Source organism: Zonotrichia leucophrys, chromosome 8 (genome assembly GCF_028769735.1).
Source record: "Zonotrichia leucophrys gambelii isolate GWCS_2022_RI chromosome 8, RI_Zleu_2.0, whole genome shotgun sequence".
Taxonomy (NCBI): Eukaryota; Metazoa; Chordata; class Aves; order Passeriformes; family Passerellidae; genus Zonotrichia; species Zonotrichia leucophrys.
In genome coordinates, this window is record NC_088178.1 from 26,079,474 (window position 1) to 26,223,652 (window position 144,179).

General features: G+C 43.1%; 2 protein-coding genes across 3 annotated transcripts; one reads left to right on the forward strand and one right to left on the reverse strand.

Moving 5' to 3' along the window:
- The first annotated feature begins 368 nt into the window (after positions 1-368).
- Positions 369-5,573, forward strand: PCSK9 (proprotein convertase subtilisin/kexin type 9). Its single transcript, XM_064719574.1, has 12 exons — positions 369-1,034; positions 1,138-1,323; positions 1,425-1,548; positions 1,756-1,889; positions 2,216-2,357; positions 2,432-2,619; positions 2,725-2,908; positions 3,158-3,328; positions 3,616-3,767; positions 3,887-4,046; positions 4,259-4,440; positions 4,660-5,573. The coding sequence occupies exons 1-12, from the start codon at positions 903-905 to the stop codon at positions 4,807-4,809; spliced, it is 1,905 nt and encodes a 634-aa protein (XP_064575644.1). The 5' UTR covers positions 369-902; the 3' UTR covers positions 4,810-5,573.
- A 1,731-nt stretch (positions 5,574-7,304) lies between these two features.
- USP24 (ubiquitin specific peptidase 24) lies at positions 7,305-68,783 on the reverse strand. Of its 2 annotated transcripts, none has more exons than XM_064719459.1 (67): positions 68,306-68,783; positions 56,214-56,379; positions 55,189-55,256; positions 53,735-53,878; positions 53,120-53,242; positions 52,203-52,238; positions 51,564-51,629; positions 50,000-50,065; positions 49,118-49,192; positions 48,248-48,406; positions 47,043-47,157; positions 46,426-46,529; positions 45,182-45,289; positions 44,626-44,721; positions 44,375-44,536; positions 42,438-42,545; positions 41,677-41,826; positions 40,887-41,018; positions 40,461-40,572; positions 40,150-40,226; positions 39,169-39,309; positions 38,961-39,014; positions 38,675-38,790; positions 37,934-38,000; positions 37,661-37,771; positions 37,183-37,281; positions 36,934-37,104; positions 36,245-36,330; positions 36,017-36,110; positions 35,598-35,753; positions 33,201-33,298; positions 32,380-32,475; positions 31,891-32,119; positions 30,882-31,041; positions 30,455-30,610; positions 29,841-29,911; positions 28,960-29,120; positions 28,488-28,549; positions 27,961-28,152; positions 27,601-27,718; positions 26,128-26,272; positions 25,296-25,415; positions 24,942-25,067; positions 24,636-24,734; positions 24,343-24,425; positions 24,003-24,144; positions 23,528-23,647; positions 22,928-23,148; positions 22,372-22,496; positions 21,663-21,804; positions 20,637-20,787; positions 19,515-19,610; positions 18,757-18,860; positions 18,558-18,671; positions 17,697-17,793; positions 17,369-17,485; positions 16,656-16,748; positions 16,256-16,358; positions 15,284-15,405; positions 14,700-14,813; positions 14,390-14,455; positions 14,057-14,123; positions 12,014-12,092; positions 11,350-11,425; positions 10,532-10,618; positions 9,922-10,032; positions 7,305-9,761 (listed from the first exon to the last, which is right to left on the reverse strand). In XM_064719459.1, the coding sequence occupies exons 1-67, from the start codon at positions 68,609-68,611 to the stop codon at positions 9,699-9,701; spliced, it is 7,794 nt and encodes a 2,597-aa protein (XP_064575529.1). In that variant the 5' UTR covers positions 68,612-68,783; the 3' UTR covers positions 7,305-9,698. The 2 variants fall into 2 exon arrangements, with proteins under 2 accessions (XP_064575529.1, XP_064575528.1); XM_064719458.1 differs by having other exon boundaries at positions 16,256-16,361.
- Between the last annotated feature and the right edge of the window lie 75,396 nt (positions 68,784-144,179).

Genomic DNA, 144,179 nt, shown 5'->3' on the forward strand with positions numbered 1-144,179 from the left:
CCGTGTAAAACATATATTCATACAAACCATTCACATCCACATGAAACACACACATCTGTATAAAATGTGTGCATCCGTATAAACATTTAACCTCTAGCTTATAAATAACCAGCCAAAACCACAAATTCCTATTTCCCTGAAAAGCCGGGAGCAGGGATGGGGTTTGCCGGAGGTCGCTGGGGATGTGGGGCAGTGTGGGATGCCGATGCTGCGGGAGGGCAGAGGTGGGAAGCGGCGTGGGGACCCACGGAAATCACCGAAATCATCCCGCAAAAAGGGCATCTGTCATGTGTGACGACTCTGCAAAAAATGCCCAAACAGGATTAGCGGATTTCACGGGAAATTATTCGTGGAGTGAGGCAGTAGGAGGCACATTAAAGCTTTCAGCCCTTTCTCCAAGCAGTCCTTGAGCGGCTGCGCTTTGCTCGCCAGAGCCCCCAGCGATCCGCCGGGACTCGGGGTGAGCAGCGGCCCCATCCATCGCCCCCTCCCCACGGCCCCGTTAATGCTGAACCCGCCCGGCGCGCCCGATGGAGCCCGCGCCGTGATCCGCGCCCCCCGCGCTGAGCGCCGGCCAGACCGAGCCGCGGCCGCCGCTGAGCTCCCAGACCCGCGGGTGCGCTCCGGGACCCGAGATCCGCGGGTGCGCTCCGGGATCTCAGATCCGCGGGTGCGCTCCGGGACTCGAGATCCGCGGGTGCGCTCCGGGATCTCAGATCCGCGGGTGCGCTCCGGGACCTCGGCTCCTCTCCGGCCCCTCGGCCCCTCTCCAGCTCCCCGGCCCCTCTCCAGCCCTTCGACTGCGCTGCAGCCCCGCGGGTGCGCTCCGGCCCCTCGGCGGTCGCGCAGGGGGTCCCCGCCGGTGCCATCCCCGAGGGTCCCGTCTGCCTGAGGGGTGCGGGATGTCCCCGCGGGCGCTGGCGCTGCTGCTGGCGCTGGCGGAGCTGGGTCTGGCCCTGCGGGCGGCCGAGCAAGGCGAAGCCGCCGTCGGGGCCGCCCCTCCGGGACCCGCTGCTTTCCATCGCGCCGCCAAGGTGAGGAGCGCGGGGGGGGGGGGACAGCCACGCTCCTGTGTGTGTGTCTGTGTGTCTGTGTGTGTGTCTGTGTGTCCCGAACCCCGTCCCGGTGTCCCCGCAGGCCTCGTGGCGGCTGCCCGGGCGCTACGTGGTGATGCTGCGGGCGGGCAGCGCGGCCGTGCTGCGGGGCACGGCCCGGCGGCTGCAGGCCCGGGCGGCTCGGCGGGGACACCGGGCCGAGCTGCTGCACATCTTCCACCTGCTGCCCGCCTTCCTGGTGAGGATGAGCAGCGACGTCCTGGACACGGTAGGACAGGGTGGTGGCAGGGGACAGCAGCTACGCTGGGCCCTGGTGGCAGTGGCAGCCCCAGCCTTGGGGGGAACAGGAGCTCTGTGTCCTCCCTGCAGGCGCTGAAGCTGCCGCACGTGAAGTACATTGAGGAGGATGCCTATGTCTTTGCCCAGAGCATTCCCTGGAACCTGGGCAGGATCCTGCGGCCACAGCCCAGCTCGGGTGCCTACAGCCCTCCCAGTAAGCGCTGGGGTGTGTGAGGGGGGCTTTGAGGAAGAGTCAGGTCCCCTCTCCTTACCTTTAGGGATGGGAATATTGCTCTGCCCTATGGTGCTGCGGGCCTGAAGCTGCATTTTGGGAGCAGCCCAGGTGGTCTGTGCTGAAGGCTGATGATCACACACCCCTTGTGATGGTGGTTTCCTTTCTCCCCTGCTGCATCCCTGGCAGATAAAGGTGACCTGGCCGAGATTTACCTGCTGGACAGCAGCGTGCAGAGCAGCCACAGGGAGATCGAGGGCAGGGTGACTGTGACTGGCTTCGAGAGCATCCCCGAGGAGGATGGCACCCACCTCCACAGGCAGGTGAGTCCTGAGCTGCCACGTGCTGCATGCTGGCACCTTCCTGCATCCACCAAATCCTGGCTGAGCTTGTGAGGCTTTCCAGCACAAGGGAGACTCTTGGCCTGGACCAAAATGCTGGGCAGGATGGGCAACAGGAGCTGTGGTCCTGGGGGATATTGGGACCTTCAAGGTGGTGTGTTTGGAGATGTAGCTGAGTCGGGCAGGGCTTCTTTCAAGGAAAGTGTTCTAGGGTAGCACGGGTAAGAGAGAATGGGGGGGACTCTGTGGGATCACAAACCGGCTCTGTTGCAATGGGCTGGGGCATGGAACTGCGGTGCCCGTGCCAGGCCGGCCAGTGTGACAGCCACGGGACACACGTGGCCGCGGTGCTGAGCGGGCGCGACGCCGGCGTGGCCAGGGGCGCCAACATCCGCAGCCTCCGGGTGCTGAACTGCCAGGGCAAGGGCACCGTCAGCGGCACGCTCATGGGTGAGTGACCCCGTGCCCCGAGGGGAGCAGGGTCCCTCGCGGAGCTCCCTGCCATGGTGTCCTGTCGCTCGCAGCCCTGGAGTCCATCGGGAGGGCGCTGGGGGCTCGGCCGCGGGTGGTGCTGCTGCCGCTGGCCGGGGCACTGAGCCCCGCGCTGAACGCGGGCTGCCGGCGGCTGGCACGGGCCGGGGCGGTCATGGTGGCGGCTGCCGGCAACTACAGGGACGATGCGTGCCTCTACTCGCCTGCGTCCGAGCCGGAGGTACGGCTGTGGGGGACCCTGAGGCTTGGGTGCCCCCTCATCCCTGCAGGCCATCCCCCGGATCACCGGGCTGGGGGTGCCACCCTGCCGTGCTGTCACTGCCAGGTCATCACGGTGGGTGCCACCGACAGCCAGGACCAGCCTGCCTCCATCGGCACCCTGGGCACCAACTTCGGCCGCTGCGTGGACCTGTTTGCCCCGGGGGACGACATCATCGGCGCCTCCAGCGAGTGCAGCACGTGTTTCACGGCGCGGAGCGGCACCTCGCAGGCGGCCGCGCATGTGGCAGGCGAGCTGTGCCCTGAGGGGAGGGAGGGCTGGTGCTGGCACAGGTCTCCGGGCATGCCCAGGCTGGGCTGGGGGCATCCTTGTGCTCCCTGATTTACGGGGTTGGTGTGTCTCCTTGGGGCGCTGCAGCTGCACAGCGCTCCCGATGGGCTGCGGAGATGCTCTGCCGTGTCTCTGGAGCCCTGCCGCCCATGGGAGCGCCGCGTGGGTGGCTCTGTCCCCTCTGGTTGTCACTCCCGGGCTCTTGCAGGCATCGCGGCCGTGCTGCTCAGCGCCGAGCCCCGGCTGGGCCGGGCCGAGCTCCGCCAGCGCCTCCTGCGCTTCTCCAGCAAGGGCGCCCTGGACGCGGCCTGGATCCCGCAGGAGCAGCGCCTGCAGACGCCCAACAGCGTGGCGGGGCTGCCCGCACGTCTGGCGGCAGGTGAGGGGCTCGCTGCCCTCTCGGTGCTCGCATAGCTCTGCCCTAAGCGGGAAAGAGATGGAAGCACGGCAGGGAATGTCCCCTGAGCTGAGCCGGGCACGGCTGGGCCTGGCTGCTGGCAGGGATGGGCGAGATGGAGGCCTGGTCGGTGCCGTGGGCGCTGCATGACACTGTGGGTGACACTGTGGGTGTGTGGGTGTCACTGAGGATGTCACTGTGGCTGTGAGGGTGGCACTGCGGGTGGCACTGCGGGTGTCCCCCACCGCTGACGCCCGGCCCCGTTGCAGAGGAGCAGCGCCTGCTGTGCCGCTCAGTGTGGTCGGCGCTCTCGGGTCTCTCCCGGCGCTCCAGGGCCGTGGCTCGCTGTGCCAGCGCCGAGGAGATGCTGAGCTGCTCCAGCTTCTCCCGCAGCGGCGGCCGGCTGGGGGAGCACATGGAGGTGAGCGGAGGAGAGCAGAGCAGAGCTGCTGCCCTGGAGGCCCGCTGGGCTCGGAGGGTGTCCCCGGCCCCCGAGGGCTGTCCTCGGCCCCGAGGTGACGCCGTGTGCCCCATGCACAGGACAAGCACGGGCAGAGGCAGTGTGTGGCCCACAGCCGGGGCCAGGGCGTTTATGCCGTCGCCAGGTGCTGCACGTGGCCCAGGGCTGGGTGCTGGATCAAGGCCGGGTCCCCGGGGGCCGAGGGTGCCCAGTGCTCCCCAGGAGAACACGTGCTGACCGGTAACACCCAACACACGGGGTCAGACCTTTGGGCCTGATGGACAAGGGTGTTTCTACCAGAAACGCTCTGGGATTTGGGGTAAAAGGGTGCATGTGCTGTGTGCATGGAGGGGGGAATGTTCAGGGCTCTCTGGGGACATCCTTGGCACCACAGTGTATGCTGGGATGCTGCCATGGCTGCTCTGTACCCACATCCCCTCTCCCCCGGGCAGGGTGCAGTTTCCACTCCCCATCCCTGGTGCTGGGTGCTGGGGGCAGGCCCGTGGAGGGGCTGGGGAGGGGGCCCAGCCGCTGTGCCAGCAGGACAGAGGGGGTGGCACATGCCCTGTGCTGCCCCAGGGCCAGCCTTGAGTGCCGGCTGGAGGAGCACACAGCCCTGGAACACGAGGACAAGGTAGGGATGGGCCATGCTCCTCTGCCCTGCTGTTGTGTCTGCATGTCCTTCTGCCACCCTGATGGCTTTTGGGTGTGGCTGTCCCAACCCCAGCCCTCAGTGCTGTCCCCAGCTGTGATGGGATGGGTGACATCAGCCACATCTCCCTGAGCTGTGGGGCCACTGGGGACGGGCAGGCCCTGTGCTGACCCATGGATGGTGACGTCTGCTCCCCGTTAGGTGACAGTGTCCTGTGAGGATGGCTGGACGCTGACAGGCTGTAACACCCTGTCCCAGAGCTCCGTGGGAATTGAGGACAATTCCTGCGTGACCACTGCTGGCCCTGGTGGCATTTCGGCTGTGGCCATCTGCTGCCGGAGCCGGCAGTAGGGACACACCGAGCTGAGGGGAGGCTCCTGGGGCACAGCAGGGATGGAGGCCTTGCTGCACCCGTGTGTCCCTGGCTCGGTGCCTTTCCAGAACAATCCATGCTCCGACATGCAGCTGATGACCGGACTCGTCTGCCCCTCGCACACGGTGGGGTGAGGATCCAGGGCCAGCATCCAGGGCGGCTCTGCAAGAGCTCTCCAGGCATCCCCCATGCAGCTGGAGCCCTGTCCCATCACTGGAGTCATCCCAGAGTCCTTTCCCTGCCGTGCACTGTTTCTTGCTATAACCACCTTGACAGAACAAGCTGTGGTGGTGTCACCCAACACAGGAAAAATCCACCACTTTTTAAAGAAAAAATGTTGTGAGGATCACTCCTTCCTTTCCTGCTTAGTTGCTCATTAGTTGTCAGCTAATGCTGCTTAGCACCTGGAAAAATCTTAGTTTAGCCATTTTGGGGCAGTTTTATAATTGCCTAATGGTATTCCTAGGAGATTTCTTTACTTTTGAGTCAAGTGTAAGGGCTTTAGTTTAAACAGCCTGCTTGGTTAATTAGATTTTTATCTGCATTGCTACAGTCAGCTACTGCTTCATTAGTGCTTTTTTTGTTGTTGAGTCAAAGTTAATGATCTGCTGGTGTTATGTGTTAACAGTTTCAGGTCTTCCCAAGACACATAGAACTGTAGAAAGCTGCAATTCCTTTAAAACAACCCCAGAATGAAGAAAAATCTTTCATAGCACCTTAGTTTTTACATTTGTACCTTAAATATTTACTTGGAGTTTTATAAAGGAGCATTTTATAAATGTTTTTTTAAAATAAAATTCATAGACCTGTGCTCTTGTGGTCCTTTGTTTGACTTCACAGACATCTCCCTGGGGAATTGGTCTGGAAGAGGGAAGGGGGACCCATCCAGCAGGGATTCTGCTTTGTCAGTGGGATCCAGGGTGCTCCTGGATGGCAGCTGGCACCTTTGGAAGTTGGCACAGACACCTTGCCCACAGCTGGGCTGTGCTCTGGGACTGTGTTGTCCCCACACACACCAGACCAGGAGTTTGTTTTAACAACAGTGGTGCAGGGGAAACGGTTCCAGTTATGGAAACAAACATGGGCCAGCTTTGGGAATGTGCCCTTGAACTTGGGTTGCTGCTGTTCCTTCACTTGGGAAGGGCTGGAGCCCCGGGAAGGAGACAAAGCTTGGCTCAGAGCAGGGAAAGGCTGAGAAGCACCAGCAGCCACCAAAGCTGGGTCTCACTTCTGTTTAGCAGCCTCCTGGTACTACAATATATAATTTTTGTGGTGTTATCTGAGGATAGATTTAAAAACCTCACAGTTTGATACCACAAGCTCCAGGTTAACCTGTCATTTGGGTGTTTTTCCCCATCCAAAAGCCCCCTGCAGCTCTGTTACTCCGGCTTTAATTGGCAAGAGAAGACAAACCCAGCACAAAACACCACTTTGAAAGGTTGAAACTAATTCTTACTTGTTAACTAAAGCTGGCAAAAGCCCAACCCTAATCTAAACATGTAATTATATAACATGGACATAATTACAGCCCATAATTCCATTCAGCTGGAACCTGAATTCTGCACAAAGAGGCAGAAAAGAAAAAGGGATGTCAGCCCGAGAGCTCCTGGACAGCTCTGACACCGAGGGTGATTTCTCAGCAGGCTCCTTGGCTGTCACCTCTCAAAACACACACCAGGATTTCAGCTCTGCTGCCTGCCCTGCCAGAGGGGAGGATCCAGCACAAGGTGAGAGCATGCTCCACGCCTGATAAGCCAGACAGAGCTTCCACAGCTCAGCTCAAGCCTTCATAAGCCTGGTGGAAGGAAACAATATTAAAAGATTAGCCCTTACTTTGTGCCTTGTACGTGAGTAGGTGGAAAAGCCTCTCAGTGAGGAGAGCAGGGCTGATGCCAGGGGTGCTGATCCCAGTCCTGGCAGCACTTGGCAATGCCCAGCCCATGCTGCCAGGACCAACAGGGGAGAGCAGAGGCTGGAAAAGTGGGAGTTCTTGTCCTTGGAGCAGGGGACAAAGGCAGAGTGGGGATGGCAGCCCCAGCTGCAGCTCCTGGCTCCCAAACAAGTGAGTGATGGAACACCAGCTGTGTGTGCACCCCTCTGGCCCTCACCCCTGTGAGAGGCAGGATGAATTCACACCCAGCTCGCCCACAAATCTCAGATCTGACACACAAAATCCGCTCTAATCCGCCCCTGTGAGCGTGGCCAGGGTAAATCACTCTGCTGAGGGCAGGAGAGGCTGCACAGAGGTGCAGATGTGACAGAGCCCCAGCACATGCTGTGGCATAAGGAAATACAGCAGGGCAGCCCCAGGGCCACTCAGCTGCTTCCACTGACTCTGGACTGGAGCCAGAACAGCGCTCAGGGCACCCTTGAGGAGCTCAGCATCTGCAGGGCTGGCCCATGGAGGTTCAGGGTAAGAGGATCAACAAGAAAAGAGTATAACAGGGTGTGCACAGTCTAAAGATTACACTAGTTTTCTGTGAAAGGAATAACTTTATTCCATTGACCAGGAATCCCAAGACTGTTCATCAAGACTGCCTATTTTTCCAGTGCCAAACGTCTATGCATTAATTGGACAATATCTCCCCGAGCGCTCACAGGCAGGCTGTGGCTGCTCCTCACTGAACATTTTGTAAGCTGTATAAAAACATTTTCATCCAAAAAGATTGGCAGTAAAAATTACAACATATAAATGCATCACAATTTACACAAAAACTAGTTTGGTTTTTTTTTCTTTTTTTTTTTGTCGAACTCTATTTTCCAAAAAATAATCTTCAGCAGGTTCGAATGACAGCAGCTGGAAACAAAAATAAGTGACCAAGTATCATCTTATTGCAAATTATAACCACTGACTTTGTACAAGCGTGAGCAGAAGGGTGAAAAAGTTTGTATTGGTTTCAGGCAGACAGTGGTGATGAGCCATCCTGATGCAATTCCCACCAAGGCTTCCCTGGGCCTGCGGCTAGCGAGGATGTTGTTTCCATAGGAAATAACAGGAACCTGAAGTGACAAGTGGTGCCAACCCATGGGAACATGACCAGCTTCTCCCATCACAGCTGTCTACTGACTCCTTGGGAAGATTCATGGCCCATTACCAAAGCATTTGGGGGTGGGGGAAGGAGGGAAGGAAGGGGGGGGTGTCTGTAAGAAATGATTAGTTCGAAATTAATTTAAAACGCATCACATTTAAAACGTCCCAGCACATCATCAGAAACATTTACAAAATGCTAACTCTGCCCTGTGTCTGTGAAGACACTGTGGTGCCCCCCTGCACTCCATCCTACCCCACAATAAGTTACAAAGCTGTATAGCTGACATCACATGCCGTGGTTCCTTCCAACAGTGAAATGACTGGTTACTTTCAATATTAGTGCACAACAGTGAAAAGCTGTCTGCTGCTCCGTGTTTTGGCAGCAGCCTGTGAAAAGAAACAAAAAAAAAAAGGCACTTTTTGGCTGGTTGTGCCTTTAACTTGGCAAATTTGTCTATTCTGGAGGTACCCAGGCACTCCTTAAGATGTCCCCCGTTTCTGTGCATGTTTGTTTATATAATTTTTTCAAAGTAAGGCAGAATCCATAAATAAAGGCAAAAAGCAGTGCAGAAAATGTGACAAACACAAAATGTACAAAAGATGAAGTTAGTTGGCACAAAAGAAGCTTGAATCCAGAGCCAGAAATCACTGAACTGCACTTGACATAGAAAACAAAACTGTGCTCAAATCATCCCAACTGGTTTCCAGTTATTTGTGAGCAAATTAAAAGAGCTGTGATATTTTAAACGTTGCCTGGTCAAGTGAAAATGCAAACAAAGCCAATTCTTTCTTTCCCTGTGTTAAAATTGCTCTAAAATCTGCACAACAGTGTTCCCAGCTCACTCAAGGAATTATTCATCATATACAACCAATACCAACTTTCTCAGTTATTTCAAAGCATAAGCAAGTGATTGCAGATCCATGACTGAGACTACATTTTATTCAATATGTCTCCAAAGGTTAAAAAAATGTAATGAGTAAAACTGCAACAGCATTCCTTCTTAAAGTGCTTTTTTTCTTTTAAACTACTCATTAACTTTTTCTTTTTTTTTCCTTTTTAATTCACCAACATCCTTGAATAATAAATGCTTGCATACCTAGAGAACAAAGCTTTTCTTTTACTGCCCTTCCCAGCTGTCTGAAGGGTTTTTGGAAGGGAAAGATGACTCATTCCAGAGCTCCTTTACCAACTCATTCCATAAGGAATTGCTCTTCTTACAGAGCAATCCTGCTGATCTTTCTCATCAAGAGCTTTACAAATTAGCAGGGAGACATATTAAATACAGAAGTCCTTATGTAAACCCATTCTTTAACTAATATTTTACAATGAAATGTAAGTCATCACACATCTTTACAGAAATTTGAATATTCCTATTCAATATTATCAGAAAGATTAAAAATTTGCCCTCCATACATAAGGGCAGTCTGTTTCTTTTTTTTTTCCTGTATAAAAACCAAAAGAATTTTTTTTTTTGCAGCATCACAGAAAAGCAACAGTTTTACATTCACTCATTTAATGTTCACATAAAAATTCAACCACTAGCGTTTGTGTATCTGATAAAATCTTCTTGACAAACTTGGTTTCGGTGTTTTTTGGACTGTCACAAGCTACTGCAGGTGAGGATGCAGTTTTCTAGAGCATTTGTTGATCTGAAGCCTTTGTGGCTAAAAAAATGCTTTTATCTTGCAGGGAAACAACCTCCTCCAGCATCTCCTCTGGTCCTGTGAAGCCACTGCTCCCCCAGACTCCCAATGGCATCAGCAACACGACTCCAGTTCCAGCAGGGACCAGGCATTGAATGTTTGAGCTGGTTCTTGTGTTCACAGGGGTCTCCTCTAAGGGTCAACGTCATCAAGGTCACTTTTAGGCTCCCCAATCATCATAGGAGACTCTGAGCCCTTTCAAACAGGGGACAGGGAGAGAAGGTCACAGTCACTTTTGTAAATGCACAGCTGTTCACAGTATGGTCAGTGATGGCTCTGACCTGACCCCAAGGGAGCAGCTGCCCCACAGAGGCACACACCAGGATGTAAGGGGGTAAATCTGCCCTCATTTTACCTGCTGCAGGTGCCTCTCTCCATTCTCATTGGCAGGGCTGCTTTCTGACCCATTGCTGCTTCCAGACTGATCCTTCTCATTCAGCAGGGCTGTGGCATAGGCCAGAGTGTCCTGAGTTGCAAACAGTCCAAGAGAGTGTCAGGAGGCATGGTGAGCATTTCACATTTTTTAACATTTTTATTGTTTTATTATTATTGTTTTAAAACAATAATAGCTGCTGTAGTGAGACAGCCAAGTCACCACAGCCAAGTGGTGAAACAGCTGAGTTACCACTAATGAGCGAATACTCATTAGTGAGTATTCACTAATATCAGTCAGGGGTTAATTTTGTCCAGGAACAACCACAGGGGCTGAGCTTCTAAAGGAAAACCAGTCTGAAGTGCACTGAAATATCACAGAATCATTAAGGCTGGAAAAGATCTTAAGATCATCAAGTCCAATTGCCAAACCAGCACCACCACCGTGCTCATCACTAAACCACGGCCTCAAGTGCTGTATCCACATATTTTCTGAACATTTCCAGGGATGGTGACTAAAGCTGCCAAACCCAAAGATGCTTCCAAGAAAAGAAGTGAGCAAGTTTAACATCCTCTGCCAGGATGACACATACCTGTGCTGAAATAGTGCGCTGGAAGGTTTTTGCAGTGGATGTTTCATTGGACACGTTACTCTGAGGAGCCCAGTAATGTTCAGACATCTGCATAAAAAGCCAAGAAAGCCATAAAATTTGCCATTTGATTTTTACTTGTGTAAAGCCTCAACCACATGTGATAGTGGGTGAACTAAGACTGGAAAAAGCTTCCTGAATCCTCTGGCAGTGAGCTGGAGATCTGGGGCACAGACACTTTAAATGCAGCCACACAAAGGTTGCTGTCCCTCAGCTGCAAACCAGCACCCAACTTCTGCTGAGCTCCAAGTTTCCAAAGTGTCCTTGGGTACTTATGAAAGATATGTTGGCCAAACTATGTTGAGTTTTGAGGGAAGAACAAACACTACACGTGTGGGAGGAAAAGCTCTATCAGTCGGCAGCTGTGCTTTGTGCAAAGCTGTGATGATTCTGTAAGGAATCCAATCATTTAAACATTCTCCTGCATCAACACACAGGCAATGGAAAACTGCTTTTTTGAAAAAGCTGAAGCCTCCCAACACGAATACAGTGGCACTGAAAACTTCCCACATAGCAAAGAATAATCACTGCAGCCATTCACACTTGGTTTTATTCACTGTAAATGCATTTATGCCTGAAATATGTGGGGGGCTACTGAAATTTTGGCATGGCATCAGATTAGCTGCATCCAAGTAGTCCTTGTAAAAAATGAGGTATTTTGTCTTTAGAGCCATCTCAGAGAGCCATGCAGAGGATGGAGACTATCCATCCATGATCATTGTTGTAAATGAGTGACAATTTCCCTGTTACAGCCAAATTACCTTTTTCTGTAGCCACTGCACAGCCCAACTCCAGTGGTGTGAATTCTCCTTGAAGTAATCTTTTGCAGTAGGGCACCTTGGGAATTGAAATTATATTCATTAGTCAGGAACAGGGCATTCTGGACAACACTAAAAAAATTACAAAAAAAATACAAAGACTTTTCTCTCTTTGCACTGCTGCCCTCTGTGTGCACTGTTATCACTGCAAACTGACTTAAACTGTACAGCCCTGTTGATAACTGAATTAGCAAAAGCAATAATTTCAGTAAAATATACTCAAATCAGTCTACCCCACAGGTTCACGTATTTCAGAATTATGCTTTATTGGGACATATGCCAAGTTCTAAACAAAGAGAATTTAGGACTCATAACATTTCAAAAACCTGGAACAGCTTCCCTATGTTTATCTGGTGTTAATGTCAAACTCCTGCTGTGCAGAATGGCCTTTTTCTTTATAAACACCAATTACCATTTGTTACCTGAGATATCCCTTCAGGTACCAACCAGTAAAGATTTCACTTCACACTGGCACTTGTACTACCAAGACCTTGCACAGTAACAAAGGCTAAAAAACTGATCAAAACCAGGAGTAGTAGGTTTGACAACAGTCACAGAGGGAGCTAAGGCAGGGATGAGGTTAAAGCCTGAGACCTTCACTACTCACTTCTGAGCCAGGGTAACCAGGAACTTGACACACTGGTAGCAACGGCTGCTGTCCACGTGGTTGCTGTGGTGCATCAAGGCTGTGGGGAGAAACACATGGATTAGAAACCACAGCCCAGAATTTCATCTACCAGCCAGTCTGGAGGCAAAGATGAAGCTAAAATTTTAAGTTAGGGAATAGATTTTGTTTCTACAGATGTGAGCATGAGTATTTGTGTTAAACACACTGCTCTAAGTGCTGGTAGTCTTGAATCTTCCACAACTCTACTGGATTAAAAATAGAACTGCTGCATTTTCACTTTGATCTTTCAAATGCAGTACCTGAATTTTAAACAGCCCTAATGCAGTTATTCTTCCCCTATAATCCATTCTCTGTTAGATAATCACTATGGTTACATTTGTCTGAAGGAAAAAAAAAAATTGTCTGAAACCCCCATAAATGAACCAGATCACCAGCTTCCACCTGGATCAAAGTTTGCAAAGCCAGAGGAATGTTTAAAGCTTCTCCACATAAACAAGCATAGCAGAATTCAACAGCCATGAAAATGTTCCATGGGAGACTCAGGCAAAACCCCAGGCCATTCTTACCAGCAAGTTTTCTCTACCATGAATTCCCACCGCTTGAACAAAATTCTCTGACTGAGGAGAAGCACAAAGATTTCCACAGAGCTGCCCCAATCAGATTTGCTACTCAAAAGTTGCTCTGTCCATAGCAGTCAGCAAAGAACACTGTACTGAAACCTCCAAAGCTGGCAAAAATTGTTTGGGAATTGCAAATTGCCAATTTTAATACTGTTGAAGCAGAGCAGATGATAAAAATTACAGCAGTGCTGTACTACAAATTATGCACAAACATCCTATTAAGGAGCACCAAAACCTATTATGTGCTGATTTCCCTTTCCTGGATTAAAACCAGTCAGTGTGAGGTATCCTGTTCAATGCTGTTGTGAGGAAACTTCAAGGTAAAACTAAAAGTTTCACTCCCAAACCTCAGGGCAGTTCTCAAAGCCTTCAACATGAAAATCCAATTGAACACTTGCACTTCTCCTCTGCAGAGGAAAAAAGGTCATGTATTGCTCAAGTTACAGCACAGAATTGGTCCAACTGGGACCAATTTATCCAGAAATTAAAATAATCACTTAGCTATTCTCTTACACTGCTGCATATTTCCTTCTCTGCCATCAACTACACATGGAAACTACTAAACAGGGGAGCACTGATGAGAGAAATGAAGAACAAAGCTAAATACTCTTTCTCCCTAAATCAGAATCCAAAATAACTGAAGGTGAAAGCCACAATCTGAAGCAGCTCCTCACCCAAACAGCCATGAAAGAGCTGCTCCTGCTGCACTAACCCATCAGAGGGGTTCTCTGTGTAACCCCACAGTTCATTTACACACCAAAGCTGCTTCTCCTGATGCACATGAAATAAGTTATTTCTTTATATATCTTATTGCTTCTGAGTTTTTTCTCTTTGAATGCTTCAGTAACCTCACTTCAGTAAAGTTTTGTATCTAATGGAGAGACAACACTTTGTATGAGCAGCAACAGGTGGGAGCCACCTGTCCCACTGTGGGGCTCTGCTGCAGTCAGCAGGGCAAGCATCCTGCTGGGTGAACCAGGTTCTCTTTATGGTAATCAGGATGCTGACAAAACAAAAGACTGGCAGCTTCTTTAGATATGCAGGAAATAAAAATTAATGTTAAGGTTACAGGATTCAAACAGTTCCTCTATTATGGTAATCAAAGGCACTTTTCTTCCTCCCCATTACACACCTGATCTGATCTGCCCCTTATTTTATTAAGTTAGCTCTCTTTCCTGTTCAATTCCTTTCTAGTTTGCTTCACTGTAACATTCCAATAGTTATTCTGGATTTTCTTTGAGCATTTTTGGAGTGATTAAATTGGGGCTCAATAAAATATGTCAAGTTTTTTTCCCTGAGAAGTACAACAATTTAGGAGGATTAGGAGCCAGGAGATGGAGTGAACCTCTACCACCATGAGGGTCAGTAGGAGACAGGAGTGTTCACCCACTGGCTTACTTGCCTATTAATCCATTTTCAGTTTCAAAGGCAAATTTGATGCGCTCTACTTGCAATGGGTCTTCAATAACCTGTTAGGAAAGAAAAATATCAACTTAGGTAAGTTGTGTGTGATTCTGTATCTATGGAATGTTTTACCCACCCCCACATGCAAAACAAGTAGGACTCAAGTTTCATGTGTCACTGGATTTTCAAGACAGAAATTTAGGAAGTAATAAAACTTCAGACTGAAGGATTAAAATATGTGTGGATGTTGAAATAACCAACGCAGTCCCAACTTTTTTCATTACACATCAATACAAAAATCTGTCCTGTACAAATTTTACCCTTCACCTACCAGGATCTCATGGAGTAACTGGAATATGTTTTTCAGTTCATGAGGAGGAGCAGTTTCCAGTTGAGTCTGCATGTAAGAAAAAGTTACTTAGATAGCAAAATAAGCTGGTTAAGCAAAGAATTTCAAGACAGCTTTACAGATTTTTGAAAATTTATAAATTTAAACAATAAAGGCCTAAGAAAACCTAAACCCCAACACCCCCTCCAAATCCAGCAAAGTGGATTGGTCTGTGGTGATGGCACAAGACACAGGGTGACCAAAGGCTGGGAGAAACACCCATGGGACAGGTTTGTGCTGGCTTTGTGTGTACCTTGATGAAGTGCAGCACAGTGAAGGAGAAGTGCTCGTTGCAGAAGCAGCAGTACACCACCATCTCCATGAGCACCGACAGCGACCCCGTCAGCTCCCGCAGTGCGTGCATCACCTGTGGGCACAGCACTCCCTTCACACACAGCTGCCTCCCAGAAAACAAGGCTGGAACATGGTGTTTGCCCTCCCCAGGAAGGATGCAGCTCTTTTCCCCAGTGCCTGCATGGCCCAGGAGGCTGAACCCTTGCCCTCAAATCACTCCTTCAGTTCCTGATTCTCACCGCCAAGGGTCGAGCATCATCCATTGAGTCAGACCAACTCAAGGTAGAACCTGAATTTGATATGGTAAAAAGCTGCAAAGGCCCTTGCAAAATGTGCATAAAACCAGTCTGTGCATAAAACCAGGCCCCAAAGCTTAGGGATACACTAGAATATGAAGAGGACGAGAAACTAAAGGTGCTTTCTTGTTTAGGCCTAAAATAGCCACTGGTGTTGGATATTCAGTCTTTTGCATGAAAAGATTTGTCAAAGGAATACATCATGTAAGTTTTTAGGTTCAAGCAGGGCAGAATTTAGAGCAGATACCTCCATTAAGTAGGGTTTTCCCTCAGACAGGAATAGCAAGGCTTCCACTTCTTCATGGAGTGCCAGAAGTGGCCCTGAAGCGGTGATGCTGAGAGGTGGACGCTGCTTAAAGAGACCAGGAGCTATAACAGCAAATACAAAAACAATCCACTCATAGATTAGTTTGTTCTAACACACCTTGAAGACACTGCTGCTCATTTGGCACCATGAAATCCCTCATGACACTCATCTCAACTAGTTTATAGCTCGTGTGCTACCACTCCAAGTAACAAATCTCTTGCACCCTGAAGTGTCACTTATTTTAGTGACAGCAGACAAAAGAACTGCAGGAAGGTCAAAGCAAAATGTCCACAGACTATCAGTAGTTTGAGCTTTAGTTTTACTCCCAATCCCTCTTGCACATTCATCATATCCAGAATATTTATAATTCTCCTGTTACCTTCTGATTTTTGACTGCTTTCAACCTCAGACAGAAATTAAGTTATTCTTTTAAAAGACAACATCAAATTCCTCCTTCAGGAAACGGAAAATTTTAACTTATTCCTTTATTATCTTTATTTGGATGTTTCTGCTTCTCATAACAGGTAAGTAGGAGAGTGTTTAATTGTTTGCTATTCAGTAGCTTAGTCTAAATACTCCCCTTTAGATTAGCTAAAGACAGCACAAGTCTAAACAAAAGCCTGCGAGTCTGTTCAGCCAACAACACAGCTCAATTCACTCACATGAGGAAATACCTGTTAGGCACATGGGGAAGGGAAGAAGGTACAAAACTGTTAGCATCAAGATTTCCATCCCCTCAAAATACTGTTTAACACTTAATACATTTACAGCAAAATCAGAAGTAATCAAACTTGTATTAACCATTTCTGCCTTAAATTCAAAATCACTGTATTTTCCTCACTAATATTAAGTTACTCCAAATCAATGTAACTGAAATGCCAAGGCACCAAAAGACAAAACCACAATTCTTACCAACATTTCTTTGTGAGGAGACATCAGAGTGCAAGACAAGCAGTGCTACAGTGTTGTGAAGATATCCAAACTCACGGGCCTGTGCTGAACTCCACCTGCGGTTCTGCTTGAGTCAAAGACAGATTTAATTACCTTTGGTTTATTTAATCCACTTTGTTAAGCCAAAATAATGTTCTTACAGTCCTATTTTCTAATACTTTGGAGTGGGTAAAAATTTTACTATTATCAAAAACATCATGCTCACTTCTGCCAAAACAGTTATTTCCAGGCTAACTACACATAGGTGGGCTCACACTTGGCACGAGGTTTGCAGAATAATTGAAGGATTTGTCTATTCTATCATATGAAAAGTATTTATTCATAATTTAAGCATCATAAAAAACATGGGGATGGCCTGTACCTGATTGCTCTGCCGGTTGGGGCCAAGGAGAAAGTTGACCATGTGCCTCAGGGCAGAGTGCCTGAGGAGAAGACTGCTAGCCCTTATTCCCTGCTGTGAAGACAAAACCCACATATTACCTTCCTGTGCAGGTGAAGAATTAGTGCTCAAGAGAACAAAAGTGAAATGCACAGGCTAAAACCTGCATTTTCCACTCTGAAATCCCCAAAATATCCCAACACAGATCAATAAGATAAAGTCCTAAAGAGTCTCATTGTACACAGCATATTACACAAACCAGAGCAGAATCAGCAGATGCACAATAAATATCTTACAAGAAATAAAGAAGGCAAAAAGAATAGAGAAATAGAAATAGTAAATTCAGTCCGTTATTCTGCTCTCCATGGAATAAAAATCCTGAATGCTTGATTTTTTAATAGATATAAATATATATAATTTTTTTTTAAAGAACAACTCTATACAACCCTTCAAAACAGACAACCAAAATTCATATGCTGGAAATGACATCTTCCACTGGTATACTTTTGTGATTTTATCCTACTCCATTATTCAAAGCCATTTATTTAAAAAACAAAACAAAATAAACCCGATTACTCCTAATAAAAGTTTTGAGTTTCACTCTACTGCAAATCCTTCTATGAATAAGGATCACTAGCTGCTTTATTAATGTCTTCTTAAAGTTAAATAGCCATAAGAAAAAAATGTTTTCTTACCTTCTGTACAAAGTTATTGAATAGCAAAAAGTACTGAGCACAGTTTTTACAGTTTTCAGGTACATCTTTATCCAGTAGAGCAAGTAGCACCTCCAGTAACTGATGTAGAGTTTTTAACTGTGAAAAGAAAAATATTTTGAATATAAAGAGCTGTCTACTGCTTAAAAACCCAAAGTGTTTCAAACAGCACCTGGGCAGGAAGAGATGAGCATTAACCTAGGAATTAAGAGGGAGGATGAGCTCACAGAGCTCTGCCTGCAAACAGAGCAAGAGCCACCAGAGAGAGCCAAGGCAGGGGATGTCTGGAGAGGGGGTGGCACCCACTGACCTTCTCCTGATAAAGCAAGGCACTGTCGAGGGTTTTTTCAAGGATTGTGGCCACAGCAACTCGCACCTCCCTCACGCTGCATTCCAGGAGGAAAGTCCTGGAAGAGAAAAGGTGAAGCTGCAAAGAGAGCTGGAATCAACACGTACACACAGCTGTTGTGATTAACTGTGGTGTTTAGTGTTTGTTATTTTAACAGTCCAGATACATTTTGTACTGTACTTCTGTGGGTAAGCTTTAACTTACATTCACACACTCCTGCTTGTAGTAATATTCCTATTAATATATTTATAATATTCCTATTAATATATTTATTCATTTAAATAAAAAAAGCTCTGAAAGGTCTCATAGGATGCTGTCTTTCAATTCAAATGTAAAGATAACATGTTCTTTACACTGACACACTTCTTTCAGCATGTCAGTTCTCCAATAATTTGTTTTCAAAGCACCTATTAGCTGATCCTTAGCTTGGAAAGAGGAAAATCTTTCCAGTTCATCTGTGATCCTTGTCAGGTAAGTATTTAACTTACCTTACCCCCAACACATTTCACCCTGTTCTCCTTTCTCACCACTTGTAGAGCTGACCACGCAAACTTAAGCACATTCCAAATCCCTTCACTGAATTCATCATCTCATCCTCCTCCATGCACACTGCACTATCTAATTTGATTTTCAACATTCTCAGAAAGCTCCACAGAGAAAATACTAGAAACAAAACTCCAAGTGATTATCTGAAGTGTCTGTTTGAAGAATGTGCACAGTCAACTCTTTGGGAATACATCAGTAGAGGCCAGATCATGTTATGAGGAAGCTTTATCCACACATGAGACACAAAACACCTCAGACAGAATCACCAGGACTTACTTCACAAGCTCCCGGCCCTCTGGCCCAACAAAATACTCCACCAACCACTGACAAGCATCAATGCTTTTGGAGAGCAGTGCATCTATGGTGGCAATCCATTCTTCTGTATCAGCCCTTCAAGAAAACAGGGACAATTGTCAGTAATCCAGCAGGGAAAAACACTTCTCCAGAATTAAACCATGTTTCTTGTTTGCCTTACCTGAGTTTCTTCTTGGTTCGGAGATAGGTTTGGAAGAGGAATTGGACTGCCAGCTGTAAGCTCACCTTTGCCATGCAGGGATAATAGGGATGCTTTACCTTAGTCTGAAAGAAATATCAAATTTATTCCAGAGCAAAAGGATGCTTGCAGCACACATGCTGTCTCTTAAGCACATCAACATGTTCTATTCAACTTATTTACTTCACTTGGAAAAAACAAACCACAGCATTTTTCTGTGCTAAGTCAGTCTCCAGTGCTGACTTTGCTACTTAATAAATATGCTAAAAGAGGAGCAAACTTGCTGTAAGGCCAACCAGATCTGTGGATTTCAAAAATTTAATAAATGTTGTTTGTTTAGGACTCCATTTAGAAAAACTTAATTAAGAAACTATTACCAATTAAACTCTAACAACTTTGAAGTAATTAACACCAACTTTTGGACCTTCCATATGGAAAGGGATTTTCTGTCCCTCTAGAGGCTCAGTTTGCATCATTACAAAAGGTATGGATTATTAAATAAATTTTACTGGGGCAAAATGATGTTTCTCCCAGTACTAGAAAAGGAGGCTGGAGTTTGCTTTTGAGGCAGATGTTATCATCAGCATCCAAAATTACTGGAGGCAAGGAATAGCTTGTCTGGAAAAGCAAAATCATGTCAACTCTTCTCTTCTAGTTTTCCTGGTTTGACCCAAATAGCTTTTGTGGCCATCTTACCCAAAATAATTTGAACACTCTAAGATTAAAATCCAGGTACTTACAGCATTCAGGGAAGCTAATGACAGAACAAAACTGAAGTAGTCACTACTGTATACATCTCTGTTCTTCATAAATTTCAAGTTTTCATCTCTCACCATCTGTAAAAGTAAAAGAAGGCAAAAAAATTAAAAATGTTGTCAAAATACACTTCTCTAACTAAAGCTTCATCTTTTATGTAAATGTGTGGTATTTAAAAATCAGTGTCAAACTTATTCTGTTTCCTTTTGAATCACAACTTCAGCAAAGGGAAAATACATACAGGAGATTTAGAAGATCTGGTATAAAACCAGTGATTTTCTTTCAAAGATATTACAAAACAGCAGATGAGGGACTTAATCATTTGCCATTAAGGGAAAAAAGGAAGAAATTGCAGATAAGTTCTATTTTTTTGCTTGTTTTTAATAAACAAGCCAAAAGAACACCCCTCAAACCAGAAAGGCTTGCACAACAAATTTAGATGCAGAGAGCAAGGAGTCCTGGTATAATTACAAGCTGCAGCCACAATAAGGTATTTAAATGCCAAGCCCTTCTTTTATCAAATGAGATTTTGCTGAAAGACTCCCAATAAATTTGAGCCAAGCTCTGTTCATTGTAACAACACAATCCCAGATACAAGAATGCCCAAAGTGGCTGTTAATGCCCTAAAACAGCCCATGTGGAGGGCCAGACTCATCCTGCAGGGTTTATTTTCCCTGTGTGTGTGATGCAGGCTCTCCTCACTGCTCCTCCTCTTTCTACACTCTTGTGAACTCAAGAACCTGAGGATCACTGTAATTTGCCATCTTCTCCACTGCTCCTCGAGTGTACTCCACATGAAGCACCTTCTCTGCTGTGTCTCTCCCTGCCATGCTGACTGCTGCCAGATCTCATGTTTGATTAATCTGCCTGCAGTTTCTTCAAAGCAAAGAACTGATGGGCCTTTTTCTTGAGACAGTACAGTGAAACTTAAAATAAGTGTCACTAAAGAGCTTGTTAGTAACTTTATGTCAGAATCCAGAATTGTTTTTTAGTTTTCCTACAAGGGAATTACTTCAAGGTAACCTTTAAAAGTTACCACGTTTCTCTCACTATGTGCTCAAATTTTATGTGAGCAGAGTTTAGTTGCCACTTTCAGTGTCCTCTACCTGATAAATCCTCACAGGCATTTTCTCTACAAAGAGCCCCTTTTTTTCTCCTTTTCGAACCAGCTTGGTCAAGATGGACAGACGGTCACTGTTGGGCCTGTGGGGTCGAGGTGATGACTGGGGTGAAATTTCTGGTGAAGAGGGAGCAGACCTGAAATATAAACAAGCTGAAGGTGAATAAAGAAATCCTACAACAAATCTACAGTTTAGGTATAAAATACCATCACAGCCAGAGTGATTTTATGGCAATTTTGAAGACAGCCTGAATATTTCTTGAGGCTGTCAGTGAGCTTGAACTTGCTGCAATAATGGTAATAAACAAGCAGCTTAAAAACCAACCCAAAACAACAGAAGGGTCAATACATTGCTTTGCTGGACAGGAATGACTCAATTCTTAGTTGTGCAGAGATGTTGGAACTCTGACAGCTGAAAACTTTGAGCTTTCTGAATTTAAGGGTGGCAACCTTCAAGTAAACACCTAACTTGACCTGAGACTTTGGAAAAGGCTTCAAAAATTGAGTGATAGCACAAAACACGGTGTGTAGTTTGGATAGTATTGTGTGATCTCACAGGGTGAAAAAAACTTAGATTTGGGATTTTAGTATATGGTGATATATGGGAGCCAAGATTGTGAATTTTGGGTGTGGGTCAGTTGTCTTTTTTGCCCCTTTTTCTTCTTCACAAATCTGGGTGGTTTTCTCTAACTGGGTGAAAGATGTCCACGTTGAGGGTTTTGGGTGATCATAACTGGGTTAGAAGCATAAATAATATAAATGTCAACAGTTTATTAGATAATTGAGACTTAAATAGCCTTGATTAGACACCATTTTATCTCACTTTCTCGACTTAAAAAGAGCTCACATCTTGTGAGTTTGTAATAGATAAGGATAATAAACTTCAGAGTGAGACTTCAAACACAACATCTCCTGAGTTTTATTGGCCCTGACCTTGGAGCCTGATATTCCAACAGAGAGAGGTCTAGATATCAGTACGAGAGAAACCTTTCTGGATACAAGGGGCACTTACAAGGAGAGGTCCTCAGCTTCCTGCCTCACAACACTGACTCTGCTTTTCTTTGGCAGCACAGGGGAGTTCTGGTCGGACACTCTCTGGTAGAACAGCATGTAGGCGTTCCAGTAGCGCCGGCGCACGTCGGGGTAGGGATTTGCTGTGGGGAAAAAAGGCAGCCCATGAAGGCCCTTGAAGGTTTGGTACCTTTCCCATTCCTGTATGGAAGCAAAACTGGGGGTACAAGTAATGAGAGCTGCAGCAGGACAAATTTGTCAGATAAAAACATCAGCGATTAAAAGTGTCTGAATTATGAAACAGGCGAATATTGGAAATGTGCTTGGAATAAATTCCTTAAAGCATTGAAAAGTTCAACAATATGATTCCACAAAGTGTTCCATGAAGTCATTCTCACTAGCCTAAAATAAGGGCTGGTTTATGTTTGGTTGGGGCTTTTTTTAAACTATTTTAACAAGGTGCCATTGTGTTTTTCAATCTCTACTATTAAATCTGCAAAGTGCTGAATCACAGTGAATATGGCTTAATTCATATTAGGCGATACACAAGCTGTTCTGTCCTTCAGTAAAGGGAAGGCTTTAGGGAAAAAATGGTTCAGAAGGAGTATTGGTCCAAGTAACTCAAAGTACCTATAATGGACTAAGCTCTACTGCTACTGAAATCAGTACGAAATTGAAGCTACTGTAAATCAGTCTGTACTTCTGCTTACATTGATCATAGACTTTTGGTCTATACTCTCCACCAAAACATTCATATTCCAGGGTTTCATCAGTCAAATCAAATTCTTCAACAACGGTGTCATTAAATTTATACCACTTTCCTTTTCCACATCCTCTGTGATCAAAACAGAACAGAAACACAACAGAAACAAAGTTAGTTGATTGTCTCAGTAAAAAAACAAACCACCCTGAACAGCCTAGAAGTGACAAGCCTGAACTCACATTTGTTTTGACAGTAAGAAGAAAGCTTAGTTCAACTGATGTCAAAGTTGCATTTTAAAAAATAACCTTGATTAGAACTATGAGAAGCACATCACCTGCAAGTCAGTGTCACAGGGAGCCCTCAAACTGCAATACAAGGTTCATAAGAATTAATGAGAATTTTACTCTGTGATGTCCCATGTCACTGTGTCATTGCCTCATGACAGGTGCTGAGAAAGGGAAGAGTGGTTCCAGAAGAGCTCTGGATGGCTCCATGCACCTTCCCAGAACAAGAAGCCTTTAGACAGCTCTGAAACCTCCCCCACGAACCTTCTTGCCCGTTACCTCCTGTCCTTGATGAAGGAGTAGTAGTGCCCTGCATGAGCCTGGCCACTGTGGACAATCACACCAACGAGCTCGTAATTCTCTGTAGGGGCAACTTTCTTCCTTGGGGAGCCTCCTCCTCCCTGCTCTGTGCTCCTGCCATTTTCCCCCACTTCTGAGGACGAGTCCTGACGAGCCATCCCTGACACAGTGTAAGGTTCCATGTTCAGCATCCAGGGAAACTGTTTGAAGAGATACTTCGGATTAATCAAGACATTGCAGCGTGTATTGCTTTGTGTAATTTTATGAGAATGATATCAATACTTCCCACATCGGGAACACCAAAGGAAAATATGGAACTTCAACTTCTTATGTTTCTTACACAGATGTTAAATAATAAACTCTCTTTAAGGAGGTTTTTTGCCTTGCTTTCTGAAAGGACTCAAAGAGTGTTGCAAACAAGGAAAGCTCTAAGGAAAAACACTTCTTTTCTGTAGCACTACCATGTTATAAAATCCCTGCATCAAAATGTGAGGAGAAGAAGGAAAAAATGAATAGGAAGAATGAGAGTCCACTACACAAAGCAGCTGGGGAAGGCACCATAAAGCAAAGTTTTCTTACCCTTATTTGTTCATCGTATTTAATAGAACGGCCGCTCTCCCAGTCAAAGCCAAACCTCATCAGGTGAATCACCAGCAGGCTGGGCAAAACCTTAATGCAGGTGCGCTTCACTGTAGTTCTCTTGAAAAGAAACAAGAATATCACCTCTATCTGACATCCCAGGCCATCTGCAGCACCCTTCTGGAGATTCACAGTGAAAATCCAGCCATGGGGAGTCATAGGTGTCCATAGAAGCCAGGGTATCTATAGGGATATGTATCCATACTGGGATACATCTCAATTCATTACACAAAACTTTACCATCCTGCCATCCCTCTAAACTTTTAGTTTATTTTAAACTTTTAGAGGCACTGAACCTTTGTCTTCAATGCAGCAAGAGCGAGCAACATCTAAGCATGGTTTCCATGACTATGTAAAGCTTAGAGAACATCAAACTGCACATGAATCTTCTTTCACAAAACTCAAGAATCAATACCTTTTCTTTGCACTTTTCACAGTAGTATGCATTGCTTCCTTCCAGAACTTCTCCTCTAACAAACTGATCCAGTGATATTTCCAGGCTTTGACATGAAGTCACACCAAGGTTGAGAGCCATGAAGGCTTCCTCACGTTCATACCTAAATTCAAGAAGAAAAACAGATTAGGATTTACCCAGCTGGCAGGAACAAGACAGATGTTTAGGAAAGAATATTGCATTTGCCCCACAGCTATCAAAGCTGTGATGCTCACAGGGGCATTTCTCTACTTTGACATACATATTTTAATAGTTCTGGGAACACATAACTTGGTAATTGATGCACTGAATGTGTCATTACCTGTGAGGGCAGTCCTTGCAGATCTTCTGATCAGAGAAGATTCCTTGAAAAGTATTCTTAAATATTTGGTCTCTTCCTATTTTCTGTTGGAGATGTAAAGTTAGACATCAGTGGGATATATTGCAGGGTGGAAGACCAAGAAATCAGTAGGAATTTTAAACTCCTAAATACTGTGCAGATTATAACATAAGCTAAATGGCTCTCTGCCTCTTTTCTAGAGATCAAAGCAAAAAGAGAAAAAAGGTACCAAGGATATGCATATGAAACAGAAAAGAAATTGCTGAGGTTTTTACCTTGAGGTACTCATCCATTTGATCTATAAGACTGGTGAAGAACTCATAAGCATCCTGTTGCTCTCTAACATAAAGTTCCTTATTCCACATCTTGAAAATCTATATAAAATATAAATATATGTTAAAAGGTGGTTGTTTCATATATATATATCACTAAGAAAAGTATTTTTATATAAATTTATTTTAACATGTTTTGTTTTTTTGAATTAGAGCTTACTTTATAAATTCTGCAATTGAAAAAGGCTGAATAAATGATTACTTTTTAAGTAGAAAAGCTATAGACTCTAAACAAAAAGGATGCAATACCTTCCAAAAGTTCTCAGGTACATAATACTGTAGCTTGCTTTCCATCAAATGACCAAAAAGAGATTGAACTTGATAGAACACATTGTCATCAGGATTGTCAGTATCATCATCAATGGAAAGCAAGGCCTAGAAGGAAACAAATAACCTTATTAAATTGGTTTTTGGAAAAATCCTTACTATAAGCTGTCATGGCCCACAGCACTACAACTTAACATTTATGTATTTATTGTGCATATTTATACACACACAGTTGACTTTTCATTTTACAACTTATTTACAAATGGTGCTAAGATGAAGTGGTTCAAGTGGAAGTAATTCCAAAAAGAGGATTCTATTGGATGCTGAACTAATTACCTCTGGGAGACCAGGCTGCATGTACAGCTGCTGGAAAACAGCATTCATGTAACAAGTAGCACCACCATTCTTCAGTCCCACAAATCCAGAAATGGAGCGACTGTCCACAGGTGGAAGGTACTGGAATGACAAATACATTTTTTGTGCCAAAAACTTATAAAAAATATGAGACTCCAACAACATTCTATAGCTTTTTCTATAACCACCTTTGTATTGTAGAATCACATAATGGTTTGAGTTGGAAGGGATTTTAATCCAGCTCCACCCCTGCCATGGCAGGGACACCTTCCACTATCCCAGGTTGCTCCAAACCCCATCCAGCCTGGCTTTGGACACTTCCAGGGATGGGGCAGCCACAGCTTCTCTGGGCAACCTGTGCCAGGGCCTTCCCACCCTCACAGGGAAGAGTTTTTTCCTGATATGTAACCTAAAACGACCCTCTTTCAGTTTAAAACCACTCTCCCTTGTCTGTGAGCTGTTAAGAACAATTTAGTGGAGAACCAGGAATATAAATTCTGAAATCTGCAAGATCGCTGTATTCAGTCATTTAAATATTTAACACGTTGCACAACACTGTTGAAAATGGCCTAAATTGTAATAAAAAATAAAATTTGTGATATTTAGGAAATACTTCTTTCTTACTCAGATAATAATAAAGACACACTGGAGTATCTGCTTCTGAGGAAGATCAAATGTATCTGCATTTCCCCTTAGCTGCATTGTGGCATTTTAAACTGAAGACCATGGAAACCTCATGAAACAAGCAACAAAGTGAACCATGCCCAGCACTCCAAACCATGCTGACATAAATAAAAAAAAGCTTCTTGCTTACATCAAACTCCTTGTTGAGTGCAGGGTCACACTGGTGGTGCATGGAAAGCAGCTCCTTTGTGATAAGCTGGAGATTGGAGGGTGAGCTATCAGCCAGCATTACCAGCACCTCATAAGCAGCTAATCTGCTGTCTGCTGTGCTGCACCTGCAAAGAAAACCACAGCTGAGAGCTACTGGCTAGATGACTCAATTATTTCTAATTCCAGAAAGCTGTATTACTCAGAACAGGCAACAATTAATGTTCTAAAGAACACTTTGAGTGATTAAACACTCCTGAGGGACTGCAGAGTGCTTTTTTTTTTTTTTTTTTTTTTTTTCTTTCTTGGGGTAGGAGAATGGGGAAGAATCCAATGAGAAGAGTGGCAAAAGGAATATTCCTTTAAACAAGCCTCCTTTACTGACATGGATACACTTGCTAACATTCAGTAGAAGGAAAAGGAAGTGCTCTAAAAGACAGAATTAATTGCATGTCTGAGGACAAACAGAACAGACACTCTCCATCATGTAACACTGATGGAGACAAAATGACTTTTTTACAGGGAGGGAAACTTGGGAAGAGCCAGACCAGACAACATCCTTGCTACAACAGATGAGCTTAGACCTGAGCTAGACCAAAACCCTCCCAGCTCAGCTCTTTTCAGCAGTCATTCAGCACAGCAGCCCTTTCTTCTGAAGGCCAAAGGCTCCATTTACTCTAGGCAAAAAAAAGAGCATGCTTGGGATGAACTGCAGTGGAGCAAAGCTGGACCAAACACTAAGGTGGATCAAGTCCCATTCATTTCAGGGGTTGTTAAATGCTCCACTGGAACCTTCTTGTGGGTTTGTGGAAAGGCAGTGAGGATATGCCTGATCTAACATCAACTACTCAGTGCAACACAAACAATCCAGCTGCATTAGCTCAGAAATCCACATGAGCTAATTTACACCCACCCCTTCAGATATTGTATGGCCATAAAAGCTGTGACAGGAAGGAGAAAGCCCACTCTTTTTTCTCCAGTTGATCTATTCTGGGCTCTATCAGCTTTCCCAGGTGCAAGGAGACTTGCTTGGTGTTAGCTTTTTTACAAAATAGGTAGGGAGAAGGGAAAAAGAAAGAACTGGAACTTTAGAGATTCTCTTTTACAAGGAGCTTGGGAAGTTAATTTCCTGCTCATGCTCCAATTTAGCCAACTTCCCAAGCAGTAACAAGCTAAAGGAATATTCTTTGGACTCATGAAATCAGCACTCAGTTGTGCCTGAAGTTCATCATTGATCTAACAAAGCACAGACTTTGAAGTACAGAAATGCAAGGATATTGGATCACACAAAAATGTATAAAATGCTATTTGGGCATTTATGTAGGAAGTGTAGAAAACTGGAGAAATGCTCCACTACTGGTATTAAATCCTAGTATCTGTAGGGTTTAATACTGACATTTGCATTCATGACACTGAAGGCAAAATTCAACATTAAAAAAAAAAAAAGAGTTTTTACTTTGGATGGAAGTCTTGCTGACTGATTGCAGCACTGCCTGCTGGGGAATGGCTGTTCAGAATAATCCTGGATGCTCGGAATAGGAAATCATCCAACAATGGCTTAATCAAAGAGGAACCTGAAACACAGCAATCTACTGTTAAACACTTACATTATCATTGCAAATGCCAAAAAGGTGTTTGATAACAACAAAACCACTTCATAGCACCACATCAACAAATGTTTTATCAAATATTAAAGGTACTGCTAAACCCAGTCCTTATAGCTCTGTCTCACCTACTGATGTCTTCAGATGACTGTGCAGTCATGTGTTAATGCAGAATTCCCAGCAGTCTAGTCAATTTAAAGGGGAATACTCACCAACCATTTCCTTCTCTGCCCCACAGAGTGAGAGGAGAGTCTTGATGAGCCTCAAGTGTCCTGCTAGCAGGATGTTGTCAGCCTCACTGGTCTCACACTCCGCCGTGCGGTTGGGCTCAAAATTGTCCAGCCAAGTGATCTCATCTTCTAACATGGCAGCTGGGCTGATCTTCAGCTGCTCCATCTCTGATGCTGCAAGGAAAATAAAAAAAGGAACACAGTAAAAAATAGCAGCTTTGGAAATGTAAAATATAAACACAAAGAATTTCAAACAGTTTGGTAACAGTCTAGTTTTGCCCTCGTGTGTATCAAGTAAACCTTCCACCAGGGAGCTCAGTTCACTTTCCAGAAGGAATGAGTTGCCCTACAGCTACCCAATACCAAGAACAGACCATGCCAGGCAGCACACTCGTAGGTCCCTCTGAGCTCAAGGTGTAGTAATCCCCTTCTGCAGGTAAGTCCACATCTTTTCTACAGCTTGGAAGCTGCCATCAGAATGAAGGAATCAGGTGTCTGCACATACTTACATGTCAGGTCATCCAGTAATTGACATCTCAGGTCAAAATATTCTGTACACTGGGACAAAAGTCTGAAACAGATATAAATAGAAGAAAGGTTTACTTAAAATTATGAACTTTTCTCTAACCAGCTGTCTTTAAAGTCTGTGTGCTCTGTCCCTCTAACCCAAAGCAGCATAACCATGTAGGTGTGCTTCTGCATGCTGCAGCTTAAAAAAAAATTCCTTTCCAACAGCTACTTCTGAATGTTAGGAATGATATTGAATCTTCATTTCTTCCCTCACCTCATAGCAATTCTAGTTAGTTATCAGTTGACAATAAAACAACAACATGTTTTAACTCAGTTACTCCTCTAGAAATTGCAGGATATTTACCTCCAACACTTGCCAAATGCAATCCCTTTTTCCTCAGAGCTTCCACAGTGCCGCTCATTTCAAAATGTGTCAGATTTTCTTCCTCCATAAACACACATGTGACTTACCTCTGATTGATTCCTCTCATGATGCTGGTTGGTGACCAGAGAGGCAGCTGTGCCCCAAGAACAACGCTCAGGAGGAACTGGTTTGGCTTTTGCACATCTGGGTGAGCTGATGTGTCTGTCTGGCTCAGGGTGTACAGCTGGTCACAGGCAACGCGACGAATCTGCAACAGGGTCATTGTCACTGTCAGCAGTTACTCAAGGGCTGCAAAAATCCCCCACACTCCTGTTAAGTTAGAAATCTAACAGAAAAAATGGGCATTGCAATGGTGCAAACCAGGTATGAGCTCTGCACCCATCAGCCAGGGTTTCTAGGAATGTAACAAACCCTGTTCATCCCTGAGTGAAAACCTCTGAGAAATACAAATTGTAAATACAGATAAAGGGTGAGATGCAATGACTTCATGCAAAATAAATAGATGACACATGATGAAATGAGGTAAGCATAAAAGTCAATAGATTTTAGAATATCCAAGATAATCTTATATCAAAAAGAATGAGTTTTAGGAGGGTTCCGACACTTGGAATAAATTTTCAAAAGTTCAGAAGTATCCATCAAATTTTACTCAAATCAAAGTTACTTGAAACTTTAGGGAAGGTACTAGTTTTACAGAATTTGTGTCACCAAAATGAGACATTTTCTTTAGACTAGTCACAGCACAGTCCTGTGCATCTCATGGATGAAACAAGCCTAGAAAATGTAATACTACACCATTTTCTATCAAACCATCACCAGATACTGGAATTACCAACAATTATACAAAGGTTATTTATTCAAATACTAATCTGTGGGAATACTTGCAATAAACAATTTTATGTTCAGACTATTTGAAATTATCAAAACATACACATTTCAGAAGGAGCATTTAGAGGAAGACTCTCACCTCAGCACTTGGTGATCCAAGCAGAATATCAATGATGAAATCAGCAACACAAGGCAAATTGTAAAAAGATCCTGGAACAGAAGAGTACCAGGCTATCTTATTAAAAATAATATTTTAAAATAAGTCAGTTACAGACTTGCATTAAAATACCACAGGACCTAGAGGACATCAATACAGAAAAGCAGTAAAGGCTATTTCCTGATTTCCTTCCCTCACCAGAGGCTGCCACCATGATAAAACAGCATTTTCCTTGCCTTCCTGCACCACCAGTGTTTACACTTCCTGTACACAAAGACTCAAGTACTAAACAGGAGCTATGCAAACAGCAGCACTTACAGAATTACAGACTTCAAAAGCAGTGCAAATATTTATACTCTGGCAGTAAGTCAGCTTTCCCAAAACATTTTACTGAAGCATAGCACTACATGCCTTATTTCAGTCCTGGAAAAAAAATCCCTGAAATTTTTAATGAAATGTTGTATTTTCGCTTGAGCTGTCTCAGCTAACAAAGCTACAAGTTTCGAATTATTTTTTTTTCTTTTTGACTGTATCCAAAAGCCTCCTCCCACCTGGCTTATACTCCAAATAGTGAATAATCCAATTTTTTTCCATACCTAGCTGCTGACTACGTAGCTGAAGGCAAGTTACTAAGAGAGACAGGGCTTCCCCAGCAATGAGAGCATCTTTGGTGGACACAGACTGCTGCCTCACACAGATCCCAGCGTGCAGCGCCGTGGGCTCCCCTTCGCTTCCTGAACTGCAGTTGCTTCCTGCATTAAAAAACAAAGAACAAGTGCTGTAATTTATTAAATTTTACTCAGATGTTTTCAGCTTTTGGTCAGTTCTCTGCAGTTTAAAAACTTCTCTGAATGCCTGATGAATGTACATAAATTTACTCAGATTTTTTTGTAACTTAGTTGTATAATGTCCCGAGCTGGGGGAGACCCAAGAGGATGAACATCCAATGAATTCAGCTTCAAAGTGCTCAGTTAAAATTAAACTAAATGCTTTTAGACTGGTTTAGGGACCCAGTTAACCCACCTGAGCTGCTAAGTCTGTTTCTAATCCCAGCAGGGAAGAGAGTGTTGCTCTCTTTGATGGGCTGACTACTTCCCACGAGGTCCAGGCGTCCTGCAGCAGCAGCCCACGAGAGGCGCATGAAACAAGCCACTGTGGAGGTGAAATCATTCACCTCCATGGTCTGCAGGAACAAGAAACAGCAGTCACTTCTGTGATATTCAACAACCCTTGTTAATCACAGGGATGAGAGGAATGTATCTTTCAGATCACGTCAAACTGACATTTACATTTGTTTTCCACTTTCTTCTCTATATAGGTTCAAGGATCCAAAAGTCTCTTTGTTCCCAGTGAGAGATTGGTATTGCTATCTTAGGAGAAGTAATTAATTTTTTAATTCCCCATGAGGATAGATACCCTTGCCACCTATCTGGAGGCAGTCATGCTCATTTCAATTGTTCAATCCGTTTGGGAAGCACTGCCCAACAACCTAAAACAGCATACTTGTCACATTGACTATGAAGTATCTTTCAACTGGACTCAATGGGTTTTCAAACAACATTTTTTAAGGTACTGAAAATAAAAAAAAAATCCTTTTTCTCCACAGTACCATCAAGCAAATTTAATTTTTAATGAGTTATTTGGAAAAAGCTTGTCCAACTCTTTCTAATTCAAAGTATCATGGATTATAAAGCCACAAGTTCACGCAGAAACCTGCTCCTTTCAATTCAGAGAATTAACAAGAGTAAGATCTTCAGAGTTAAGTGTGACTGAAGACAAATCACAAGTAAGACTTCTGTGTACATCTATTTCTTGTAAGCACTTTTCTGGTACTGCTTCCCTTTGCAGTGCCAAAATAATTTACGAAAATATGTTAAAATTCAGATCAAGATTGGAAGAGACAAGATTTTCAGGGACTTTTAAATGGAGCCAGGGCAAAAACCTGCATAAAAGACTGATTAAAAATCTCAGAGTTATGCAGCTGTCATTGGAGATGACACTGCTACATCAGAACCATCCAACACTTCCTTACTTGTATGGCAACTCTTGCAGCTGGGATGATTTCTTCTACCCTGATGGAGGATCTGTCAGACACGGAGAGCTGGCGGTAGGAGGACTTCTCAGGAGTGCCACAGATGGACATCTGCCTGCTGGCCTGCCTGCTCACGTTGCGGAAGGGCCGTGAGGACAGAGCTTCCACCCCATCCTTGATGAAATCCTCATCCAGCAGGGTGGGCATTGTCTGCCCAACCAGCAAAAACCTGCATGCACAGAGTAAAAACATCATGGGCATTGTCTGCCCAAGCAGCAAGAACCTGCATGCACAGAGTAAAAACATCATGGGCATTGTGTGCCCAAGCACCCAGAACCTGCATTCACACAGTAAAAACATCAGCCTTGTATTTGAATGCTTGCAGAGTGAATGGAACAGAACTCAAAGTGCCAATAAGCTTAAATATTAAAAGCTGCATGCTAAAAGCCAAGAAAGCAGCAGTTTCTCTAATGAGAAGCAGTTACATACCTTGCAAGCTGCAGGCAGATGGAATAGACTCCTTGTCTTGTTTCATAGTCCACCTCTGATGGGATGGAATCTCTCTGCATCACATTCACCACCAAACTTAAAAACAAATAGATAAGACAGACTCCATTTGGAAATGTTTCAATTAATTTGTCTCTATCTTTCCTTCCTCCTATCCACTCAGCTGAGTTCCAGTTCAAACTGACTTCTTTGGAGGCCAACATCCTCATTTTCTCCTTTTATATCTACAGATGGAAGCTTTCTGCTCCTGTTGGAAAATGCTTCAAGATCTCTCGGGCAGAGGAGTGTCATGGATAGAATTACTAAGAGCAAAGTATACTTGATAAATCTCACACAATCAGTATTGTCAGGTCTTCCAAACCACTCACACTGTGCCTCAACTCTTAAATGAAGAGTCTGAATTTTCAAGACTAATTACAAATTCAATTTGGTACCTACTGCATGACCTATACTGTGACTGCTGAAAATGTCCACTGGTGTCCACACAGAAGAGAGCAACGTGTGCACTTGCAAATTTGAATTGAAATACCTAAATGTCACAAACTATCCAAGTATCAACTACTTTAGTACAAGCTACATTCCACAAGCTTATTTGTGCCTAACTTCATTTTGAGATTTAACAACATGTACTCTCTTAAATATGACAGCTACTGGACAGTGGTGAAACAGCCTTGGGTGGATTTTTTTCTCAGAAAAAGAAGCTGACATGTGTATTAGGGTGCTACAGTGTGGAAATAGGAAACCACACACAACTGCTAACTAAATGAAGTGCTACAAATTGAGTCAAGGTTTTGAAATCTAACCTCAAACCTCCTGCTCTGAGGAAGTTTTCACAGAAAGACTTGGCACAGTTTCTTGCCATTTCATCATCTGCAGTTGGCATCAGCTTGGAGCTCAGCACCTACAATAAAATAAATAAGCAGATGTAAACTACCACCCCTCTTAGTGTTCTTTACCTGTTGAAGTTTGAAAGTGTAACAGAAAAAAAATCCACTACTAATGAAGCAATTATTAATACACTTACAGAAAACTGTAGTCAGTGAGAAATCTCATATACTCAATAAATCTCAAATATTTAGAATAACTGTGGCACCTACAGATGTTTATTCTGAATCAAAGCATTCTATTGTCACTGCAGTTTATATGTTAAGGGAACAGATTAAGTACATGGAATGTCATATTTTGGTTCATTTGGTGCTTCTTAGGAGCCCAAATTCTTCTTGGATTTTCTGGATTTTCAATTCACAGTATCCCATAAAACATCGTACAAATGGCTTACTTAATAGTCACACCTTCTGAAATATAATTGTACCACTATTATTCTGGTGTTTCTTTGTAAAAGATGGCTCAGGTAATTCTAGAGGCCTTATGAACATCACCTCTCTATCATCACTCCTGTTTTAAATCAGCATGAAATTTCAGAGTGCAAATACACTCAGAAACATGGCCAGAAGGAAGTCTGTGGTCTCTGTGGGTCAGTTCTTATTTATAATCTTCTTATAATCTGTTTCACTTCACATTAAAAAAACCCAACACCCAAACAAACCAAGCCACCAAAAAACCCCCCACAGAAACCCCAAAACCATCAACCAAAGAAACCCTGTGCCCTCCCAAAATCCCAGAAAAACCCCACAGATATTATTCACTTTCTTGAGAAGTCTCCTTGGCATGTACAGCCAAAAATGCTGCAAACAAAATACATCTCCTTCCAGGTTCCCAGATCAGAAGAATGTTTTACAGAGTTCCAGGCATGAAATCTTATCACGCCCTGGACATCTGCAACATTCAATTTTCATCTCTTTCATATGTTCTGCAAATTTCCTGTGCACATTTTTTTCAGAAAGCAGTTCAGACTGGTTCCCATCTTTTCACCAGATCACCAGCTGAGGGGATAAAAAAGTACAATATTCCTTTTCCTGAGAAAAACCATCTTCTATTTGGCTTGACTGGTGTTGAGGAACAAGTCCACTCACATAATCTCCACATCTAATCCAATTTATTACTTCTCATCCCTTGCCAGAAAAGCAAGAAATTTATTGCTTGCTTTCATTATTTTCTCTGGCACAGAAGCAGCAGATAACTGTCCCATCCTACTGCTATATAACCTGTCAGCTCAACAAGACACCCTAAACCATTTGCTTTGAGTTGTAGAACTTGTCAACATATTTCAAAGACATAATCAAGTATCTTTCACTCCAGCTGTACAGAAAAGGGGGAATCCTAAGGCAGGAGTGTGATGACAGTGTAGGAAGATGAAGAGCTAACATTAGACTGTGGAAACCTAAAGAGAAGCAACCATAAGAAAATTCCTACAGTAATCTTGGCACACACCATGAAGGAAAGAATAATTTTGTCTAATGTTCTGCAAGCAGTTGGCAATTGCTCCTCCAACCTCAAGTTGTTCAAATCACATTTATCATGGGCTCTTATAAACAGTGGGACCTGCAAGTAGAACTGTCCAGCTTTTAGTGTGCAGGTTACTGTGTCCTACAAACAACACCAGCCGAACTCCTGTAATCCTTAAAATCCACTCTCTGAACTGTAGGGAAGAATCTTTACAGGGCCCTATCCAAGATTTTGGCTAAAGAATGTAGGAGATTGCTTAGGAGTAAAAGATTTCTATGTATTCCACTCTACCTGTGCAGTCAAAACAGGCCAGAGGCCTCTTGGCAAAATCACTGCACGTTTGGATAGTGAAAATTCTTCCCAGTTCAATGCTTTGGAAAAACTCTCCTCCTTAGATAAATGGGAGACTTACACAGCACAGAAGTTTTTGACAAATTTAATCAAGCAAAACCAATCCAACTTAAAATAGCTCCCATTAATTTCTAAAGGCCAACTTTTTTTAAATATATATTTTTTATATATACACACACTATAAATTGCATATTCAGAAATCTAGAGATTCAAGCAGGAATTTCATCCAATCCAATAAGAATTTGATGTTTCTTTGCTCCTCTCCACTTCTTCCACCTTGTAAATCACACAAAGGGCCTGGTTTCTCAGTAAAGTCTCTGAAAGAAAATTTTTCTGTCCCTTTTATTCTGTGTAAAATTTACCACATGTATAAAAGCAGACTATGTCACAATATTTGCATTTTTCATAATGACCCCATCATAGTGGACTCCTGCTCAAAACACCTAGAAATACTTAACTCCTACTGCTCAGAAACACAGAAAGCAGTAAATTTGTTTTCTTACCTCTAAATTGTAGAGCACTCTGAACGTGGACATGCCTGGAGCAAAAGATCTGAAAAGACTTTCTAGTATTGAACTGGCACTGGGCTGATGTTGGTGTTTTGAAGACAAGGATGGGGATTTTGAGGACTGAGAACTGGATTCTGAAAGCAGTGTTTTCTAGGAGGAAAAAGCCACAGAAGAAATATTTTGAGACTCCTCTGTTTTGCTGTAATTGGGAATCCATTTCCTACAACCCCTGTAATGACCCCCTCACCTCTGTCTGCTTGGAAGTAAGTCAATAATAAGCATTGACTTAACATGACTATTATTTTGCTGTAGTTTCAAACCCTCTCTGTACAATAATCTGACGGGGAATTTAAGGAAGCTGATAGTAAAATCCTCTTTGTGTAGCTCACCATGATCAATTATTAAATCCATACCTTCCTTCCCAGGGAATCCAGCTGATCAAGAGCCTCCTGAATAGCTGGGTCAGTGGGAATCAGGAGCAGAAGTTTCCTCACTCGCAGCGTTATCCTGAAAAGAAATCCCAAGTTACAGGCACAAAACAAGGGCTCAGCCACACTGGCCTGGTGCCTGCACACAGTGGAATATTCAAAGTGGGCACTGAGAGCAGTTCTTTAATATTTAGTAACCATTAATCTGCTTACCTTGGCTCCTCCAGGTTGGCAAGCTGGTAAAGCATATCAAACACATTGCACACGAGAGCCATGACGACTCCAGGGAGGGATTTCTCCTGAGAATTGAGCAGAAGTACAAAGGTCTTTTTCTCCCTTCTCTGTTACATGTAAATTTAACAAAGCTCTTCACTGAAGCAAATGGCCCAGATGCCAACCTGACCCACAAAAATCCCAGCTACTTTCTAGGCTGAGACAATATTTAGATAATTTCATTTCCCTTTTAACAGTCTATTTTTGAAGTCAGCTGTTATGAAAAGCAAAATACAAAGCAGATCAAGAGTGCTCTGAACATGCCAGTTGATGCTTCTTAGTTTACTTTACTTTCACTTTTACTGCAGCTTTTTAGTAGTGAAAATGTGGAAATCTCTACCCTCAACAAACACAATCTCAAAATTAAACCAGATGGGTCCTACTTGTTTAAAAGTCCCTGCAGAGATGAATAAACACCAAGCAGGCTACCATAGGTGACAGAGTACAGATTATAAAATCCAACCTGCATGCTCAAGGCAGTTGTGTATTTAGATAATTTGTTTCAATTGAAGTTTGAAAGCAAAACCAGATTACTAAAGATTGGAAGATGTTACTGGAGCTTCTACTCTCTCCCCCATCTATCCCTGCTTCAGGAAAAATCTGAGGGAAGGCTTCAGGTCATATTGTACCTGTTCCATTGCATAGGAAGAACTAAATACACTGCTGCTGTTGCTGGAGCTGGTTGAGGAATCTGCAGAGCTCCCTGATGGAGTCCCACTTCCTGATGTTTTTACTGTAAGGATTTGTTCATCAGAGAAGCCCAGCTGATGCAGTAGTTTCTGATCTTTGTTTACTGTTAGCTGCAAGAAAGTATTTCTTTAGTTCTGGAAAAAATACTCAATTTCATCAAGAATGGGAATTCTTTGTGGTTAACATACCAGGCTGTCATTGGCAAATATCTGTATATTTTCCACAGGTGAATTCAACATCTTTGCTATCTTCCACCTGACACTTCCTACAGTTTCATTGCTATGAGCCTGTGAAATTAAACAACACTGGTTCAGTAAGTCTGCTCGAGCAGTAAATGCCAAGAAAAATTAAAATCTTCTGAAAGAGTCTTCCTGCATAGGGTGGTAAAAGTATTTTTTGTAAGAGTGTCAGGATAGGACAGCACAGAAATGCTCCAACACCCACAGTGAGCAAAAAACCTCATTTTTCCCATCCTGGAATTTAATTATCAAAATACATTTAGTCCACAGACACTTCCATATACATATTTTTAACATTTTCAAGAAGTGTTTTCAAGCTGACCGGAATCTTTATAACCATGTTACTCTATTCAGTCCAGGCATAAAACCCACCAAGAGTGGCTACATAACCAACAGTCCATGGCACACACAGGCTGGGCACACCTACCTCTATGGTGAAGGTATCTTTGGTAGACTCATATGTAACATTAAGGGTTAAAAGATGTCCATGGAAAGAGGCACCATGAGGTAGAATAGTTCTGGGAACAGAGTAAAGGTCCTATAGGAAGAGAAGGATGACAGTAAACATCACTCTTGAAAACAAAGCCATTTCTGTGATGGTGGGTAACTAGGATTGCATGTTTAAATAACTTTTACTGGTTTTTAATAAAATTGGAAGTTGTGTTCTTAGCCTTGCCTTATAGGAAATGAAACATCTTACCTCTATTGTTATCACATAACGCTCTGCCAACAGCAGCAGCCTCTCAATTATGACAAGTTTAGTTGACCTAAAGATAAACATTGAAAACAAGAGTAACTTGTCTTGCAGATTCATTTCCAACGCCCATGGGTAACTACCCTGAATTGTCTGGTTTTAAAGGCACCTCCTGAAACTTGGAGTTAATTCAGCAGAAATGAACTAGGAAAAGAGGCTCATGTTGTACTGCTTGAGATGTTGCCAGCTCAAGAGGAAGATTCATGTTTCTAAAGGTCCCACCCTATGCTCCTTTATTTAAGTTACACATATTCAGGTATAACTAAATTAAGCTTGAGGTTGAAAAAACAACCTTTTCTCTCCTAATTTAAGAGGAACCACACCCACTGCCTCAGAAATATTACATGATTAATAGGCTGGTAATAACCTGTGGGGCTTTTGTTTTGTGTTGGTTGGTTTTGATTTTGGTGAGCTGGAGGCAGGGTGGTTTTTTGGTTTTGACCTGTTGTTTTGGGTTTTTTTATATCTATTTGGCTTCGGTTTTCTTTGTTTCCTTGTTGTTTTGTTTTTAAACACAGTTTTCTCAAAATTCTCTGGAACTCCCATTGCATAGCAATTGGAATACTCAGTTGAGGAACCATCAGAATTTACAACTACCGAGAATTTTAATTAGCACTTAAAATCTTGTGGGAAGCAGCTGGGAGCAAATGTCTATTTTGTTCTTTATTCCTTGAGAGGCTGGCCTACCTGTAAGGAGACTGAACTGATGTTGCCACAGTAGGCATGGCAGTTGCTGTGAGCATTTTTGTAGCTCTGGTGACAGCGTGTGTTAATGTTGGACCGCCGAGCGCAGAGCTGGCTGCCTGCAACACAGAGCAGAGCAAGAGACAAGTCAGGATGGCCTGGAAAGCTCAGAGGACAAAAAATATTTGTGGAAAGAATATTTTTCTTTAAATGGAATTATCATATCTTTATTCTAAGATATAGAACGAAAAGAATGTAGGCACTAGAATAATTAAAATTTGTCCTTTACCTCTAATCGTGTGTAGCAATCAGCAATGAATTTCTTGTGCAGTGAAACTGAATCCTAAAGATAAAATGTACAAATTAATTAGAACTTACACTAAAATCATGGGAGCTACCCATAAACTGACAGAACCCAACAAATCACACAGCTGAACATGCAGAGTATCAAGACTTTATGAATGTCAAAGGACGTTTATGTACAAATATATGCCTACCTTTTTCAATCTGGGAGTTAGATTAATATAGCTGTAATTTATTATCAGTTGAATAGCTTCATTGGCAATTTCTTCATCGGGTGACTCCATTGCAATCTTCCAAATGAAATCCATTCCTATTAATTCCAGTTTTTCTACGCTCTACACAAGGAAGAACAACAGTAAAACATGACTGGATTTCTTACAAAAGAAGCACAGGGACAAAAGTGTTGTAAAAGCACATTTTGATTAAAACTTCAAGATTTTCTTTTCCAACATGCTGCCAAACTTTGGCACTGTGCAAAGTTAAACCAACTGCTGCACATTTGTGTATTTATACAAGGAAAAAAAATTGTTTACTGATAGATAAACAAGTTCCAAAGAACAATCTCAGTCAAGCCAACTGAAAAATTAAAAAATTTAAAAGCATGGAGAAATTTAATCTAGAATGGAATTAGTTTCAAAAAAGTCAACATGGTAACTAACCACATAATAAACCACCACAAAACCTGCTATGATACTTGGCAAAAAAATCCTGCATTTGAAGTAAGCTCTCTGTGATAAAGATCTAAAATGCCAACAGAAAACTCCTTAACATATAACCATTAATTTAACAAAAACACTGAAGGCTCAGAGTAAAAAATTACAGTAGGTTAGAATTTAAACATGATAAGTCTAACTCCCATGCAAAGAAGAAAAATAAAAAATAATTTTAAAAAAGACTTTCACTGCTAGGAACAGGAAAAAAATTACAGACTAGAACCCATGATTATTTTCAAAAAATAGTTCACCCTTCCTCCTGCAAAGTTTTACAAGCTACAAACCAGCTTTCAATTGCTGAACTGTCACGATTTTAGCTTCAGAATTTAACAATGTTAATGCTACAAGGACATTCTGGTCCTTACTATAAACATGACCATGTCAAACAGCTGCTACCTAATCCTTGTCTCTCCTCCCTGTCCCTAAGAGGACACAGGAACAAACTTGCCAGAGCAAACTCACCAGCTGAGTTCCTTGCCTCTTCAGCCGATGGTCACACAAGTTCACATTTTCAAAGAATGTTTTAAATAAACTAAAACCTGAAAATGAAAAAAGGTGCAGATTTTTTATGCTGGTCAGGCTTAGTTTCTTTGTTTAAAAAGCAAAGTTATCAAATACAGGAGATGAACTTTTCCATCTAAAAGCTCAAAATGATAGACCCCTTTATTACACTGATTTGTAGATCTGCTTAGATGGTTGATTTGAAGGCTTAGGAAGCAAATTTCTGGTATATATTTCAACTCCAAATCTGTTCACCAAATCCATTTTCTTACCATTCATAGTAATTTCATATGATTCCAGTTTAAGAATTTTCTCTTTGAAGAGCTGTTGCTGCACATCACTCTCCAGATCATGCTGCCCTTTTGTAAACCACTCAAAGCACATCTGTGAATGAAAGGCAGACATAATTTTTACCCCATTGTCACATCAAATATTTTAGTTTTATACAGCAAACTATGTCAGATACCACAGTAACTCATCTTGCAGAAGTTTTATCTACAGCAAGAGGTTCAAAATTCTCATCTCATGGTAACCTCACATGTTATAGAGGCTTCTGTAGCCTACACAAAGCATAAAATGCATGACTAGTATGTGTTTGCTACTCACACTCCACATGTCTCAACAAACACACATGCTGCTCATGATCCATTAAAATTCCTTCTGCAACCACAGAAACCAACTTTTCAAGTTTTTCTTACCTCTCGGTCCAACTCACAAACATCCTGGCCAGTTACAAGGCATTCCCAGATCTCCCTGGCACGATTCCAGCCCAAATAAAGGGTGGCTTCTTGCAGAAAAAATGCCAAAAATTTTAGATGTGCCTCCAAATACTGAGAAAGAGGAAACAAAAACTCAAGCTTAAGACTTTTTTCTCTGAAACAAGTACTCTGAACATTCTATTTTTTTTTTTTTTGCAAATTTAGCTGTCAAACAAGAGCACACTTTGAAAAGCCTAGAAACAGAAACTGTTTGTGAGATTTATTTCTATTTTAAACATATTTTGTGGCTTTGATTCTAAAAGCAAACACTGAAGTCTCCTTGGATTTGCTCTTACTTTGCTGGTGGTGGTGATATTATTTGACACTAAATCAAAACTAGTGTGGAAAAATAATTATCAAAGGATTAGCAAAAAATTGCTATTTTTGTGGGTGGCTTCTATGTGCTAATTAGCAAATCTGTTGCAGGTATTAAAAGCTTCACAACACTTTCAAGGGTATCACCTCTACCAGCAACTGAAGCTGGTGAAGAAGCTGGAAGCTGCACAGGCTTGACAACAACAGATCCTAGGATGGGGAGATCTACTTTTCACCAGGTAGAAATTTTGCTAAGGAATTTTGTAATTTTGTGTCATGTTTACACAGCTTTATTCTATATAATAACAAGGGTACAACAAGCCTTCATATAAAAGTACAACTATAAATAAAAACTAGATTAATTATTCAGCAGTGAATTTCAAAAATGAAATAAGAAGGTAAAGAAATGCGGTACCTCCCGGTAGGTGTATCGGCCATCCACCAGTGTTGCTCCCACCAGCCCTCCTGGGCCTGCCACAGATGCAGCCAAACGGTGACAGGATATCAAGCTTCCTGTCACCAACTTCACTATTTCAAAGTTTTTCTTTAAATCTTGAATAATGCTCTTGGCAATAAAAGAAAAGAGAGGAAAGATGGTTTTAAAGCGATGGTTAAACAGGGATGTGCATACAGCAATTTGCTCTTCTACAGACACACATCTCTTACCAGAAGGAGTCATGTACCCCCACTCAGAGTCAGCTGTTCCCCCTCCAAGCACCCAACCCCCGTAATGTTGGTGTTTTCAGCTTGTGCTGAAACACAAGTGCTGCAAATTGCAAAGTCCCACATATCCACACAGCCACTCTACAGCACACATGATTGCTGGTAGTTTAGTCTGTTTTCCAAGAGTCAATGTCAATTCAATTACAAAGCAGTTGGTCTAAACATTAGCCATTGTTCATTTCTTAACACCTGTTAATTATTCTACAAAAAGCTGAGAATAAAACGAATTAGTCCTGACACAGCAAACAGATTTATACATGCACAAACACACACTCACAAAGGGACAGCACAGCACCTCTACTCCAACAGTTTGTTTATGCTACATCACTAAACTACTTTTAAAATTGTTTATTAGCTAATTTATTTTTTTTTTCTAAATTCAAACTTCCATGTTTGGCTGAGCTACACAGACACAACAAAAGTTTCAACAATCTTGCCAGCATATAGCCTTACCTTGTCTTGTTTTTGGTAAGTTTGCTTAATAAACGACCGCGTGATTTCGTGGAGCTGACGCAGGGCTGGCACCACCCACACAAACTGGGGATTATTGTGCTGGGACGACTGGCAGCAGGAAAGGTAAAAACAATTACACATCTGCTACGTGCTCAACAACAGATTAACCTTTCTCTCAGACTCCTGGAAGCCTAATGATATCTGTTAAGGTTGCTGTTTCAAAAGAACAGCTACCACCTCTGCTGGCTTCAGATACTTGTTCCTCCTCTCTTTTCAAACACACTCAAAGTGCCTTTCTTCACTTTCTACAAGAAGTCCCTTGATAAACACATATGCCATTTTGCTATCCCTATTATTAAGCCCAAAGTGCCAGCTCCTTGCTAGAGATCATGCAAATTAAGTAACCAAAAAGAGCTCAGTTGCACCAGGGAGAGATGATAACCACCACCTTCCTCAATTATGGGAGATTAAACAGGTCTAAAAGGGCATAAAAGGGCAAATCCAGCCAAATGGTGTCACTGCTAAAGGAAGAGCAATAGAAGAAAGCATTTCAAATACTACTGAGGCTTAAGAGACAAGAAATTTCTGATTGGTGCTGCAAGCAGCTCCCTGATAGGAAGCAAAGGATACTTAAGCTGTATTTTGAAAGAGATCCTACAAAGAATAACCCTCCTACCTCATTTTTAGAACTGCTCATCACTTTTCTGGGAGGCTTCATTTTCTGTAAAGTTTGACCACACAGACCAGCACTGAGGTTGCTTGTTCAGAGAAGTGATGTCTGGTTTAAACACTGACAACACCCAAATACCACCTACATACTCAGAGAGGCTGAAGGAACCTAACCATAACAGAGCTCTCCACTGAAGACTCCCTCACAAATTTGAGAAAGCTGCCCTGACATTATGTTCCCTCCCAGTTTATCACTTCGTTTCCCTAATAAAGGGAAATAAGAACACCGTGTATTTTAGAAATCTGCTGTATGCTTACCCCAATCCCTTCTAGTTTACAATCACAGCTTTTGTTAATGTTTCCCACTGCAGCACCTATGTAAAAGCCCTTGCCAGAATATAATTAAAAGGAATAAGATTAAGAAAGCATAAGAGAAGATCCAAAAGAAAAAAAAAACGTACAACTTTCAGATATTGAGAACCCAAGATTTGAAATTCATATTCATGAACACACACAGAAGTGTGATCAATATCAAGAACCAACATACTATACCTCCTAAACATCTAAAATCCCCTACAGATGCTGCAACACAGACAAAACCTAATTTATCATTAAAGAAATGAACATTAAAGTACAAGCCTTTTCCTTTATTTACAGCATACTTCAAGCTGAAAAAAGAAGACAAGAGCATTCCTGCAGGCCTGAAGAAAAACTGCCTGCTATGTGAACAGTGCAGGAGAGAATATATGCAGTCTTTTAAGCCATGCACATCTCTGCTGCTGCCAGGAAACAGCACAGGCAGCTTTGGGAATGGCTTCTTTATGTTACAGGAAAAGAGTTAAATATTTAACTAAAATACAAAACTACTACAATTGAAATATTGATTTGTATTTTGAGACTTAATGGTCATGCCAGAACACATGCTTTACTCAAAATAAACTAATCTAGGCTTTCACATGAAAGGGACAGTTAAAATACTGACATACCTTTACAGTGGTTCCATTTGCAAATTCTAACCTTGGGCCCATCCTGGTAGTTTCCCATAAACTGATCACTCCTTGTGCTGAAAATTTGCTTAAAACAAAGGCAAGAGACTTACTATGAGTCTCATGATCAACAAAGTGGCTCACACAAAGCCTACCCCTCTCGAGGACTCCCCAAGGTAAGAACTTACAGATGGGACACACAATTTGTGCATCTTGAAAGAAAAGGGCAACATCGAGGCTAGATAAGATTTCATTTTGGAAAAGATAAAATAATAAACCAACCCTCTTGATATCCTCTATGCATTTGATGATGTAGCTCCTTTTGATTGCCTCTTTCACTGCATAAGCATCACTGAGGATTGTCAGGTGTTCCTCCAAGGCCTGCTGGATAAGACTACACGGCAACGTTGGAAGATGAGCCAGCTCCCAAAGTACCTCCAGAACCTGCAGGAAGAAGGGCCAGGATAGTCAGGACCTAGGGAGTACAGAGGCTACTCTACATTTAACAAATCAAAGGAAAACCATCCCCTTGCCTTGCCAGTGGTTGTTTCCACTCGCGCTTCTCGACCGATGCGCCCAATGAGGCTCAGCAACTTCTGCCTCACTCGGTCACTCTCTGTCTCCCAGCTCTGCACAGCAGAGAAATCAATGTTAGAGCATCTTATCAGGTGTTACATCTCAAGTGTACACAAAAATACAATCCACAATTGCTTTACTGCAGGAAAATCAAAATACAAACAAGTATGTTTCCACTGTAAGTATTTCCTTATTTCTGTTGCTGGGAGTTACAGCACTAATTTGCTCAACTCTTTTTTAAATACCATTAGGGATTAAATATAATAATAAAATCTCACTTTAAGTCCCTTAGGACTGGCTATCTAATGTGCTTAAAATCCAAGTCAATTAGCAAAACAGTAGCAGATAAGGTTTCTGGGTTAACATAAAAGTTAAGTGTTTTTTAATAGCAAATGTTACATTTATATAGAAAATACAAATGTATTCAAGGTATCTGCCTTTCAGTAGGCTGGATGCACAAGCACATCTCATCAATTCTCTTTCTAAGGAATTTAAATTCATGTGAAAACTTACCTTTTGGATTAGAACAAATAAATGATTGAGCTGGTCAGAGCTAAATTTCACAGCAGCTGCAGCAATAATGGTGTGTATGTTCTCAATCACAGTGGAAGATTGTCCCGACTGAAAAGGAAGAGAACACAAGGTAGGTGTTCAACCCAAACAAACCAGAGAAAAACCTTCATGTAAGCATTATCCTAGCATTATTCACACTAATGAGTGAGAATAGCAGCTTTTGACATGGTAGAAACACAAGTTCAGAGTAAACTGTCTGTGCTCCTCATTTCCCTGGCTGAGAAGTCTTTGGAATTATTTCTAAAGCAGGAAACTACAAGTCTGCCATCATTACAGCAGCTTTAAGCTGCTGCAGTGGCAGCAGTACAAACATCACCTTTTCTATTGCTTGGTGAGGTTCACGTGTGAGGTGTTGAATCTTTGAAACTCTTCCAGGCTTTACTCAAAAATGAGCAATACAAAATCTCCTCCCACACGCATGGGAGCACCATGGTAACAACAGCCAGAGAGGGGGAGGAAGTATTGCTTTTTATTAAAGAATAAAAGTGAGGGAGCTAGAATCACATTTCAACTTTGCTAAGCACTAAAGGCTTGCTACCATGCCACACAAACTGCAGACCTGACAGTGTTCAATGAGTTTAGTCTAAAATATCAACATTTGCACAGAGAAGAAAACCATTTCCTGCAGTGGAAGATAAGTTTCTTGTCAAAGTTTCCATGTGTCACTTACATAAACACTCAAACCACCTTCCCCACACAGAAATAAATTGAATATCCTTAAAGTGAAGGCCAAAAGATGACCTGTCAGTCAATTATATGTCTGTACAGGAAGGTAAATGAGAATGGAACCCACTCTCTTTAAAGTCACACTCTGACTTTAAATCCATACCTCCAGCCACAAACATTAATATCTTAGTTTGGTCTAGACAAATATTCCTGTCACCTGTTTCAGGCTGACAACCTCTTTATGCCAAGTCAAATACTTTTGCAGTTCCTTAACACTTGTTGCAAAGAACTGAACTTCATCACAGGATTCAGCAGCTGTGATACAAGAAATTTCCAGAATAATAGATTTTACATGGTAAAGGAAGAAGTAGAAGGAAATCTTTGCATTAATTATACTGCTAAAATCTCAACAGCTCCACATTGCAATAGAGATGTGTAGATAATTTTTAAAAATTCCTTAATTTGAATGTTTGTTTATAAGGTAGTCTAAAAGCACCTGCCTAGCCTTGACTGCTTACCTGAATTTTCCATATTTTAGTGAGCTCATCTAAAGATAATTTGCTGCCCAGCAGTTCAATAATTCCCTTTATACGATCACAGTATTGTGCTTGGTCTATATTACCTGTGAAACAAAGAAAGGCAACTCAATAAATGCATTTCAAACAATATTAAATACATTAATTTTATAGAAAAGAACTAATTATTTTAGAAGAGAGAACAAAGCTATCTTCATTTGGAAGGTCTTTCTTTACTGTTACAGATAAGTCTCAGTACAAAGAAAAAGAACAAGGCTGTTTCCATTTTTATTTTGTTTTGCTTCATACATCTGATAGTTCTCCTACAGAATGTTACTACTTGAGGAGAAAAACACCTCTTTTCTGTCTTTTTTAGAGGCTAACCATAGAAAAACTTTGAGTAAAAAACCCCAAGTACAGCAGAAGACATCTGCACAGATGTCAAACAGAGGACAAGATGATAGTTACACAATTTGCAGGATTTTACTTTATTTTGGAGACAACAAAACCCTTGAATTCTGGTTAATAATGCTCATTAAAGTGTATTGAAAGGGAGAGATGAGATTTTAAAATTTAAGTCATTTAAAGCATGTACCAAAAGGCTTTGGGAGAGTTTTTACCTTCCAGAGCAATTGACAGGACCGAATTCTCCACGAGCCAATTCAGCAGTCGGTCTGTGTCTATTGCATTCTTCACTGACTTGGACACAGTGCTGTCTTCTATTAATTTTGTTACCTAAAAATTGCAAAATGTAAGATTTTAACAAAAAATTCCCACCTGCATCACACACACAGAGAATGAAATCTATTCAAAAAGGCTCATGATGAAGCTTAAGTGTGAATCCTGCAATATTTTGAGTACAGAAGGTGTTTGGGATTTTTTGGGTTGTTTTTTGCATGGTGTTGGCTTTTTAACTTTTCATTTTTGTTTTTTAATAAGTTGTTTAAAGGCAAATTCCTAACCAGAAACACCATGTCATCAGTCTCTGATGCAGCAGAATCTTATTCTCAGTCTGACACAGAAAAGCTGGCCTGTGCTGCCAGGTATCTTTCTACAGATATGCCAGAAGTAGGTTATCTCAGGCTTCTGCTTGTTACACTCAAATCAGTGTCCTACTTTTTATCCAATACTGAACTGATACAGGCTCCTCACTTGAGGGAGAAAAAGCACATTTCTGCTAAAATCTTCAAAAGCTGCACTTTTATAAATTCACCACGGATACACAGCATTTATGATTAAGAACCAAACAGCAATGAGGTTTAACATCTCAATATTCTCATAAACAGAGAAGGAAAAAAGCAGCAAAGATGGACTCTGAAATGCTACAGTGTTCACATACAACTGTAATAAAAAATACAATATAAATGCTACAATTATGTAGTGCAATGACATGATACGAGTGGACTGAAACATCAACATAGGTTGTAAGTCCCATTTGGTTTCTTTTCTGTTTCCTCTCAGTGAAAGAAAAAAAATGGGATATATTTCAGGATGCTCAGCATTATCCCAGAGTGAATATTCAATGAATAGCATAGACCACTGCTTATAATTAAATCTAAAATTGCATTTCTTACAATAGTGCACTTCTCAAACTGTGTCTAACTGGGAAGCCTTGCAGTGGCTACTAATGCTATAAACAACTCCTGTTACATTAACTTGTTTTGGTGTTTATTTTGAACCGAGCTTTTGCTAAGGCAACACAACTTGCAAGGAGATATTGCACCATCTCTACTTAAGGCTGTGGTTTCAGTGGCTTATTAACAACTCATCCTACCGAAACCCATGCTCATGTGCACACACAGAGCCAGACAAAAAGCCAACCTACCTCTTTGAGGGAATTCATTTTTGCACTGAAGTGGGGGGATTTCAACATGCGCAGCAGAATGTCCAGCCGCAAGTCATCGACCGCCGTGACCAGGTCAGGCTGGAAGCGCATACACAGCAGTTTGATCCCAGACAGGAGCTCAGGGATACTCACCAGCCTCTGTTTGAAACAAAACAACAAAAAAGGGACAAACAGAGCCATTGGTACTTTTGCTATTCTGCTATGGATGTCAGTAACTCGCAAAGAGTAAGTTTAGTGACCAAACAGACTGGTTAATCAAAACACAGTACCTGCTACATATGAAAGCATTGCTTGTACAGTAGAAATTTTAAGATAATTAAACCTCTTGTTAAAGGTTTAGATTTGGTAAATTGCTCTCCTTTGGTCCAACAATCTATGAATACTTTCTTGTTTAAAATTAACTATTTATAACTAAGTAAAAAGCCAACACAATTTAATGGAACTGAATGTCAAATTCAGGGTAATGCAGGAAGTAGCCACAAGTTACAGACACTTTACTACCAAATTCTCAGAAGCAAACAGCTATTGCAACAGTAATATGAATTTAACAGACTGCAAGTCCGTAAATATCTTTGAGTCAGAGAAGCTGCTGCACAAGGGGACCAACAAAACCAAAAATTTGATAGCAACAGCAGAAAAATATTTAAGAAAGGGTCATAAACCGGATATTTGCTGAAAAGGGTATTGAATGGAATTGGATAAATGCATTTTCACTATGTCATTCAGTCAGAATTCAGAACAAGCTGTATTCCTGCCAGTGAGAAGAAAGCTATTGTTCTAATTTACATTGACAGCATTTCCAAGACACGCAGGAAGTTCTTCCTAAATATTTAATATGTAAAACATTACCTTGTCTTTCAAGTCCTTCTCTTCTACATTCTGTACATATTTAATCATTTTATGAATGACTGGATCCAGCATGGGCTAAAGAACGTGAGAAAAGGCACGACAATCATTTTAATGCTTCCTGAAATCAATTGCATTACTTGAAAGACGTGACTGCAGCAAAAGGAAATACTTAGCTGAAAGCTCACCACTGCCTTAGAGATAAAGCAACACCTACAACAAAGATAAAGCTATCCTGGTAGCTGTGTCCAGGAAAATAAAAAGCAATTAGAGTAAGAACCCATTTCAGACCATTGTAATGCAGGTCTGCAAATACAGATAGACCAATTGACCTGTAAAAACACATCAGATATTAGCTGCATGTGCCTCTCTTACTCCCAGGGGTTTCTAAACTACATCCTCTTCAAATAAAGTCTTTCAGTCACTTGAATCAACAGTTTTTGGTGGTGAGGGCAGGAGTGAAGCCTGGAGTACACTTGCACATACAAAGAGATCCTGGTGAATTTTTTTCCTGTACCACAATTTTTGCAGTGTAAACTCTCCTATCCACGTCCTTCATCTCAGCCAGAGAGTTAAACTGAAAGCAAAGTTCATCCTTCAGGCTGGATTCTTTCCCCACATGGCTTCTACTGCTTACTAATAGCAGTGGTAAAGCCCCTCACTGCTGCAGATGTAGATACATGACTACAGATAATTGCTTGGAAAATTAATCTGAACATTGTCTGAGCCCTTTACTCATCACCTCAGCGTGCTCAAAATGGTTCTTGTACTTTCTGCAACGTGAGGTTTGAAGGCTTTTCAAATTAGTCACCAGATTCACACCAACACAGTTGGAAATTAATTTTCAGTCCTCTTACAAGCCAAGTCATAACAAAGACATTTTACCTGTACTACAGAAGAGTTAAGATACTCTGCACAAACTCCAAATGGCTGAACTAATGCAGAGATTGCCTGAAAAAAAGACAGCAAGTATTTAGGTGCATATTTAAGGAATCTTTTCATAGTAATATAGATTAAAAGGCAAATAAAGGTGAACAAGTATAATTTATATTATGTATTTCCAGTCACTTGCTATGATTGTTTTTGGTGTGCAAGTCCTTTACAACAACACATGGTTTCAGAAAGATTTACTCTATGGCACGCAGTAGAGTATGTGCTATGTATTATATATGGCATACAGTATGTGTTACATATTTTTGTCTGAAATAAAAAATGCCTTCCCAGTTTTCTCTAATCTTGGTCCTCTCATCACTCTGTTCAGTGTTCTCTGACAGATCCTGTTTCAGTCACAGAAATAAACAGACGGAAAGGAACATATCACATTTTGCTTGCTCTCTACAGCAATCAAAAGTGTGAATGCAAAATTTAAGGTTAAAGCCATATGGCAAATTTCTTTCCCAAAGCAATACGTGGGAGAAAGCTTTTGTAAATGTGTCATATACATGTCAAGATCTCTTCAATGCATGATTTTAAAGTGGTATCTATCGTCAAGAAATTAAATGTATAAAAGCATTTGTTTGCCAATAAATAAGACCAAAATCAGTTTCTTTTCACACTGGATCAAGAATTGTGGAACTGAGTGTGCAGCAACGCAATCCAAGGCCCAGATTAATGACGCTGACCCAGATTTCCTTCCTAAACAGGCAATTATTAATCATTAAACAAAGTCAAGTCAAAGTTTCTATTACAGAACTGGCATGTATATCAAGGTTTTCCTTATTCTTCTGTCAAGCTGACATATGAATCTATCTCAATACAAAGCAGAAAATATCAATACCCCAAGAAAAGAAGTTGAATTCCCTCCAAGTGGCATGTCACTGGAAGCAGACTGATTTTATACTGGGGGACAAGGTTCCAGATGACATAGTTTTCCTTTAGCCTCCTCATTCTCCAAAGCTTGAAAGAATTGGAAGTCTCCTGAATATAGGTTAGGAAGCTAAAACTAACCAAGTTAGACTTCATCACCAAAAATAGCTTAGCTCCGTTGAACCAGTCAGTTTTAAGACACTGCTCTTGAAAAGTTGTTTAGGATTAGACACTGTCTGTCTTCCTAAGGATTTTTTCCTTAACAGTGATTTCTATAATAAATGACAGAAGTCAATTTGCTTTCAGCTAAATGCAGCTATGGGTGCAGTAAACAGAAAACCAGGGACATACTGGTGAGCATACAACAAAAGTACTTTGATTGATGTCTAACCAGAAGGCTGAATGCTAGCAGCAAGGTACACTAATTTCTCCTCTCCTCTGTGAAGTCTTAATTGCTCTTCTGTCAGAATTCTTATGTACAACCTCACCTGACCTCCAGCCTGACAGCACTTCTCCAGGGCTCTGTGGGAGTGCTGCTCTGGTACCAAAGAAAAGGTAAAAGCACTGCCAAAAGGGACACTGCTGGTTCTACATGAAAGGGAAAATGGAAAGGGAGAAGTCTCATGACAGAAGATGGACTTACCCCAAGTTCAATATCTTCAGAATTGAGTTTGGACTGAATTGCTGAAAATCCACCCAACTCCGCAAACTGAAATAAAATAATCAGTGTTACACAGTGAATTACAGTATTTTATCTTTTAAATAAGATTATAGAAAATATTCCACTGACAGTTCCTGAGATGCCAACAAGCGTCCTTTACCATGGAACATCCTATCCAAACAAAGCTTTATATTTTCATGGGAATGCAGGGACACACTGGGGAATGCAATGCAACTATTCATGATACCAGGGTAAGCATCAAGCTAGAAACTCTGTCCTGAGTAAAAATGGACAGAGGGAAGAAAGGTAGACCACACAGAGCAACAGCTGACTGGACTGGCAGTTTTGCCTTGGGGAACCTTTGACTGCAGCCTCAGCTGGGCTCTCAAATTCCTCTAGTCATAGATACCACATTGGGGTAAAAGTGCTCAGGGGAGAAGGCAGCAACTCAACAAGCTACATTTTACAAGGCAGGATTAAAATATCACCCTATTTTTTTTTGTGGTTGTCAGAAAAGTGATGAGTGAAAAAACAAGGGGAAGGTGAGGAGGGAGAAGAAATTACCCCTGAAGACCAATGAATTCAAGTGACAAACAACAATTCTGGTTTACATTTACCTACCCTGTTTACCAGATCCACCAGCCACCCATGAGGCTCCTTGAACAATAAGAATAGGAACAAATTAGCAGCTGCAACATCAATGCTAAACATTTGTCTTCTGAAACAGACATTTGGACACACGTTCAGCACATCAACCCACGCCTCAAATGGATGCACTATTACACAAATAAAGCAGTGTTTGTAACAGCTCCTGTATTAAGTGTAGCTGGAGCTCTGGTTGGTTCTCATGAGCATCATCCTGTTTTGGACTCTGCCTGACATCACTGCCCATGTGCTGTGGCAACAGATCACATTGTGGCTGCTGACTCACAAGCAACTGTATTTATAGCACTGTAGCAGTGTGGAACATTACTTCCCCAAAGCAGCAGATGTAGAATTTTCTTTCTACGGCCACAAACTTGTTTCCTGAAGGGGAAATCAACTCCATGATGCTGTTTTGTCCCACCCATCTGGAACAACTGTGACAAGATAGTGCAAACCTCAAAAACTGCCTCCTTGCCAGTGTGTTTGAGTTGAAGATATTTTATCCTTGGCTGTCAGAAAAGCCTGAATTCTCTACCAGAACTAGACACTTGGAGTTATCCTGGTCATTTCACATTCAACAACCAAACAGATGTCAGTCCTTAAATACACAGACCCACCCGTTGTGTGCTTCATGTCTAAAGCAAAACACAGATTGTTGTGCTACTTTAGACATGAAAGTTCACCCATTTCTAAATGCAGCCTCTAACAGAGAATTGGAACAACTTGAGAGCACAAATTAATGTCTACAGACAAACACACACTCCACATCTATTTGCAGTAATTCGTGGTGACATATTTAAACTTTGTCTTACAAATACCTACTAAACAAATAATCTTATCTGAGACAAAGACATCCACCCTAAAATTAGTTTTTAGGGCATGGCCATGCTTACCTTCTGAAAAGTGGATATGGGTGAGACAGCATGCATGTTGCCCTCCCCAAAGACTTCTGCCCAGTTTCTCTGGCACACCTTCATTCTGTTCTTGAAATGATATTCATTGTCGGGATTGAATGCCTTCAAAGAAAAGCCCATGGCAATGAACAGGTGCCTTATGCCACTTTCAAAACTTATCTTGATAATTGTTTTAGCCGAGCATTCTCCTGGCTGACAGTTAAAGATCTAGCAAAAAATAAAGCTGGATACAAGCCCCCTGCTCCCACCTCTCAGTTCTCAACATATAAAGCATTTTGAAGCCTTTATATATCCAATAACCCCATGAGCCAGAGGTCCATAAAACAGAGAACTGAACTCAAAGCATCAGTTTTAAAAAACAAAGAGCAAAATGACAAAAAAGTGATATATTTTTTTTAAACTGCTGGTTTTCAGAAGTTTTGAACAGCACCTACTCCTGTGAATTGCATACTGGATGTAAAATACCTGCAGCAAACAATGGCTGCAGATTTTAAGACAATGAACTACAACCTAAACAGCTGGAAAAAACATCAGCTGCATAACTACAAAATGCCAAATACCCAGATATTAAAACTGTATCAGAGGGTCAAATACCATTGTAAGCACACCAAGCAGGCCCACGGGGATGGGATCTTGTTTTACTCTCTCTGCAACCAGGTCCACCAGCAGCATGAGCATGTTGTAGATTCCTTCATGGATTTCGGTTCCCCACTTGTGAACAGCACTGGACGTCAACAGCTAACAAGGAAAAAAAAGGCAGTTTTTAAAAATTTGGAGCACAATCAAAAACAAGGACAAATTTATCAACTCCTGTGACTCTTTTTTCAGAATAAATGTTTCCTTGGAATGCACTCGTCACTATCTGGTGTGTTTGTCAGATGTTCTTTCTGCACTAATGGCTTAAGAGTTAACTCAATTTGTAATTTTGCAGAAGAACACCTTAAATCACAGATTATGACAGAAAATAAAATCTATCTAAGCATTTTCCATTTGCATGCACTAGGAGAGATTGTAACCTTTGCAAAGAACAACCACTATGAAATGAATCTGTCTGCAGATTGAACACACAACTATTAAATCTTGAAACAGGCAGCCATAAAGCTGCACTGATTCAGCTGAGGTAACCATTTACCAATTCGCACTTTTTGAGCAGCTTCTATTGGAAAACAAAGCACATGCAGCAGGAGAAAGAGGTATTTAATGCTGCTCCCACCTACTGAAACATGTTCTTTAAATCTGGTTTCATGGTTGTTTATAAAGGACACCTGGCTGCCATCTGCAAATTCATTTAATTTCTGCTGTGTCTGAACAGAAGCAGATAAAATTAATACCTTAAATACAATCACTTTTTGTAACATTAATAGAGTTTCTTGTAAATATTTCAGCAAATTGTAATTCAGCACATCCTGAACTTAGATTTCTACAGATTATCCTTTTGGAGGAACAATCTACATTGTTTATTTCATATGCAAAAAACATCAAGTGATGTTAAACTACTGTATGTAAGATTAGTACTCTGATAATAATATGGAAAAAGAACTTTTCCCTTAAATTTCTGCCTTCCTTAAATGAAGTTATATTCTCAGTATTTTAACACTAGGACCAAGTAACTTTTTAAAGGGTATGTGTGCTTTTTTATACATATGGACTAAATACTGGGCAGGAAATACACACAGTACCTAAAGTGCATGGAATAGTGGCAAGTCAATTAGTTTGGGGAACTATATAAGGCAAATTCAAAACAGCCCAGAGAAACACAGGGCATTGAGAACAAACCTCTCTTTGGGCTCTGGTAATTACTATAGGGCTCTTCATTTAAGAAAAAGAAAAAAAGAAAAAAAGCTAAGTGCTAAAGTTGGCCAGAGTTACAGAATTGGAACCCTGTATGATTTAAATTTAAATTTCTATGATTTTAATCTAGGAAAATATTTTGAGTGTGATTTTAATCTAAGAACCCATTCAGTAGTTTTAATTTTTGGATTACAAAAGACTATTTCCACCATGAACAACACAGAGAAACACTGAATTGGCCTGCTGTACCTACTTACCTTTTTAAATGCTTCAGGCATGCATCTGTCCATAAACCTCTTGCAATTCTCATCAGAATCAGAAAGACCTTTACAGAAAAGAGAGTTCTTTTTAACAGTACTTTAAAAAAATCACTTTTTAAGATGACCTCAGAGACCTTGTGGCAAATTTGAAGGAACACCAACCCAAATTAGCAGTAATAAAAGTGCTACTGCTCCTTCATAACTAGTGTGCTTTTTAAGCCACAAAAAGCATGACTTGAGAGAACCTGCCTTTCAGAACTAAGAATTAATTTCCCAATACCTTTTACAGGTTTTTCAAGCATTATTAGCACCATAGAGTTTACAATTCATACATTACTGATGCTTCACAGCCTCCCTCCAAAACCAAATTAAAGCACAGCCTTTTAACACAGATTGCAAACAGAGAAGCAAAAACCAGAACCACTTAACAACTTCTATTCTTCCAAGAGATTACAACATTCCTTTAGTCTGCCATCAGGCATGGCTGAAAATCTATCTTGTACTCTCATTATACACCAGTTGTTGGGTGTGGTGCCTCCCTAACACTCTTAACCCCAGCCAAAGTACTGAATAAGAAGAGTCAAATTCAGATGTAATGCAATATAAGCACTTCACTCATACAAAGTGAAAAGCAACCACTTATACAAGAATGGTACAGCAGGGACTGAGATGACAGCTTGCTTTTATGAATGGAAAATACCCAGCACAAGGAAAAAAAAAGAGTAATTTAGTTCTGAAAAGATGTAATTCCCACAATTATTAGAACATAAAGAAACATGTGTGCCACTTTTTGAAAAAAAATTAAGCAAACAGATTACTTTAGAGAGAAAGAAAAGAGATCAATGATGTTTTTACAGCATTGGGTAGAACAGTTCACTGTTAAACACTTTCCCAGAGATGTGATTGTTGTGCAGGGTGCAAGAAAACAGCAGCAAGATTAAAGTGAAAGACACAACTGCCCAACATTTTGTCTGTGACACCCTCTGAACAGATAATCTGTGCAATTGTGAAAGGGAACTTACCCAGTCTGGCCAGGTAGGTGGATGCAATTAGGCACTTGCCTAGAGACTCCTCCCTCTTGTAGGGTATGGACCAGTGATCTGTCAAAACTCTGCTCTCCAGCTCATACAAGTTGGTTGTTGGAAATTCAATCCCTTCACCAGAGCAATTCCCATTTTCATCATTTTTCTGCAGGTGAAAAAAATAAAGTTCAAGGGAACCAGTTTCCTAAACACATTAAAGGGTTTAGAAAAGGCAGCTGTGGTTGTAACAAGCATGTCAAATTCTCAACCCTGAGGCTCCTTGCGTTTTTCAAAGTAGAATTGAATATTTCAATTTGAATTGAAGGGATTACATACCTGGAGTATTTCATGGAGGTGATAAGTACCATGTTTACATAACTAATTGCTAACTAATTGCCAATTTAAGCAGCAAATCTTGTTCCATAGCATATCAGATCCTAGAGCCAGGTGATAAGTACTTCCAGTCCCTGGAGACTGTAAAGTACAAATTTTGATCTGCAAAAATAGATCTGCACATTAATCCTCTGTTCAACAACTCCTGTAGAATATGGGAATAGTTTACTCTTAGGGAAATCCATTTCACCCCATCACACTAGAAATACAGGATACTGTTTCAGTACATCAAGCTTTTATTTTACTAACTAATAACCTAATGAAAAACAAGAAATATAGTTGTCCAACAAGGTAATGTAATTATCGTTCTCCTGAAGTCATAATGAGTTACTGGCAAATATTCTGGAAGGTAAGAGGGAAAAGGCAAGCAGGTGACTGCAGCTAAGCTTTACAGGTTTCCTTGCTAGGGGCACTGAAGAGCAGCTATTTCTGTGTCCAGGACACAGAATTACCCCCTGCTCTCCTCCAAGTGCCATATGAGGTAACTGCCCCAGCAGTGCCAAAGAAAGAGTAGACAAGTTATTCATTTATTTTCTTTTGTTTATTTTTTAACCTGCCATAGATGCCAGGTACCCAATGTGTCAAAGAGTTCACATGGACTACCTTTCCCTGCCTCCACAAGAGCAGGCAAAGCCAGCAGGAGAAAGGACAGAATGTCTGGGTCAGGCCTGGCAGCGAGCAGGAGCCACTGCCAGAGACAGTGGAAAACAAGTGATGGTAACAAGATCCCACTGAGAAAGAAGCCAGGGACATGGAGGGAGGAAGGACAAGCAGGAAACATTCCACAGTAAAAACCAGACAGTGTCAGGAAAGTGAGTGGAACAACTAGAAAGGAATAAACCAAAAGAACTGAACTCTGAAGGAGATGGTATACCAAGAACAAAATCAATGTATGCACACAAGTGTGCTTCCAGCTCTCTCACTGCATTTGCTATTTGTAGGATTAGACCTGTTTTTAAAAAGTAAATGTGTCATTCACTTTCATAATGGTTCAAAACTATTAAGCCAAGGGAACAGCAATTGTGCAGAGCTTAACCTTTAAAGTTCACGGACAGCACGTGGGCTGGACTTGCTAACGTTCTGCAGAGCAGCAGGACAATTTATAGGAGCAGAACACTGCTCAGAAAAAACCACATATTGGTGCCTGGGAAATAAAGTGCTGCCTTTCTGTAACCCCCTACTAAACACTTTGTGCCCAGTTTGTCTTTATGGGAGGTTGTACTTTAGCAGACCTGAATATCAGCTTCAGAAACTGTGGTCACCTGATCCAGCACTGATTATGGATGCCTGATGTAATTCCCATCTAGCGAATCACACCCTGTTTAAATACTTCAGGTTTTGGAGGAGGGTTGTTTGAAGGTCTGCATGAAAAGACACTGAAATTATCTAGAAGCGTTTTTTAGAAATTAAACTATTAATTATACAGCTTCTGTAAAGAACACTCATGCAGAAAACAAAACCATTTCCTACAGAAAACAAGTGTGCAGTTACAAAGAAAGTGCTCACAGTAACAGAGCAGGAATGAACTTTTAGTATAAAAAAAGCAGACTGAGTATAACTTCAAAACCCAATTGCTGGGTGTTCAAGGACTACAGCTCAGCCTCCACTTGTAGCCAAGGAAAGCAACATTTCAACAAATGTTACAGAAACAGAGCAACAGTTGCTTCATTCCCTGGAGGAAAGCATCACCATTAAATAAACGCTGCGACAGCAACTGGCATCTAAAGAGGTGCAGAACAGCAATGCAGACCCCTTCAACTATAGATGAAAAACTCCACTTCTTGTTCTGCTTTCCCATCTGCATCCCAGCAATGCTGCTCATTAGTTGCCTGTTTCCACACAAGTGATTGCCAGGGTCCGTGACACAGAAATTCACACAGAAAGTGAAATAATACATGTTCTTCACTGTGCATTCAGCTCCCACATTATCCTAAATTATGCTTAGAACACATCTGGACTATTGCTAGATTGAGTCTACCAACAGTGCAGTGAAAAGAGGGTTTTACACAAAAAATGAGCGTGGTATTTGGAATACTGCCCTATAGTAATGGGAGCTGTTTGCATTGAAGGAACATGCTTTTGGCACTTTCCAGGAATTAGAGGCAATGAGGCTTCTTGCTTGACAGTGCTCTGCTGCTACTAAAACCATGTGCAGAAAGTATCAAGTTCATGTATTAATTTTAGAACACATCACATCCACATAGCTCCACAGCGACTGTGAAACCTGTGACAGTCTCAAACACACACCCAGGCAGTTTAAAACCCAAATTCCCCTCCAAACCATTAATAAACTGAACACTCTGCATTTCTGGGACATTACAGATATGTTCACATTATATTAGTGCAGACTGAGCTGTGTTTCTTAAACAAATCCACGACAAGAAACAGTCTCTTTAAAGACTTACTGCTGCTCTTTCATAATTAGTGTCTTTCTGCACATGAAAAAGCCCAAACTGTTCACCCATCCAATTTTTAAATTGATTTTGGCACTGCTCTTTAAAGTGAGAGATTTATTAGCAGCAGCTGCTGCAGCAAGGTGAAACATCAGCTCAGTTCTTGCATCATCTTATGCTGGCTGGAGATCTGCACACAGATCTCACACTCCAACACAGCCTGCGGAATTCACTTCTCTGCTGACACTCACAAATGTAACACAGCCCTGAACACCACAATTAATGCTCTGTAACTGAGGAGCTCAGGAACTGTCACTGCAAACTCTACTGACAAAGATTTTGAACAAAAATTATGGTACATGCAAAAGTAAATAGATACAAGGCCATGACAGCCATCCAAAAAGTGATTTTCTCAATCTTGGCTTTGGGGAATTATGTGGGGTTTGTTTACTTGTTTCTAAATAAACATATATAGAGAGGTAGCTCCCTCCCCTCAAACAGGTGACTTCAGAATGGTGTCTGCCATTTGATGATGATCTGTATCAGGACTCTGCAATTCTGGCTGAACAGACTTAGCACTGGACTGGTCCCCAGCATGGTAAGGATTTGTACAGATGTTCTTCCATAAAATAGCAAAGAGCAAGAAAAGCCCCCAGCCCTACTCCTGGTAACCAATGGGTCAAAGATAAACTGTCTAAAAGGCCATTACAATCACTCTTTTCTGCAGTAGGAAGTCATAGTGCACATCATAAATCTGTGGCTATTTCTGCAGCTGAAATAGTGACACCAACAAACTTCTGCTGACAAACCTTTAACACAGTTTTCCATGCCTTCTGAGTATATCCTATTGCACAAAAGCCCTGAAGATCCCCTCGTTCTAACAGTCTTGGCTCTTCTGGCTTATTTTCAAGGTGTGAAAATGCAGTTATGACTAAACACACACACAGGCTCCCAGGAGAAATACCCTCACAGGAACAGGCTCAAGCACTGATTCAAGATTCCCTCTCTGGGGACCTGGCACCTCCCAGATTTGCTTGCAAGGCTGAATAAACAAAAATTGTTCAACATCTGATCAATAAAGCATTGCTTAAATCTGTAGCATAAAACCTTCCACTCAAGAGTAACAAAGAACAAAGATTAGCACAAAAACTGAAATATGATTTAACTTTAATTGCCAAAAGGTCACAGTTTAAAGCTTCAAAATGTACTCATGCAGTATTCAGCTAATTAACTCATCAAACAGTGTTTAACTAAAGCCACTGACAGTTCTCATACCAGTCTCTTTACATAAAATAACAATGAGTTTAAGACTTGTTTTGATTCTATTTGGCAGCCTTAGTAATGAAATTACAGTCAAATCATAATTTAAATTAGTTAATTTGATTTAGATAAGAGGCTACCAACAGAATCTATTATCACCATAACCAAGTCACATTATGTGCTCGTGAATCCAGTATAACTTAGGAAACAAAACCCCAAAGTCTTGTTTCTTTCAACAAGCAACAGGATCACACTTTCTAAGACACCAGCAGATCAAGCAGCTACCTCCATCTCATGCCTCTCTAATAAGTCATTTTCACAAAATAACCATAGTTTTATAGCCAAAACCCGAGATTTTTGAAGTTTCATTGAATTGTTAAACAGAAAACAACCACAAAACCTTGTTACTATGTACCTACAAACAGGACAAAGTTTAACTGCTCTGAAAAGCAGTAATGAAAAAAATGCATAAAGCCAGAACTAGCAGCCAAAAATTTTAAGTCCACCTTCAGATTTTAATCACAGACATAGATATATAAAGAAATCAATTTTCCAATGGTACAGCTTTTCCAGCTGCCAAGTGTCAGCAGGGATGCTCCCCTCTGCACAGCACTGCTGTACCACTCACAAGCGTTTGCAGAGCACTGCAGTGCTCAGGTGGAGGCAAGGTGAGAGAAATACATCAAATACCCATAAAAACAGAGCATTTCTCTGCTCTGATGTACTGTGCCCATCAATTTGTGGGAGAAGCTATGAGTCCTGAAGTCATGACCTGACAGTCCCTCCACCTGCCAGACTATTGATTAAAGCGGTTTTTAGTTTCACACCTGGATGTCAAACCTTTCTTTCTGTTAATTAACTCCTAAAAGGGGGATATTCTGTTACCTAGAACTCAAACACAAGTGTAAGAATTCAAAGCCTTTCAAATACCTTGAAGCTACCACCTTACACTTACACATAAACACTAAGAACAAGGTCCTGAATGTCTAAAAAAATTGTTACATTTTCATATGTGTAACCTATTTGCTTTTTATAAACTGGTATTTCAGATGGTTAAAGAACTTTTGTCTCTTGTTAAGAGGCAGATGTGGGAACAAAAATTGGAGCTGCCTGTTCCTGCACTCAGATTGAACCCACTGGACCCACACTGCTAAGAGCAAGCTTGGAATCCTCTTGTGAATACGTCAGTATTAGTAAGACTCAAAAAATGGTGTCATGTATGGAATTTCCATGTTATGTTTCTTGTCTGGCAATAAGAAAACCCACTGTGATTTCCTGAATGTTTTACTGACAAACAGACATTTACTTGCAAAGTATTGTCACAGTTTTAAACTGTTTTAAGAGATACAGCATCTCTTAAATCCTTGAATTTTCATCCAGAGAAACATATTGGGATGCAAAAATTTTAAGTGCAGCAACAGACAGGAATGTTTATTGTTGTTTATGTTTTGCTAGGAGAACATAAGCTTGTTGGTGAGACACACAGATGTTTTGTTTTGTTCTTTTTTCACAGAAAGGAAGCTCTTGAAATTTCTACTATGGACTACTTTACACAAACAAATACAGTCTTGTCTCAAGAAAAAAATACCAGTATTTTGTCATGCCAATATAAGAGGATGATACCAGTCTACTACTAAAGGAAAAGAAATCCCATTTTACAGACTCTACCTAACTGAAGTTGATCTGGACTCTCATTCCATCATAGAGATGTCCTAAGAAAAATCCAATTTATTTAGTGAACTTTCTCACAGAAGGTTTCAGACACTGACCTTAACTGAGAGTTGCACTAGGACACCATCAAGGATGCATGGATATATATAATTTGTTATAATCCTTAAGGTTTAGTCTAAACCCTTAGTAGCTGTAAAGGATTATAACAAATTATAACCAGAAAAACCCTATGGCTCCACCTTCCCTCTGCCCCCCATCTCTCACAACCAAGAACTGTGTAAGTCTGGGAATAAGAACAAGATATAAATTAAAAAAAAAAATACAGCAAAGCTGAGAATTAACTCAGAGTTTCTGAAAACATGGCTTGTACTCTCTCCCTGATTTCCAGGGTGATGGTGTGATGTTACCAGGCAATACTCCCTGATGTACTTGCCTGCTTGTTCAAAGATAAACACAGTCCTGAGCATCACAGCAAAACAAAACAACCGAGGCTGTGTAAAAATAGCACTTGAATTAAAACCTCCATTTAACTTCAAAAATACAAGGAGCTTCTTTGCCCTTTTATGTTGCCATTACCACAGCATTCAGTGAAATCTGAGGCAGAGATTCACTACAACCACTTTTGGCAACGTATTTCGAAGTCTGATAAGTTGTAGGTGAGGGAGAGGTCATGGAAAGCACTGTTAGGAATGCCATTCATAAGGAAGCAAGGAAAACTCTCATCTTCCATGTGTTTTCACTATTGTCTGTGGATGTATTTAACAACTTACTCCATTTGTGTAACTACAAACAGCCAGAGTCGGAGTCAACACCATTATCCCTCCCAACCCTTGAGTTTTCATAAGCACAAAACCTCATGCTTGTTCCAAATAACTCAGAATAACTTAGTGTGATATCAGATAAACATCGTGCTTTTAAACAATAAAACAATGAATCACAAGCGCTTAACATTTCAGTACTTAAAATTAAGTCAATGCTTGTATCTCCATTTGCCAAAACACCAGGAATTAATAGAGAAGTGCTGCAGAACCACCACATAAAGTATTTACTGCAACATTTTAGTGACCAAAGGTCAGGCTCTGGGAAGGAAAATTAATTCAATAATGCTACTAAACACCCATCTATACTTCTGTTCTACTGATGTATAGTGAGACAGAAACCAGAACCGACAAAGCAGATGATTTTTACTGTGTCTAATGCCAAAATTGTGACTAACTGATAAAAAAAAATAAAATCTTTAAATGCCTCTCAAGATCGTTCTTGAAAAGCCAGAACTGTTGTAAACTAGTGGCAGGAAGATCAAGTGGCAAGAAACACTGGGAAGATTGGCTTTTAAAATTAATTTTTAATTTGGCCCCTGAAACATATATACCAAAGGCTGCTCCTACAGCAGCACAAATACGTGTTTTTTTCAAAATAAAAGCTTACAAAAGAAACAGGCACTTCCTCTTTGCCCTCCTCATACAAAGAGCTACTGTTCCTTAATCCAAAAGCAATCCAAATGATTTGCTGGAATTAACTTCTAACACTGGCTAATTTGTTTTTATTCTCATTCTTCCTCAGTATTTCACTTCCTTATTAAACAGCTGCCACAGAATAGCACTGTAAACTGGGAAGATGACCAAAAAATGCTTCCAGAGGACATTATACCAGAAACACTTCCTGCCCAGCTGAGAATTTGGCTGTACAGAGCTGTCTCCCACCTTCACTGACCCTGCAGGCATCACCTTCACCAATGAACCAGTAATTACAGAGTGCTCCTCTCAATCCAGCAATTACTCTAACGATCACATTACATGATAATGACTTTGTGAGTTATTCAAAACAAAGCTTACATTTAAAATTAACCAGCTGCATCTCTCAGTATCACCCCTACTTCCCTAATTTCACATAGCATCTCCTATTAGTCTGTGTTATATCAAGAATGAAACTCAGAGTGTTTTCTTTCAAATGCTTTCAAGGAAGTGTTAATGGAATCAGAATATAGAAAGAGGTTCCACACCAGGGCCACTCATTTTTGAAAACAGTGATGCTGAAAACCAGGAGTGCTAAAATACTAATTCCACTTGACATTCTGATGGCATCCAGCCAGGGACTCGATGCCAGAATCCACCACAGAGCTTTATTTGATTGCTTAATTGTTTTACAAGGCCAATTCGAAGACAAGCCACTCTGTAAAACTTCCACATGAGAATGCAAGAAATACTCACTTTTGCAAAGCTCAAGACTACTTACAAGAGAGAAGACTGACTTTAAATGTGCAGAATTGTAGCGTGAAATCCATCTCATTTGCTTGAAGGCTAAATACCTTCTTTGTCTTTAAATAAATACAGCTCTTTCCATTCAAAGATCAAAGAACTTCACAAGCCTAACGTCCATGGTTCTCCTTAATAAAGCACACCCCATTATCCTCATTTTACACATTAAAAGCTAAAGCACATCTGTGGCAGAACTGCTTTCAGTCCTGAGCTTTAATAATGAGGAGAGGTAGGGTTTGAACACCACAGTTCTGCAGCATGACTAGTGAGAATGTTCCTGGCACTGGCACTCACTACGGTTGCTGGCCTGTTTTTTTCACAAAATCTCTTCTCTTGCAGCCAAACAGCACCTTAAAAGCAACCTTGGACAAGTTTTATTATAAACCTTACCTAGTAAAATCTGGCATGTATGAGCTTTTGATCCAGTTCAACTAAAAAAACATAAATCACAAGAGCACATGCTGAAGGGGACAGGAATAGCCAGGGGGTAATATAATCTGTTCATCACAATTTAGCTAAAAGGTCATAGTAATGGCTCTCAGAAGCTGTTTTAAAAGCAAATTAAGGTTGTTTTAGTGAAGGTTATACAAACCATTGGTGTATGTTTAATATTTTCACCTGTCCCTGCCCACAATTTCAATCCTCACATTTGTTTAGCCTGCTCTTCTCCACCCCATTCCTCTCAAACTCATGGAAGCCAGCAATTGTGGCACTTGTGGCAATTCATGGACACACTGACAGACGTTGTCATCACACTCATTTATAGTCTTGTCTTAAATTATAAGGATTTAGCAGCAGTTGATAAAGCAGCTTATCTGTCAGTCAGATGAAGAGATGAGCACAGCATCCTTCACCCGCCTCCCTCGGCACAGAATCACACCGTGACAATCTGCATGCTGCCTGAGGAATAAACACAGAAACCCCACATTCCTGCCAAACTGCAAGATTTGCTTCTGTCAACAGACATAAACACAGAAGTTATGTCAAACACACCAAGTTGCCTCTTGGAAAAGCAGGTGACCTCAGTCTATCAAGTGTGGTTTGCTGCTACAAAGGGCAAAACTTCCAAGCAGCTGTAAACCTCAAGGTGAACTTCCCGTGGTTTTAGGAAGACTGCACAAATGAACTGAAGCCCCCAAGTTTGTCTGGCCTTTTCCTTTTGATGAGATAAGTGTGGTCATGTTACCAGCATCAATGCCAAAGACACACCACAGCTATTAACCCAAAACTGAAGCAATTGGGAAACACCAGCCTGCTGAAACAAAGGTTTTTAACCTCATGAAATTGAAATTTATGCACACCTTCACTCAAGCCTCATACAGAAAGAAAACACAGGGCACATGTTGGGCCAGCTCACAGCAGATATCTTGCTTCTGGGCCAGTTACTCCAAATTTAGGCTTCTTCAACACTTTCAGACAGCCCTGAAGACCAGCAGCCTGGACCACTGAAAAAAGAGTCACACTGATTTTTAAAACCCTATCTAAAGAAAACGTGTTTTAACTAGTATGATATGTATCTGGTTGCTGTGCTCCTCTCAAAGAAAACCACTAGACAAGCCTTTCTTTGATCCACATGAATGCTGAACAGATTCTAACATTATGTAATAGAGACCAAATAAGCATATGCAAACATAATGGATTCATTACTGATTAGGGAAAATGTAAAGTGTTTAATCATTCATAGACCTATTCTTATATGCATGCTAAAGTGTGCTCAGCCAAAAAAAGCACATAAATTCAAAGTACAGACCTGTTATACACGTTTTGAAGAATGACTGAAGCAATCTTGTTATTTTTAAATTATAAATCTAATCCTAACTTTTGTTCATGAAGCATTAGATTGGAACATTTTACTTGGGGAAAAATTTCTAAGAATTCTTCTCCTGTGATTTATCCTCTCTTTATCTCCTATTGCTGATATATAAAATCCAAAAATCTAACACACCACTTCCTCCCCACTGAATAAAAGTTAAAACTGGCATTATGAAGAGAAGGAAGAATACACACTTGAAGAGCTGTTAGAAAGAGAGATGATACTGAGAGGAAGAAAACCAGAAATAACATCTGAATTACCACAAGACAGCATGGGGTACAATATGTTTCACCATAATGTGTATGACTACAATGAATAATATAGCTGCTTCTGCAATGGCTTTCTCTACAGCTTCATATGCCATAAGCTTCTGCTGAATGGAAAACTACTGATTAACCTGATTAATTACTGATTAACCACTTAAAGAATAGCTGTATCTTATTAAATGTAATGCTAGATTACAGCTGACGAAATAAAAAACCCCAAGAACTGATGATATATCACTTTCCCCCTTTCATAAAATGTATGTCAAGAGCTGTTAAATTGTACTGCAGTGTTAGACAAATATGCACAGGCAACAATTCCAGTCTCAGGACTTTTATAGATGTAACTCTTTTATTACAAAAATACTGTTTTGCATACATGTGCAGGAGTTGACAGATGCTCATCTGCAAATGAATCCAATTACTAAACTGAGGCATGAATTTATATAAAATTTCATGCAGCAAGACACCTCAATCCTTCTGAAATGCCTGCTCTGTGCAGTGATTTACCTACAATGAAATGTTTTGACTTCCCTCCTGTGGGTTAAAAAGAACACAAGTCAGAGCAAACAAGAAGGTGAGTAGCATAGGAAACTATTATAAAGCATAAGTAAATTTAATCAGAAATACAGGATGAAATAATGGGGGGCGGGAGAATCCTCTGAGAGTTGTCAAAGTGCCGTTTGTAACGGGAACAAGAGCGGGAAAAAAAGCACTGCTCTGAAGTTTACACTGACAGCTTCACTTGAAATGTCACACTGACAAGCCAGGCTGTCCCAGCTCTAACCACATCCAACCCAAATGCCAACGAGAACTCTCGTTCACCCTCAATCCTCCACAGGGAAGGTTGGAAAGCGGTTCCCTGGCGCTTCAGCCAGGGAAGTCGAGGAGCAGCTCCGTTTCTGCACGGCACACGTGCCATGCCAGGGATCACCTTACTCCACAAGCACACATCAGCAGCTTAGAGCAGCTCAGGACCTAACCCAGTTAATTCAGGGAGCAGGATCACCTATCTTTATTCCGCAGGGCTGGACGTCAGCGTGCCGAGGCTACGGATACGGATGATCTGTGCAAGTGTAGTTACGCACCAGATACGCCCGTGGATTCCTCACGAATTTATTTATGGACACATACACATGCATGCACAGAAAGGGAGCACTTTTCTGGCACACAAAACCCTCAGGATACTCATCACTGGAAGCTGAGAGGGTACACGAGGTTCCCTGGTTTTATTCACGAGCTTAAGCATCTGCTCTTGAGCAGTTCTTGGGACAGAGGCTGTGCAAGGTGGCCCTTGGGTATCACACAGAGGGGCTTTCTGCTGTTCTCACCTCCAGGAGTCCCACAGTCTGGACGCTACTAATTAGCACTTTTCTTATGAGCACACTGTGAAATGAGCAGACCAGGAAGAGAAGATTTAAAGGAGAGCACTACAAGATTGTTCCAGACAGCAAGGAGAGCACCCTGAGTGTATCTGCTGGCTGAAGGGTGCAGAGTTCTGGAAGAGGATGGAAGACAGAAAGGAAAACAAGGAGGAAGGAGAGAACCTGGAAAAGGTTGACAGTCTCCAGCACTTCTATCTACATCACAGCCCTAAGTCATGAGTTAAAGCTCTGTTCTGAAAAAATATTTGACCTCACTGGGTTCCTATTTCAGAACTTACGCTCAGCTTACCCAAATAAAACTGTACGTAAAGCCATACCCACCCTGCGCTTTCCTTCACATTGTGCAAACACTTTAAAAAAAATAGACAGCCCTTAGTCACCGGAATTATGCAAGAAGGCACAAGAGGGGGAGCGAAAAGCAGAGCCCTACGGTAGCCACACATTCCTGGAATGCCAAGGAAAACCCTGGGTGCGCTTCACCTTGCAGCGATGGCAGGGAACGGGCTGGGGAGCGCCCGGGCGGGCGGAATGCGGGGCCGTGAGGAGCCCCGGGCCGCGGGAGTGGCGGAGGGTACCGGGCACCTCCCGCCAGCCCCACGCCCGGGCCGACCCCCGGGGGGCTCCCACCGCCCTGGGAGCGCCCGCCCGCAGCTCACCTCGGTCTCTACCACTTCGTGGTAGGCGGGCGGCGGGTCGAAGCCGCCCCCGCCGCCTCCGCCGTCCCCGTCGCCGCCGCGGGGGCCCTGCCCGCCGGCGGGGGAGCCGTGTCCGCCCGGCGGGCCCTGTCCGCTCTCCATGGGCTCATAGCCGCCGTAGTGGAGGCCGGGCCGCTCGTTGGTGAGCAGCGCCACGGCCTCGTTGATGTCGTTCTTGGCCAGGCGCAGGGCCTTGCGGATGGCGGCCGCGTCCGAGAAGCCCATGCAGAGCAGCGTGGTCATGTGCTGCTCCTCCTCGCTCTCCATGGCCGCGCCGGGGAGCGGGGCAGGGCAGGGGTAGGACGAGGAGGAGAAGGGAGGAGGAGGAGGAGGAGAAGGAAGAAGAGGAGGCCGGGGCCGGGGGGAAGCCCCGCGGACCGAGAGGCGCCGGGCTCAGGCGCTGCCCGCCCCGCGCGCCGCCATGTTGCCGGGAGCGCCGCTCCCCTCCCGCCGCCGCCGCCGCGGCGGCCGCCCCGCCCCGGCCCCGCCCCCCGCGCGCGCCCCGGCCCCGCCTCAGCCCCGCCCACGGCCCGGCCCGGAAGCGGCGGCGAAGCCGCGGTAGGGGAGCGCCCGCCGGGCCCGCGTCACGTGACCGGGGAGGATGGGGATGAATGGACCGGCGTGGGAAGGGGGCGTGGCCGAGGGGGCGCGTGAGGCGGGCGGCGTTGCGAGGGGACCGGGACCGGGACCGGGACGGGGACGGGGACCGGGGACGGAGATGAGAACGAGGATGAGGATGGGGACCGGGATGGGGACCGGGACCGGGATGGGGATGGGCACCGGGACGGAGACTGGGATGGGAACGGGAACGGGAGCGGAGATGGGAACCGGGACGACGATGTGGATCGGGACCGGGGGTTGGGGACTGGGACGAGGATGTGGACCAGGGTTAGGACCCGAGATAGGGATGGAGATGGGGACCGAGACGGCGGTCGGGATCAGGGCGGGGACCGGCGGCGGGACCTGGCGGTGTCTCACGGCCTGCCGGGGGTGGGCAGCCCGGCACAGCATACCAGGCCCGGCGCTGCCGCTGCCGGCGGTGCCGCCGGTGATGAGGGCTGCTGTCCGTGGGCAGCGCCGGTGCGGCACGGCCGGCGCGGTCACGGCAGAGCCCGAGGGGCCCAAGCGCAGCCGGGGGAGCCTGGGGGCCGGAGCGAGCGGCGGGGCCCGCGGGGCAGCCCTGCCCTGGGCTGAGGGAATGGGGTCGGTCCTGGGCCCAGCGAGCCCCCGGACCCTGCCGGCAGCTCCCGGCCCTGGAGGGACGGGTGGGAGTGCGGTAGAAGTGCTGGGAGGATGCTTCGGCTCCCGGTAGCACATCGTGGAGTTACAGGAATTACATTCTTGAAGTATATGATATTAGGAGGAAATTCAGCCCTGTGAGGGTGGGGAGGCCCTGGCAGAAGATGCCCGGAGAAGCTGTGGCTGCCCCATCCCTGGAATCGGCCGTGGTGGATGGGCCTTGGAGCAACCTGGGACAGTGGAAGGTGTCCCTGCCCATGGCAGAGGTTGGATCTAGATCATCCTTAAAGTACCTTCCAACACAAACCATTCTGTATACACACAATGAAGCAGAGTACAATCTCTGAAAATAAAATCTCGGAGTACAATCTCTGAAAATAAAAATTCTAGTGCCCAAAGCAGAGAGAAAGTTGTATGCATTCCTTAAACACACTTGGTGAGCTCTTGTACTGCATAGAAGTCAGCAGATCTGGATCTCCTGGCACTCTCCCAGGCTAAATTTATGACCTCACTGTAACAATGTATTTTCTGTGTCCAGAGAAGAGGAGGAAGGAGGAAACAGATAGAAGATTTGTCAAGATCAGTGCTGGTATCTGCATATAAACATTTGGGTTTGGAGGCTCATGTTTTCAGGCAAACTATTTTGTATTAGCAGCGACTGACTCTGGGGTTAGGAATCCAGAAACCCCTGTCAGATGTCTCAGATACAAATCACATTCAGCCTAAAGGAAAGTTTCAATTGTAGGGGACACAAACAGTATTTGGGTCTCTAACATGAACTTTCAGAGCTCGGTGTAGCTCTTTGAAAGAGACAAACTGATAGATCAGTTTTGGACTGGCAGATTTTGGATTAATTTTTAGATTGTAGTATGGCACCAGTGATCTCATTTTCCTTATTTACTTTCCTGAAAAGTAATCACAGCTCCTTCTTCTTGCTCAGTCCTCTGGCTTTTTTTCTCTAAGCTGGCATTCAGTGGAATGGAGATAATGTGTATATGACTCTCATCTTCACCTTCTAGATCTTAGGAAGGTCTTTTATTCAGGCTGATCTCCAGCTACAAAAGAAATTGTTATGGCTCGCTCTTGGCAGGCTTCAGAAAAACTCAAGCACTTCAAATGCATTCAGTTAATATGCAGAATATTGACTCACTGCTTACTCATGTGACTAACATTTAAATGACACTTTCTCATTTTTAAAGGGTATTATAAATGATGGTTTAATCCTCACAGCCTGATGAAGTCAGTTGGCATAATTTCTCCCTACTAATGCAAAAAAAGTTTGTAGGAAAAAGTAAGAAATTTATTAGATGCCATTATTGCTTTTAGAATTATTTCAAGGAAGTGCTCCTGTAAATTTGTTCTGAGTTAATTAATGAAAACTACACAAGTGATGGAGGAATTAATTGTAATCCCAAGGGGTAAAGGAAGAAGAGGATGCTTGGCCATTAAATTACTCATGCCCTGTAGTCCAGCTGTCCTGAGAGAAGTTTGGAGGTAATTTGAATTTATCAGTGGGTGAGAACAACACTTGGACACAGCAGCTCAACATAACTGACAGTGAGGGGTGCTGCTCCTCAAAGCATTTTATACAGGCTTCACTGACAGCACCTCTCTTGAGACTGCTTGAAGGACAAGCTCACACATTCCAGCTTAGTGAAGGAATGGGCACATCCTTTTCTAGACATTATTCAGCCTGGAAGTCCCAGTTTGCAAATGTTTTTGTATTGCCATGTCTAGAAAAGTTGCAGGGAGAAGCAGAGCAAACTTGTCTGAGAACAACGAAAGGGAACAGTGAGTGATTCTCTGTGGGGCACATCTCCCTAATCTTACATTTTGGATGGACAAGGCACTTGCTGTTTAGTGTAGCTGCCTGTTGGGGCAAAGGATATCTTTATGAAAAAGGAGTATCTGGGATCTTGCAGAACCAAATATTTGTATAGTATTGCAAAGCATTAATTTAGATTTTCTGAATGATGTTATCTTTCCTTCCTTCCTTCCTTGTATTCCTTGTCCCACCCAGTCTCTTCCAGTTTCCTGTTTCTAGTTTATTTATAGCTTAATGTAATAGGTGGATTTTAAACAAGTGCCTTGGGAACTAGATAGTGAAAATCTCCCTGAGTTATTGAAAATCACATTTCTTATATATAGATATTGATAAATTGTGTTTGGTTGCCTTTAGCAGAGAGGTTAAAAGTGTTAGTGTAGAGAAAAAATTAATAACCCTCCTCCAAGGTAGAGTTGCAATGGAGAAATAATAAAGTAGATGCACAGATGCTTTTGACTCTTCAGGTAGCTGTGCAGCCTCACTTCAAAACAGATTTTAGCAACCACAGGAAGTGTGTGAGTCTGTTCACAAGCACCAGCTGACAGATTCCTGCCATACACTTCTAGACTTGGTCTGTGGTAGGAAATTTTGCTGCCTTTTGTCCATCAAGAAAGGAGATTTGGGCTGGGGCAGCTGCCAAGGCTTTGCCTGCTGTCAGCAATGATTTGCACAGGGCAGCTTCCCGTGGTCTCAAGCTGGGACTCGTGCACACCAGTAATCATAATTACAATATTTAGCTCAAACTCAGTGCTTTTAAGATGGGTATCTAACATACCTTTTGGGGGATGGAGAGATACCATTAGCTCCTCAACATGTATTAATTTTTGCAACAGCTACAAACCATCGTGGGGCTGAAAGGGAAAGAAGGTGAACAGATCTGGTGGTGTTGCTGTGCCTCCTGCAGCAAGTCTGTCCCTGTTGTTATTCCAAAGGGAACAGGAGCTGAACCATGAGTGTTTTTGTGCAGCAGAAGCTGGGTACCCGCTGGCCTCCTGAATACAAAGATGAAGTTTCATACTGTGTCCCTTGAATGGAAACAGCATGACGTGAGCGTGGAAAGAGTGGAACAGTATGTTAAGGGAAACAGGACTGAAAGGAGAGAACAGCTGACTCCAGGGGCCGAGCAGATCTGCTCCCTCTGCTTCACTGGGTGGGTTTGTTTTCTGCTCAGAACATCTTGTGGGTCTTGCAGCACAGCTTCACAGCTCTGGGCTGGAAAATGAAACGACTGCAGGGAGGTTGTTCCTTCTTCCTGAAACAAGCTTCGCAGCCTGTGGGAAATGAAAGTTAAGGCTGAACTTCAAAACAAGCTGGAAGTACTCAGATGCAGAAGTGCAGAGTGAAGCCATTCAATAGAGTCAGATTTGGAACAGAGCCCTGAAAAAAACCTGCAGTTATGACTAATCCGTTTTTAATGTGTGTGGTTGTAGGTAAAATCACTTCTTTAAAAGATCATTTCTCTCCCTGTATTGGTTACGGCTCTTTACCGTCATTTTAGATAAATGATGTGTTGACATGTGAGCTCAGTTACAGATGGACTGCAAGGACAGAAGTGTTTCTGATGCTGGAGAGGCTCTGGCTGAGCTGCTGGTGAAGGGGAGAAATGATACAAACAGGATATTCAGCGTCAAGCTGCAGCAGCACCCTGAGAGACCCACCCAGGGGCAGGCACTTGAATGCTCACTCTCTCCTGCAGCCAAGTTCGCTGAGGAAACTTGACATAATAGTTGAGTGCAGAGCCCAGTTTGTGCAGGGATGAGCTCAGGCAGTGACATTTTAGAATTGAAAGGATCTGAAATGGAAACTTCTTGTTGCACTGCACAAGTCTGTGAGGCACCACAGAGTTTTACAGGGTGGCTTTTGGGTGCTTTTGTTTTGTGCTGAGTTGTCCCAGCCTCACTTGCAGGTCCCCTTGCAGGGATCCCTCAATGCTGTCACAGAGCCAGTGAGGTTAACACACTGCTGTAGGGGACCTGTGACACTGTGAATGTCCTGGCTGTTGTGATACCAGCCCAACACTTACAGGCTTTGCAGTGTTATGATCAGTAAAGCTGTGAATAGGAGCAGGAAATCACTGCAAACACACATTGACTGTGGTGGGGAACAGCACAGAAACTGTAAACAGCTAGAAAACAGCACAGCAAATCCAACTGAGATGGGATATACTCAGTCTCCCTCAGTCTGGCTAAGGGTGTGTGGTGTGGTGACAGAGCCTGTAGTGACACGTGGTGTGTGTGTGTGTATCTGATAGCAGTTGGTGTTTCCTGGTGTGCACTGGAACATGGTGCAATGTAATAGAGCAAAAGGGAACTCCTTGCTGGCTTCTTGCCCTCTGCAGATTCCTTCTGAATTAGGTGCTGACCTTTAAAGCAAGACCTGCTTCTTCAGTTTCTCATTGTTTAAATTCTGCACTGCAGCTTGAGAAACAAGTCTGTGAAGCTGAAAGATTTTTTTTTAAAGCTCCAGTTAGTGAAACACATAATAGGTTGGAAGGAGTCTGAGGGAGAGAATCACCAAATGGAAACCATTTTACAGATCTGGCGCCTTTTATTTTTTATTTTACTCCATTCCAGAGCAGTATGGGCCTGTGTGGTGCTGCCCTTAAATCAGCACCAAAAAGAAGATTGATATTAAAGGCTGGTACCTAGCCCTCTCCTGCTGTTAAAGGGCACTTCTGATCAAAATACCACCTTGTTTGCCCTCAGTGATTTGGAAACCCAAAGTTGTGCTCCTGCTGCCAGGGTTTTGTACTAGAACACTGCAGCTGCTTGGCACCAGCAGGAGTTTGGAGGTGAGAAAGGTGAAACCCATTATCCTGACTGAAAATCTGGAGGTATTTATGCAGAGGGGCTGCGATGGAAGAACCTCTTTCCCTCCTGGAATGTTTTTAACATTACCATTGCTTCGACTGCGTTTTCACAGGATTTCTCCATTTCTCATTCAGGCAGATTCTGACATTTCATGCAGATTATGAAGTGCTGGCCGAAGGGCAGCTGGAACTCAGGTCTGGATGGGAGGCAGCAGCTGCCCCGTGCCAGCCAGAGGCCTCAACACAGAGCTTCAGGACCTGCAGGTGGGACTTGCATCAAACCTGAATATTTTTGCTTCCATCACAAGACTTAATTTTTCAGAAGCACGAAGAGGTTCTTCAAGGCTGTGAGAGCCTAAAGCCTTGGATTTCTCCTGCCTCTTCTGCCTGCTGGCACGCACAGCCCTGTTGTCCCATTTACAAGGCATTGATGTGTCAGTGACTCATTCCCAGGCTCGCTATCTGCACCAGCAAGGTGCTCCGGGGCTGAGTCGCACCCATGTATCAGCCCTGTTACTGTACCCTGTTATCAGCTACTCCTTCCACTCCTGGGGTGCTCCCGGCCTTTGATCTGTTCCCGAACTGCAGCAACAGCTTTTCTTGTTTTTTTTTTAATGCTTCATTACACCGGCCCTCCCCAAATGCTGCAATCTCTGCTGCCTGCGCGCTGCTCTCACAAGTACATCCAGGCTTTTTCTTGAGAGCATGAAATAAAACTCTTATTACCCTCAGCCTTCAATCATGGTGGAAATCACTTTGCCTCAAGATGGCAATTTCCATCAGACACTACATAGCACTGTAATGATATGGTTAATTATTCCCTTGCTTCTCCCTGCTGCATTTAGCTGCTGCTTTTAAAAACTTATGGAGCAGAGGCTGTTTACTTCATCCTTACAGCACCTGGTGCTGTGGGCCCTGACCAGTCCGTAAATCCTAATGTTACTGAGCACTCCTGAATCCTGTCTTCCAGCAGAAGTCCCTTTTTGCTGGCCAGGCTGGATCTAGTTTAATTTGAGGCTGATTCTGTCAAAGCTAGAGACCCAAGTGGAAAGAAAGGTGCTCTGTGTGCTGAAGGACTGAAAGAGCTTTCTGTGTTTTACAGTTGATTTTTTTTGAGAGTGGCGAATGGGCAAAGGCAGAGACACACAATAATTTAAAATGTATTTGCTTAAAATCAGCTAAATTCATAGTAATTGTGGAAGAAACCAGTAGCAACACCTGAGCTGGTTCTGCTGGAGATGGTTCTGCAGGTTCTGCTTATCAGATGACCTTGCTGGCTTGTAGGATTTGGGGCAGAAACTCCAGCATAACAAGCACATTCCTCAGAGATCCTTCTGAGCAGCCAGCTCCTGCTGATGTGGTTGCAGATCAGTGATCCACCAAAACTCGTTCTGTCCCTGCACTCTGGGGTGGGCCTTGGCTGTGCTGTGGGGTGGAGGACAGACAGATGGACAGACAGGAGTGTGGCTGCACTAGCTCATGCACAGGGAGGGCTGTGGCTGCATCTCTTTGTTCTTCTGCTCAGGGGTCCAGCCAAGTGGCCCAGCCCTGATCTGCAGCACATCCCAAACTCGAGTCCTGCCTGTGGTGTGCTGGTCCTGGGGTGATTTCAGTGATGAATCCTCTCCTTCCACTGCCCAGGCTGGGCTTGTTCTGTTTGTGCCTTGAAAAACCTCTCCTCCCCCCATGCTGTGAGCTGTGCCAAACTGTTTGGCAAGTGAGAAGCTGTGCCTGCTGCGTGGGCAGGAGAAGGGCCAGAAAATGTGTGAGATGTGGGGGAGCATGAGGCCAGGACCTGAGGTGTCATTTGTGGGCTCAGTTCAGGACTTGCCCAGCCTGTTTCACAGACTTGTGACTACTGATCCTTGACTATGTTTCAGGCCTGGCCTACAGTCACTAATTGTCAGTGTCCTGGGGCTTCTCCCAGGTTTTAATTGTCCCTATTAATGTGGTGGATGTGGGAAGAGAGGTCATGCTGGAGAAAGGTGGCAGTGTTTTTGCTGCTGCCATTGTCATTGTCTGGGCAGCCTTAAAGCTGCTTATTGGCATGTGCCCTCCTGTGAAATGTGTAGGTGAGCTATTTATAAATGTGCAGAGAGATTCCACACCTCTAGCTTGTGCTGTGATTTAAGAGTAATCCTCACCAGGAGGGGAGAATCTGTCCAGCACTGCAAAGGAGGTTAGGGGCAGAGCTGGAAATAATCCACCCCTTGTGAGCCTCAGGGTTGCCTATGGGATGGGGGGATTTCTGGGGGCAGGTGAGGAAATGGAGAAGCAGTATGTTATTTCCACACTAGCTCTGTGTGTTCCAGTGTGATCTCCCATCTCCAGGGCAGAGAGAAGCACTTTTCCTGCTGCACAGCCCCCTCTCCTGTTCTCTGCTCTTCTGCACAGCAAGTGCGCTCAGCTCTCTCCTGGGCTGCATCCAACCTTAGCCTTCACTCACTTCTGCTTTTCCTTTCTGGAGCAGATTCTGCCTGGTTTTCAGGAGGGAATGGCCCTTTTCCTGGAGCAGTCCAGTCACAGGCATGCAGGAGTTAGTGTCTGTACTTCTCAAAAATTCTTCTGACAGCAGGTACAGCCATTTGCTTCCATTATTTCTGCAAGCTGCAAATGACCTCACCTTTTAAAGCATGCATTTGCCTGAAGAGCAAGATTAATGTAGCAGGATTGTTAGTGCATCTGATTGTCTTCTACCTTTCCACATGAAGACTTGTTGGTGACTAATAACAGAGAAGCTTCTCAGCCTGTCCTGAGTGGGAACATGATTCTTCTTCCTGTTGTTTGTGATGTTTGTGGTGTTGATAAACTTGTTTGGAAATATCTTGCATTCAGCTTAAGGATGCTGATTAATGTTATTTCCAGAAAAAAATTGCTTTCATACCTGTTATGAAGTTTCCCTGTTAACATCAGTTTGATGTGAAACTTTAGTAAACTCAGGAGCTTCCAATTCAGAGTATTCTGTTATTTTCTGTAACTCAGGGGAATTATCCACCTTTGAGGCCTGCACCTCAAAATGCTCAGGTGGGAACACACAGACAGGGGTGCATCCCAACAGCTGTAAGAAGGTTAATGTGATGTGACTGTGCTCAGGAAATGAGATTTTTTTCCCTGAGAGCTCCTGGGCTGCTGGCTGGATCTGCAGGACACACTGCCCTCCCTTGGCCGTGGATGGGCTGTGGATCTGGGCTGGGGAACCTGCCTTTCCTGAGCATCCCTGGGCTGGGGAAACTGCCTTTCCTGAGCATCCCTAAGGAACCTGCCTTTCCTGAGCATCCCTGGGCCCAGGGAAGGTCACTGGAACTTGCTTTGTGCTGTGATTTATAAACTCAGAGGTGCAGACTTTGTAGGTGATTCCAACATTCTCTCCAGGAGTTCGTGGCAAGATTTATGAGAAGCTTCAGCACTGTGTGAAGTCAACTGTGAGAAAAATAGCTTAGGAGTGATTTTATCATTCTGTGCTAGAAAGTGATGTAAGAAACCACAGAAATCTGCGAGGCTGATTCTTGAGCATGCAATGGGAGACTTTCATCTGGTTTCACTTGTAAATGAGAGTTTTATGTAAATGTTAGAAAATCATAATTATGACATAGACTTTTCAGAGAATTTGTACTTCCAGATGTAATGGAGATGTGGGAGCAATCTGGAAACAGAGAATTGTTTGAAAGAGACGTCTCTGACTTCACCCCTTTTGAGGTTTTGCTCACTCAGAGCCTGTCCCTGGTGCAGTGATCCAGTGTCAGGCTGAGCTCTGCACTGCTCCATACAGGTATTCTAACAACTGGGATGTAATGGTGCCACATTTTTCCATTTTTGCTACATGTTGTTCTTCTTCCTGCCCTTGTGTGGGTTATGTTGTCCTGGCAGAGACTGACATTAACACTGACCTCATTAACATTCTTTATTTCTGTTTTAGATAACTGAAATTTCACATTACAGCAAGATGGAGGTGAGGGGGAGGAAAAGTCAGCTGTTTTCCAGTATGATTGTGTTCTTATGTTTTGTCTCTTATCAAAAGAATTACTGTCAGCAAGAAAACTCTCTGTGCCTTAGAAGTGCATGTACTCACAGCACATACCCAAGGAGGAGCAGGAGCTGGAAACAGGCAGTGCTGGGGTCACAGTGTCTCAGAACAGCCACTGGTTGATGGATATCTCCATATTCACATGGAGCCAGAGGGCTGGTTCTAAACAAATAAAAAATAACAAAACTGTGATCCCAAATATCTCATCTCTCTTGCCTGCCTTGCTCATGGGGTCAGGTCCAACCACAGTGCACACAATTCTAATTCTACAGGTGGGCCTGAAGTGCTTTATTTTCTTTTGTGGTAATCTTGGGGGTTTGGTAGGTTCAGAGAGACACTGGGTTAATATGGAACTGGTTACCTGACCCACTCTTGTTGTCCTGTTTCAGCTACACCACAGAATTAGGTGTGAACACCTGTGCTGGCTGACAGGGCTCATGTGGCACTCGCCTCCATGGTGCTGGGGAACACGGGGCACTCACACTGGTGACACCCTTCACACATGGGTTTGGGGAGCAGGGGAGACACCCATGTCCCTTTCTGGAGTCTGCCTTTTCCTCTGGCAGCCTGCAGGTTCTCTTAAACCAGGACCTACACCTGGCAGTCTCGGCCTGTGGACCACCAGAAATCAGATTATTCCAAATCTCCTTGGTATCTTTTTAGTGATTGACAATTTCTGAGGTCAGGCCTTTGAATCTTTTTATTTAAAACTGTAATGAAAAGGAAAAACATTCAAAGAGGTGTGAGGGTTCTTCTTTTTCTTTTTTCTTTTTCTTTTTCTTTTTCTTTTTCTTTTTCTTTTTCTTTTTCTTTTTCTTTTTCTTTTTCTTTTTCTTTTTCTTTTTCTTTTTCTTTTTCTTTTTCTTTTTCTTTTTCTTTTTTTCTTTTTTTTCCTTTTTTTTTTTTCTTTTTTTTTTTTTTCCTTTTTCCTTTTCTTTTCTTTTTCCTTTTTCCTTTTTTCCTTTTCCTTTTCCTTTTCCTTTCTTTTCCTTTTCCTTTTCCTTTTCCTTTTCCTTTTCCTTTTCCTTTTCCTTTCTTTCCTTTCTTTTCCTTTTCTTTTCTTTTTTCTTTTATTTTCTTTTATTTTTATTTTTTTTTATTTTATTTTATTTTATTTTATTTTATTTTATTTTATTTTATTTTATTTTATTTTATTTTATTTTATTTTATTTTATTTTATTTTATTTTATTTTATTTTATTTTATCCTTTTTCCCAGTCCCACGAGGCAGGATTTGAAGCCAGCCTGGGGTTGCTGCTGTCAGGGGACACTGTGTCAGCCTCCCTGCAGTGGATGGGCTTGTGCATCTCCAGCTGTGGTTGCCAGCCTGGACAAGCCCCAGGTGACCTCGGGCAAGTCCACACAATTTGATTCGCAGTTCTCACGCCTCAGCTCGACCAAACCCATACCCTGACCTTGTAGCTGCGGGCAAGATCAAAATTCCTTAGCAGCGGTTGTTTGTTCACTCCCATGAGTCAGCGATGGGGAGATAAGGGAAGGTGCGCTCCCGGTCGGAGCCCTGCCACCGCGGCTGCTGTGGCTGCTGCCACCAGAGGACACTCTTGGATAGCCCATGGATCCTTCCCGGCAGGAAAGCATCGCTTCCCCCTCATGCTGGTCTCAGCTTCACCATCCTGCACTCTGCCTGCTGAGCGCTCTGTCCTTGGCACTGCTCGCCCTGGCTCTGCTCCCTCTGGAGCTGTTCCCTGCAGCCCCCGCCATCCATTTTCCCCGGGCAGTTTTATCGCCCAAGGTCACCGTGTTGCCGTGTGTGGTGCTCTGCTCTGTCTCTGTCCCCAGGGGCAGGTAGCCAAGTCCCCAATTTGCTGGGAGTGTGTCAAGGAGCTGCTCGGAGCTGCAGCGCTTGGCACGCCCGGGACCAAGAGACATAACCCAGACACAACCTGCCCTGAAGCTTGGAAGCACTCAGAGCAGAGATTTGGGTATGGGCCTGTTTAGGAGATTAGGTTCAGTCTGGGTTCAGACCACTCCTGTTAAAAAAAAAAACCCAAACTCCTATAATTCTATTCCCTGTAATAAGCATGAAGTGTAAGGTTCATTGCTTTTGAAGTTAGTGCCTTAATGGTTTGTGCAATAAGACTGACATGTCCTTACTTGCTTGAAATAAATAATAATAAAAAAGAGGTGTCAGATTGCTTTTTCAGATGGAAAGAGGCATTCCTTAAGCAGCCTGAGCAGGTGGGTATGTGAGTGCTGTGGTTCTCTTCCTTCTGAGAAAAGCAGGTTGGGTAATTTGTGTGTTCTAGGGCTCCTCTCAGGGAAGGTCACTTAGGGAGGGCAGCATCCATTGCTGCTGGGAAGAGTTTTGTCTCAGCATCCCATCCCAAGGAGAGCAGTTTGTCTGTGCTGGCTCTCATACAGGCAGCCCTGGGGTGAAGGGAATGGAGGAGAGCCTGTGATCCCTGTCTGGTCACTCATGGTGGCAAAAATGGATTTTGTTGCTTACAAAGGCAGGGCTTCCTTAGGTCCAAAGTCAAATGGACAAAACTACTCCGGAGTCTCTACAGTTAAACATGTGGTTGGAACTTTGCTTGGGACCTGCCCCTGGCTGCAGCCACTTCTGGCCTTTAGAGTCACCTAGCAAAGTGATGGAGCATTGTCCCCACTCCAGGCAGCACAGAGACCTCATTCTGAGTGTAGAACTGCTTGGTCTGTAAGAAGTTTTGGGATTATTATAACTTTGGAAAAGATGTTCCTTTTTTTCTAGGATACCCCAAGGCATGAGATATCTCCTGATCTGCATTTTTGCCTGAAGATCAGGACAGTGTTGTCGTCATCCACTGTTCTGTCTTTCACTGCTAACACACTGGTTTAGAGGAAATATAATTCTGTATCTCTGCTCATGTCACTTGGCATAGTTGCCTTGAATTGAGACTTTAGTCCACCTGGGAATCTGGTCCATCTTGTACACACAGGGCTTTGCTTTATGTTGTGGTGTTTCTCCAAACACCTTTGCCAAGTACAAATATTGCACCAGAGAGAAAATCCATAGCTGTGCTTTGGTGAGAACCAGCATGCTGAAGAACTCCATGCCTTGTGCCTAGACCAACAGGGCTTCAAGCACCTCTGGGAAGTGTTTTTAGGTGTCAGTTTCCTTTCTGTTTCCTTTCTCTTCAGAAAGTGCCCACAACCCTTACTCTAGGAGAATATCAGCTCATGATTGCTTTTATACTTGAAGTGTTTTAAAAAAAGGAAGGTGATTTTAGAAATGAAGAGTAAAAATGGCCTGGCAGTCAAGTGATGTTTGGGGATGGATGTGGTGTAGGCAGTGTTCCCTATTTGCCAGCAGTATGTCAGGAGGAGGGAGGCAGCAATCTCTGTTAATTATGCTTATGGTGAGCAGCCAGTGCTTCAGCAGGGACTGACTGTGCTGATCATGATTGATTGGAATTCCAGAGAAGGCTCAAACTCAGTGTGTCTTCTCAAAGTATGCTGAGATGATGATAACAATTCATTAAAGTTTTATATTCTTTATGGTGCTTTCTCCCTTGTGACAGTAGAAGCATTTCTGTAATCCAGAGCACGTTGGGTAATTCCTAGAACATTTCTTTCCTAAAGAGTGTTTTTACTCAGAAAACTGTTTCAAGTCACTGGGAGTGAAACTTTCCTGCAAAGCCCCAGATTTCATATGCATGTGGCCACCTGGAAATTGATGGGAAGAAAAGAAAGGTGCTGAAACCCCTAAGAGAAGCCCCCCTGCTTCCCTGCATCCCACATTGCATCCTGAAGTGGCCAAGGTGCTTGGCAGGGCCTCCTGGCTCTCACAGACACACTGAAGGGTCTCCATGTCTCTGAGGTTTAGGCCATGTGTTGGAAAGGCAGTTTCCTCCTGCAGTTAAAGAAGAAATGGATATGATGACATGAGAGTGTCTGCTCTGAGGATAAACTTCTCTGGAGAGTTTTCTTGGAGTTAGAAACCATGCTGTGGAAGACAGGCTGTTTTTCAAAGTAATGTTTTTTTCTCTGAATTGACCTTTTGCAGATATCTTTGTAAACATGTGCAATGTACAGAGAAGGAGAGACCAGGGCCTCATGGCTGGGATCTGGGGCAGAGGAGCAGGAGGACACCAGGGATCTGCTTTCACGGAGATTTGGTAACAGATCCTGCCTTTCAGGATGATTCCCACAGTGTGGCATCAGCATCTCTGTGACAGGGCCCCAGCAGAGCAGCTCTGGCAGTAAGATGTGATTTAAATTATTTAGGGTGTTGTCATGTGATCACAACTGATTGAGTTCCTGTGGCTTCACAAGTTGCCATCTGTTATCATCCCCATTATGAATTATGCATTAGCCTAAATCAAGGCTTAAACCAGAGGAGTTCAAACAGAGTCCTCACACAGAGATACCGTAAAACTGTCTTTAGGGTTTTAGTAGTGGATCCAAATCCCTGCAGCCACACGAGGGATCATGCTGGTTTGGTATCAGCTCTCTCTGCTGGTTCAGACCATCCAGGAAGGCTCTCTTGTTAGTGGTGGGATTTATGCTGGGCCAGGTGTCACCTGCCTCCTTTGTGATGCAGGCCCATAAAACTGCTCAAAAGTTTTGTTTGTGTTCTGGCTAAGTGGGCAGAAATGAGACCACAGTCCCACAGCAGAGCCCCAAAGATCTCAGGATTGTGTGATGGGGAGCTGCTGCTGAAGGCACAGTGGCCACATCCCAGATTGTTGGCTGGCTGGATGTGGGGCTTTGGGAAGCTGCTGGCTTTGGAAGGGCCACGGGCCCTCCTGTAAAACCTGCCAGTTTATGCATGTGTGGGGTGAAAGTGGCCATTGGTGGCAAAACACTTCAAGACCAACTCAGGCGCTCATCAGAGTCCTCTGGCCTGGAGGTGTCCTGATCTGAAAATTCCTCCAGAGCATTCCTGCTCCTCAAGCTGGTCTGCAGTGCACCACGGAGTCAGTGCCCTTTTCCTGTTAAGGAGAGGTGCCTCAAGCCTCTCCAGCTCGTGTGTGGGCTCCTCTCTCTTAGCCCAGAGTGTTGGTGCTGCTCCAAAGCTCTGGGAGCTGCTGCTGTGAAATCTTTCCCTTTTGGTTGTGTATCTTATATTGGATCTCATTTAGGGCCTGCTGTGCTTCCAAGGGTGTGATGGATTCCCTGATGTCCCATCCTCTCCCAAGCCACATTTAGAGGCCAGGATTTCTCTGTCCAACACAAGGCAGCCCAGAGTGATGGGGCAGGCTTGGCTCTCCCTGCAGCCCTGGGGCATGCTGGATTCATCCACATCTGCTGGGCAGCAGATTGGGTCAGTGACCTTGTTCTGATGCACAGGCAGGCAGTTTATTCCCATCCATTTGAGATCCTATAAAATAAACAGTTCTCTTTGTGGGAACAGGCACCAGAGATTACTGCAGCTAAATCAAGACTTGCTTGGCGAGTGTGTGGGGTAGGGAACGCAGAAAATTCATGGCATCCCCAGAAGCCAAGAGCTTTCACACAGAATTGTGAGGCTGTCCTAGGGAGGACCACGGGGATCTGTGAGCCAAGCAGGATGGATAGGCAGGCAATGGATGTCTCCTGGCATTAGCAGTGGTTGCAATGATAATTTCTGCTTGGATTTTTGGGTCATAAATCTGTTTGTGTCTGCAAGGACGCTTTCAGTGGCTCCAGCTTTATCCTAGTGTTGGGAGCTATTTTTCTACGGCTGGAGGGTGCTTGTTCCATCAGCTGGCACCAGGGCTGACTCTGGCTCCTGGTTTCTGCCCTTGGATATCTGAGGGCAAAAATCCTTTGGCTTCAGAGGGAGTTGCTCACACAACGTCCCTGCTAGAAATAGAACTGTGTCCCTCCTCTTTAAAGCAGGGCCAGATTCTCTGTCTGCATCTCGATGTGTAAAGCCTTTCCCCTGGGAGGGAGCCAGCCTTCTTTTTTCTCCCAAATTCACAAGTGTCCACACCTCTTGCAGTTTTACAGGGGGCTGAACAGTCTCTTCAACAGGAATTTGGAGTATTTCTTAACCTCTTTTGGAAAGAGGGTGGTGGTTAGGACAACAATAGTGCCAGTGTCGAGGTTTTTGTGAACTGAGTTGGTGATACCAGAGATCTTTTCTCACATTTTGTCCCTGTGACTTTGCAGTTTGGAAGTGAAAGGAAGAATGGTGAAGCTCTGGGTGCTGGGACCACAACGTGTCAGGAAAAAATGAGTAAGAAAGCAAAGGAGAAAGAGCTGGGATTTAGTGTGGACCACCAAGATGGGAGAAAAGTGAGACAAATTTTTGGACTAAGACTTAAATTGCTCCAAACCACAGGGTGCTGTGCCTGAGGGAGACAGGGAGGGAATGGTTATGCAATTTCACCCTCAATCATGCAGAGGCAAAGTGCTGGACAAAGGGATTGCCTTAGATATATTGCAGTTGGAGCCTGGTAGAGCATTTGAGATGGGGTCTTGCAAGATCTTGCCCTCCCTCCGAGGTTGTTTGGCTTGTTTTGAATAGGAACTCAGTCCTGGGGATTAGCAGAAATGACAAATGATACATGGCTCTGGCCATGCAGATTTTCTACCAATGTGACTGATGAAAGTTTTTGATTCATCCATTTCACTGAGGGCTCCTCCTGTGCATTAACAAAGCAGTAAAGAGCATTTTAATGACAGTTCTAGGTGCGATGTTTTTCAAACATTACTGAGTACCTTGTAGTGAGGCATGGCAGAAACCAGGAGGTTTGGTCATTTTGGTGGGAAAGTGATGGAATGCTAGAGGAGGAAAAGTAGTTTTTCTGTGTGAGAGAAACATCTGAAAGCAAAATTCTTTAGGAAGGAGGAGCCCTTAAAGCTTTAGGGTGAGAGACAGCAAAGTGAGCCCTTGGGTGTGTGTGACAGACTGACAGCAAGATAAGTGGAGCCAGGCTATTGGGCTGGACTGGGACTGGGAAAAGCGGCACAGCTCCATGGAAATTACAGAGATTTGGCAGTTTATCCCTGCTGAAGATACAGCTGGGGTAGAATTTACTGACAAGAAATTACCAAATCAACTGGTTTGAAATCAGAGCCGAAAGCATGAGGGACGAGTTAAATAAATCTCCTTGCCCCCACATATTAAAGACTGGAGCCTGCTTATTGCAGGCAAGAGGAGGAGGAGAGAGGCTGTGCAGGAGCCTGCCAAAACCTCTGAGGTGTGAGAGCATCACTGAGCAGTGTGGGAAGACTTGGCACACTTGAAAGGAAGTGGAGTATGGCACTAAAGCCCATTCCTTGGGAGCAAGAGGGCTGGGAGGCAGCCTGGCTCACCAAATCTGCCTTCCTACCTCATCCCAGCATCACAGCCAGTCCATTCCAGGAGGTAATTGGGTGGTCAGAAGGTTACTTTTGAAAATACTTAGTTTTGTATCTTTATTTTGTTCCTGTCTTTGTGATTTCGTCCCCTGAAAACAACTATCAGGTTGTTGAAGGCTGCATTTGTTAAGCAAGGAGTAAGCAGCTGGGTTTCAAACAACTGAGCTGGTCCTTCAGGCAGCTCTTTGAGAATTTTTGCACCAAAGGAAAAGGAGAGAAGAAAGGAGAAAGTGGAAGGGAGTGTTTATATTGAAATCTTTATTTAAATCCGAGAGCCTAGAGCAAAGCATCAAAACACAGAGTGCCTCATACAAGCCAAGACAGGGAATAGAATTCCCACTTTATTCCAGATGAGAAGTAGGTCTTGTTATAAAGGGGGTTGGGTGACAAAGCTAAATGCAATTTAAATTTCTACTCCAATCTATTTTTAATTATTCATGTGTAGATTCTTTTGTAGGGTTAACAAGGAATTTGCCAGGAGCCAGGCCACAAAGGCTTGGGTCGCAGTTTTCCAGCAGACATCCTGAAAATACACTGTCACAGGCAATCAGTGTCCTTGGGGAGGTGGCCTGTTAGCAGGGTGTTTACTAATTGGGATCATTCCACAGTGGATAATTGTTTGTGACACCCACGCTGATTGGGCCCACAATATCTTCCCATCCTGCAAATGGCCCGTGACAGTTCTGATGAATTTGGAGTTTGGAGTCTGAATAAACCCAAGGAAGGAAAGGAGAAATGCTTCCACTGGAAAATACATGTAGGGGAGCAGAGCTGTGCCCTGGGTCAGCCCCAGGAATGGAGACACATGAGCACACAGGGAAAGGCCACTGGTGGGGCTCATCATGCTCCCTATTTATAATTATTGTGTTAATTAAGAGACTGGAGGAGGACCAGCCATGCCAAAAGAAAATGGGGAGAACTGGTTTATTTTGCACAGGACAGGGGTGTCCTAACCAAGGGCTTTTGGACTTTCCCTTAAACTGCAAATTTACTGAAATATTGAATGAGTTCAGATGTGGGTCAGGCTTTGCTGCCAGACAATAGCAGAAGTGATGCAGGTATGCCCAGCAAACCTGCAGCTCTCTGGGCTGGGAGCAGGATGTGAGGGTTGAAAAAATACAATTTTGCAGAGGAGATAAAAAGATTTAAAAATTTTGTTTCAGAGGGCTGTCCCAAAAGGTATTAGATATTTTTTGCTATTATTGACTGATACATAGCTATGTGCTTTATGGCCTGTTTGACAATTACAGAACTGTAAGAGCATTCCTGTCCAGCCCCCTACTCAAAACTTCTTTCCTCTTGCAATCCAAGCATTAATTGAATTTTCATGCATTTGACAGAAATGTGGCCATTGTGTTTTGTCTGGTTTGTTTCTGTACTGCACCAAGATGAGCAGGAGAAGAAGAAGGTTTAATATTTGTAATTCAGAGCTCAGAGCTGCAGTTGGAATCTGTAAACTCCATGCAAGTGAAAGTGCACAGCATTTCCAGATTTCAGACTAGGGATGAAGTGCAGGGCTGGTCTCTGGCCATGGATAATGGTAAATATTCTGGGCTTCCCTGCTCCAAAGAATCCTCAGTGGTCAGTAATTTTTCTATATGTACTTCAAAGAGACTCTAGGAAACTTAGGACCAGACATATATCAGCTCTAAGAATCACTGCTGCAATTCCCATATCCACTGTCTGGACCTTTTGGTTGGGAAGTAAAGAATTAAAGAAGCATTACTCTGTAACAAGCTTGGCAAGCCAGGGAAATTATTAGTGCTCTTAGGAGAAATTATATCCATGTCCTGGCTAGTAATAGGCTAAAGTAATGGCTAAAGCATAGGAGACAAGGATTCAACAGCAAGAGAGTTCATATTCCTGTCCAAAACAAAGGTCAGTCATTCTGATCCAGAAATTGCTCCTGGAGAGAGACTTCTCCTGCTGCAGTAGTCATGCTCCATTCCACAAGCGAAGGAAGTTCCAGATGCAAATTGGCATGGAAAATGATGAGAAGCCATCTAGATGTGAGCTTTGAAAATGGGAACTCTTCACATAATCCCTCATTTCTTCCAGATCCTCTCTGCCCAGCCCAGTGTGAGAGGCATGCCATGGAGGGCAGGCTCACTGGGTGTTTTAATGGTGCTCCTTGTAGAAGTAATCATGGTGAGCTGCGTGGTGGTGCTGGATAGAATAGAAAATCCCTCTTTTCAATGGTGTTATTCAAGTGAAAACAGTCCTCTGAAGATCTGTCCAGATGCTGCAGAATATTCTCCACAAACTCACCATGCTGGGGCGTGTGGCTGCACTGGATGAGTTCAACAGAGTTTGGCCAAGTTAGATATTGGGAGAGAAACCAGTGCCTTGTCCTTGAGGCAAAGCTGAAGGTGCTTCTCAGGGCATCAAAATTATAAAATTGAGTGACAGTGCCAGGCCAAGGAATTGTGTAGGTTCATTATTTATGCAGGTGTGTTGTTCGATTCCATATGGAATCACCAGTGCAATGAGAGCTGCACCCAGCACAGCACGGACTGGACGGGTGGGTGGAAATGCACAGGATCTGCAGAAGAACATCCACTGTCACAGAGGCAGGTAGTGCCTGTCAGATACTGACCATTTGACACTCTATTTAAGATCTCCCCAGGGAAACCCTCCAATCAAAGAAGAGCTGTATTCCCTAAAATAAAACTTTCAAGGTTTTCTCAGGACCTTTGTTAGCCTCGTGTTCTGTTGTGGTGCAGTGAGGCAACTTGCCCAGGAGCCATACAGAGAACAAAAAATCTAAACTGAAAGTGATGTGCTTTACAGTTGCCTCTTGTATACAACAAATGGTGTTAATTAACTGCTTCTAAAAATGTGCTGAAGGTTTCCCCAGCAGTGAGAGCTGGGGCGCTGCTCTGGTCGCGCAGCATTCCCCCAAAGCCAGCAGGATCACACAGGAGTGGTGTGGTCCAGCTTTCTGGCTCCTATCAGCAGATTATGACTTAAATGGGATCAAGGACTCAGACTTTGGAGTGGGAGCACTGGTTACATGAGATGATCATTTTTATGGGTCTTAAGAGAGGCAACCCATCTCCTAAAACCCGGCATCCCGCACATTCGCTTAACTCGGATAATCTTCCGGAGCTTTAGCAGATTCACAGGAAAGGGTGGACCTGGAATGGGTCCTGGAGGCTGTCAAATCAGTATCCAGTGTTTCAATTGCAATGAGCTCCAGTGCATCTTCTGTAAATCTGTTTCAAGCTGTTTTTTTCGGGGTCAGTGGAACACAGTATAAATCCCAGCTCGTTCAAGTCCTTCAGGCAGAGAATTCGTGGAATATACATATGGAAATACTTTTGCCTGGTGTTCTCTGCTCTGCACCTCTCCCAAACAGAACTTACAATTGTGTTGCAGAATAAAAGGGGAAAAACCTCCGAGCCTGGAGTAATGTATACAATTCAATAATACATGAAATTCAAAGCCGCACATTAATCACATTCATGTTTAACTTTCAGATTTAAACCCCTGCAGGTTGGCTGCCCTTTGTTCTGCTCAGTGGAAGGGGGCATTCCAGCCTCTCCGTGCAGAGTTCAAAAACTGCCTCGGGTAACAAGTGCAATTGGCTTTTTGGGCCTCATTGTATTCTCCCTTCGGGGCAGAGTGTGAAGCTACTGCACAGGTTGGCCCCTTATCAAGCTGTTCAAAGGGAGACAAGTTTGGATAGCAGAGGTTTGGCAGGTCACTGCGAGGGGCTGCTCGCAGGTTCAGGAGGCCAAGGCAGGAAAAGTGATGATGCTGCAAGTCAGAATCCAGCTGCATTGGCAGGTCTGGGCAGGAAGGGCAAGTTATACAACAGCCTCTCCTTTCCTCCCGCCGCCATGCAGCTTCCAAGCCCCTTGTTTTCATTAGTGTCAGCTCGTTTGCAGATTTCTGTGAGCAGGATTTTGGGTGGGAGTGCTTGCCTCCGACATGCCCTTGTGTGTGTTGGGTTATTATTAACTGTTCCTGGTGGTTACCTTTGTCCAGGACTCACTCATCCGAGCACTGCAACTTCCTTGCCTCTGGCTGCTCAGACCCCGTTCTCCCTCCCTCCTTCCAATCCATTCAAAATGCCTTTGCAGAATTGTTGCTTTATCTCTTCCCTTTTCCCAGCAGCCTGGCTTTCCAGGGCTCCATAAATTAAGCCACAGGGAGAAGCAGAGATTATTCTGCTGCCCTTCAGAGGAGAGCTGCCATAGGGACCTGCCTGCTTGCCAATGCCTCCACTGGGCTTGGTTATAAACACCAGTGGGGTGCTGTGGCTAACTGGAGAATGAAATTATTTGCATCAGGGTTATAGTCTGGGCTGATCCAATCACAGCAAGATGTGGCAGCAGTCAGGGTTGGGCTGTGGCTGCAGATTTATTGGGAGTAGCTTCAGGGGCACAAATCTGGGGCTGGAGCAGTCCAGCTGTGGAACTGTGAGGGTTAAGCATGTGGTAAAATCCTCACCAAAAACCTGGTCAGTGACAATTAATCTACAATATTTTGGCCATCAGGGAGTTTAAAGTGCATCCACAGAGCTGTAATGACACATTGTCCAGCTTCCAAATCATGGAATCATGGTTTGGTTGACAGGGACCTTCCAGATGATCTCATCCCAACCTGCTGCCATGAGAAGGGACACCTTCCACTATCCCAGCTAGCTCAGGGCTCCATCCTGGCCTTGAGCACTTCAGAGATGGGGCATCCACATCTTCTCTGGGCAGGGGCCAGCATCTCTCCACTCTCACTAATATCCAATCTAAACCTGTTCTCTGTCACATCAAAGCCATTCCCACTTGTCTTGTCATTCCAGGCCTTGTCCAAAGTCCCTCTCCACTTCTCTTGGATCCTCTCTAGGCACTGGAGAGGGCTCTAAGGTCTCCTAGCACCTTCTCTTCTCCTGGCTGAACAACTCAATCTGTCTCCATAGGGGAAGTGATCCAGCCCTTGGGTCCCAGTGTGTCAGCCCAGGGAAGGGCAGAACTGAAGATGTTCTGTCTGAGATGGGGAGACACAATCAGCATCCCAAGAGTGCTTATAAACATCCCAGAAAACAGGATATGGAGCAGACAGCTGAGCAGTAAACAGGGTGACTCAGTGAGACCCACCACCAGCCAAAAGAGCCTGAACTTTGAAGCTGAATGGTCTGAATTCCAGGGAGTCCGAGCATTTTACACAGCCAAGTGAAATGCCAAGTTCAAGGCATATAGGAGGTGTAGTGCTGGATTGAGTGCTTTCCAAACAGCGATGACCTCTTGCTGCTGGGTCATCCAAGGACATTTTCCATGCTAAATCCAGCTTCTGATGGTGCACACCATTAACAGCCATCAAAGTGCTGGAGGGGTTTGATCCTGCTGAGGACCTCTCCAAAACCTAAAGGAGAAGAATAAAGGAGTCTTTCAACAGGGGGTGGAATTCAAATGTTTGTTAAGACTGAGTGGTAAATTCGTCACTCTCACCTGCAAAATTGTGGGCTGGCAAATTTTCTGGGCTGAGCCCAGTTGTGGGCTGACAAAGGCAGTGTGGCCTGAAGGACTTTCATGTAGAACACAAATATTGAGGGCAAAGCTCTCCGGTGGTGCCAGTTGAAGAGAGAATATTTTATGCAACAACACTGAATTCAAATTGCACTTATAAAGAATATATTGTTCCTGTAGGGCCACACTGGGGTTTTAATAAAGCAAATGGCAAAGCTCCCACTGATAGGGTTTGGCCCACAGCAGCTTCACCTCTAGAAGTTATTCTGCATTATGTGGAGAAAGAAGAAAATTTCCAACCTATCAAGCCTTGATGCAAAAAACCCTTTTCCTATTTATGCCAAAAGAATGATTAGTGTCCTGTAAGCAGCATGCAAACATTTCCAAAAGGCTGGATTATTGAACTGTACTTTGGAGTTTTAGTGAGAGATCACACAAGTGACTTTCCAAACTTCCTCCCTGTGCTTCTGCACTATCAAAATATATGGAAAAACATGGAGCAGGCTTTCCAAAGGCATTAAGCATCCCACTTGAAATCCATATAGAGCCAGGAGTCTAATTTAGGCAGTCCCTGGTGTTTCACAGCTGCCATAAGGAGCAGTGTTAGGTAGGACAGAGTGAAAGATCTCAGAGAAGTTCTGTTCACTTAAAAAGGAGCAGGACTCAGCTCAGCTTCTGATCTGAAGGGTTTGACACAGGAGTAAGCATCTATCAGCTGCCCAGTAATAATTGCTGCTGGTGTATTCTGACCCTGTGACAGTCCACAATAAATGGGAAACAATTAGATTTAGTGTTTTAGTCTGTAACTTGTGAGAAAGCCACCCCATATTTGAAAAAAAGGCTCCCCAGGGACATGAGTGTGATGTGGACTGAGGGAAGCTGCTCTGTGGTAGTTTGCTGCAATCACTTATGATTTCTGAGCCAGAAATCTGAGATGCAGCAATTTCCATCTCCTCTAACTTCTCCTGATTCTCCTGTTCCTTCCTTTCAATTAATTTTTCCCTTACAGAAAGGAGGGGAGATTTCTGTCACAGGCCAGTATTGAAATTCTAAGTATGATGCCCATGCACCATTCCTTCTTCCTGTTTTCCTGACTGATGAAGATGAGATTTATCCCATTTTTCTAAGGGAACAAGACCCATGATGGTGGTTTCCTGCATGTTCTCTCAGCTTGGAATTGCACAATCTGCAATTTGGAGCTTTTGCTCATGTCCATAAGCGTTGGATGGATGCTCCCTCAACCACTGGATGCTCCTGTCCTTCAAAGAGGGTCAGAGCTGGAAGATGTCTTATGGTCAGCCAAACTAACCCAGGTTCTGAAACTGCCACATTTGGTTTAAAGTTTATAATTAGGGGGCTGTAAAGTTCCTATTACGCTGGGGAGAAAAATCAGAGGATTTTAAAGTTTTTAAGGTTCAAGGTGTGGGAAAGGAAACTCCCACAACATTCTAGGGAGGACAAACCTGTGTCTCTTTGCTTTACAGCAAGACAGAGGCGACACATTCTAAAAAGCTGTGTAGACCTTGCTTGGGACAGGCACAGAGCAGAAAATTGGTTCTAACATCCCAAATGTTTAAAAACATAGATAAGAATACACTTTGAAGGAGCATGAAGTAAATCTGAGGCAACAGGTTATATCTAAAAGGACTTTTTTCTTAAAAGGCAGTGTCTGATGAAAGGCTTGCGGTCTCTCTTCTGTTCATATGCTGGTGAAAAAATATTCTGGCCGCACTTCAGGCAGCCAGCTAGCTCACAGAAAGATTCAGTAAATTAACATGATCTTACTTGTACAGAACTTGCTGTTCTTTGACCTAACTCAATCCAGGAGGGTTTTAAAAGGAGAGAAATAAGGTGTTTCTAATTAAAAAATTGAGAAAAAAAGAGAAGTTTTCAAGAAGGAAATAAAAAGCAAACAACAGAAGAACATCAATTGGAGAATTATTTAACTGAAAAAGTTGCCTAATTCTCCCCATGTTTCGACATGAAAGGTGCATCTTGTAAAGTGCAATCTCTTGGAGAAAATCTCTTGGATTTTCTCTTGGAGAAAATGCTCTTTTTCTTCTTTTTCTTGGTAAATCTTTGGAAGGAAAAGCATGTAGGCTATCTTAAAAATAGGTTTAGTTTAGGGAAAAACGTATTTGATCTCAAGTTTCGCTGCAATTTTGATCGTTCTCTCTGGCATCTGGTGCCCATTTAAAAGGTACAAAGTAAGGAATCAGTTAAAAGCATGCAAAAGCAAATGTGAAATTTGTGCTAGAACAATGCACTTGGGGATTTTAATACAATAATTGACCCCTTCCTTGTTTGTCTGCCTAGCGCTCACTTTGTTCTCTCTAGATCTCACAAGATATTGAATTTACTGGCTAGAGAAGGGCTGCAGACTAGAGAAAACAGAAAAATTGCTGAGAAAGCAAAATAAGAGGTTAGTGGAAAAAAAAAATCTTGTTTTCTCTGGGCAAATAGTACTTATTCTCTTTGTGATCAACACCAGACACTCTCCAGCAATGGATTCTTGTTTTTCACTCCACCCTGAAAGAGTTCTTACAACCAGAACTATTGTTTCAGTGGCTTTACAGATTTGACAAAAAAAAAAAAAATCCCAGAGAGCCATACAATCCATGTCAGATAACAGCTGATCAGTGCTGAAATCCTGCCACCTCACAACTCCCAGCTACCAAAGAGATTTACAGACAAAAGCTCTCTTCCTCTTACTCTGCGTGTTTGTCATGCTGCAGGCTTTTTATATTTTCAAGGTAGATCTCAAATTTGTAATGGAAAAGGAAGCTGGTGAATATTTTGTGCCTGGCAGGCTGGGAGGGAGAAACTCTTTCTTGATGAGTTGTTGTGCTCAATACAAAACAAATTATCTGTTTTGTAGAGATCCCCTGTGCTTCTCTGCGATGTGGGCACTGTGAAACCTTCATGCTGCCACTGCAGTTGGAAATGTTTGTTCTTTGGCCCAAAATATGCAATTTTTTTGTGGTACCTGAGAGTTCAGAGTGCTGGTGCCGTGTCTCAGGGCTAGGGTAGAGCTGGTGGTGGATTCCATTGAGCTGCTCTGAAAGAGGAAATTAGGACAAAGCCCAAAGTTTCAGCAAGGTCATTCCAGTGGTGTCTCCTTGTCTCCATCCTTTGCTTGTGTCCCATTGCACCAGGCTCTCCCCTTCCAGCTAGATCTGCCTTTTCTAGGCAAGGAATGCAATGATTTTGGCATTTCCTATTCTAACCCTTGGGCTAATGTTCAGGTGTCTGGCCTCTGATTTAGCTCCTTGCTTCTCAGGTGCCAAGCAGCTATTTGGATCTTGTAACCAGGCTTTCCTTGGGTTGGCAGAACAAGGCTCCACCATGATCATGAGCTCATTCCTTTCCATAGCCATGCAGCCTCCTTGTTTCTCAGCCTGTTGGCTTCACCTGTCCCCAGGAGCAAGTACTGGGCAGAGGAAGGATTGCACAGCCAGGCCCAGATGCATTTGTCTGGCTGGGGAATCTCAAATTCTGAGGTCTGATAATTAAGTGTTTCATTAAGCCTGACCCTGCGGTGGAGCCTGGAAAAATATGTGATGTGTGTTAGAGCACTTTCACGTGCTGGAGCACAGAACTCTGCTAGAAACCAACACTGGGGGAGAGCTGAGTCTGCTGTGTTGGATTAAACCCGGTTCTAAAAGGTCTAAACCTTGTTCTGAAAGGATCCAGAGGGTCCTGGGTGAGGACAAGGGACAGCTGATGGCAGCTTGTCCCAGCACAGGCTGCTCCACCTGTGAAGGAATCCCAGGAAGTTCCTGTGTGGAAGTGGAATGAGCTGAAAAAAGAACAGAACTGTCCTTGGGGGAGCAGGAGAAGACAAAAGAGGATGCTGAGGAGGGCCAGAAAGTCCCAGGGAGCTGGAAGACTGTCAGAAGGGAAAGACATGACTGGAAGGGTCCCAAAGACTTAAATGTGGGAGGAGATTTTTCTCTGCAGCTTTAGATGAACTGAAAGGCATTTGAGCATGGCTGGTTCCCTGTCAGCTCCTTATCACTGTATCCAGGCATCCTTCCAGAGCCTAGCAGCACAAAGAGGTTTCTCCATCAATCATTTACACTGAGCAATTCTGCTGCAGACACCATCTCTGCAAGACACTCTGTGGTCCTGTGCAGCTCTGCTGTTCTACACCACATCTGCCCTCAAAATCTCTTTTATCCTGAGTGAGACACTGCTCAAGACAATTGGAACAGTCTCATTCCAGAGAGAGCAAAATGAGAATTAAATGGCAAACAGTTCCAGCAAAAGGAATTACATCTCAGAAATGGAGTCAGGTTGTGCTGGAGTCAGTCACATCAGAATTGAATTTTCCCAGTGGAAAATTCAGAATTGAATTTTCCCAAGTGCCAGCTGGGTTTATGGGTTGTACCTGTAGGAGAAAGAAAAGCCTTGTGTGATGCTGAGAACTCTCTGCCCAGGTGCCCGCGTGTGGACAGGTGATCTGGATAATCATTGTTAGATAATCATAGTTAGATAAAAGCTAAAGGTTTTTCTGTGGTTGGAAGGAAACACTGTGCAGCTTTTCTTTTACACCAGTGGGAATAACTTCTGGTCTCTGCTTTTCTATTCAGCCTGACATTTATTGCTCACAAACAATGGAAATAGCTCACATTTAAAGTGCTTGCTCATCTTAAAACCAAGGCCCAATCAAAAAAGAACTCTTTGAAAGAAGTTTTCAGCAATAATTTATTTCACTATAATATGAACAAGCTTGAACTGAAACTTTTATGACCTATGACTTGTCAGATTTTTCTTCACAGACCTTACCCTTTAGCACATTTTTCATGATAATACAAACCAATCTGTTTATTATTTTCAATTTTAAAAAGTAAAAAAGTATCGCATCCTCATGAAAATTGCTTCATTGTTGGGCTGTTTGAGTGGTCAGCGTAATATATCATTGTTTGATCTGGCAGAACCATCTATTTATAAGCTAGTATGTGTCAAACTATTTTTTTGGCAAAACTGGGAAGACACCTGGTTTAGTTTAGATTCCTCGCTATGTAATTCCAAACATCGCTTAGTCCTCTTGGATGGAAAACGTGGGCTGGGATCCAGACTTAGGAGCGCTGCTGTCATTCACAAGATGCTCAAGGGCCTCTGCTCTGAAGGTTCTCTGAGATCATAAATTCTTTTTTAATTTTTCTTTTTTTTTTTTTTTTCTGGTTCAAGTCCAGGCATGAGCCCAGTGCAGGGCACACATGAAATGTGAGCGAGGTGCAGTCAGTCCTGCCTGCTGTTCCAGAGCTGCTTGGATCCACCAACAGAGGCAGCAGCAAGGCAGCCACTGCAGGTTTGATGCTGAGATCAGGAGGAGAGGGTCACCTTTGCAGGGCTGACATAAAGCTTGGGAAGGCAGCACAATCCTGGGCCAACGTTGGGAATAGAAATTAGAAACACAGCAAAATACATTTAAGGGAGCTGGTGATGGATTTGCTGTTGAAAGGCACTGTTCAATAGCAGTGCAATAATGCCTTTACAGAGGTGTCTTTGTAGTTTGTTCGTTCCCTCTTGTTATATATGACATGTTATATATGACATTTTATATGTGACATACTGTAGCAGCACTGTATTTTAATACAGATCCCCTTTTGAGTCAGCTAGATCGTGTTATTAGAAAAGATGCAGGCTGTGCCTGTCACTGTTCCATGGTTGTAAAGCTTAAGAGCTTTATATTGATGGATTCATATTGATTTCAGCTGTAATTGGTTACAGATCTCATAAAGGGTGCTGGGATCATCGCTGTCAAGTGATTGGTGTGATGAGGGTTGTAGTGTGCACGACGCTGTGTGTGTTCAGCACTTACAGAAATGGAGTAGTAAAGATGAGGGAGAAGGCAAGGTGGGAGCCAGGGGAAGAGAGGAAGAGGAGGAGAGAGGGAACAGGGAGGCACAGACCCTGACCATATGCTGTGCTCCTGGACAAACCCATGCACCTGGTCCTTTCTGTCCAGTAACATCAGAGCAGTCAATCAGCACCAGGATCAGCCTCTAGCAGGCTTTGTTTTGCCTCTGTGGTGGATCTTCTGTCTTCTACCCGAGATGGAGCCCTCTGCAAGGAGCTGACCAGTTGTCTAAATAGGCTCCGGCCCCTCTTGATTATTTTCTCTTCATCCTCCTGGTGAGGGACATAGGTGGTCTGGAAAACAGAGGCCAAGTGAAACTGTTCATGCCCAGAGCAGCTAAGCAAAACTATGCTTTGAGGCCAACTTATTTTTCATAATTTATCTTGTAATGTAAGCCAATGCAGTAGTTTGAGGCAAAATTATTTAAAGCCTTAAAGGGCAAAGGACTTGTATATTTAACCACAGGCTAAGTCTGACTTAAGTACACTGAAGTCAGCAATGACTGTTGCTTCAGTGGCCTCCTATGTCCTGTTAGGCAGAGTCCTTCTGCTCCTGCAGCCTGTCTTTAGACACCCCTCAGTAAAGCAACCTTGACAGCACTCTGGAAAGAAGCAATGGAGCTTGGTTGTGAGTGGATGAGTGGTAATTTGTGACAGCTGAACATTTATCAATGCAGTGATTACCCCTGTGTTGCCATTTCTGACGTGTGTGGGACATTGAGTTATGGCTGAGACAAGAGTTGGTCACTCAGCCCCACACTGACCTCAGCTCTGAGAGGCTGCCAGGAGAAATGGCAGGGAGGAAAGGATGCCTGAAGTATTTCCCTTGTTGGTTCAGATTACTGAGGGTTCCTGCAGGGTGGATTTACCCAGCTTGCTGAGCTGCTCCCAGCCCAAAGTGCCCTGGAGCTGCTCTGCTCCTTTGGCCAAGGGTTCACAACAGGGACAGCTCCTCTGGAAGCAAGGGTAAAACCTGATGAAGTGGGAGAGGTGCACTTTAAACCTTCTTTCGCCCAGGGTTAAACCTTCTTTAATCCTGCTGTAGCCTTTCTGATCCACCTCTTCCAATTTCTGGAAGACAACTTAGGATGAGTTCAGCTCCCCTTCAGCTCTCCTGAAGCTGCCAGGACCAGAAGGAACATTACTCCTGTCACAGAAAGCATTCCCTTGTTTTCCAGTGGTCTTAAAACTCGATGCACATTTTATTTTGTGCGTCTTTAATGCAAATTTCAGAAACTGTTGGGTTACACAGAGTTTGTGTCTTGTCTTCTTGGACTCTGATATCTGTAACACATCCAGCCTGAACTGTAGGTAGCTAAGTGGTTTGCTGGATCTGGCCCTAAATATTTCTTCTGCTCAAAATATGAAGTGTCACCTTGCTATTAATGGAGAATCTTCTCTGATAGGGCCATTACTTTTCTTAGTTGTCTGCTACCAATTCCAGGCTATTTAAATGAAGTTACATGGATATGCATGGCAAATGCATCCATTTAAAACCAGTCAGTAACTGTGCCAGCACAGCCTCTGATGGTTTATGAATCTGAAAAGGTAGCTAAGCTAAGAACCTATAGAAGGTGAAAAAAAAATTATAAAGGGCCAGTAAAGGGGCTACATCTTCTGCTTTTGTGTTAGAGATTCTTTCCTGTAACTCTTGCAGAAGCAGTGGGATGGACAATCCCCACTAAATCATTCCTTTGAGCATATGTTGGGTTTGAGCTGTTATCCAGTGAGAGACAGCAGGATGCTGTGGATTCAAACCACTTCATACTGCCTCTGTGTGCAGTGAGAATTCAGTCCTGAGAGAGGGGGACACTTTGATTTTTCTTTTTCCTGTGCTAGTAGATCACTGTAGAAGCAGCACTTAGCAGCTACTTAAAAAAAAAAAAAACCAGCAACAACAACAACAACAAAAAAAACAACCTAGAAAAAGCCATATCCCCTATGGCTTTTATATGCAATATTTAATTTTTAAAAAGTTCTGTGTCCAGAGCCTGGGACTATTGCAGACTTCAATAAATTAGCATTCATTAATAAATGTGCCTTGAGCTGTTTCTTAGACTGTTGCCATTCTATTCTTGGTGGACATGGTTGCCCTTCCACTTCCTGCAAGAAATGGCATTTTATTTCTTGTTTTGCCAGTTTTCAGGATCCCAAGATCTTTGATTATCTGAACCTTGGAACTTTGAAATACTTTGTCACCTTTACCACTTTGGGGTAAAGGTTGAAAATTTCTATTTCTCAGAAAAACTGTTCTGGCACCTACACAACTGTTAGAGAGAAGAGATTCACAGTAATAGGGATATTAATTGAGAGAACAGTAATAGAGATATTACTTGAAGAGTTTGCCACAGTTTTAAGAATGCCTTTTTACCCTGAAGTGAATTGCACATCTTTGTTCTGCTCCCTTAATAGTTCTGAATTCTCTGCTTCCTGTTGTACTTACCCACTACAATTACTCTTTTATATTTATCCTTAATTTCATAAGGGTAAAGAGGATGCAGGCTGTGGGAACAACTAAAATATTTTGTCCTCCATATGCAATATGGAATCCCAACACAGGATCCTTCCTGCTCCTGAATGTCTGTTTGCTGAGCCCTGACAATGAACACTATTTCCAGTTCTGTACATATCTTAGCAAAAAGCAGGGCCTGTTCCAGTGGTGAAGGCATAAATTTGTTTTATGAGTGTGTTACACAAAACACCACGAGCTAGTAGATTCTGATTTTTATTTGGTGGTAATCTTGATCAATAGCAGCTAAACCATTTACAGAAGAAAAATAAATGGAAAGAAAATTTCACATTTATATTCCAGCTGTGCAGAGGGATCTCGGGTTTTCCCCCATTCTCTCCTCCCAGAGCTTGTCAGCAGTAGGAATTCATGGTAATAAAAGCCAGACTTATTTCCAATGCAGGTGTTTCTGGGGTGATTGTAATCTTTTTGATTAACTGCATCTGCAAGAGATCTCATCATTACAAGCAGAGCAGACGTTATGAAGGAAGGTGCCCCTAAAGTAGCGAGCTGGCAATTAAAATAATATGATATGCTTTGGCACAGGGAATTGGATGGGAATTTTGGAAACACATAAAGGTAGGTCTGAAGATGTCATTATGCCACCAAAATCTTTGAAGCCTGCAGCAACATAATGGATTGGCAAAGGCAAAGGAGCCCGATGTGATTAGGTAGTGCTGAAACCCAGCTTTTGGAGATTAGGCTGCATTACTGAGATCAGGGCCCCTTATCAACCTTAGTCCCAGCAGATTGCCCTAAGTCATCAGTGAAATGGCTGCAGAAAAGTGCTGATTTTGCCAAAACAGCATTTCACTGTTTGTGGAAGTTCCTAGGATGACAGCCTTGGAGGCTGGGTTTGGTTTCCTCATGCCAAGCAGCAACATGAGGTTTGGGAACATTACAAACTGAGTGGTCTCACTCTGATTTGGAACAACAAGACTTAATTGAAAGGGAAATTGATTAACAGCTGCTAATCAAGGCCACATTTTCTTCTAGCCTCTCAGTTGGGGCATGTGAAATATTTATGAATGGTTGTCATTCCAAGCTGAGGTTTTAGAGAGAGCAGGGTAAATTTGCACAAGTAAAATGCATGTGCTGTAACCTGCCTAGTTTTCATAGCCTTTAGAACCACAGTCTAAGTAGAGCTGTCACAAAAGGGTGGGACTGGGAAAGGTGGAACAGCCTGATGACAGCATTGTCCCTTCCTGCTCACCCTCACTGCTGCTGGCAGATCTTTTTCCAGATCTTTCTTGGTTGCCTGGGAAAAGATTTCTTTCCCTTGATGCTCATCATCACACTGATCCCTCCACTCATAACAGGATATCATCCCTTACAGAAAATCTGGGGTGAGAAGTTACTTCCCATACATGCAAATGCAAAAATAGGTGATCACCCAGCATGTGTGTCAGGGCTTGAACCTCTGAGTGCCAGTCCAAATCCCTGTTTTTGAGACAATCCATCCTGCTTTGTGGTGTAAAATCACAATTCTTTGTGGCACAAAGAATTAAACTTTCTCAGCCAGGGGCATGACAGTGCTTTGGCTTTCCCATCATAACTTGCAGAGAGACAAATGAAAGGATTCAGTGTCCTGCAGCCATGACCCAAAGTCAAAAGGCTGTCTAAGTTGTTACTGGAGGAGATCCAGTCGTAGGAAGAAAAATTCTTGCCAAATCAGCTAGAGAAAGTTGACTGAAGTGTGTTTGAACAGACAGATTGTTCAACCATCTCTGCAGCTGGCTCAGCAGAGGAAACAGTTATTCCTGGGTAATTGGAAACAACTATGTGTATATATGTATAAAAATAATAATAATATATATTGGACAATCTTTCAAGCTGTCACTGATTCTCTCAGTGAGGAGGCTGAATTCCAGGGGTAGTAGACGGAAGAACTCAAACCTAGAAATTCAGGGTTGGTACCCTCCCACCCCAATAATCCCCTATTTTGTCATAGGAGTCTGTGGCTCTGGACAGTGCTGTTGTTTGACACTCTCCACCCAGCTATCCCTATTCTTTCCTGCCTTAAAAAGCCACACCAGATTTCCTCTGCCTCATCATGTATCATCAAATAGGGAAGGTCTTTTGATTTAGTGAACCTGGTTGCTAAATCCAGGATGGGATTTCATCAACAGCTGAACATCCATGCAGAACCACGGCATGTACTTGCTAGGAAAACATTTCAAATTCCCATTAATTGGCATTTTGGGGCTTGGCAGCAGCACCTGATTTTGTATTTTTTTTGGGATAGCACGAGAAGATATTCTGTCCCTTTTGAGGCATTTACCATTCCCTGCCAACCTTCTCTGCTGGACCCTTCTGCTCTGGCCTGGCTTTTCTAGTGGGGACTGAAGGGTTAAACTGAGCCCCAAGCACTTGTTCTTCCAACATACCCTGCACTCCTCACTCCCCAGGATTTATGGTCATCTAGTCACTTGTTTAAAAGATTATTGGAAAAATATGTAAATGAAAGTTAATAAGTGTAGCAGAGCGGTGTAAAAGCAGAATTATTAGCAACAGGATGCGAGGCTCTGCACATGCCGCATTTCTGTTGCTGGAAACACCATCAAAGAGCTTTCCAAGACTGCAGGGCCCAGATGGATTTTACATCTTTATGCACCAGCCCTGAGCCAAAGCTGAATTCACAGGTGAAGCTGACACCACAGCACATGGGGAGGTGTCTGGGCTGTGTGTCTGTCCCTCACCCCAGCTGCTGTTCTGGCTCCTGGGAGAAGTGGGGGAGTCCCATCAGAAAAGTGGTTTTCGGTTGAACTATATCATTACTATTATTATTATTATTATTATTATTATTATTATTATTATTATTATTATTATTATTATTATTATTATATAATAACAATAACAATAATAATAATAATAATAGCAATAATAATTGGTGCAAGGGACAGCTTTGCTTCTACGTTGGGAGTTTAACGAGGCTTTGGCTTTCAGGCTGAAAATACACATCACAACTATTCCTTTTCCAGGCCCATTGGAACTTTTCCCCTCTAGAAGTTAAACATCTTCTGCCAGCAGCCTGTGGGGCAGTGCATTAACCATGCTCTTTTCTTCCTTTGCTGGCAAAAAGCTGTAGGCTTAAATAGCAAACCAGCAGTGCCACAAACCCCATCTGCTTTCAGCAGCCACAGGAGTCATGGCAAAGGTTTCTCTGGCAGCTGGTGGCAGTGGCCACCTGCCTGGCCAGCAGGACATGGAGCAGAAAGAGCAGAAACGCATTTTCCCCTGCTGTCCCCACTGCAGGCTCTGCTCTCCTGAGGGAGCAGTCCTCCAGTTGTGTAGCTGATGGAGACATCTCACAGACACAGTATTCCACACTGAGAACCAAAGGCAGGGCTCTGGGTATATCCAGATTTTTAGGTCCATATGGCAAAATTTGGGAATTATTATTATTTCAGTGTTAAACAGTTAGGTGTACTTGAACTATACTCTGCAGAACCCCTCTTAGATTCCAAAACAGAGGCTGTCAGCACACCAGACTGGATTCTGTGGCCTGGAGATGTAGCCAGAGGCCCCACTAAATTCCCTGTCTGTACTGGTGTGATGGTGGTCACAGGGGTCTTATGTTCAAGGAAGAAATGAGGATTTGACTCCATATTTCAGAAGGCTTGATTTATTATTTTATTATATACATTACACTAAAACTATAGTAAAAGAATAGAAGGAAAGGTTCTCCTCAGAAGGCTAGCTAGGAATAGAAAGGAATGAATAACAAAGGCTTGTGGCTCTGACAGAGTGTCCGAGCCAGCTGACTGTGATTGGCCATTAATTAGAAACATCTAACATGGGCCAATCACAGATGCACCTGTTGCATTCCACAGCAGCAGATAATCAATGTTTACATTTTGTCCCTGAGGCCTCTCAGCTTCTCAGTAGGAAAAAATCCTAAGGAAAGGATTTTCACGAAAAGATGTCTGCGACATTGGCTCTGAGATTGCCCAACCACCCTGATCCCTTTTTCATGGGGAGCAGAGTGTTTGGGCTGCTGCAGAGCCCAGATCTGAGGGCTGGGAGGGTGCCCCAGCCTCTAGCAGGCCCAGATCCAGGAGTGCTCCAGGGCTCCTGCTGCTCACATTCATCCTCTGGATCAGGAACCGCCAGGTGGGTGTGTTCGAGACACCTTAAATCCAGCCTTTAGAAACCTCAGGCTGAGAGAGCCCTCACAGAAATAAGCCCTCAAACAATAACAACAAAACCAGCATGTGACTGAAAGCTGGAGTGAGGCACTGCCAGGATTTCTCTTGGCAACCCGTCACTCCAAGAATCTGCTTCTTGCCACACTTGTGCAAGGCACATTATTGAACATTTCCTGACTATTTGCCCAGGATGCTGTAAATGCTGTCCAAATAGCAGGGTCCTGCCTGCTGCTTTGATACATCTGGCTAAATTGCATTAAGCAGCACGCCAGAGGCTGATGGAGTCCCCCCAGGACGTGCTCTGCCTGTCAGGCTCTGCGCAGAGCCCCGGTGATGAATGATGGTGCTAACATTAAACAGCCTGCCTGGGATGGTTTTCAAGTGTCCCTCCCCAGCAGCCTGCCTGCTGCCCTGTCCTCCAGGAGATAAGCCAGCCCCACAGAACATTACCTCATTAAACAAGCTGGCTCTAATTAAAAACAGACAGGGCATCACCTCCCCTGTGTTAGCCTGAAGGGTCCACTCTGCCCTTTGAATTCCTCTTTGGAAGATTAATATCCATGCACGTTGTGAAGAGTGATGTTCTCAGGAGCAGTCAGCTCAGGGCAAATATTAGATGTGATGAAAGTGAGCATCAACAACAGGAATTGCAGTCATGGGGGCTTCAGATGTTCGTGCCATACCCTGGGAGGGTTGTGTGGATGTGTGTGTGAGGGATCTCTCCATCCCCAGCTTAGAATAAATGGAGAGATGTGATTTTGTGCAAATCCCATATTAATACCACCCAGACATCTTGTTTAAGCCCAGGTTTCTATCACTACACTATACCTGTATAAATATATATAATGTGTATATCTATATCTATCTATATATATGTATATATTTTCACAGCAGAACCTTCTACAAACATCCTGCCACATCAGCTCCTCTGTTCCTCCCATTGCTCTGAGTTTCAGGATAAAGAGAGGCCAGGTAAGAGATGCATTTGGCTGGTCCCTGAGTGGATGGAAAGGAAAAGGAGAAAATGAATCATATCCATGAACTCAGGGCTCGCTTTTCATGGCACTCAGGTTTGTCTTCCCTGATGGCTCTCTGGTTTATTTTAAGCCAAAGGTTTTAAGTTCAAAAATGACTTAATTTGGAATAATTTGAAGCAAGCCAGTAGCCTTATTTAACTCACTTACTACTTAGTTTGGCTTTTATTTGACACAGAGTACTGCCATGATTTATGCAGTATTCCCATTGCAGGAGTGGCCTGACACATTGGAAATACTTCAGAATTTTACTGCCACTACCTGACTGGCAAATCTAATCCTTGTTTGGACTGTGTGTTCAGTTCATATTGAAGTGGTCAGTGGCAGAGATGTGAATGCCTATAGATTAACAATTCTTTCAGGTTGAGAAGCATCATGTTTTAAGAATAGCCTTTTAAAAGAATGTTTGCTAACCTTAAACAGGTGTAATCTGTTTGATTGGCAGCTTCACAGTTACTCAAATTACAATTATCTGAAATTACTATGATATGTGTACTTAACTGTCTTTTTTTTTTTCTTTCATTGATAAGATGACGCTTGAAGTCACAAAAAGCTGCCTTAGCAGCCACTGTACTGGAAAATCAGCACAAAAGGTGCATTCTAAGTTGTCAAACATCATGTAAAAGCCAAATGCAGTTGCCTCTGGGTGGAAAAAGCTCAGTAGGGTTGTTTAGAGGAGCATGGCAGGGGGAAAAGTGCTTAAATATCTATAGTAAATTTTGATATTAAACTCTTTGGTTTAAATTAAACTGGAGAGCCATGAGGGAAGAGAAATGGTGACTTAACGAGACCTAGTCTGTGACCTGAAGAAAAGGCTGTCTGAAATGCAGGTGATGTAGGCATTAATTTTAGCTCATGGTGCCACCTGCACTTTGGCAGCATTTAGTAAAGATTGCTGCACAAAAACCTTGGTTAAGGTGGGGACATGTTTCAGCTTAATTTGCTGGTGTCTTGGACAAAACAGCCAGAACCACTCAGTAATTTCATCTGTAATTTCATCACACATTTAGTGGAAATAAGTGCCCTGGAAGAAAAATTCTCGTCCTCTGTGCCTGTTTCTCCCCCAGGAAATGTTTGGCTTGGAACCTAAGCAAGAGAATTGAGATTTAAAACTGAAACATCAGACTTAATGCCCACCTTAATGTGCATGTGGGAACAGGAGAATGGATTTGATGAGGAAGAGGGAGTTTGGATCCCTGCCCAAATCTTAGTCCCCAGCACCATGGCTTGAGAATGATCAGGTGCAATTAAAAAAAACAAAAAGGTTTCTTATTTCTGTGTTCTCCAATATCTATTTCCTGCCAGTGTTCAAAGTGGGACTGTCAGGTACTCCAAGAACATCTGTTTTCTACCCAAAGTATCAGGAAGATATTACCCTGATATCTTTTTATCAGGAGATCACCAGTCCAGTTGTGGAAAGTCATTTGGAGAGGGCAGGCAGCCACAGCAAAACTGGCAGACCCTTGAGGTGCTTCACTCAGGAGTTTCAGCACAATTTCACTCAGTTCTTGAACCTTACAGCTCCACATGGACTCCCAGCCCTCCATTTATAGTGGTGCTCAGACTTGCAGTCAAGTTATATTAATTCATAAAGCATTCTTCTTGTTATGAGTGTGATCTGGAACTCTTCATGATGCTTTAAAGTGTAACAGGTTTAAAAAACAAAACAAACCCAGGCAATAAATGGCTTTTTCAGTTTGCTTTTTTGAATAATCTGCAATAGTCATAAAATCAAAGAGGAAATAATAAAATCCAATATTCACACACGTTATTAACTAAGTGGAAATGGCTTTTAGAAACTCTCTACCTCCATGTGTGCTGTATCCTTGGGAGTTCCTTAAGGGCTCCCTTAAGGGATATAAGTGGCAAAAGTTGTGGTAGACTGGAATAGACTTCTCTTCTTCACTGGCAAGACCCTCACCTCCATCCTAAAACTGGTTCCATATTCTCATCCTTTCACACAAGGAGATAACTGTAAATTAAAGTGACACAAGGAGATAATTGCAAGCTTGCTGCTGTGGAAGTTGCTAAAGGAAAGGGCAGAATGTGCTGATCTCAGAGTGTTTGATCAGTTTATTTGGCACTACAGATATCACATGTTATATGCCTGTCCCTTGGAAATATGTGCATCTAGTTTGATAATTCACCTAGAGTTAATGGTAAGCTGTTGCTCTTCTCTTCCTTCCATTCTGCAGCCATAATAATCATGAGGCCATGACATGCCAATTCCTAAAACATCCTTTCTCCATTCTCCAACCTAGGTCACCTTCCACCATTTGACTGTCCTACATTCTAAAAGTAAATGAAAACTTTTGATCAAGATGTTGATTCTTCTTTCTTCTTTCATCTCTAGTAGATGAAATGTTTTTTTCTTAGTAAGAAAACACACTGGAGAGTTGCAGTAAGGGAATAGAGTGCTAAAGGATATTCCTTCTATGTGCCATTTTCCTGATGGCTAACACAATATTCTAGCAGGTCCTTTTTGTGCACAAGAAGGTGTGATGAGATGTAGAAGGACCAACAGATGTGGAAGGATTGAACAAAGCAAATTTTTCCTGACAAACATTTGCTGAGAGCAGGACAAGGATGATGATCCATCCTACAAAGAGGAGTCTGGCAAGTCACAGCAGCTCATGTCATTTAGCTCTGTCCTGACAAAAGCAGATGCTGGGCACACCCTAATTTCCAATACACCCAGAGACAGTGTTTTCACAGCTCTCTTTGCTTCACTCATGAAGGTAATTGGTTTCAGCTGAAATCAGCTTGTCTCTCCCTCAGAGCTGCCGATTGGCAGACCAGGCACCTGCACTAACTAACCAAGGCACTTTTTAAAATGCTTCTGTTAATACATTAAGCTGCTAAACATGTTCCAAACTTTTAGGAATTCTGTACTAGAAGGCTTCCAGAAGTTCTGTTTCTCTCCAAATGAGTGAACTCCCACCTGAGCCTCTGGCACCTTGGAGCAGAGCTGTGCACTTGTTGGGAGCTCAGGAGCAGCTTGGCCTGCAAAGCTGCATGGAGATGTTTGTTACCTCATGGGCAAACTCCTGTAATCCACTTTCCCCAAATGCAGAAATTGCTCCATCCCTCCTAAAAAGCTTGTGTGAATGTAGTCATGTTCTGGTGTCAACTTCTTTGAGGCCTTTAAATAATGTAAGCCTTGCAAACAGAGTTGAGGCAGAGAATGTTTATCTCATTGGCAAAAAATTGTGGATCTCAAGCTTTTCCCCTGCTTGGAGTCATTACAAAACCAGAAACAGCTCACAATAGCCTGAACTTATTCCCCTGGGATGTGGTAAAGCCCATCTTCCATCCCGGCCAGGCCTCACTCAGGAGATTCTGAGTTGTCTTGGTATTAAGTAACAGATGCATTTCTGAAGAGTTTTAACAAAGACATTTTCCAGCAGAAGACATGTCAGAATGGTCCTAACCAGACTTTACAACAGAGCCAATCAGTCATACATTTTGGGAGGTTCTATGGTTAATTCCAACTTCCAGCTCTGCTGCAGGAAGAATTTCACACAGCTGGGCTTAGTTAAACAAGAAACTTGAGATGACACCATTGCAGGCCCAAACATTAATGGCAACAGATCTCTCTCCTCTCAACACCAAAGGTAAAACTCAATGTATTCCTGGCTGTGTCTTGCATGTTTGCAGATCCAGGATGTGTCAGGCTGTAGTGCACAAATCCCTGAGCACAGCCTCAGTGGTGACATTTATTTGCATAAATTTCCCCTCAGTTTCTCACTGGTGCTTGGATTCCCTATTTAAACACCAACCTTTCAATTCCCACAATCCCCTTCCAAAGGGGAAAATACTCTTATTCCTCACAAGCCCTCCAGGACATAAACACAGCACTAACTTACAGACAGAAAAAGTTACTTCCATAAGAAAGCTTTTCCAGGGAATGAAATAATTCCTGACTGTAGAATGAGAGTTTAGCCATATAAACTCACTTTTGGGGTCTTTAGTGCAGGATATGAACATGAATGAAAGATTAAAAATATGAGTGGAGAATAAAAGCTCTCCCTAAATCTCCCTTGTTGTATAAGCTGCTATGAGTTAAAGCTTGATTTTTAGTCATCAACGTAATTATTCAGGAACATTTTCCAGACCAGTGTTTTTTACAAGTATTTTAACAACCTGCAAATCAGGAAACTGTAAATCAGAGAAATGAACTGAAATCAGCAATCACAAGGCAGGAGGCCCCTGGCTGAGGCTGTGACAGTGAATGGTGGCAGCCCTGCTCCCTTGCTTGCCAGCACTGGGAATGGCTTGAGCTAAAATCCACCATAGCTGGGACCTGATCAGGCTGGGAGAGTTTCCCTGCAGTGCCCTGAGGAGTTCAGAGTGAAAAACACCCTCAAATCCCATATTTGCTGTGAAAGATGGGCATTGCAACACTGGGTTTGCATTCTCTCCTTTTTCCTCTCCAAGCAGAGCAAACCTAGAACTAAAACTTCTTTGCAAGTGTCTTTTTCCTTTCCCCAGAATGAACCAGCTCTGCTTCACTTTCTTGCACCAAATTGAGGCAACAGGTTTATAAACCATATTTTCAGGGCAAACCATAAATATCAGTGCCAAAAAAGCCCAGCTGTGTGTTTTCCAGAGGTGCGCTCCATCATCAGGCTGGGTCAGCCTCACCTCAAGGTGGAGTTCTGATCTCTATTCCATGCTCTAAGTGTGGCATTAGTTTTGCTGTAAAGTTTTTTTTTGGTAGTCAAGTGAGACAATTTATTAAAAAGTATTGAATACTGAGGGATTCTTATTCAGCCTTTGCAAATATGGTTTGTGGCAGGCCCTGGGTTCAGTGGTCAGCAACCTGTAAGGCAGATGTCTATTCTTTAACCAGAAACCAAAATCACACCTGGCATGGCAGGAAAGTGAGCCAGTGAGGTCCCTGCTCTGCTATGTTCTGTCTGGGAGTGAAGTGATTCAATTATTAGAAAAAATCTCTATAGAAATGTGGTACAATGAAAAAAAATTAAATAAAAATAAACAACAGCAAAAGAAAACCACTGTGTTCTATTTTTTCCTTACTGAAGATGTCAAAAGAGGACTGACACTGCTCCCCTTACCCCAAAAAAAGTAATTTAAACCTTTCAGAACCATTTATGCAGTCAGATACCTGGAGCTGCACTAGAGCATACTCACGCTTGGCTATAACCCCAGCCAAGGAATGCATGAAAGGTGAGCTCCAGAAAGGGACTGAGATGGGGGAAAGGATGAGAGGAAGACAAATTGATTGTGGGTTTTACTCTTTTCTGAATAACAATATTTCTTGTATGAGTCTGAGAAGAGTCTTTCTATTGTTTCTGAGACGCTTTTTTCCCACTTCTCATTTTTCTCCCCAGGCTTTGCAAGTTTCTGTTGTAGCACAGAATAGGTCAGTGTTCTCTAAATCAAAGTGGTGGCTTTCCTTGCTGAACTTCCTTCCATAAGGAAAATGCATTGGGGTTACCAGGAGGGCTGGCAGCAATTTCCTAAACAGCCTTTTGAAAGTTAAAAAAAAAATTAAATTAGAAATAATAGCAAATAACAAACACAAAGATATTCAGTACTCCCATCTCCTTGCGCAGAAATGCTGGCAGCTGCTGCAAGGAGCTGAAAAAATCATCATTATACTCCAGGCAACTTGAAACCAAATAACATGCACTCACAAAAGGTTTTCATTTTGGAGCTATTGTGCCTGGCCTGTTTGGGAGGAGGGGAGAAAGAGGCCTATTGTCTGTTAAAAAGCAAAACAGTGGCCTGGTTTTGGTTCTGCAGGAATGGAGCGATCTGTGCGCTATTACAGTCAAGACATCCTCTCTGCACATCTCACTCCCTGCTCCACTGGGTTTGCAACTGGTTTGCCAAATCCCCACAGGGCAAGAGGCCTTGCACTGCAGCTGCTGGAGGAGGAGTATCCCCCACTGCTCAGCGTGATAGGAGAGAAATAAAAACATCATTTCTAATGGGAAAATGATGCTTGCAGAGGCAAACGGAGGCTGGATGGCTGAGCAGAGAAAGGGCTTTGGGCAGGACAAAGCCATCCTTAGCAAGACTGGGGATAAAAACTTGATAAGAGCAAGAGGTGTCCCAGAATCCCTCAAATCTAGGCAGATAGTGAACCTTTATAGGCATTTGTAATTGCAAATTGTATAGGCATTGTAGTTGCATAGGCACTGTAATTGCTGTCCAAAGTCCTTTTAATAGACACTCCAATTCTTTATGAAAATGTTGTTTAGGATCTTTCTAGAAGAAAAAACCACTTCTCTATTCAAGCAATCACTGCAACTTTTCTCAGCCTCCCTTTTGCTCCTGACTACTCTTCTGAACAAAAGCAACTTTTAAAGAAAAACTACTGGTTGTAGGCACAAAGCACCCACAGAATTTCAGTTCTGTCTTTGTCAAGGGCTTAGCATTGATCACAACTGTAAATACAGACCTGTTGAATGACACTTTTATAAGTAAATTTTTCATTATACAGCCTTGCTCTGGCACCCCTAAAAATATATATCAACTTTGCACCATACAGTCTTGCTCCGCTTTTGGGAAAGTGCTGCTTTTCCAAAAATCAGGAAATAAGAAGTGCCACCAACTATAAGCAGAAGTGATTCAAAGCGATTCAAACTAGTTTGTGAGCCTCTCTGCTTACATGGATTTAATCCTAAAAGCATTTTTATAATTTAAAAAGGTTATTGACTTTTCCCCACTTAAATAATCTCAGCTATACATAGATATTGATCAAATAATTAAGGAACAAAGATGTTAATCCCTTACACTTGTGTTCAGCTGTTTTTAATGAAGAACATTAAGTGTAGCATCAGAACAATTTGGACTCCTGGGATGTGTAAGCACATGGTGTCTCTTTCCAAACAAGGTTCACAGAAGTTGTCTCATTTGAAGCACCAGGACAGCAAAAAAATAGTAATCCTATAAAGAAAAGGAAATAAACTGTAGGAATTCATATGTTTTTCATTGGCCAAAACATGATCATACTAAGAAAATGGACAGGTTGAAAACTAATGTTTTGAACTTCTCAATGCCAGGATTAAACTCCTGTCTCTGAAATTGTAGGAATTTGTCCTGTGAAACAGAAACAGCCACTTCAGCAATGAACATTAAAGGATCTATTATGATGTTCACTGAAATGAACTGGTCTGCCTGCATTCATCTGAGCACTGGTTGTTCATTGTAGTGGTGTTTCTAAACCCAGATATAAATATATATATATATATATATATATATATATATATATAAAGTATATAAATGTATAAAGTGTTCTGAAACGCCTCCTCTCTTTCTTGTGGGATACTCATGCAGACCTGTGCCTTTTCCACTGAGGGAGAATAAAGGAATCTTGGTGTGTTTCTGGCAAATGAGTAAAGTTTTTGTCATGAGGGAGAGGATTCAGAAGTTCTTGGGTTTGAAGCTATCAGTGAATGTCTCTTTTTTTTTTTCAGAATATAAGGATAAAACACACAGTTTGTTTTGCTCATAATGATTTGTATGAAGTTACATTAGAAATAATTGCCTTCTGATGAAATTAAAACTGCATCCCATGTGGAATTTGAAAGAATTCGGGGTGTTCTTCTAATGTTGTTAAATACTAGAGATGAGTTACTTCTGCAATGCCTAACAGTTGTGAAGAGCAGTAGGACATTTGTAAAATAAAATGGAGCTGATGTCAGTGAGTCTGACACTTTTATTTACTCAAAGGACAGGTTATATCCAAAGAGGCTTGAGGCTGTTGCTGAGTGTATGACCTCAAAGAAACAAAAAATACAACAAAATTCAAGACAAAATAATTGACATATCCAGAAACTCCAGATGTTGCTGATCTTACCTGAGATCAGGTCTGAGGTTTTAGAAATCTGTTGACAGACAATGAGAGATTTTTTAAAGAAACATAGAAAGGAAACTTACTGATGAAACTTTGTGTAAAGAGGCTGAGAGGGCTGATGCAGAGACAATTGTTTGTCTCAGAATGAGAAGGCACCTTCTGCTGAGAATTACAAGTGGAGGACGCGTTAAATGACACATCAGATAATAAAACACAATAGAGATGACAGGGGAGAAGAGAGGGATTAATAATGTGAATGCACTTTACAAGAATATCCATGTGCGGAGAAATGAGTGAGCAGGACTGAGGATGAAAGTGGAAATTACAGTGTAACTTTAAAGAAATGGAGAAAACACTGTGATCTCTTCAACAGTGAGGTGGAAAAAAGAGACACTGGCTGTAATCCAGAGAGCTCAGCTGTTTTGTAGAAATACCACATTTTGAGGAGCTTTGAGAGACAATTACAATTCTCAGGACCAATAAAGCACCAGGGGCTGATAGTGTTCCTGCTGCATTATTGAAAACAGGAGGGCCTACACAGACTCAAAGGCTTTTGAAACTGATTTGGTTTGGAAGCTTGAATAACTTCCAAGTGAATATGCCCAATTCTCTAGAAGAGAGAAACCAGAATGGAAGAAATGTTGCAGTATTTTCCCTTCTTTGTACAGCCTAATATGTCCAAATTGCTTTATAAAAAACCCTCTTTTTGTTCACAGAGAGACTTCATCTATTAAGAGCTCAGGAGATGCCAGAAATGTGATCAGGATATACAGATGTATTTTTTTTAAATTTTTTTTTTTAATCTGCGTGTATGTTTGCTCTCTACCTTTTAGGGAGGTATAAGAAATATTGTGTATTTGTCACAAATTGACTTCAATTAGGAAAGGAGTCTGGCACAGCTTGAAAAACTAATTAGAAAGGTGCAAATATGAATTGATTGTAATGGCAAGCATTGCACATTCTGCCCTGTTTGACCTCAGTGAAGGGTTAAGTCAGAGAAATGCTTAAGCATAATTTCTATAACTTTTCATATGACTGGGTGGGATTAATACACTCATTGTGAAATTCTCAGAATGGTGTGAATTTGAATGGTTTACATTTCCTTTTTGACCATTGTGGCGAGTTAACTGTCGTGAGAGAGAAGAAATACAGCTCAGAGGAGAGCTGTAGAACAGAAGGTACTGCAAATAAAAAACCAAACTCCAAACAGTGCTTAAATTTGAAGGAAATAAAACCCAGTTTTTAGCTAAAGATCATATTGGGAATGCTTTTCTGGGAGTCAGTAAATACTCTAGGTTATGTTGATGTTAAAGGGTTTGAACACCTCAGAGGAAATCAAGGCTTGTTAAGAGTGATAAGGATGTTATTTTTTTCTGCAGGTAACATTTAGGTCCAAAAGAGTGAGAGAGACCTTGAAGAGCTTCAAGCTGATGGATCTCTACTTAGATGGAAGAATGGTCACTGAATAACCTGAACAAAGCCCTGGGATGGGTTTTTGGAGAATGTAGGGGAAAATGTGTGGGGAAGATTTAATAACGATGAGCTTGAAGTCTGTAAAGAACCTATTATAGTAAAGGTAATGAAATCCCTGGCCAGCATGCTGGCAGAGATGATGGAAGGCAGAGCAGCCAAACTCTCTTGAAAGGCTGTTCTCATGGTATTTGACCTGGGTGCTGATCAAAGAGACAGCATGACTGAGCATGACCAAGGGCCTTTAATGTGAATTAGCAACAATGGAGAAAAAAAATGCCCTAATGGAAAAAAAAATAAAATAATGCCCTTGACAGTCTTAGCAAACCATGGGAAGAGGCAGGGAATTTTTGGGCCTGTAGAGATAGTAAATAAGTAACTAGCACTGCATTAAAAGCTGGATGTCATAACAGAGTTTCTATAAGGGCAGATATGATGCAGTTAAAGTGCAATGGGAATTTTGCATGGAGGAGGTCAGAAGGTAGACCTGACCCAAATATTAGACATGAGTGCAGGTGAGAAAATGAGGGCAAATCTGCTTGGGAAGATCTAAGAGAGTTAGAACTATTGAACCAAGAACTGTGAAAGGAAGCAGTCTGGCTAGAAGTGAGGTTGGTGATTATTAGAAGGGTTCTGATGGCTGCAGCTTTGGTTTTCATGTGAATTCTTACATAAAAAATTGTCCCAGCTGGAGATAGGGAGCTATAAATGCACCACACTGGGGTAATTCTGATATGACTGTTTGACCTTAATCTGTTTCTCCACTTGAATTTGTATCCTAACCTTCTTAACTGCTAGCACAATATTTTTATGACTTGGACTTACTCTTTATGCAGCTCACTTGTAGGAGCACTTCTGTCCTCAGCTAGCCTGAAAATTGCAGGGATTCTGGGATGTGAGCCAAAGCTCTCTGAAGCTCCTGGAAACACTTGTGGATGAGGCTCTGTCATGTGGCTGTTTGTCAGCTCTGAAGATATTCACCATTCTCTGCCACGTTCAAACTCTAGATCTGACCTAGATTGCTAGGACTGACCCCTTTATAGTTTCAATTTCTCAAACCTTTTTATTCTACATTGATGTGCAATCAAACCAACATTAAGGGATTGTTTGGTGTCCTGAGAATATGTGTGACTACATCTTGGGGGGAGATAATGGAGACATTTTCCAACTCAAGAAATACTTTGGGCTAAATTCCTTGATGTGCTGTGATTGTGTAGGTAAGTCTTCCTTTCCACTACCCTTTCCTGGCAAAAAAACCAAACCAAACCAAAAAAAAACCCAACACCAAAACAAAACACCAAACAAAAAACCAAACCCTTATCAGGTGTATTTATGTATTTACCCCATGTGTATATATATTCATACCTGCACAAAAAGCTCAGCCCATTGCATTGTGATTTCCCTCTCAGCTCACCCTGGCTCCTTGCTCAAGCTCTGTCACAGCCCCTCCTGCAGTGGCTTTTCAACTCAGAACTTTTCTCCACATCCCACTTCCCCTCCATGGATGTAAAGGACAAGTTGTTCTCCCTGCAGTGGCTTTTGTTCCCATGGCTCTTTCTCAGACTTTTGCATTAGCCATTAGCATCCTGTTGCCCCTGATAGCTCATTGAACTTGCTCTTGACTCAATGCTCTTGTTTTGAGCCGATTAGAAAAGATTTCCTTTCCTTTATCAAAGCTAAACAAAAACAAGGAAATTAAATTAAATACAAAACTGTGTTTGAATAACAGCAGGGCTGTGACTCGAGGCAGGAAGCTCAGAGATAAGGCTGATGATCTGCCCAGAAGTGCTGCAGGAATGGAGGCCAGAATGTCAGCCACCATCCATGAATTGAGGAGATAATTTCTCTGGAGCATTCCAGGCTGCTTCTAGGGTAAGAAGCATTGCTAAACTGGGCATCCTTCGCTGATGCTGTTCAACAGCTTTATTGCTCATCCTTCTCTGATACTTCTCTTTATAGCCTTGTTCAGGGACAGAGGGCAAATATCAGTTTATTCTATCCTTCCCTCAGTTCCCTTGATGAGAACTGAAAAATATCTCTACACCTGATGCTAAAGGAGTTGGATTATTGCTCTGCTGGAAAACATCTCTAACTCTTTACTGTTGTGACTTCAGCTGGAAATCAGAGTTATGAACTGTCCATCCATCCTGCTCCTTATGAGACTGCTCACCCTTCCCCTCCTTGCTGGTGTCTGATGAAATGATAGACAAATAACTGGGTGTGATGCCTTTAAATATCTTGAACTGTCCCCATAGTTTCACTTATTACAATTTCTGTCCTAAATAGGAGTTATGATGCTCATATTCTCACCAGCAGACCGAGAGCCAAGTTCAAAGCTGAGGAAGGCCCAAAAAAAAAGAAAAGCTCTTCACTCTGCTAGCAGGTACTTGGGCATAGAAACACTGGGGAAAGCAGGGAGAGTGAGAAAAGCAGAGTAAAAACTGCAGGTCCTTTGGCTTCCACCTATTTTCTAAGACATGTGGTAAATCTTCCTTTTTAAAACACGAGTTTCTCCATAGTTCTTAATTTATGTGAGCTCATTTCAATTGCACTGACTCTAAATATTTATTGGCTATTTATTTTTAAATAATGTATTTCAAATTCTCTCAAGAAAGAGAATATTCAATGGAAATTCAAGGGAGAGCCCTCTGTTGGAGCACTGCTGACAGACAGCTGTAAGGACAAAAAAGCCACAGCTCTGATAATAAAGACAAAAGGAGCTCAAAACATGAACTAACTTCTCACTTGCTGTAATTCAGTGTGGTTTGTTTCTTTCAGATTAATTGAACACTGTCAATTTCCAGTCATTTTTGCCAGGAGGTACTGCAGATAATTTTTTTTCTCAATTAACCATTTTGGCAAAATACCTGAGGGGGACTATGGACAGTTTCAAACCTCATGTAAATGATATATAATAATGTGTAATGTGTAATGTTGCTGGACTGCTGTCTGGTGAGTAAGTCTGGTGAATAAATGTCCCCATCCAGGAAAGTTCAGCCCCATGGAAGTGGCCACAGGACATAAAACTTCTTTCAGTATCTGAGAGCAGCAGAGAGTCAGGGCTGAGCCTGCAGGTGCTGACAGTGCCCAAACCAGCCCTGCCTGGAGCTGTGACACCTCCCTGTGCACAGGGAGCAGGTGCTGGCAGGAACTGGGGGCTCTTTGCCCCTCTTATCTGTGCCTCTTATCAGGTGCAGCCCCTGCCATGAGGATGGAGAGTATCAAAGAACACATTCCAGTGACCCTTAAATTATAAAGATGCCTAAAGCCTGGGACCACCTGGAAGATGACAGATGGCTTTCTCCTTTTTTAGTGTCCTGATTGCTGTTGTCACTACAATGCCAGCCCTTCACAGCCTTATCCTGCTGCATCTCAGCATCAGTTTAACAGCATGGATGCTTCCTGCGCCTGTGGCCATTTGGGGCTCATCCATCTGCCACAAAGCAGTGTGAGAACTCACCTGGGCAGGAAGGAACACCTGATGCTTTGCCTTAATGATTGACAGAGTCCCTGTGATCACAGTCACACCAGCTGATAGATATCCTGTGAGCTTTCCTGTCCTGGGATACATCCTGGCTGTTTGCATTTGCTGCTTTCTGCCCTCACTGGAACACAGGAGAGAGTTGTTAAACCCCTGTTTTGATTCACTCTTCTCCCTGTTCAAGCCACTATCTTTTCCTTCATGGTATTTGTCCACAGCAGATCTTCTGAAGCTGAAGGGTAGGTGTGTTTTTCAGAAGATAAGCACACCTTGTTTTTCTTTGCTTGCTGTTTCACCTGACTCCAGCCCCTGATCTCTCTCTCCCTGGTGCTTCTTCTTTCAAGATCAGATTTTCTTGGCATAATGTGAAATTCCCCACTATGTTTGGTTTTTTTTTAATTTTTTATTTACTTTTTGGGCACACAATGTAAAGAAGGGACCAAAGAGGGGCCCAGCAGCAGAACTGCCCAGTGGAGAAGTGGAGATGACTGACCCAAGCAAAAAATTGTGCTCCTTCCTCTGGCACAGGAAAAAAAGAAAAAGGGAATCACATGGGAAGGATCTCAAAGCAAAACCAGTGAGAATTTATGAATTAGATTCTCCAGAATGCTCTTGCTGTGAGTTGGTGACCAAAAAAGCTCTTTAAACAGCAGTGTCATGTGACAAGTGCAGAGCCTGGGACTGTTCCCCATTTGGTTTTGGTTATTTAATGCAAGTTACACTAACAGAAAGCTCTTCAATGAAAGGCCTTAAGGAAGAACATATTGTTGATCTGAAAAAGCCGATAAACAACTGGCAGCCATGCATGGTATTTTCATGCTAAACCAAGATAAAAAGCTTCCCTCCCCATTCTCCCCCCATGCCCCCTTGTTTCTTTTTGGGATAATGTGAACATATGTTTTTGTCCCCGTGAAAGGGACATGATTTTGATCAAGGCTTTGGCATGTCCAGCCAGCCTAAAGCAATTTTTGCATTTGCAAATAACAAAAATTATTTTTTTAAGATTGGCAGCCTCCCACCCTCGCATGGAGCAAACCACCTCACAGCTTTGACTGTGACACACAGGGAGTCTGCACAGCACTGCTGAAACCTGGCTGTCTCCTCAAATTGAGTTTTGTACCCAAAACAATGGCTCTCCTCCTCCACTGTCACATCCAGGGAGCTCTCATGCCTCACACCAAGTAATAATTAGCCTGCCACGGCCTGTGTGACACTTGGAAATGTCTGTACCACCACCTAAAGACTCATCACCAACTTTCCTTTATTTCCAATTAAAATAAACACATATTAAGTAAATATCCAGTGTCAGGTTCTAAATGTGAATTACTGCTGTGTGCTGTTTGTCAGGCCTTGTTCTGGGACGTGTTGCTTATGATCTGCCCGGGTGTTTGTTACATTTTCCCCTGTAAGAGTGTTTGGATATTTCATCAATCATGCATGCAAGTTCCTTTGTCGTCTTTTGAAGGAGTGATGTGGTTTCATTTATAAAAACCATGTTGAGAACATGCTTCCTTTTAAAAAGTGAAACCTCATCTTAGCAGCGCTTCATCTGGAAGTGGCAGGGACAGAAAACAACTTTAGCTGGGCTTGGGGATGGTTTCTGTGCTCTGGGAAGTTTTTCAGTTCTGCATGCAAGCAGCCAAGGCTGCCTTCTTGGAGGGGTCTGGTAGTAATTAGGTCACTCTCTGTGGATGCCACAAACTGAGAGCAGTTCTGACAAAATCCAGGTCTGAACATCTGCTTGGGCATCTTCCACTGTGCAGAGCTGGAAAGAAGGGTTTCAGTGATCTAGAACGTTCCCAAAGATGCACAAGATAGCTTTAAGGGAGATGTGAAGGAATCCTGGTGTTAATGGATCATCCCACACACAGTCTCTGTGTGCCCTCCCTTGGGTATTGAGGGGACAGGTTTTCTCTGCTTTCAGCCTCAGGCAATTTAATTTCTTCACTGAAGAAAGGGTGGTGAGGCTCTGGAACAGGCTTCCCTGGAAGTGATGGAGTCATCATCCCTGGAAGTGTTCAAGAAACCTCGTGGTGAGTAGATTGCAAAGAATGGCTTCTAGGGAAATTCCTAATTTAAAAATGAGTTAATGAGTTCATCTGAGTGCACCGTTTGAGGGACTAATGAACTGTTCCCAAGCAGTGACTGTGACACTTCTCCGATTGTCCCTCCACCTTGATTGCTATTTCAATCCATAACTTGATGGAGATCTGGGTGGGACAGAACTAGAAATGAAAGGTGCTGTGAGATGCCATGTGTCTTGGCACAGGCTTTTGGCACTGGGGCTGGGAGGCTGTGCATCAGCCCAGCTACATGAGCTCATGTCTGTGCAGCTCACATGCTCCCACTTCCCAGTGAAACAGGAGAGGGTGCCTTGGCATCACATGAAGAAGCTTTTTGGTCCCTTTCAAATGTCAGCTTTCCCCCTGGAGACTTGTTAAGCACAAAATGACAGTGTCCCCAGGTCATGCATTACTCAGCAGCAGCATGAGGCCCCCAGATGTGCTGTGCCTCCAGCTCACAGGATGTTCTTTGTCCAGGGGACGTGGCTCCAGTTTTGGGGTCGGTTTTGTTTTAGTGCATCTGCCTGAAAAGGGCAGGAGCCAACACAATGACTTGAACTTGAGGCATCACTCTCAAACACAAAGACCCTCCCATTTCTCATTCTAGCTCGAGCTCTTGAGGAGAAAAACATCTTCCTTCAGTTCAGTTTGAAATTGCTGTAGCATATGGACGTGTTTAGGGATCGCAAGAAGGATCACCATGCTTTGTAATAAGTGAAGATTTAAAAACTGAGTGTTCTTCCAGCTGTACATGTGTGAGAGGCAGATCCACTTACAGATTTATCAGGCATGAGAACACACAGAGAGGTGCTTGTACTCCATCCAAAGTTCCTCATAAAGCAGTTTAGTTTGCACAGCTCTGAGTCTTCACTGTGAGTTCATCTTCCTAGAGTGCTCCACAGCTTCATACACAGTGCTTTTTTCCAGTTAACTCCATTGATTTCATCAGAGTTTGGTTGCTTTTCCCTGCCCCAATGCATCCATATGGCATAAGCTTTTTTTTTTTTTGCTGTCACATAAATATAAAGTAATGAAGTCAGGGCTCAGGGATATGCCAGAGAAAACACAGAGAAAACACCTCATATGAACTCAAGATGTCAGCTGGCTTTGTGTAAAAAAAAAAAAAAAGGGATTTTGGCCCAGTTAAAGGTACTCCATTAGGGGACATATGAGAGATGTTGCAGGTTTGCTCTGGTTGCATCAACAGTGAGAAGAGACATTGGTTGTCTTCTATAAATGGAGCTCTTTTATTAGAGAATGAATCCTGAATTCTGAAATATCTATGAATTGCTTAGGACTTCCAAGGAAGTGCCCTCAGTGGTTTGGGGGCTCTCTGCAGCCTCCTCTCAGCACTCCTGCTGATCAGATTTTCTGATCAAACCTTTGTCTGTGCTGCTGCTCAAAGAGAGACTCAACAACTGTGCCTGGCCAAGGAGAAGGGTAGAGTTACTTGGTTTGTGGAAAATAATATGGGACCAAGAAGGAGATCCAAAGGTAAGAGGAAAGGACTCAGAACGCAGTTAAGTTTTCCAAGAATTTGTGATTCTGGAACAAGTAGCAGAGCCAGCAGGGTTTATATTAAATGAATGAGGAAACGTATCCCAAATTCAGGCAATGTTGTTAATTCTCTGGTAGAAAGAGAGATGGTGAGGCCTTTTCCAATAAACATCACTAATTTGGATAAAATAAACCATCTGTGGGGCTGCAGTCAGTAAAACTGGCCTGGTTTAGGAAAGCTCACTGCAACATTGACCCAATGAACTATGGGGCAGGATTCCTCCATCATCAGGCTCCAATAGCCCAGCATTTGGAAATGTTCAGCTTTCTCCTCAGTGTTCTTGTCTGGCTAGCAAGCTTGACTTGTGTGGGTAGAGATCTAGAAAACATCCTAAAATCCTGTGGGAAACCCCCAAATTTTCAAGGCATGTGTTCATAGGGAACAAAGATCAGGGATTATGTCTTTGTCTTCCATACAATCCCTGCAGAATGTTATAATGAATCAGCTTTTATCTCTCTTTACACACTGCAAATTTGGGGATTAGCAGCCAAATCTAGAGTTAGGAAATAAAATGGGCTCTTTCCTGTTAAAATTAATTATTGCAATAAAAACCCCCGAACATATTAACTTCTCAGCTCCTTTGTATCATTAACTGCTTTATCATTAACTTTGAGCCATTAACTGCTCAAAATTGCCTGGTATTGTCAGAGAATTAATGATTGCTCTTCCAGAACACCCAGTCTCAGTGGAATTACTGTGCTACAAGAACCCACTGGTTTGAGCTCTTTTATTTTTATCCAAAGCCATCTGTCCCAGTGCTGCAGCATCAGAAATGAAATGCTATGAAATGCTCAGCTGGCACAAGCTTTCCCCACCATTTTAATCAGGATAATTGATGGCACTCATGTCCAAGAGGAGGGTGGAAAGTGCCATCTGATGTGCCTGACACAGGGATCTCCACGAGGAAATCCCAGTGAAGGAACCTCTCAGTCCTGTCTTCTGCTCTGCCTTTCAGAGGATATGAAGCCTACAGGAGCAGAATCTGTATTAGATATGGGACATTAATAAAGATTTCCTCTTGGAGAAATTGGCAGTAAGAATTCAGCACAAATTGATCAAGTAAATCCCAGAAGCCACTTGTACAGCCCCAAGGAACATTAAATTAGAGGTACTCCATGTGGAAGATGGGTAAAACAGAAGAGGCATGCTCCTCTTTTTATAATGGGTTTAATTCTGAATTTAACCACGATTAGGATTTGCTTGTTTTTAAATTAGTCCCATCCCCTTTCCAGATTATTTTTTAAAACTTATTCACTGTGTCACAGGAGCTTGCTGTAGGTCCATGATTTCATTGCTCCTAGAAGTGAACTAGGGATTTCCTAGTGGACTAGGAAATTGAGAGTCAAGGATGAAAACCAGTGAAATTCAATATTTTTCTGAACCTGAGCTTTGGCACTGGTAAAGTCATACATAGGAATTTCTATGAAATAACTCTTCTTTGAATGTTGGTTATGCAAAGAAACTCTGATTTTATGTATGAGGAGAAACATACTCAAGCTTCAGTGCAGACACTGAAGTTTAGTCTGAAATGTATGCTGATATTTTTTTTAAATCCTCTCCAAAACCTACAGAAAAAGTTAGGTATTTTAAGCAATATTTTAAAACATTTTAAAAGGAAGAAAAGAGCTTATAATTAACATCTCTCTTAGTCTCCCGTTTTTTCTTTTAATTTAAAAACATCTGGAATCCAGTGTTGACAGATAAACCCCTTAATCTCTTTACTTACGTTAAATGTGCTCTCCAAGTCCTATTTTTCACCTCTAACTTAGTGGCACTTGAAGGGGGTGTGTGGGGAAAGTGAGCCAAAGGCCAAAATATTTGCAGGAGGATTGGTGCAGGAACTTCATTGTTGGAAACACACCTGAAGAAAGGAGGGGTGCCCACAGACCGAGCTCCTTTGGGCTGCCCACCTCTGCCTTGGCAGCTGTGGGGGGCTGAAATCTTCTCCAGTGTCTTGGTTTGAAAAGACAGGTGTCTTCCTTGAAAGGAAGACATTTCAGGACGTTTCAAGGCAGGAGTTTTCCTTGAAATGGAAAATGCAAACCCCCTCCCTCCGAGTTATTATGATTTTGAAATTAAAAGGCTCTCAGGCAAAGAGATGGGAATAGGAATAACAGTTCGTTACTAGCAAAATTAAAATACAAATGCAATAGTACAAACAAACAAAACAAAACAAAACAAAACAAAAAAAAAACAAAAAAAAATCCCTAAAAAAGAAAACACTGCCAGAGTCAGAATAGGAGGTGACACCTGTGTGTCAGGGTGGTGGCCCAGCCCCACCCCATGGGGGCTCAGCCCTCCTGCAGTGCCAGCTGTGGTGCTACTGGAGCAGGGATCTTGCACAAGGGGGGAGTTTTCTTCTGAAGCTCCAGGGGGGATGTAGATGGGCCTGGTTTTCCTCTGAGAATTCTGTGGAGAAGGCTGCTGTGGTGTCCCAAACCTCAGATTGTATCCAGGTAGGAATGCTTGGCTCCTCCCCTGGGCGGAGCATCTCCCCATGGGATGATGGAATTTTATCAGCCATGCAGGGACACTCAATTAACAGAAGAGATCTCCTGGAGGGAGGATTGGTTGTGTAAGACATAAAGAAAGCTGCCCAATGAACAGAAAATAACTGCCCCATGTCTAACTGATGGCAATAGAACACACACCCTCAGCCTGAGACACCCACACACAGAAGCCAGGCTGCAAGAGGCTTTATAGCTAAGCTGTGCTCAGTTCATGGTGCTTTTATAGGTTTCTGTACAAAATTAGTGCTGTATGGACAATTCTTTGCTGGCCTTTGGTGGTTTGGAGCTGCTGTGGATGAACTGAAAGCAGCCCCATCCCCATGGGAATCACTTGTGAGGCTGCCAAGGAAATCAAACTGTTTGTTTAGTGGCAATCACTTCCCAAGGGGTCGTGGGAGGTCGCCTGGCATCTGACACTGCTAATATCTGAGCTTTAATGGAAGGCTGGGTGACAAAAATCTGGCATAAAATTGCATTTAGAGCTGTGAAATCCAAGATTACTTGCTAAGCATAAGCCTGTGTTTTCTGGCATGTTCCTGCCATGACAAGCAAGCAGGGTGCCCTGTTAGGAACCATCTCCTAAGAAGGTTTTGTTTAATCATCTTTGCTTTGTGGCAAAAGGCTGTCAGAAGTGACTTTGCCCAAAGTAAATGTGCTTTTTTTCTTGATTGGAAAAAGGCACATAAATCCCTGATGATGCTGTGAAATGTAAAGGACACACCCCAGTGCTGTTGGGAATGGTTTGGATTTCCTTGCTGCTTCTGGACTTTTTCCCCTTAAAGTCTCCTGGAATCAAGGGATCTTGTGGTGCTTTTGGTATTAAAAGTTTGTGGAACTGCAAGCTACAGTAAAATGCTGAAAACCGTGTGAGCCATATATAGCAAAAGGCAAGTATTGGGAATATGGTGGTTATTGGTTTTGGTTGGTCTGTACACAGAATAATTTCTTTGGGAGCTGCAGAAGGATTGAGTGTCCTGACACTTGAGTGCTTGGAGTTTCCAAGGCTGAGTCCTCCATGGAGAGGAGGCAGAGCAAACCCCTGCTCCTGGGACACATGGTAGGGAATGGAGAATGTCAAGACACCTGCACTGACATTTTTAAGGCAAAAATCTCAATTTTCAGTGCTGTGTCCCACACTTCATAAATGAATAATTGTGAGACATTTTAAAGAGTCTTCACTTCTACTTCAAGTCAGAAGGTATGTCAGTAAGAAACAGTGACCAGAACTGAACAAATAGGAAAAAATCCTTATGGATGTTATTTCAAATTCCAAAATTAATTTGTTTGGCCTATGTTCAAAAGCCTCCCATGTCAGCTTCGTGGAAACACTTGGGTGCCAATGTTTTACTACCAAATGAAGATTTTAAAGCTCCAATACTTCCAGTGAGTCACTGGAAGTGAATTTAGTAATTTTGAATATCTAATTCAGATTTTGCACTGTGTTAAGCACTGCAGTCATTCAGGTGACAGCATCATAAACCTGAGTTTTTTCCATTTCCCTTAGAGAACAGCTGAATATTAGTCAATAAACAGTGTCTGGCATTCAGAAGAAAAAAGACTCAGAATTCTCTAACTTGAAACAGTGGAAATTTCAGATAGTGAAGCTATTCCAGGAAACAGTGAGCTACTGTGTTTGTAATATTCATAATTTGGAAGGATCCAGAAGGGTACTGCTAATGCATCTGAAGCTGTTCCCAGGGAGCTGACAGAGAGAATGCTAGAGAAGCTACAGGCAGCCCTTGTTTTTAATACAAATTTTATGTGTGCAAACATATATCTCTTGCTGGTATCCCTGCAGCTGAGATGTTAAGAACAAAGCCCTGCTCATCCAAAAGCACCCTTCTCAAATATTTATCTCTGGATGGCAGCAGATCCAGCAGGGAAGCTGGAAGTTCTGACAACTCCAGGTTTATCAAGCAACTAACACTTAATCCATGCCAGCTGCCTGTGTTTTCCTTCCCACCACTGCCAAACCAATACTAAATATGTGTTTCATATTAGAAATAAATCTTTTAGTATGCTACAACATGGTCATGTCTCTTAAAGTATGTAAAAGAGCGAGGAATCAGACTAAACTGTGGATTGTGGACAGTTTTCTTTCAGAACAGAATATTGTTTTTCTTAATTTAGGCAATTTTTAGTTATTGTCACCCGCCATGGCTTAATGGGGCATGAACTGGGAGGGAGGAAGACTGGAGTAGGGCCTGGGGTGGTGGTGAGGATGGATCTGGATGGAAGGCAGAGCAGGTGTGCAAGGATTAGATTTAAGAAAAATTTAGGAATTTCCTGATGTAGGGGACGAACAAGGGTGGCTGTTGAGGCCACACTCCAGCATTACCCTCCTCATTCTCATTCCTTTCACTTCCTGCTGACCTGTGGGCCTGGTGGCCTAAACAATTATTTTGTCTCTGTTTTCCATGAGGCATTTTCTCTCTTGCTCTCTAAGGCTGAGCTGAGCTGAACTGAATTTAGAGAATTCAGAATTTAGAGAATTCACAGAATCACTAGGTTGGAAGAGACCTTAGAGATCATAGAGTCCAACCCATCTCCAATACCTCAACTAAGTGCTGGCATCCAGTGCCACATCCAGTCTTGTTTTAAACACACCCAGGGATGGTGACTCCACCACCTCCTTTGGCAGCCATTCCAGAACTTTATCACTCTTTCCGTGAAAAATTTTTTCCTAATATCCAACCAGTATTTTTCCTGACACAGCTTGAGACTGTGTCCTCTGGTTCTGTCAGTGCTGCCTGGGGAAAGAAACCAACCCCACTTGACTACAACCACCTTTCAGGAGCTGCAGACAGTGAAAAGCTCATTCCTGAGTCTCGAGGCTGAGCAGGGATCCTGCACAAGGGGGGAGTTTTCCTCTGCAGCTCCAGAGGGGATGCAGATGGGCCTGGTTTTCCTCTGGGAATGCAGTGGGCAAAGGCTGCTGTGGTGTCCCAAACCTCAGATTGTATCCAGGCAGGAATACTTGGCTCCTCCTCTGGGCTCCCTCCGTTGTTCCTCATAGACCCCAGAGCTGATTGCTCTTCCCAAACCACGCTGGCCAGGAGGGATGAGTAGGCATGAGGTGAGGAGCTGGAAAGAGTCAGAGCGAAGCCCAGGCCTGCTTCATTCTGGGCATGGTTACGTAAATATTGCACTGCCCTTTCTGCAAGGAGACAGAGTGTCCATGTGGAATTCCAGCAACAACACCACCTGTGCTCAGCAAGGGTGGACCTGACACAGGATCTCTGTGATGGCACAGGGGTGGAGCAGGAGAGCCGTGGAGACCAGAGCCCTTTGTAAATCCCTCTCTAAAGCAGCAGGTTACATAATGGCTGTGAGCAATCCTGGTGTTTACACGACCCATTACTGAGCTCTTTGGCAAGTGCCCACCTGCCACAGCCCAGCCAGCACGAGCAGCCAAACGCTGATCTCACATCCCCACAGCCCCACTGAAAGGGCTGTGGATTTATCTGGGTCTGAGTGAGGTCAGGAGCTGGCCCAGGATCCACAGGAATGGTCAGAGTTGGTGTGTGGAGCTGCTCACAAATAAACCCCCGCCTCTCTGCTGCTCTGAATCCTTTTAAGGCTGCTTTGCCACAGCTTTTGGGTTGATCTAGCAATTGAAAAATATTATTCCTAGTTGTCAAAACAGAAAAAAAAAAGGTGCAAAATAATATGGATTTCACGTCCCTGCGCAGAGCTTCTGGCTGCTAGTATTCTTTCTGCACTTGTAATGACAAATAATGCTAACCTTAACCATTTTGCTTGGCACTTGGGATTGTGTTTTCTGTAGTCATTACTCTGCCCAGAACAGGGAACAGTTTGTAATCACTGTTTTGGTTTTTTACCTGCCTCATGTCCAAAAACAAGGCTAAAGCAGAGGATTAAAGGCTTTATTTGCATGGGAACTAAAGCCACATCAGTCACAGGATCCTGGAGATCAGAAAACACCTCATTTTGGAAGACAGTAGAAAGTATCTCTGTTATCTCATATACTCAGATATCTGTGTTATCTCATATACTCTGTTATCTCATATATCTCATATACTGAGCACCAGAGTATTGTGACCTCTGGGAGGGTTCTTGGTCAGCCAAGCACTATGGTTGTCTTCAAAATTAATTTATGTTGTTTCTTTTTTCTCATCTATCCATACCAAATTTGCTCCCTGGGATTTGTTTTGCTGAGGGCCTGCAAGCAAATAAGAGAGAGAAGCAGAACAGAAACAGCATAGAAAACAGAACAGAAAAGAGGAGTTCCTGGGCTCAGGTTCTGCCCAGGTGTGACATCAGTGATTCCAACATCACAAAGGTTTTAAAATCAGACCAAAGAGATTGTCACAAGGCCAGAGACGTGGTCATAATGTGCCAGCAATAGGTTGTCATTTGTTCCTTCCCAGGTATCAAATATTGTCATTTGTCACCTTCCCAGCACTGGCTGAGTCCCTGGAGGTGACTCTGGATGAGCTCAGTGTGCAGGTGAATGTGCAGTGCTGACAGGGAGGGACCTCCCTGGTTGCTGGGTCCCTTCTCTGCACCCTGCAGGATGGACAGCCACTCTCTGCAATTTCATTCACAAATTCTCCAAGCCCCAGCCAGTTTGCACAGTCCAGTGATATCCTGCAATTTCAGCACAGGGTGGTCCTTTTAGTTCTCAGAATAATGCTCCAGAGTGTCTTTTAACAAAATGGATGTGATATAAGCAACTGCTGCACTGAATATTTCACTGCTAGACTTGTAAATATGCAAACCCATCTGGCTGGACCATATTTTAAGAGTATGGATGCTCACTTATGTTATTACGAGGCACGGGAACATTATGGTGTGCTGTAAATTAAACAGGGATGTCCTGCACAAAGATCTTTCCATCCCAACCACATTGTAGGCCATGCCTAGGAATATTTTCTTCTGTTTTGAGGAGAAAATTATACAAAAGCTAAACCTAAAAAATCTTCACGGAGGCTGACCTGGCTATCACCCCCCAGCTCTCTGATTTTGCAATAAAGCAGAAGCTGATCAAATCCCATGGGGCTGTCCAGGGTGCAGGGAAGTCTCCCACGTACCACAGATATTTACTGAACAACTCCAATATCTTGAACCAAAACAAATGGGGCAGCTTTATCAGTAGACTTTCCCTGCTTTTCTAATCCTGTTTCTCATGCAAGCTCATTGTAATAATCCAGGTTGGATGTTGTCCAGGCAGCTGGTGGATGTTGTCATTCTTCCATTGACTTGACAATGGAGGTGTGGGCCAAGAGTGAGAACCTGGAGGAATAATTGCCTTGACCAAGGGTGGGAAAAGGCATTGCTGGCAGTTTTGGGGGTAGTAATTACTAAAATCCATGCAAAATCCTCTCCATCTCTTTCTGGATGATTGAAAGGATTCAGCTCTGCATGCCATCACTGGGCTTTTTTGGCTTGGAGAGGTATTTGGAAGTTCATTCATTACTTGCTATAATCCCTCCCAGTTCAGCTGTGCTGAAAGCGAAATATTTACATTAGCAATAACGTCCTCACTGCCAGTAACTGAGCTGCCCATTGTAGAACCTGTGAGGGAAATGAAGTCTTTATAGTGCTCTTTGCTCTGCCATTCTGTTGATCACTCACATTTTGCTCCCCTGGTACTCTAATACATGTGTGACCTTCAAAATAAACCCTGAGCATGGCAACAGAGCCAGGATTTTTTATGCTATATAGAATTAGAGTTTCACATAGTTCCCTTTTGAACTACCCACCACTTGAATTTGTGACCGGTTTTGGACCTTGGCTACGTCCACTCTGCTCAGACTTTCTTGCTTTCTGCAGATTTATTTTGCCCTGCTCACAGGATTTGAGTCCAAACACTACATCACAAATGTGGGCTTTTCGGCAGCCCTCCAGCACTGTGTTGAATCTTTCTCTTTTGCCTTGCTTTTAATAATTCCAGTCTATGTGGACAGAGCTGCTGCTGCTTTTAAGGCATGTCTTGTTGAAGCTTTGCAGGCTCCTTCAGATTTGCCCAGGACTCTGTTATAAAAGGAGAAACTAAATCTCTTATCCATTCCGCTTCCAAATCTGTGTGTTTCTCTTATTTCCAAACACTTCATTTAGAGAGCTGGCCAGAGAAGCCTGAGCTAATGCCACGTGCCTCATGCAGCTCTGTTGTTTAGTCCAGGCAAGCTTTGCTTTTGTAAACTTTTTTAGAGATCTAGAATTAAATGTGAAACATGAGTCAAACAGTTTTTGAATGTGTTTAACTTGGAACACTTCTTAGTTATGATGTCCTGATTCAATACAGGAGAATGTACTTTTTTTGCCCTTGAACAGCTCTGTAAGATGGTTATCAACTGGATAGATATGGACTTACTCATCTTGCTCCTGATTCATTTGCTTTGGTTACTCCAGGAAACTTTGCCAAAGAAACTCACGTTTCTGTGACTCCAAAATGAAAAGAGAGCCTGGACCTGCAGGAAATGTTCCCTTCTTTGAAGGAGTTTAGAGCAGACAGGCACAGAATCCACTTTGGCCCACCATTGCAGCAGAAATGTTTTGTGCAGACCAGGTATGAGGGAATGAGCACAGCCATGCTGTGGAACTCTTGTCTAACCCATAAACCTGTAGACAAACTCCATCACTGTTTGGTGTCTGCAGGGCCACACAGTGATTTGAAAGATCCTTTTGGAGCAGATTTCCTTAGCCTGGTGCTTTCACCTCAAGGATGCCTTTGTACCAGAATTCCTACTCCGGTATCTGATCCACTCTTTGCAGCCCCTGTTGGCAAATGCTGCCTTTTTATCCCTCTGGCTTCATCTCAGGTTCTGTTTTCCACTGTCAGAGCTGTTATGCAGACCTGCAGCAGGTGAACGTCAGCAGGGTTTGTTTTTGGTCAGCTCTGCTCTGCAGGAGGATGTGCTGGCTTTTAGGGTTTAGGCAAACTCCATCGAGGAGTGCATTACATCCCCAGGGAAAATTGTCTTGCAATGGTCCCTCCAGTGCCTCTGGAGCTGGTTTGTGCTGGGTCAGACAGTGGTGCCAGGCCCTGGCTGTGCCCTCACATTAAAGAGATTTGCACCACAAGCAAACACTTCTTATCACGACTTCCTCTCTTCTGAGCGCGGCACGGAGAGCTCCTTTTGGCGTGGAAAAAAAATAATGACAATCTACAGCCCCCATATCTGTCCTGTATCAAGGTCAGAGCATTCCTGACCCAAGTTCTGGCTCTGATGCCTTGGAGCTCTGTGTGTGCTCTCTGGTTTAAAGGTTGTCTGCAAAAAAAGAAAAAAAGCAATTCAAAACTCAGAATGAAAACACAGAAAAAGCAGCAGGGCATGGTCTGTTATCCTAAGTAGTCAGCTCGTGGAAACTTGCTGCCAATTGACCAATATTTTCCACTCATCTGAGATAGTGATGGAAGTCAATGCTCATTTATTACCTCAGCTGGCCCCAAATGTCACCAGTGGTTGTTTATCTGGGCTGTGCACCTCACACAGCCACAAGCTGTGGCCTTGGCTGCCTGACAGTGCAAAGCCAAGAGGGACTCTGCCTGAAGTCATGCTTTATCCATTGCCTCTGGCCAGACTCATTGTTACCCCTGCACAGTCACGTTACCTTAACAATTGGCCAAAGATGCACCCATGGACATCAGGAGTGGCTCAGAAACTTCCACAGTGGAAATCCAGGACCTGCTGTCCCCACCTGGAGAAAATGTGTCCATGTGAATGGCTCTGTGTTGGTTATCTGCAGGTGCTGGGTCCTCTTGTGAATATTTCAGGCCTTATCTGCCCTGTCTGTGTGGAAGAGCAGTGCTAATCTGATCAGCTTTGGCAAGTTACTCAGTGAGACCTCTCGTCATAACCCAGACTTTTGGTTTGGTACTTGCTTGGCTTTCAACAAACTGGTGGGAACAGAGTTTATGTGCAAAAGCTCTGATTAAACAGTTCTGTTGCTCTTTTTTAAACAACAAACCTGTGTTTGGTTGTTGCAGTAGAATATTGACATTCACGTTTCAGCCTAAAAGCAAGTTTAAAACATCTTGTTTTGGAATTTCATTTTTTTTTTTTTTTTCTCCCACTGACAATCATTATCAGATTCCATTCCCTCAGCTCTGGACACAGAGATGTTTTCTGCTCATTTTTGGAGGTGTGGACACACTCCAGACTCTGAACATGCAGGGTTTCTTCTATCCTGCACATTTTGTCCTTTCAGAAATGGACAAAAGTTAAGTATATGGCTCCTCCAGATTTTGCCAAAGCTTGGATTTATGCACAGACAGAAGAACTGGAATTTTACTCTTATGATTGGGTACTGCTCTGCATTTAACCTGTGCATGTTTTTGAAATGGATCTAATACTAAGGTAAGCAGAAAGAGAGACTCTACAGGCTGGACTTCCCTGAAGGCCTTGTTTGAGATGGAGAGCTTCAAATGTTCTCTTGGAGAGGAGTCCAACATGTTTCCTGCCTAAGAGGCCTTCACTCTTCAAGCTATGAACATGGCTTAGTTACTTCTATATATATTTTTTTAGAAATTTGAATGTATGGGAGTAAAATTCCCATTTTGGCTCAGAGAGTTCAGGGTTTTTTTGTCACTGCTCCTATTATTACTTCATTATGTTCTTTCTCTTCATGATTATTACTTCTTTATGCTCTTTCTCTTCATGATTCTTTTGCATCATATTGTTACGACCCCCCATGTCTGGTTTGCAAGGCCATTGCTTTGCATTTGTGACCAGCACTCTCCAAATTTCAGATATTTGGTTTTAGCAGCCATTAAATCTGTTGTAGTTTATTACCCTGTTCATTTGAATGTCTTTCTTGGTTGTTCCGAAGGCTTAATCCCTTCAAATATTTTCCTTTTTTGCTCGTATGAGTGTCACATCACTTTGTGGTCAGCACGTGAGCAGATCAAGCCATCACCCAACCAACCCATGGATCTGGGTTCCTGAGGTGCCTTCACTGTGGAAGGCAAAGATCTGCTGAGGGAGATGCTGAAGGGGCTGATGGCTGTTTACCAGCTCACTCTCACCCCATAATTATGACAGGATGTTTTTCTAACCTTAGGGATGGAGTTCTGCATGGGTCACTGGTGGGGTGCTTGTCACCCATGGTGTTTATCACCCAGGGTTTTTCAAAGCAGGCTGAGAACCTCCGTCATGGGAGAGTTAAAATGGTTTGTTTGTCACTCTGTGTGCTGGCATCTGGGGCATGAACAGGACAGGACACCATGGAGGGGGTGGGGGGATTGTCCTTTTGCAATATTTGCTGTCTCAGCCTTGTGTGGTCCTTGCCAATGTGGGTTTATTTCCCTCTTCACACCCAGTGTGGTTTTCTTCTGCATTCAGAGAAATTTCTGGCTGTCTAAAAGTGCCTTTTCACCTGCATGAAGCCAAAGAACAAAAAGAATGTTACCTTGAGACAGAAACAGAAATTTTAGGTCCTCTACCTTTACTTTCTTCCAATGATCCTGAAATTATTTAATTAATTCTTTTAGCACAGGGAGAAAGAAGACATGAGGCTTAGATTCATGCACACATGGCAAGCATAGCTGTGACATGAAGTAATGTAATCTTTTATGGGAAACCCCTGGGTGTTGGCTGGAGTATTTCAAAATCCTGTTATCACAGAATGGGTAAGATTGGAAGGGGCCACAATGGGTCCCTCTGGTCCAACCTCCCTGTTCAGTGGAACTCCATTGTCAATATTCAGACCAAATAATAACCTTCTATTTGTTTATTTATTTATTTATTTAGTTAGTTAGTTAGCTAGTTAGTTAGATAGTTAGGTATTGGGGCATAGATGGGGAAATAATGAAAGAAAACTGAATAGATACCTCCTGCATCAGCTGGTGACCTGGAAAAAAAATTAAGATGTTGTTTGAACTCAGGAAATTTCAGGTCAGGGCTGTAGTGCTCCATCATTGTCCTTCCTCATCATTACAGATTTATCTGCTACGTCCAACTCTAGTAAGAGTCACAATAACATTTTCTTGGTGACAGCACAATTTTTCTCCTTTCTTGCTTTCACTTCTTCATTCCCCCGTGTATCTGGACAAACACAACTTGCAGCCATGGCCCCAGGGAGCAAAATGTGAAACACGGAGTGGTGGCTGTGCTTGGGCAGCCACAGGTTTGTCTCAGAGCTCTTTTTCCACACTTGTCCACTAAGATCAGGATTTGCAGCAATCCACCCCTTTCCCTAAAACTGTACCTGCCTGGCTGATGTTTGGGACATGGGTGCAGAATGAAAGGATGGAGGAGCAGAGCTGCGTCTGGTACTGACTGTGAGTGGTCTGGTGGTGAATAAAATCTGGGTAAACCGACCCAAAATTCAAAGCAGAGCAAACCCCACATTTTCTTTCAACTGCACTGCTGGTATGGAAGTGTGGTCTCCCTCTGCTGTGGTAGTTTTACTGGTGAGGAACTGGGGAAGTAGGAAACTGTAAACCCATTTGGTTCAGATAATCTGTTACATGAACTCTGCTGTTGAAGAGAAGGAAAAAAAACCCATAAAATATTTATTTAGAAAGTGCAGCTTGTTCCCATTTGTGACCAAACATATTAAGAAGACTGAGCTTTGTGGGGGCATTTTTGAATGGAGGAGGAGAGAACCCTGTAATCACAAAAGCCTGTGAAAAGAGATTTTTTTTTCCTAAGGAAAAAAGCCCATTAAGAGATTTTAATGTACAAGTCATGCAGCACCATAATATTGACCTCTCTACTGTCAGCCTGTTCAGCTCCTCTTCTCCTGCAGAGCTTTTTCCTTCAGTGTTTATAGCTTTCCTTTCATGGATTCTCCTCTGTTTTTATCTCTCTCATCTCCCCTGCCTTTCCTCCATTTGGAGCACGAGGGAAATGAGCAGAAAGGTTCTGCTTTAAAATCCAGCTCCCTGTGATCTCCCCCAAAAATCCTGATGTAGGCTCTCACCTCAGGCAGTGGGAAGGGATACAGAAATTGGGTACAGGTACATGATGGGCTGAACCCTTGCACCAACAAGAGAGGCCTTAGTCACACCAAATGTTTGTTGGAAACCTGTGAGAGAGCAACCCAAATCCCAAAGTTTACAGTAGGAAATGCTAGGTAAAAAAATTTATGGTCTGGACCGTACAGGAAAGTAGAGCTTGACAAAGTGTTTCCTTGGGTCTCAAAAGCTACAAAACTCTTCATTTATTGGAGGAGAATTAGTGTGAGGTAATATAAAAATGTTAACTGCAGAGGCTTTCAGAGGAGCTCATTTAAAGTTAGGAACTTAGCTGCCAAGCAACCCATCATGTCTACTGCAGGAAAATGCAATGGAAGAATTTATTTTCTGCTGCTAAATTTCACTCTTGCACTTCTGGGAGGGGTCGACATTTTTTATGCTGGATTAAGGTGTTCCATACAAGAAATGCAAGGGCCACATTTTTGGGAAATGCACTCCCCTGTGCCAGTTCACTTGTACTAAAAGTGCATATGAGCCCTTTGGTGGCTTAAACCTACCACAAAACTCAGCAGGAATATGGGATTGCAAGGAGTAAATGTCATGTTGAGTAATCACTGCTGAAAGAGAGGGCTCTGTTTTTAACCTAGTTAGGAAAAATTGGTGGTACATTATGAAAAGGGGAAGAAGACATTTCATGAGATGCTCCTGGAATAATTTTGTATTGGGATGGCTTTTCAAAGGAGCTGATTTAACCAATTCCTTCATCCCCACAAATGTTACATAAGAACCACTGGCAAAACTAACACACACACACACTTCTTGTACAAAGGACTAAAAACCCAACCCAGATGTTTACAAAGCAACCACAAAAGACCGGAAGAAAAACAAACATACAGAGATGTTTTAAATGCAGAGCAACCAACAAACACAGGGAAAAAAAATTTCCATGTTGCTGGCAGTAGCTTTTGAACATACTGAAGCCATTTGGGGCAACCCTTCTTTAAACTTCCCCCATGGCAGGTTTGAATTATCAGTTATGTTTTCATTCATCACTTAAGGTCAAAGACTTCATCTTTCAATATAGGCCCACTCTTCTTTAAAAAGACAGATGGGGAAGGTGTAGCAAATCTTCATCCATTGCTTGATGATTGGACTGAACTTGTTTACCCTGCTTTCCCTGCTTCCCTTCTCCTGACAGAAGCCTTTCAGGGAGGACATAGAAGAGGATGCTCTGGTCTCACTTGTGCTCCTCTATGAGCAGGCTGGCTCCTGCTTCCCTCTGGCCCCCCAGTTTCCTAGGAATGGTTGAAATTGGTATTTTTACTGGTCCAAAACTGAGCTGGACCACTGTGAAAATTGATTTGTGGCCATTCACTCACTCTAGGCTGACCTTTTAGGCTCTTTTCTTCTCAGTGCTTTAAAAGGTGAGAGAAGATCTGAGTGTTTCCACTTCCAGGCTGAAATGCCTTTCTGTGACACTTGCAAAAGAAAGAGGTGGTGCCAACATGGACCCATTCAAAGCTGCTCCTGGGAGTGTGGATTGCACTGAGTTGGTCTTCTTTCATGAGAGCCACTACCCTTGTGATTTTTAGGTCAGAAAAAAGAGCTTTCCCCCCACTCTGAGGTATTTCTATGTCTCCTTTGTTTCCTCAGTGGGAATAGCTAGGAAAAATGCATTGCATTTGGACAATTCATGCAGTCACTCCTAAAATGCAGCTTACATTTTCCAGATGGCTCAATAACAAACTGATTTAATATCCTTTGCACTTATATAAAAGTATTAAAGGGTCTCACAGATTCTTGTGCCTGGGTGAGGTGGTTCTGAACTGAGGATTACCAAATACAAGTCTAATTTGAATCCATGTATGAACTTCATGGATTTGTTGCAATTAATGTGTTTATTAACTCATAGTGAAGGTATCAGAATTAATCCTGCTTTTTCTCAAAGAAAACTATGCCTGTTACTCCTAAGCACAGGAAAACACTGTAAAAGCTGTTTACTTTGGCTTCTGGTGTCCTGGATTTGCTGAAGAAGGTCATGGCTTTTGTCCTCATTTACCTACAAGGCAAAGTGCTTGAAGAGGAAAAATGCTCCTTTCAGGCTGGAATGTCGAGGTTACAATTTATCGTACGGGACTTGAAAGAGGAATTTTCAGTTCTAACTTGTTTTAAGAGGAATGGGCTGGTGAAAGAATTTAAGGGCACTTCTGAAATGAATGTTGCCTGTCTATGGAACGGCCTAGAAAGGAAACATCCAAGAGGATCTGTAGCTCAGCTATTCTGCACTGCCTGAACAGAATAATGAAACACTTCTCCTGAGATTTATGAGCCTGGAAAATACACTGCAGATTTCCATCAAGGCCTGAAAATACTACAGTCTGTTGTCGTGGTCTCTAGTACATCTCTTTTTCTACCAGCAATACTGGCTGGGAGTATAGGGAAGGAATCAGAGATTAAGGGCAAATGCAAACACAGAAAATAAATATATTCTTTATTATCGTGATGCTCCCAAGTTGCAACTGTCAAAGAAGTTTTATCTCACTAGTGCAAATTCCTTCGGTTTTTGCTTTTATTGTTTTTGTAGCTTCCAAATTACCAGCAGGGCAAGGGGTGGTGGGGGAAGCAGGAATTCTGTTGAGATTTTCTTTCTTTGGAGAATGCACAAGCAATGCAGGTGGTGAGTCCAGGCTTCTTCACTTCCCTCCCTGAAGGACAGGGGCTCTCAGGAGGGTGCTGGGAATGCTGCTCCATCCCCTGATGGGAATGCTCATCCATCCCTCCTGTCCAGGAAAGGATGAGTGGGGCAGTGAGCTGTGCAATTCATGATTTTGTCTTACAGAGTGCAATTCACAGAGTCCTGGAGCAGGACCACAGGATTGTCCCCACTGTCTCTGCCCCAGAGCTGAGAGGTGTGTGACAGTTGTTACCCATTCCCATTCCAAGCAAATTGCAGTGCTTGGGATTCCAACACTCTATTTGCTCTAAATGCTCAGAGGAATTTTTTCCTTGGCTGTAATGCCAATCTCTCTTGCTGCAAGTGTTTTCTATCACGGTTTATGTCATAAACCATAAAGTAGATAATGTTCCTTGGCAGCCACATCTGCTGCCATGGTTGGCATTGTTATTTTATCACTGCTGTGTTTTTAAAATGTCCAACCCATGGGTTTGAGAGTTATTTTGGATGTGAGAAAACCTTTGTCAGGTGATTAGATGCATCAGCACAAGGAATGAAATCTTACCCGCCAGTCCTGGATCTCAGTTTGAGGAGTGGGGACCAAACCCTCTGTGTAAACACTTAAAGAAGGACTAATTTGTGCTGTCACCTCTCAGCCACCTTTCTTAGTGTCAGAATCTCAGCAGAGCTTTAGAGAACCAGCTCTGAGCTCTGCTGAAAGCCCAGCTTGCAACTTGAGTGTCACAGCTTGGAGCTGGACTCATTCAAAAATCGAGTGATGTCCCCTCTAATAAAAACTTCTCTGCAAGGTTTCCCCAAAAGCATCCCAAAAATGCCCATGGCCTAAGCAAAGCAAACAAGTCCATCCTGATCCATGGCTCTGCATCCTGGCAGGAATTGCCTGCTACAAACTCCCAGCACATGATCTGGGCCAGTGATTTCCTTGTAAGGTGCCGTGGGCAAGGACAGCCCCAGTCGCATTTGCAGGGAACAATTTTGTGGGTAGAGAATTAGAACAAATGCCTTATGTGTGATGATTGATACTGCCAGGCGGACAATAATTGTGATTTACACACGATTTCTGTATTCTTGAGGGGAAATCCCAGTTGCCAAGTATGTTAACGAGGTATGTAATGGTGTGTTAACGGACACCATTAGTTTGCTGGACAAAACCGAGCCCCCTGCCAAAACAAACCTTCTCCAATGGTACGTTTTATGGATCAGCAGATTCTGAAAATGCTTCAGAGCGGGACTGGATGGTGGGGCACATGCTCTGGGAATGGCTAACAGTTTCCTAACCACAAGTTTAAAAGGTATCTGTTAGTAATTAAATGCGCTCGAGCAGTTGCTAATTCCAGTGTTGTGCAATTTCTCTATGAGGTGCAATAATTGCAGTCCGGAAATCGTTTGTTTTAATGTTATGAGCAGATTAGTATGGAAAGGAGTCCCAGCTTGTTGCAGTTCTTGTTAACTTCCATCACCAGGGTCGAGGTGCTTGTCTGTGCTTGGCAATGTGCTCATGGCCCAGGGCGTGCAGGGAGCTGTGCCTCCCAAACCCTTCCTGGCATGGACAGGATGCAATGCTGAGCTCAGTGAGGTTCTGGGGAGATGACAAAGAGAAGGGTCTGGCAGACCCTCATGTTCAGGATTATTTCTAACCACCAAGGAAGCTCTTGGTTCTGCTGCATTTAGAAGCAGAAGCAGCTGAAAAACTCCGGCACAGAGGGAATCGTGGTGGCTCAGAGCCTTTTTGAGGTGTCTCAATGTCTGGGCCAGTGTAGGAGGCCTTGGACTGAACCTGAGTCAAAAATGCTCATGGATGCAGGTGCACATTCCCAGTGGGAGCTGCCTGCAGCTTGGCAGAAAGAATTTGTGCTGTGGAGGGAGGGTGGTATCACACCCTCCCAGCCTCCAGTGCTTTCCCTGAGAAAGCCTGATCTCAAGTTTTCAGATCGGGTTCTTTTGTATAATCCATGCTTCACAAAAAAATTTTTGTGGACCCGGACTTTTCTATTTCCAACAAAATATTCAAATGGTGGGGACTTGTGCAGTACCAGATGTGTTGGACAGCAGAGGACAGTAACATCCTGGAAGTGATGTGCCATAGTATTTGCCCCAGGGGTTGGATCAATGGACAGATGTGAATATCCTGAAATCTCAGAAATCTCCAAAGCACATTTTATAAAACCAAACCCTGTGACCCATTTACTCCAGAGCAGAACTTCCAGGCCCTCCCTGTACTTCTTTCTGCTCAGCTGTTCAGCAGAGATGTACTCAATAAAGTTCCTTAAAGCAGATTATTGTTTCAGTTATGAACCTTCATGTATTAATACAAGAATTTTAGAGCACAAATATAAATTAAACAAATGCCTGACAAGGCTGGAGCGATCCAGCAGTGATTCTGCTTCTCCTCTGAAAGGCTTCCATTCATCTCAGACATGATAGTCTAATCTTTGACTGAGACAAGAGTGCTACCTGGATAGTTTCCAGTTGTGTTAATGGGAGCTGTGAAAATCCTGTACATATCAGCAGGAGAAATGGCTCCCTTTCCAAAGGGAATGGTTTTGGTTGTCCTTAGTGCATTACGATAACCAGCCACCACACTTAATTACTTTTTTGTACCACTTTCCCTCCCTTCCTCATATCTTTATCTCTTCATGCCATAAAAATATTGCATTTTAAAATGAAATCAACGAGACAGAAAACAGAGGAGACATGTTTTGCATAAAAGGAGAAACATGTGCTAGGAATAAAGGCCTGAAGTGGGCAAACATATTGAAGACATCCAGGCCTTCCCTCTCCCCTTCTGCCCCTCGCAGGGAAGCAGGAGGGAAGCACCTCTCCCGCCTCTCTTTTCCAGGATGGGGGCTTGGTTTTCCTGCAAAACCAACCAGTTTCCTCACAGGAGAGGGGTCAGGCAGGCTCAGAGAAAAGTGTGGGGTTTTTCCACCTTGTGCTGTTCCGTGTGGATGTTCTGGTGCTTGTGCTAGAGCTGAGCATGCTGCTGGCACAGGCAGGTGAAATTCCTCTGGCAGAGCCAGAGATGACTCTGGATGGTTTTTCAAGGGAGTGATTTGTTCTCATTGCTCCTAGGAAGGACAGAGAGGCATGGATTAATCACGTTCATCCTCCGTGACAGCCCTGCTTAGGACGTTCAGTGTATGCTTGTACTGAAATCAGATGTGGGTCAATTTAAGTGAACTGTAGTTGGCACGGGTAATCCAGCATGGATTGCACAACTTTCCCATGAAATTGTTCAAGTGACTCACTCACAAAAACCTTCCTGCTGCTGCTGACCTGCTCCTTTCACCTGAACCGGGTCCCAAGCTGTGCTTGTGCTGCTCTGCAGTGATGCCAGGGCAGGCAGAGCAGAAGAATGAAGGGCTTTCAGGGACTCTGACTCCACCTGGGCTGCTCCTTCTTTTCTTCTTTGCCAAGACAAATAAAAATATATTCTCCCCACCAACTCCTTAAAAAGGTTGAGGGGGGAAACTGCAGAAATATTTTAAGTGCTTGTTGTTTTTCCTAAGGGGACAAAAATGCAATGTGGTTTTATTCTGGCCATGCAAATATTTATGTGAGCAAGAGAGAAGCAAGATCAGAGAGAATCACTGGGTCTGGTTGTGACACAGGCTTTGGTGCCAGAGATGTGGATTTACTCTTTGCCCTTTTAGATCTTGCCTGTGTATCCCTGAACCAGCCACCTTCACCTCTGTGCCCACAGCTCCCATCTGCTACAGCTGATTTCAGCCCTTCTTTTGGGGTATTAGCTTCATGGGGTTGGGACAGATTTGGGGGAAAAAGGAGCTTTTCAACTCAACATGAAGATCTGAGTGCTTAGGTGATGTAGTAATCGTGGAAAATTATGGCAATTTGAGCTCAGGAGGGCACCTCCAAAATTTGTGCAGTGCCCTGCACACTGTGCTTGGTGTGCTGGAGTCTGCTCTGAGCTGCTGCAACCCAAACAATGGTCTGCATTCAGCAAGTAGCTCCTCAAATTTCCTGTGGATATCCCCAGCAAATCTGTATTTAAATAAGCAATAGTTTCTTAATCCTGGACTGCAAGTTGCTGGGGCAATTTGTACTCAAGGTGAATGCTGAGGTTAGGGAGATGTTGAGATGTATAAAAGAAGCTTGCCATCGAAATTGTTTCCAGCTGTTTTCATTATGCCCCACTTCTGCAGAATAAACTAAACTTTTTAGCTTTCAGCTATTTCCTTCTGGACTCTGTAAAGCTACCTGTTCTCAAAAGCATTATTTGGTGTCTTTAAGTGCTTTAGTCTGATGTTTTTACAGTTGTATTCAGCCAGTCATGAAAAATGCCCCTAAATAGATAGGAAAGGCAGCTGAAAAGATGGAAAAGCAGTTTGATTAAATGAAAATATCCATTCAGTTTGACTTGTTGAAAGCATAAAAATATTTTGGTAATACATTTTGGATATGCTAGAATTTCTAAACAGTCTTTTATTCTAGTCTTTCCCTGCCAAACTGGCTAAGGCCATAGAATTTAGTAAATAACATGAGCTGGTGTCCAGTTTCTTCCACATTTCTTGCCATATCCAAGTGGACCCTGCAGCCCAAATGACTCAGAGCAGGGTTCAAACCTGTGTTGCTAGGGCCACTCCCATTCCTAGCAGAAATGGGTACAAATTTGAAATCTTTAGCTAAGATAAACATCCATCTCAAAGAAATAAACATTTTGCTAAATGCTTTCATCCAAAGGAGTGGGAAAATTAGGTCAAAAGGAAATGTTTGAAAGACATTTCCTTGACTTTTGCACCAAAACCTGAAGCAGTCAAGTGTCTGCTGCAACCATCTTGCGTCCTAGAGATTAAATCTTTCATCCAGAAAGATCTCTCTCTGATAACTGAAAAATTTATCCCCAGAAGGGGAAATATATTCTGCCCTTTCTTTTTAGTGAACACATTTCTGTCTGTCTCTGGAGAATGATTTTTATGTGCTCATTGCCCACTTGCCCAATATGAATATGCTACCTTAAAAGAAAAGTAATTGATTTTTGGCCAAAAGGACAGGAGAAAGGTTAGGAATGTGCAAAAAGGTTTCTCATAACTTTGGAGGAGGCAGATGTTTCTCTTCTGTATCCAACCTTCATTTTCTTTGCATGAAGAACGAGTTCTTTAAAACCAAATAAATATCCCTTTGAGAAGAGCATGGCTCCCACTGTTATTCTTCACATTAACTCTTTTCTAGCTAAGGCAGAGTTTAGCTTGATTTTTATTGCAAAAAACTGAGAAGAAGAGAGACTACAGTGCAATTTTTTTTCCTATAAATGGCTTCAATTATGACTTTAAACTGGTCAAAAGAGTAACAACAGCAACAATAACAAACTCTCTGACATCTGACATAATATGGATTGTCATTGTTCATTCTAGATACTGTAAATATGACTAAAAATACGTTCTTCTTGCAATTAAGATTTAATTTAAACATCCATAATTGCAAACATAGCAGCACATATTTCATATTTATAAGGAGGGCAGAGGAGGATTTTGGAAGCAGTAACCACGAGCAGAGTTTTCTGGGGCAGTCAGAGAGGAGAGCTAAGGAAAGGTTGTTATTCCTGGTACAAGTGCACAGGGTGATGTCCCCTGTCCCCTGTCCCTGACTGGCTCCTCTGTGCATGTAGGACATTTCCTGCCTCTCTTGGTGATGGAGACAATGGGATGCCATTCTCCTCCTTGGACACTGAGACCAAACTGTCTTGGAAAAGTCTACAGCCTAAAGGAAAGGTGAAAATGTCTAATTTCAGGTTAATATCCTCCCCCTGGGTATGCCCCTGAGGCTAATGCTGCTGATTCCATGCTCTGCATCCCCCATTTCCCAGGGAAAAGGACTGAAATGTTTCCCAGAGCAGAAAGCCTGGCAGGGGAGAGCATCTGTGTGTGGACACTGGGATCTCTGGGGGCTGCTGAGGCAGGGCCAGAGGCTGGGGGTCACTGATAAGGTAACCTTGGCCACAGTTTGTCTTCCTAGGGCCTGTCTGGTGGGAAATGTGGACAAAAGCCTTTGTGGAGCTCTGCTTGCCATATGGAGCTGCTGGGGAGGCTGGGCCTGTTTACCCACCAGGCCCGAGAGAGGCATTTGGTTCCTCAGTTTATAAATCAACACAGTGACCCCTTTTCCAGAGGGGAATTACAGAAACTGCTGTCGGAAGCCTGGCCATGATGGGATCAATGAACTGCCCAGTCCCTGCTCTGTGCTGGGCATTGGGATTTCCAGGAAAATGGGAAAATCTCAGGAGGAAAGAGAAATGTGAAAGGCAGAGGCAGGTAAGAAGTGCCAAGAAGGGTGAGACAGGAGCTGCCCCAAAGGAAGCCTGCTGTAATCAGTGAAGCAGAGCTGGGGTGCTGAAAGATGTGACATTCCTGGCACGGGAATTTGGGATAGCCCAAGCAGGACATGGTGGGGAAACAGTCAAGGGACAAAGTCTGTGTGGGGTCAAGACTCAACCACTAAACCCAAGCAAGACAGGAGCTGAGGGGTTCACCCACTTATCTCAGACCAGCGGGCTGTGGGACTCTTCCCAAGGAACCTGTGCTGGGCTGAGAATAGGATGGAAGGCAGAATGATGGAGGCAGGAGGAAAGAGGTGTTTTCACACTTGAAAATCACAGGTGGCTCTCCAGGGCTCCCTGTGATTTATTGTTTCCACATTGTGGGAGTGGGGGGACTCTCAGCCCACCCACACTCAGCCTTTTTTTCCTACAACAAACACAAGAACACTGCACATGTGAGCGAGTTCCACATGTTCATACTGAGCGGACTTCTTCCTCACCCCTGTGGCCATTACTGACCACAGAATCATGGAATAGTTTGAGTTGGGAGGGACCTTAAAGATCATCTTGTTCCAGTCCCCCATTTTCAGCTGCATTTTGTAGCCACGTCCTGGATCTACTGGAGCACCTGGGGACATTTATGTGACTGTGCAGAGATGTGTGGCACAACCAGGCAATGTTTCCCATCCAAATGCACCTTTATCCAATCTTTTTACAGAAAGGGTTTTCATGCTGTAGTTCTGGAAGTTTTAGGGTGAACACTTGCGGTATTTTTTGCTACCCTCTCATATTTCCTTCTAGACTCTCCTAAATGCTCAGAATTTGGTACCTTTGGAAGATCCTAGCAGCTGTGTATCAGCTGTGCTG

What these genes read in the sequence shown, in the direction of transcription:
- PCSK9 (XM_064719574.1), top strand. Translation starts at nt 903, where the DNA reads ATGTCCCCGCGGGCGCTGGCGCTGCTGCTGGCGCTGGCGGAGCTGGGT. An exon ending in GGGTGCCTACAGCCCTCCCA is followed by an intron (nt 1,549 to 1,755) that starts GTAAGCGCTGGG and finishes CATCCCTGGCAG; the next exon opens with ATAAAGGTGACCTGGCCGAG. An exon ending in GGCGGCCGCGCATGTGGCAG is followed by an intron (nt 2,909 to 3,157) that starts GCGAGCTGTGCC and finishes GGGCTCTTGCAG; the next exon opens with GCATCGCGGCCGTGCTGCTC.
- USP24 (XM_064719458.1), bottom strand. Translation starts at nt 68,611, where the DNA reads ATGGAGAGCGAGGAGGAGCAGCACATGACCACGCTGCTCTGCATGGGC. An exon ending in TCCTTCATCAAGGACAGGAG is followed by an intron (nt 22,497 to 22,927) that starts GTAACGGGCAAG and finishes TTTTGATCACAG; the next exon opens with AGGATGTGGAAAAGGAAAGT. An exon ending in CTCCTCACAAAGAAATGTTG is followed by an intron (nt 15,406 to 16,255) that starts GTAAGAATTGTG and finishes TTGCTGTTATAG; the next exon opens with CTCCTGGTCTCTTTAAGCAG.